The sequence below is a fragment of the Amblyomma americanum genome, chromosome 10 (genome assembly GCF_052857255.1).
Source record: "Amblyomma americanum isolate KBUSLIRL-KWMA chromosome 10, ASM5285725v1, whole genome shotgun sequence".
Lineage (NCBI taxonomy): Eukaryota > Metazoa > Arthropoda > Arachnida > Ixodida > Ixodidae > Amblyomma > Amblyomma americanum.
This window is the reverse complement of record NC_135506.1, coordinates 110,522,510-110,654,513: the sequence shown is the minus strand read 5'-3', so window position 1 is coordinate 110,654,513 and position 132,004 is coordinate 110,522,510. Positions and strand designations below refer to the sequence as shown.

General features: G+C 46.4%; 2 protein-coding genes across 3 annotated transcripts; both read right to left on the bottom strand.

Moving 5' to 3' along the window:
* Positions 1-12,033: 12,033 nt before the first annotated feature.
* On the bottom strand, positions 12,034-76,705 carry LOC144106300 (glucose dehydrogenase [FAD, quinone]-like). The gene is made up of 11 exons (XM_077639084.1): positions 76,516-76,705; positions 54,136-54,332; positions 45,769-45,961; positions 35,071-35,205; positions 32,744-32,865; positions 31,017-31,184; positions 29,142-29,298; positions 25,121-25,278; positions 17,454-17,631; positions 13,982-14,204; positions 12,034-13,364 (listed from the first exon to the last, which is right to left on the bottom strand). The coding sequence occupies exons 1-11, from the start codon at positions 76,640-76,642 to the stop codon at positions 13,223-13,225; spliced, it is 1,800 nt and encodes a 599-aa protein (XP_077495210.1). The 5' UTR covers positions 76,643-76,705; the 3' UTR covers positions 12,034-13,222.
* A 21,763-nt stretch (positions 76,706-98,468) lies between these two features.
* LOC144107776 (deoxyribonuclease TATDN1) lies at positions 98,469-127,050 on the bottom strand. Of its 2 annotated transcripts, none has more exons than XM_077640943.1 (10): positions 126,961-127,050; positions 122,962-123,028; positions 121,613-121,707; positions 120,644-120,707; positions 115,572-115,724; positions 111,301-111,473; positions 108,530-108,606; positions 105,903-105,973; positions 102,384-102,516; positions 98,469-100,106 (listed from the first exon to the last, which is right to left on the bottom strand). In XM_077640943.1, exons 2-10 carry the CDS (start codon positions 123,005-123,007, stop codon positions 99,986-99,988), a joined length of 933 nt encoding a protein of 310 aa, XP_077497069.1. In that variant the 5' UTR covers positions 123,008-123,028; positions 126,961-127,050; the 3' UTR covers positions 98,469-99,985. The 2 variants fall into 2 exon arrangements, with proteins under 2 accessions (XP_077497069.1, XP_077497070.1); XM_077640944.1 differs by having other exon boundaries at positions 126,443-127,008.
* Between the last annotated feature and the right edge of the window lie 4,954 nt (positions 127,051-132,004).

Here is a 132,004-nt window from a genome sequence, read left to right as displayed (position 1 = left end):
GTGAGCGCTCGATTTTTTTTTTCGCCTTTTCTTTACGGCGGAGGTAATTCATGCTATTTGTGCAAGTACTAACAAGTATGCGTGGATGCACATCCTCGAGAAACCGACCTACAGCGAGAAGGATGGTTTGTGGAAAGTATATATATATATATATATATATATATATATATATATATATATATATATATATATATATATATATATATATATATATATATATACCCCAGCAGAAATGATGATATATTTCATAATGAAGAGAGGAGATGCATGTATCAGTGATTCTTCGGTTGCACTGTTCAATAGTGAGGTAGCCTTCCTCGATAAGACGATGCAAGTTCTGGCCTTGGTGGGCTACTGATTATCGCGTTCTGTACCCTTTCGCTGCGCATGATCGACGTGCATTTTTTTCTTTCAAATATGTGCTGTGTTTGTTCAATGAAATTAGTTGTAAGTTTGCGCTCGTCCCGTACCCTGTCTTGTTTCGCGCAACTACCATGTGTGAAGGAGGTTCGAAAGCATTCTTCCGCAGTTTCATTTCGATTAAGATTTGGTTTAATTGCTTCATTGCACTGTCAGGTCTGTGTAAAGGAAAAGGTGTTTCTGTAGCTGTTAACCTCTCGTTTCTTTTTCGAGAAACTTCAGGACCCCTGTGCACGTATACTGTGCTCGTTTGTCGTGCTGTGCTGTAGTTCAACGGCCTACTATTTTACACGGGAATACTGGAACTGCCGCGGCTGCATTTGTATTGGAGAATTGTTTTCCGGGCTTCTTCCTCCAAACATTATGTCAAGGCGACATTTCACCGCGCTCCTGCAGCCATATATGCTGCACATTGCTGGCCCAGAAACTAACGGCGCTGCCGTACAGAAACTAGACAAGGTGTCCTGGCTTCTTCAGCACATCAACGACTGCTCCGCGTCATTGTTCCAGCCGTCGCGAAATTTCAGTGGACAAAAAAAAATGGTAAAACACAAAGCGCGCTCTGGAATTCGGGAATATGCATTAGAAATAAAGTTGTGAAATGGGGCTACAAATTATGGGTTCTTGCGGACCCGAAAACTGGCTACACCATCCAGTTCATAGTGTATACAGGGAAGCGTGAGAAACTATAGTGCCAATGGGCTGGCCTTTGATGTAGTAACGAAGCTTTGAGACAAGTACCTTGATCGTGGTATACGTATGCGTTATCTATATATTTTTACACTTCGACCTTTCCTCTTGTGCACCTCTTGGAACGCAAGACACTATATCATGCGGCGCAACACGAAAAGATCGCCGGGGATTCCCCACAGAACTGAAAGGCGCGTCACTTGGGAGAAGAGAGCTAAAAGAGCAGACATTCGCTGACTGCAATGAGAGACAAGGGAGTCTTGTATCTTGAATGTAAAGATCGACGTGTTGTGCATATGGTTAGCACTGCACACGCAGCTAACCCGCACGTGCTCACCAAACGACGAGAAAAGAAGGACAGGAAGTTTATGGCATCAAATCGCCATAAAAAAGCCACAGCTCGATATATCATTGACGAATACAAGGCCGGAATGCTTGGAGTTGATAAATCGGGCCAGCTGATTGCCATGGACATATATATGTTTTGAGGAAATGCATCCGCTGGTGGAAAACGTTATTCTTCAACTGCATCGACATCGCAGCTGTGTGAACAGCTATATTATTTTTCAAGCAAATATTGCACGCAGCATCCCCAAGCATCCGAGCTTTCTAGGCCTTCTCGATTTGACCACCTGGCCTTCAGGACAGAGCTGATTGCACAGCTCCTAGAGCTAGAAGACACAGTTCCTGTCCCTACATTGGCAGCTGCGCGCGCCACGCACAGCTGTACAGCACAAGCCTGAAGGAAAGGACGTCCGCCGAACTGTAGGAAGTGCTATGAGGAAAAGAAAGTTGAACACAAGACGAATGTGTTCTGTCGAACATGCAAAGTGCATTTGTGCTTCACAACGAGAAACTGTTTCGGCTATTGGCACACCAATCTGGCCGAATAAAACATTTATGGGTCCAAAAATTATTGAGCTATGACTTTAAATTTTGCTGTGATATATCTCATATGGAGTGTTAACTATTTAGTATCTGTCATAAGCTTTGTAGAATTTTTTGCTCTTACAGTGGCGTAGCCAGTTGGGCCCCCCCCCCCTCACCTGCGGGGGGGGGGGGGGGGGGCTTCTGGGGCTTAAGCCCCCCTCCCTGAAATTTTTTCGAACTGTCACGCACCGCTGACCAACACAACCACTGGCGCCGGAAGTCATTCTGGATTTTGTTACCTAAAATGCCTTTTTCAGACTAGAAAAGACATTCTGGCGAGAACGGGCAATTACGGGCATAAACGGGCAATTACGAAATTTTATGACTGTTCATACCGCAGGAATTTGTGCCAATCATTAATTGTAACAGTTAGCATCATGATCAAAATTACTATGCGATTGCGAAAATTTTCAGGATATCAAAAACCGATTTTATTGACCTTGCTCATTGAAAGCCCTGCCCACGCGGTGTTTCCCAACCTACACACTCGAATATTGGTTATTTCAACTTGCGGCATCATTCGTGGCTTTCTTTCGTCTTTTTCTTTCATTTTTATCTACCTGCTCTTAATTTTTCTTTGACTCAAAGGAATACCTTTCTGTAATTATGGGTGCAGAATAATTGTCTCCGTGCAGGCAGTTAAAAAATACATACTGTATGGGAAAACTTCAAGGGAGACGTTTATTCCAGCCTGCTGGCAAAGACGTGCTCCCAGTGAACAGCCCCAAGCGATGACGATGGTAATGTACAGTGCATGAAAAGAGGATGAAGTCGCAGCCAGAGAGGCAACGACGACGAAAGCGCATAAAGTGCTCACACTAACTATACCCGCGCGGTCAGAAGTGGCCAGCCTGGCCGCGATTCGTCCGATGCAAAGCGCCGAATAAAAGGCTTCAGGCGGGAAACGTGGACAATTTCAGTCCCGCGGTAACGGCCGTCCGGGGGAGGATCAACAGGGGTGACGCGGTAGTTCACTGGTGAAGTTTGGTTGAGCATCAAGTAGGGACGAATGAAACGAGGCTGAAACTTGTTACAAAGGCCAGGCGTCCGCAGAGGGGTGGAAAGCAAGTCTTCGTCTTCATGGTTGAACGGCACAACGCGGTGCGTCATGTCGTAGTGACTCTTGCGATTCTTCTGGCAGGCGTGAGTGTTCAGGCGAGCAAGGCGGCGGCATCGAGCCACGCGGGAGAGAAATTGTTCGGGGAGAGACGGTGAGGAGCCCGCAGGCGTCGAGAAGAAAGAGGCGTCGAGAAGGGTAGTGGGAGAACGGCCGTACACGAGGAAAAACGGGGAGTAACCAGTGGTTCGTTGCAACGCGGAATTGTAGGCAAAAGTGACGAAAGGAAGGACTGCGTCGCAATTCCGGTGGTCAGGTTCGACGTACATAGCAATCATATCTGAGAGGGTGCGATGGAACCGCTCTGTAAGTCCATTGGTCTGGGGATGGTAGCTGGACGTCATCTTGTGAAGTGTAGAAGAAGCTTGCAGAACTTCGGCAACAACGGTCGAAAGGAACGTCCGGCCGCGGTCACTGAGAAGCACCTGAGGGGCGCCATGGAGGAGCACGATGGATTGGAGAAAGAAGGAGGCAACTTCGGGCGCCGAGCCATCAGGCAAGGCTGCGGTCTCGGCAAACATCTGGGGGTCGCGTTGACGGCTGCTCACGGTCCAAGTTGTGGGGGCAGCAGAGAGCGAGCGGGAGGAACCCGGGCCGTCGGCGTTCTCCTCTTGAGGCATGACGGCGAGAGTACGCAAGCGACGACCGGAACGCAGCTCCAGCTCCAGTGAGGAAAGAGGATACGGGGGATCCAAGGAGCACCTCCACCACGTGTAAGGGAAGACTTCAAGGGAGACGTTTATTCCAGCCCACTGGAAAAGACGTGCTCCCAGCGAACAGCCCCAAGCGATGACGATGGGAATGTACAGTGCATGAAAAGAGGATGAAGTCGCAGCCAGAGAGGCGACGACGACGACGAAAGCGCATAAAGTGCTCACAATACTTTCGTATTGATTTCTGCATTGTTCCCCTATTATTCTAGCCATATATATGGTGCTGTCGCTACCGAAGAATAGCCCAAGTACACATCCCGACTTCTGCTATCATAGTTTTGTTCTTGCCTGGATCGTCTGTCTTTCTGTGTGTAAAGTTCACTATCTGCGATTGCGCAAGATGTTTATTTCCCCTGTTTGACGCATTGTATACAGTGACTTTTGCTTAGATACGTAGGTTTAATGGAGACATACGTGTATTTCAATACCTTGTTGCGAGGTTTTTGTGCATACATACAGTGACTTTGTTTCCAGTGACACTTTGTTGTCCTTTATCAAGTTGTATCTTTGCATTTCTAATACTCCATTTTATCTTCACACTTCTAGTGTATATTTTGCAGAACTCCTTGTTTATACATGTGCTCGCTGTTGCGAATAAAATTTCAGCGCAATTACTCGCAATACATGACCGGTGACAGCTGCTGCTGCGCAGTACACTGGAACGAAGGACAGCGTCATTGAGATTTTTCCCTGGCCGTTGGATATGTACAAAAATCTAAACGTTCTTGAACGACAGATTCATTAAAATTTTTGTCCTATGCTTGCTCATTTCATGATCATTAGGTTTTCCACATCAGCGCCATGCACTGCTTTGCTGGTTTTGGACTTATATAGTTTTAGACTTCGTGTGATATTTTCTTTACTAATTAAATACGCAAAAAGATGGAAGCATTGATATAAGCTATGTTTGCCACAATTTTTAAGACATACGAATACATTCTTTTACTTAAAGCATACATATTTCACTCGGCTAGACAGTGCATAGCGCTATCTAATACACAATGGCATTGTCAATGGCAATGCAGTTATTATTCTTGCGTTTGATTCCTGCACAAATTCTATGAGGAGGCCGCCCTGCAACATGAGCCCCCCGCCCCCCCGAACAATATTTCTGGCTGCGCCACTGCTCTGAAAATATAAGTTACTCATTAAGAAAGTTTGCGGTGAATTTCATTGATTATTTGTGATTGCTAATTTTTATTACACAATTTGTTATTAGTTTTTTTTTCGAAATGTGCTTTTGCAATGTGCATTAACACACGCATTTTGGTATATATATTTCACTATGCATCTTGTAATTTCTCCTAACTCAGAGTACTTAATGTATGGGTATAATTTTTTAAATAAATGTTGCCTAGTGATATACCCACAATTTGTATATTTTGGAATTTCGCTAAAAAATTTTTGAATTTTTGCTTTTTTTGTTTCAAGAATATATTGATGTAAATAAATTTTCTTTCATTTTTAAAAATAAATGCTGTTTGAAAGCACGTTCACTTACCTTCACTTTTATGTACTGCATGACACTGTGAACTTAGTAACTAATCCATACAAAAACAGCCAATTCCCCCATGGTAAGGAGAGAGTTTTAAGGACCAGCGGTAATCTTGCCTTTGCATTACATGCCCTGCCCAAGCCCATTTCTTCCTCTTGATTTCGACTAGGATGTCATTAACACGCATCTGTTCCCTCACCCACTTAGCCCGCTTCCGGTCTCTTAACGTTACTTATCATTTTCCTTTCCATAGCTTGCTGCGTTGTCCTTAACTTGAGCTGAACCCTTTTCGTTAGCCTCCACGTTTCTGCCCCGTAGGTGAGTACTGGTAAGATACCGCTGTTGTATACTTTTCTCTTGAGGGATATTGGTAAACTGCCATTCATGATCTGAGAGGACCTGCCATATGCACTCCACCCCATTCTTATTCTTCTAGCCCTCTCATGATCCGGATGAGCTGTCACTACTTGCCCTAACCCTTTACCACTTGCAGGACCTCGCTGCCAATTGTGAACTGCTGTTCCCTTACTAGACTGCTGAACATTACTTCGGTTTCCTGCATGTTAATTTTTAGACCCAGCATTCTGCTATGCTGTCTAACTCACTGATCATGATTTGCAGTTCACCTCCAGAGTGACTCAGCAAGGCAATGTCATCAGCGAATCACAGGTTATTTAGGTATTCTCCATTAACTTTTATCCCCAGCTGTTTCAAATTCAGGCCTTGGAATACCTCCTGTAAACAAGCGCTGAATAGCATTGGCGAGACCGTGTCTCCTTGTCTGACACCCTTCCTTATTGGAATTTTATTGCTGACTTTATGGAGGACTATGGTAGCTGTGTAGTTGCTATATATATATCTTCCAGTATTTTGACATAAGGCTCTTCTACACTCTGATTCCACAATGCCTGTATGACTGCTAAGGTTCCCACTGAGTCTAATGCTTTGTCGTAATCCATAAAGGCTGTATATGGGGGTTGGTTATATTGTGCGCATTTCTCTATCACCTTATTACTAGTGTGCCCTGATTACTAGTGTGCATATGATTTATTATGGAATCTTTACAAAAGCCTGCCTGATCGTTTGGTTGATCAGTCTTAAGGTTGTCCAGACTCTATTGGTGATTACCTTAGTAAATACTGTGTAGGCAACCGACAGTAAGCTGATCAGTCTGTAATTTTTCATGTCCTTGGCGTCTCCTTTCTTATGAATTAAGATAATGTTTGCGTTCTTCCACTTCCAAGCTTCTGGTACAGTCGAGGTCATAAGGCATTGCGTGTACAGGGTGGCTAGTTTCTCTAGCACAATCTCCCCTCCGTCCTTCAACAGATTTGCTGTTACCTGATCGTCACCAGCTGCTTTTCCCCTTTTTCATGCCTCCTAAGGCTTTCTTTACTTCCTCTTTCGTTACTGGCGGGATGACACATTGCTGTGCGCTGCTATCTCTCTCATTAACAATCTGATTACATCGGCTACTGTATAGATTTCTGTAGAACTCTTTGACTACTTTAACTATCTTACCCATATTGCTAATGACATTGCCCTCCTTGTCAACGCATACATCTGAAATTTGCCTATGCCTATAGTTTCCTCTTCACCGCGTTTGGGCTACCTTTGTTCTTTAGAGCATGCCCGATTCTCTCCATATTAAACTTCCTTATGTCTGCTACCTTGCGCTTATTAACTTTGATGACTGCTAGCTCTATTCAGTCTGTAGGGTTAGATGCACTGACGCTTTGGCGTTTCTTAATCAGATCTTCCAGCTCCTTAGATAGCTTGCCGGTATCCTGTTGAGCCGTCCTACCGTCTACTTGTACTGCGCACTCCATAATGATAGCTTTCAGATTACCATTCATTGTATGAACATTAAGGTCGTCTTCCTCAGTTAAAGGTGAATATCTGTTCTGCAGCGATATCTTGAATTCCTGTATTTTCCCTCTTACCGCTAACTCGTTATGGCTTCCTCTTCACTAGCTTCTTTCGCTCCCTCTTCAAGTCTAAGCTATTTCGAGATGTTACCATTCTGTGGTCTCTACAGCGCACCTTTCTGAGGACATCCACATCCTGAATGATGCCAGGTTGAGTGCATATATGAAGTCGATTTCATATTTTGTCTCACCATTAGGACTCTTCCAGGTCCACTTCCTGTTTTGCTGAAGGTATTCATGATCCGTAAATTATTTTTATCTGCAAACTCTACTAATAACTCTCCCCTGTCATTTCCAGAACATATCCCATAGTCACCTACCGCCTGGTCGCCAGTCTGCTTGCCTATTTTCGCATTGAAGTTGCCCATCAGTACAGTGTACTGTGGTTTTACTTTGTTCATTCCCTATTCCACGCCTTCATAGAAGCTATCAACGGTCTGGTCATCATGGCTGGATGTAGGCCTGCACCATTTTCAGCTTGTACCTCCTATGGAGCTTAATTACGTTAGTTACCACCTTCTCGTTACTGTAGAGCTCATCTACGTTGCCAGCTATATCCTGATTAACGAGGAATCCCACACCTAGTTCTTGTCTATTTGCTAATTCGCAATAGCACAGTATGTGCCAGTCTTTTAGTACTGTATAATATGCCTCACCTGTCCTCCTAACTTCACTAAGCCCTATGACATCCCATTTAATGCCCGCTAGTTCCTCGAAGAGCACTGCTAGGCTAGCCTCACTAGATAAGGTTCTAGCGTTAAATATTGCCAGGTTCAGTTCAGATTCCAATGGCGGCCTGTCCGGAGCCAGAGATTCTTAGCACCCACCGCTACGTCACAGGTACGTCTGACCACTGCCTTGGTCAGTTGCTCTGCAGCCGCTGGGGACTCGGGGCTGAGGGTTAAGTAGGTTTGTTCATAGAAGGTTGTGGCCAAGTACTACATCAGGGTAGCCAAATCCTGTTCTGGTGAGGGAGTGCGTTGTCGGTTCTGGTCACCGAGATCAGGCCGCACCCCAAGCATGGTTATGCAATTACATCGACACGCAGAGTTTATTTTTTTAAAACCCGGCGGAGAATTCCATGGCACCGGGATTCGAACCCCGGTCCTCTTGCATGTGAAGCGGACACTCTTCCTCTACACCATCGCGAAAGAGTACAGTACATTTGATTATATCTAACTGTGCACCGCGCCCCTGGAAGTGGAGCTTCTCCCAACAAATGTCTCATCATTGATATATCGAACTGTTTCCCAATCAACTTCGAATTCGACATATCAATGTTCGATTTACTTCAATAAAATCTTCAGAAAATGCCCATCACTAACGAAGGCACACGGAAGAGTTCATGCTGGGATGCAAGTGCAGCAAGGAAGGGGACTGTCATGATTCAAAGTGCACAGAGTCATGAGTGGCACTAGTGGTGCTAATGAAAGGGAGGATGGAGTTATATTGCCATGCATAACAATGCATTCCAATTTGAGAGAGGCTAGCTTGGATGGTTCTGGTAGCTGTCTATTTTCCTGACAAGCAAGTCACTACAGTATCCACCTTTTAAAGCCTACTTGCCATCCATGAACCCAGACAACCATTTTAGATCCAGAAGACATTGACAGAATGTACCACCCAAAATATTTAATGTACAGATGTTTCTTAATGACCACACTTTGTCCATTCTATGTCTAGAAGATGTCCCTATTGCCTTGGAATAGATATCTACAGAATATTACCAAAGTTTTTTCGGACAAATTGTGATGGCAGTTGAGCAAAACACGTATAAGCGTGAAAAATATTTGTGATCCTCTTTGTATATTCTGCAAAGGCAATGCGAAAAGAAAATTTTTGATTGCAATAAGTTAATCACAAGGGAAACGGTTCGGTCATCGGTCATACAGGTGTGTGAATTCCAAGGCAATCCAGTCAAGCAATCAGTCATACTTGAAGCACTATACCCACAACCACTATAAAACAAAAAGCTTCATGTAGTTTATCGACGTGCTGCACACATGCACACTTTGTAGTGGCATTCAACGGGCTTATATATATATTCCCCACACATGGCCTTCATTTTAGCGCCAGGGGCACTTGCCAGTCGAGCAAAGTTATTTCAGTCAATTATGAACTTGTGACGGCAGAAACGAGAAGTCCAAATAAGCACATCATGTTGCCAGTACCTTTTATTGAAAATACCATTTTAGTCCGCTCTGCTGCCTTTGCGCGAACATTATGCAGACGCATTAGGTGGAAACAAATGTGCTTCTAAAGAAAGCGCCTTCCTGAGCCCCATTCATGGAGCTTCTTAGTGCATATATAGCAGCATAAACCGTTTGAAAAGCTTTCCGGGACACATGCAGTCGAGTTCATTTGTGATGGTACGGCGCCCGAGCCTGCCTAATTTAATCGTGTCAAATTGTGACCATTCACAGAAAGTCCACTGTTACAGTCTCAGCGATGTCCACAAAGTAACATTCTGACCATATCACAAAATGCAAGTCAAATGGGTATCCACTAACAGATTATCTCTTGTAAATGCTCGCACGGATGTTTAAGGGGTCTCTCAAAATGATGTTCCATTTGTGGATATCCTCTAAATATTTCTGGTTCTCTGGGAAGAGACTTACACGGAACGGTGCATTTCACTTACACTGAGCATAGTTGCTGTGCACTCACATTAGTGTTCCAAGCAGTGACTACCACGAGATTTCCTGTTGCGAACAGTAATAACTCGTTGCACCCCATCTTGAAGGTCCCTGTAAAACAGATTGTGGCCCCTAATTGAGATGCTTTGCAACACATCCAACTATGTTGAGCACTATAGCCTCCTCTCATTGCAGATTGCTTGCTTTGTCCCAAAACTTAACTTGTCCAGAAGCATAGAACTAACTTTCAAACTTTGCTTAAAAATAAATATTCATTACAGTGGGACCTTCAAACAAATGTACTACAATGCAGTGCTAAATTCAAAGTATTTAAACATTTGTAAGTCTACCCGAATGTAAGCTGACCCTTCAAATCACATTTCCGAAAAATAAAAAAAAAAAACTTCCGGGGTTGTTTAAGCTTGGTCAGTGCTGTGGCATGTTGCAAGTTGCGCGTCCGCGCCATAAGTGTCGCCACGGTCGGAACGATTGCAGCGATCCTGGTATCTGGCAGCAAACGCGGCTGGAGTCAATGACACAACGCGTCTGCGCCGCCAGTGCCGCCGCGGGCAACGCTGCAGCGCAGTGGCAGCAGACGACAGCGACCGGCGCAAGCATAGCGAGCAAAGTTTTGAGCAATTTATGTTTTTACCGCCAACTCCCAGGCACCGCCACCGTCGCATTTCAAAATCGTCCCCATTGGCTCTACGGGAATGTCACACCCTTGGCTTGGTGTTGAACGTTCAAGTTGAACGCGATAGCATGCAGCGGCAGCCGCTATCGGCTGTCGCGCGCGGGTGTGCCGGAGGCACATTCCAAAACGAAGGTGTATTAGTCACTGGGCTACTGGCCCACACTTGCGCCATCGCCCTCACTAGCGCTGCAGTCGCGATCGCTGCTGCGGTCCCACAGCACGTCGTTCTAACGTCGTCGTCCAGCGAAATCCCGCACTTCGCAAACAGCCACATCACGACGTACATCACGTGGAACAGCTGAAAATTTTTCTCGCTGCAGCTGCCAAACCTGTATCACCCGTTGCGAACGTCGAAATTGCGGCCCGGTGCGCGGCTGTTCGAATTTCTTCGGCGTAAAAAATGGCAGCCATCTTGAATGTAGCCGTGAACGAACGCCGGTCGCGTGCCATACCTAGAGCACAAATGATGACTGACGAAACACTACATTAAGAACTTGAGAAACGCGCCCGGCAGTAGTCAAATGCGTCAGAGCCAAAGAGAAACTACTCGTGAATGGCGTCGGCTACCGGCACTTCCTGGCACCGCTGCCGTTCCGAGTGGGGGTGCCGCCTCGATTGGAACAGCGGGCCTTCCATCAACTATCAACGCTCCCTTGAGCGCGAAGCGCGCATTTGAAAGTAAAAACAAAACTTGGGCTTCCCGTAGATCGCGATTGCGTTATCGGGCCGCCGCCACTTATCAGCAGCCGCAGTATGCAGCCACGTGTGGGGTGCCAGTTAACTGCTTATCGATAGCCGCCATCAGCCGCCGCCAGCGCGCGCGGGGAAGATATGCCAGTTCTGCGCGTTGACAGCAGCTGCTCAAGGCCAGCACCAAGAGCGATATGCGACGGAACCACGCAGCAAAAATGCAACCACGATGTAGCATGCCCGATATCTCGTTTTTCTCGCCTTATAGTGCGGAACAGCGGCCTTTCCATCAACTATCAACGCTCCCTTGAGTGCCGAGCGCGCATTTGAAAGTAAAAAGGAAACTGACGCTTGAGATTCCGGGCCGCCGCCGCCGCTTATCAGCAACCGCAGTCAGCAGCCACACGCGGGGTGCCAGTTTGCTCTTTATCGATAGCCGCCATCGGCCGCCGCCCGCGCACACGGGAAGGTGATGCTAGTTCTGCGCGTTGACATAGCAGCCGCTGAAGGCCAGCACTAAAAGCGATGCGACGGAGCCACGTAGCAAAAATGCAGCTACGCGGTAGCATGCCTGATATTTCGTTTTTCTCGCCTTTACTTACAGTGCGATGTTTTCGTTTCGATTGTAAGTCGATCCCCCTCCCTCTTCGGATTTTCAAATAAAAAAAAGGTCGACTTAGAATCGTGTAAATACAGTACAAGCAAACAAGCACAAGATCTGCAAGCAAAAGTAAATGCATACTTTATTTGTGTAGTCGTACAATTCAACAAACACCATGATTTGACTAGTCAGGCACAGCATTCATTCTTACTGGCCCGAGAAACAAGCAATACGCCCGGTCAGTTAGTGTTGGGTGTCGTAGTGCAAGTGCACAGTTCTGTGCATTGCAACTCATTGCATGTCCAGTGCCATTCAGTGGCTTTTAAAAGCTTTTAGCACCCCACACCAACGGGCAGAACAAGGCAATCAAGGGCCCTCCCCTTGAAAAATGGGATTCTTGACACTACACTTCACCAGTGCAGTGCTTGCAGAAATGCTGAGTAAAGCCAACCTGAGAAAAAATAAAGCATATCTGTAACTCGTCAGTGACTTAAAATTGTAAGGCAAGCAGCACAACAGCTGCAGCCTTTAGTTCACAATGAAACAATTCCGAAACTTCAGCTGTTGAGAAGTGACGCTTGATTAGCTGCAAAATTCCATCTCAAGGGGGCGAGGTAAGATGAAAGCATCATCTGCCACTTGTTCATAGATGGTAACAAGAAAGGCTACACATGTTCCTGAATATGCACCGGTTCCTACATGTTCCTGAATATGAAAATATGCACCATTTCATTTTTCCAGTCAATGACTGAAAAAAATCGTCAATGCTAAAATATTCTCAAGGGAACAGTGCAGAGACAAAGGACGAAGGAGGCAGACAAGACAGCATTTGTCTTGTCTACCCCCTTAGTCCTTTGTCTGGGCACTGTTCCCTTAAGAAATGTCGCACCAACTAGCTGAGCTCTGTCTTGCTTAAACACTGAGGCTCGCCTCCATTCTGTCCTTTCTCATGCGCCGTGGGTCTGCCAATGAAGTAACTGGATCTTCTCCTGAGAAAAGTGTCCTCTTCTGACCCATGCCTGAACCTGTATTGTCACTCACTCTTTTGGTGCATACTGTGGATATAGCACTCAAAGCACAGTTTGGAAAATACAGCCACTGCTGAAGAAACTGACTAGCCCAGTGGCTGTACCCATCGGTCTTCCGGACATGGGGGAGCAGGATTTGGTACAGGAGGCAATATTCGCTTTTTCTCAGTGTTCAGGGGGATGCAGGCTCCAGCCAGCTGGAACGTGTTGGATGCTGTGTGCTCCAGCATGATGCAAAAAGATTCAGCGCTGCAACGTGCAGCTTGTGCAGGGCGGCCATTCATGCTGTGCCTTGCCAGTGTTGCCGGATCATGTCGGAGGCCTTCTCTGCGATCATGATGACAGGCGCGTTGGTGTTGCCCGATACCAGAATGGGCATAATGGAAGCGTCCACCACGCGCAGATGCTCGATCCCTTTCACCCTGCGAGTGGCAGTTAGCAAATGGATAATCAGAAATCTACCAAACTCACTAAAACTGCAGAACACTGGAGACTAACATATCCCATTGCAAGGCCTCAAAATAACAGATGCCAAATTTCCAGCACTGCCTTTTGAGTATGAATAACAGAAAAACTGTAGCTAACATAGGGTTATAGAAGCCAGAATATACTACAAGATATCCAAGCGCTCTGCACACAGAGCAAACCTTCATTACCTGAAAGCTGAAATTTCAACAAGACCAGTTTCATGCCAAACTATACCTCATCTCATGTTATTTGTAGTTCCTTGGAAGATAGAGCTCTCTAGGAATAGTCCGTAAAATATTTTACCACAACAGAAATATTTTTCAAACCATTAATAAAGCACTTAAAAGGGCATTTTTAAACTCCAGAGATTGTTTCGATCACCAGTTTAATTAGTAGAGAAATACCGCACGGATGCAGCTCGGGGGAAGCCAGCTACTGCAAAGTGACACTCAGTTATTGCTAACATGGCATCTACCATGTCTGTCTGCTATTGGCATATAAATATGGCGTCTGCTGGTTCAGCCTGCTATTAGTAATTTGCTCAGTGGCCAGAGTAGCGATGAACCCTGACCTGAGCTGTGGGTCGAGGACAGCGCGCGAATCGTTGGCGCGCCCCATGTGACAGGTGCCAACCGGGTGGTACAGGGTGCTGGTGTAGGAGCGGGCTGCGCACGCCAGATACTCGTCTCCTAGGAATGGGTACAGCTCGCAGCCGGGCAGGGGCCGCTCCCAGACGCGCGCCCCAAGCTCTTGCAGGGCCGGCATTCCCACCAGCCGCAGGCACAGCTTCATGGCTGTGGAACAACAACACACGGGTGTCATTCATCGCGCGAGAAGTACAAAACACAAGGGCACAAGAAAAAAACTCAACACAAGCACACTTTTGCACAACTAAACTCCCATTTGCAGAACACAGGTACATAAACCCACCCCATAAAGCACATACTGTAAAGAAAAAGGCCGCCACCGTCTGGAAGACGTTAAAGTAACGAGCGTTAGCTGTTTGGTTTACTGTTTGGTTTACTAGACAAAGAAAGCGAACAAGAAAGCGCCACTCGTCTCGAGAAACGGAATGTAATACCCTTTGAAACTGTGTGGATTGCCACCATTCTTGGCTATGCATGCATGCACGCCGCCTAGTGGAGCGATCGACGCCTAGTGCCATCTTTCAGAGAAATTACGATGCACGTCTACCCATTGTCGAGTTGCACCCCCTCAAGACATGTTCCAAACTGAATTTTCTTCATTTGGGGGGTCAAGGTGGGCCTAAAATTCGGCTTGCGGTGTGATATGGCAATGCTTCGATTAGTAATTTCACGTATACAATGTTTGCCTATTGCTTTATTGTGGTTTCATTTCTATACCACAATCCATAGGGTTTTATTTGCCTACCAAATTTGGTACAAAACTGTCCACGGATGGATGCATGCCCTTGTTGTCGGAGTATATTTAACGGAACGAATGTATACATATATAGTGGTCTCGTAATGGCACAGTTTTCCTACCAGTTATAGGATATTTTTTTGGTGAGGGGGGAAAAGGGATGGGAGGGCATGACGAATTTTTATGGCCGCCATCTTGGATTCGAGAAGCCGAAACTACATTGCCATTTCGTCCCCTGACGTCATACATTTAGGTGGCTACAGTGCGCAGGTGTGAAAACCGGCCGGGGAAGCATGGCCCCGCAGCGCGGCGATGCCGTGTGGCGGCGCTGACAGCAGAGACACTGTAGCGTTCCTGTATATGCTCCCTCCCTGTGGGAGCATATATAGGAACACTAAGGCGCGGTAAGGCATGCAGCCGAAATGAGCGCATCGCGTAGGCTGTCTGCGAGTGTCAAAGAATGAATCTTTACCATAAAATAATGTTTTGTCAACTTGCATCATTATTCCCGTAAAATATGCTGCTTCACAAGCCCAGTTTGCATTGTGTAGCTGGACTGAAGCGCATTTTGTGCGTGCACATTTCGGGACGTTGCCCAGAATGTGAGCGATGCCGTAGTGGAATTTTTCGGAGTGATTTAAACCACCTTGGTTTCTTTAACATGCACTGACTCTATGCATTGTGCCGCCATCGAAGCACGGCCACTACGGTGAGAATAGCACGTTGTAATGCGTGCCGTAGGACCTCGCAACTGCAGTCACATTGGCTGAAGGCGCTCCAATTAATGCACAAACCAGTTTTTGTCGCCGCTTGCGAACCCGTAGCATGCATGCCATCTTGACGCTCATGTAAGCAATCTCCGATGATTCTAGACAGTGAAGCAACACATCTGGCCATGAAATCATTTATTTACAACTGAAGGCCCCATTTCAACAAACAGCAAACCAGAATTGACTCCCTTCTGGGACCAGCAGACCCCAGCTCAAAACCAGAAGCCTTCCTTCTGGGACCAGCAGATCCAAGCAAAACATCATTAGGTGCCCTACAGGGACCATTTCAACCATCAGCAAACCAGGTCTACGGCTTTCTTCTGGAACCAGATGAAACCATTAGAAAGAAGAAACCTATTAACAAATTTTCACCTTGGAGAGTTTTTCAGAATTTGATCTACAACACACAAGGTTTCAGTGTTTTCTGTTTTTTTTAACTATCCTCATACCCTTAAGCAAAAAGTGAATCCTTGTGAGGCAATAAAAACGTACACCTAATGCTGTCAGCGCAACAGAATGCTCGAACAACCAATTTTTGGCACATCACCAATTTACTGTAGAATCTCTGCCGCAGCTTCGGCATGCAAGAGCGTTTGGCTGAACGCAAGTTTGTTTTCCAGGACGTTGACAAGATTGTAAAATGATGCTGACGGTTGTAAACAGCCCCCAAGGTCCAATTTATTAGTTGCCTCAGCTGGAAGTTCTTTGGGTATGTTGCCTTTATCACAGAGACATGCTGTTCTGCTGGGACTCCGGAAGTTTTTTCGAGTGGGGGGCAGGTCTTAGAGTTTTTTAGTTTGTCTGTTTATTCCCCCTTTTATTCAAATGTTTAATGAATTTTATTTGCTTTTTGTTAATATCATATTTCACCGTTCAAAAGTGTATTTGTAATGCATATAAAACCTGAATTGAAATGTGAAACATTATATATATATATATATATATATATATATATATATATATATATATATATATATATATATATATATATATATATATATATATATATATATATATAAAGATGTACAGGTGAAGGGAGATCGACTGCATTAAAAAAGTTTGTTCATACTGTTTCAATGCTAGTAATCATGCTCATGAACAGAGCTCAGTCAATTAGCAATATCTGCTGGGACATGATTGGTTTAAGTTACTGAAATTAAACGTTTTAAGGCTGGGCACGAAGCGAACGAGCTCAGCCTCACTGTGATTTCCATTTATAACGTCCTGAAATTGAAGCGTTTGTCAGAAACCTGATTTGAGTGCAAGAAGTTGGAGACTTGGGAGGGAGGGGGGGCGCTGCCTCCTCCAGAGAAATGCTGGCACGTGATTGTTTCTACAGGTCTCAATGCGAGATGTGCTATTTTCTAGATGCTGCCACGGATGACGCTGTGATCTCAGGATGGTAGGAGACCCCACGAAATCTCGAAACATGATGAGTAAGAGCTAATGCTGTTAAAATGCAAAAAAGCAAACACTAAAGGAGACAGGGCAAAAGGCATGACAGGAGGAACTTCATGATAAGCAAATATAGATTTCATCATCAAAAAAAAAAATTACATTAAAACTCAATTCCACAAGCTGCCTCGTCGAAAGCTTGTCGAAAAGCTGACTTCTCTCAGCTTGCAATGAGCTAGGTGGTTGAGCTTAACATTAGTTTGCTTGAAGAGCGGTGAAAAAAAAAAGATCACGCTATTAATCCTTTGGTTTAGATTAGGATTTGAGGAGTACTCTGCAGCGGATGTGAGCAAAAAAAAAAAGACCTTTCGTTTCGTTCCTGCAAATATGTGATTTGCGTTTTCTGGCATTCCCGCATGTAAACATAGAGAGTCTTTTCCCCCAATATATGGGGTGAAACATACCGCCGCGCTACCTCGCATGCTGTGCACATACCATCAACCAGGGTCTGGATGTCTTTTGGGTGCGTGAGGTACCGGGGGTCGATGTCCGGTGCCTCGTAAGGGTCACGTGACCGTAGACGCAGCTGGCCACGTGATCGGGGCCGCAGGAGTACTGGGTACAGCGACATGGACTCCCGGTCAATGTAGGGGGCAAATGTTGACTCCCACGTCTGCACCACAGACACAAAAACCGGTGTTTGGAGCATTGCTCTAGAGAGAAACTTAAATGAGCACAGTGAAAAACAGACCAGAGTTTCTGCACTTGGCATTATGTTGTGCAAGGACTCGCTGCCTTCAAGAGCGCAACCATAGGCACATTTTACGTTATCCATAAACACATAATATGCGACTGACAAATTGGCTTGCAGCCAAGATTTGAACAAATGAAAGCGATGCCACAATGTAAAATGCAACCTTTAAAGGCCTGCCTGACTGAAATTTCAAATTGAGTGAATAATCAGCTCAAATTATGAGCGAGCCTATGAGAAATTACCCGCAAGAAATGCTGTTCTGTAGCCATTAGCAGGCACTACAAGTGATGCAGGGCTCCGGAATGGTTTGGTCTGCAGGGTCATTCACACCTGCCCACAGCTGCTCAGTGCACTCTGCTGTGCTGGCATAATGAATAATGGCAATATATAAGGTTATCTGTAACCTAGAAGCAAACATTGCACCCAAGCCCCTGAGGCACCTCTTGCAGCGATGTGCCACACATTGCCGTACTAGCTGGCAGCACACCGCGTGCTAGTCAGTACTGCTAGGCCTAACCTATTTAGCACTAACCGTGCAGTGGAGGACAGTGCTTTGGAACTAGCCACTGCCAATTCTGTTACCAGCACACTATAAATAGAATAATCTCATTAAATTTCAGGTAGTGGGAACATTGGGGATGCACACCACGTCACACGGTGCAGCCCAGAATCCAACCCCTCTGGGCTATAAACTGCATAAACAAAGCATAAACCCCTCTAGGCTATAAACAAAGGCTGCAGAGTTAGCTTCCGCAATGCCTTTGGCAGTGAAGCACACCAGGCATGAGCTACTGTATGACAGTAATCTGCTGTATAAAATGGGAATAAGAGACCAATGGACACGCACAAGCACACCCGACACATTAACCTCATCACTTAGTTCCACAGCCATGTAGCTGACCCGTCTCCATGCGTGAAAAAGTGATCGGAGAGCGCTGTTAGGAGAAATACCACCTGAAGCTGTGTGCCCGACCATTTGGATATATGCATGGTCCACTGAACAAAAGCTCGATAAATGTGAATAGTGGTATACTTTTTCACGGGATTTTCAAGGGGATGTTTTGACTGTTCAATTATACAATAATTAAATATCTATAGTTAGTTATATTGATTTTATTGGCACAAAAGCAACTGAGGCTATGATGCGCCAAACGCAAGGTTAGAGCTTCTGTTAAACGTTACGCTTTTTATACCTAGAGTGTTTAAAACATTGGCTTCTCTAAGGAACTTAAAAATACTTGAAAAATCAACCAGTACTCGATCACTCAAAAGCAACATGGGGTGTAATGGGATGTATTCATCGTAGAATGTTGTAAAATATTTTTTCCTTCAAGTTTTGTACATGAGATTACAGTGTGGAATTTCGGTGAGTTCATCGCCACACACTTCGAAGAGAGGTTTGTCTTGTTTTGTCAGTGGGAAGTTATGTGTAAGGTGTGTGTGTCCAATGCGTAGCCAACATAAAATAACCGCGGTAAAACGTTTTTATAGAATGGGCTTTATAGAATGCAGTCAGTTGTTTGCATGTTCCTTCCATGCAACCTGCCACTTATTTGAGTTTACTGTGCAGTAGTTTAAAAAAATCCCTGTGTGGTATGTTAACTTGTTTTATTTGACCAATACGAGCTTGTGCTGTGCATGCATCTACTCTCTCATTACCCACAATTCCAACATGGCTAGGGACCCAGCAGAATATAATGTTATGTTTTTGTTTGGTGATTTTACCCATGTTATGTATGATTTTTCCTATTATGGGTTCTGCAGTATTTCTAAAGTGCCGCGCTTTGAGCATACTCAGGGAATCTGTAAATGATGCTATATTTTATGTTTTCTTTTACTATTTGTCCTACAGCTACAAAAATGTCATGACACTCAGCAGTAAACACCGATGCACACAGTGGTAGTCTAATAATTTTTTCCTTGAATTACTGCTTGAAAAACATGACTGTTTTTGAACCATCAGTGTAAAATTCAGTGTAGGTGTCATATTTTCCTTGTAGTGCTAAGAATTCTTGTAGTATAGCTCATGTGGTGTTTCCTTTTTGTGTAAGTGTGTCAGTGTGAAGTCACATACTGAAGGGAAGCTGTACCATGGTGGCAAATATTCGTATCTTTGTACAATATTCGGTAAGGAATCTAGTACTGCTAACTCTTCGCATTTATCTTCAAAGACAATTATAAGTGGCCTGATAAATTGTGGTTTATTGTTGAATAATCTTTTAGATGGGCACTTGGTAACAATGGGATGGCAGAGATGTTTGGAAAAAGAATGGGTTTTTAGGCCGCAGATGCATGTAACTGTCTTCTATTCTCTAGTGCGGGCTCATTAGCTTCAACGTAAAGACTTTACTGGGGATTTTCTATATGCTCCAGTTGATAGGCGCAGACCAAGATTAAGAACATAGTCCAGTCGTTTCAAGTAGGACGCTCTTGCTGAACCGTATACTATTCACCTGTAGTCCAGCTTTGTGCGCACTAGAGAGCGATACATTTGTAGTAGGCATGCTCTATCGGACCCCCACCATTTTTGCGAGAGCACCTTTAATACATCGAGGGCTTGGGATGCTTTCTTTTTAAGGTTGTTAATGTGTGGTAGAAATGAGAGTTTCTCGTCAAAAGTGATGCCTAAAAATTTATGTTCTTGCTTATTTGGTAGTGTGGCCTGATTCAAATATAAGTTGGGATCGACCTATAGGCCTCATCACAATGAGAACAGAACAGCTACTGTTTTTTGAGGAGAAAACTTGAACCCATTTTTCTCTTCCCAAGCAACAATTTAGTGTGATTTGTATTTGTCTCTCGCAGAACGATATGCTGCAGGAAGTGTAAGCTATCTGTAGGTCATCTACATAAACCGAATACATTATGGATTTGGGTATTACTTTAGCTAAGGAATTCATTTTTACTACGAAGAGTGTGGTGCTTGAATGCACCCCTGGGGCGCTGTTCTCTTGGGTGAAAGTCACGGACAGAGTTGCTCCCAGGCAGACTGGGAATGTGCGGTTTGCAAGGAAGTCGTTCAAAAAGTTCAGCATCCTGCCGCAGATACCTAGCTCACCTAGGTCACTGAGGATGCCGAACTTGCACGTGGTATCGTAGGCCTTCTCCATGTCGAAGAAGACCCCGATACAGTGCAGCTTGTGGATGAACGCCTCCCGGATGGTGTTTTAATTCTAGGCAGGCAAGGTGATCAGTGGTCGAGCATGCTTTTTTGAGTCCACATTGATGTACATCTAACAGTTGCCGAGATACGAGTATCAAGGTAAGTCTAATGTTTATTACGCTTTTGAAAGATTTGGCAGTGTAGCTGGTGAGAGCTATTGGTCTGTAACTGCTAGGACTTGGTAGTTTTCCAGGTTTCAGAAAAGGTACTATGACTGCTTTCTTCCACTCCCCAAGTATGCTGCCAGTTATCCCTTATTTACTGAAGAATTTGAACAGTGCCTCTACGGCAGCATCAGAGAGATGGGCAAGCACAGTGTAATGAACTTTGTCTGGGCCTGGTACTGTCTTTTTACCGGAAAATAATACTCTTTTTAATTCTTGCATTGTTATATACTGGTTGCAGTCCTCATGCATGCCTGCTCCAAATGGAAGTTTGTTTTTCAGCTATTGTTTTGCGTTTCTGGAATGTGTTGTGTAGTTGGATGACCTTAAGACTGCAGCAGAATGCTCGCCCAATATATTGGCCTGGTCTTCTAACGATGTTTGTGTACCGGGTGTTGTCAACAGTGGAAGTGTGAAGGGAGTATGGTCACCAGTGAATTCACGAACTTTTTCCCACATTTTCTTTGACGGTATTGAACTGTTAATTGAGGATGTATATATTTCTGCCAGGAAGTTTTCTCTGCTTTTCTGCGCAGATACCGTGCTCTCACCTAGGCCCTCTTGAAGGTAAGCAAGTTCTCTGCAGTGAGGTACCGACGGAGGGTGCCCCATGCTTTGTTTAGCTGTTTTTTTGCGAATGTACATTCTTGTGTCCACCATACTTTGTGTTTCTTGTGTACGAGTCCTGTTGTTTGTGGTATAGCGAGTGTTGCGGCCGTTATTATGCATGTAGTAAACCTTGCATTAATTTCATCGAAGCTGAAGTTTTCAGAAAATTCTTTTTCTAGAGTGGCACTTTCTGTAAAAAGTGACCAGTCGGCGAGGTGAATTTTCCAGCGCCGTGGACCTGTGGGGATGACTGGAGCAGGAGATGAGAGCCTGATGACAGTAGGAAGGTGGTCATTTCCCAGAGGGTCATTTAAAACATCCCATTTAAAATTGTTAAAAAGAGATGGTGATGTGAAAGCTTGAGCAACGATATGTGGCTTTTCCTGTATTTATGAGACAGACATTATTTGCGTTGATAAAATCTGATTATTTGGCCCCCAGAGTCAGTGTTCGCTTCCCCAAAACAGGGAGTGAGTGTTAAAACCGCCAACTACCAGATATGGTTCTTGTAGTTCATCAATCATGCGTTCTAAATCTTGGATTTTTAATATGAGGTGTGGGGGAAGATATACCGAGCATATTGTTACTGTTTTGTAGGTAACGACGGTAACCACAACTGCCTCAAGTTTTGTGTTAAGTTTGATTTCTTGAGCAGGGACGATGCTTTCAATGCAATTGCGATGCCTCCTGAGAGTATTTGCCTGCTCGCAATCACATCGAAATGTTTTGTAATGTTTTAAGATATTTACATGTTGCGGACCAAGATTGGTCTCCTGAAGACACAAAGCAATGGGCAATATTGATCCTAAAGTATGTGTTATGTCACTGTAATTTCTCGACAGTCCTATACAGTTCCACTGAACCACAAAAGCCAGGTTTGTGCTTTAGGGTGTGAATGGAACGGAAGGAATTTACTATTCTGGGCCCGTTATCAGGGCTCTGCCTTTTTTCGCTCGAGAGAGCTGTTCCATTGCTGTAAAGCAGGCGGAGTGGCAGTTACATCCATCACCTCACCAGAGGTGCTGGAGGACCAAAGAGCCACGGATATGTTAGTTTCAAGCCAGGGGGAAGTCCTGCGGGGTGCCGAACCATGGGCTGGTGCTCCTTGCTTTGGAGATGGCAGAGCAGCGTTCGCTGTCCCTGCCTGGGGCATGGATGGCCCTGCTATAGGCTCGGTGGGAGTGGCCTGGGTAGATACCGGAGTGTCATGTGGTGCACTGCCCCTGCGCACCACATCAGCGAAGTTTTGTTTTCGTGGAAAAGTTGAAGCTGTTCTTTGCATGGAAGAGTTGTCGTGCTTCCTTAAAGAAGTATAAACACCTAAATTTTGGGTGCGCGTTTTCTGGTTTGTAATGACGCGTAAGTCATTAATATACATGGATTACCACCTGGTATTCTCCTACGACCGCTAAATAATTTATAATCGCATTTCTTTTTCGTACTGTTTTGGTCTCAGTTTCAACACCCGACTGAGGACTGTGACATCAATGTGTACTTACAGGCCACATGAGACATGAAAAAACTGCAATATGATCGCTGCTTCCTTAGTTGTTGTCATTCCAGCTCTTGAAGGTTAGCTTCAGCACTGCAGTAAATTAAAACGATGAAGCAGCGATTCTATGGACGGCTTTCCATGCCTCACGTGACACAAAAGCACTGAAGCCACAGCCATCGTGTGGCTGTTGAAACCAAAACAGCATGATAAAAATAATTTGATTATAAATTATTTTGCGGCCGTAGGCGATTATCAGATGGTGATTCGTTCATAGTAGTGTCTTCCGCTTCTTTATAGAGAAGAAAACATGCCACCACACCAAAATTAGGTGTCTATACTCCTTTAAATGATATATTTTGTTTTGTCTTCATTGTGATGATCTCTTCTCCGTTCTTCCGTGATGGACATGACCTTGAATAGGCGGGATGATTACCTTTGCAGTTTGCACAGTGAAGTGCTGTTCCTTCACAGTTTTCGGAAGCATGTTCTCTTGAAGCACATTTAGCGCAAGTTTCATGGCCACGGCAGCTTTGCGACCAATGACCGTACCACTGGCATTTGAAGCATCTTCGCGGATTGGGTATGTAATGTCTCACGTTTATTTTGAGATAGCCTGCTTCTATGGACTCTGGGAGTGTGCTGGAGTTGAACATCAGGACCAGATGTTTTGTGGGTACCTCTGTCTTCTTTCCTTATTTTGCTTATTCCTTCCTTATTCCTTATATGACATTCTGTTCTCTTAGACCTTCAAGCATTTCTTCCTCAGTGAGGTTCATGAAATCCGATTCAGAAATCACACCCCCGGATGGTAGTTAGAAACCGGTGTGCTGCAATTGACAGCGATTTTCCCGATGGACACTAGGCCAGAAAGTTTCGTGTATTGGGCTATGTCTCCGAGTTCAAGCAGCAGGTCACCACTAGGCATTTTGGACAGTTTGTAGCCTGGACCCAAGGCTTTGGTTAGGCATTTTGACACTAGGAAAGGGGACATGGTTCTCGTGGTTTTCTGTTTCTTCACTACGAAGAACATGGCATTTTGGAAAGTTTTTTTGGTTTTTAAAAAACTGCGCTGTTCTGTCGGTCCACCCTCCTTTGTGATGGCGATCGTTTTCTGGGAGGGGGGGGAGCCATAAAATGTATGTGTTGTTTGGCTGTGGTGCCAGCCACCCACCAAGGAGCCCTACGAAGGGACGGGGCAGAAACTTGCTGTACACCTCATCTGTACACCTCAACTATAACCTAATATGACGTAACTCACGGTGGTTGGCCACACAAGGCTAACACTTGCCGCCAGGAAAAAAGGAAAAACCAAGAAGTGAGTAGGAGACAGGAGAGTTATTAGAAAGGTGTAGGAAAGTGAAAGATAGAAGGGAGGATAAGAAAAGGCGACCGCCGATTTCCCCCAGTCGGGTCAGGCCGGAGGTGCCACCTACAGGAAGCTGGGGCCTAAGTGGTGTGTTGCCTCCGCCGAGCCGCCTTAAAGGTCCGAACATCCGGCATCAGCTCAACCACCAGGATCCCCCTTTCCCCGGACACGGCAATGCCATGCACGGCTAGGCATGGGTGCTCAGGTCCGTGGTGATGCACTGTTCACTATCCCCCAGCGGGGAAGTCCATGCGGATACTCGCGAACCCATGGTGTTGCCACTCACAAATGTCTGCACACTGCAGACGGCCCCCCTGCGGGGAAATAATTTGATATATCCAGGATAAACTGTGTACATCAGGGTTGCAGCTTGGGCTGCCTGGTGAAACACAAGGGTTAATCTCAGCAACACAAATCTCATGGGGTCACAAAAAAATTTCATATCTGGAATTTTGTATCATCCAAAACGAACAAAATCTGTATGTGAAACTATGAGAACTGCATTCCGGCAGATCAGTTTATGCCTGACGGGATTTATTTAAGGCCGCGCAGCCATGGCCACACAGTTCTTGCAAAAATGTCAGCAGGGCTTGACTACCAAGGGTACCAACCTTGTTGCTGAGCCCATGAGCCGAGCGGAATGTGTCGCCACTGTCTGACACAGGGGAGCCAGAGGCCATGTGGATCTCGATGTCCGGCCAGTCCGCGCTGGCATAGCGTGTGTGCACAAAGCCCAGACCCTCTACGCCACCCAGCAGCGTCAGCGGGCCTGTAAGATGCACAGTGGGGAGAGACAGAATTTAAAGAATACACAAACAGAACATCAAGGCAGGCACAGTAAATACTGGTGAGAAATTCCCACAACACCAGACAATTTAATTCCTTTTTACATGCCAAATGGAGGCCAAGCAACTATGTCGCATGCTTTAGGGGAGGGATTTGGGTTCATTATGACATGGGGTCCTTTTCATGGAACCAAAGTTTCAGTAACTGAGTGCTTTTGAGTTTTGCTTCCATCAAAATATGACTTTCACAGCTCAGTTCAAAACAGTGATCTGAAGCTCAATGAATGACACCATGGCCATCAAGCCACTGGACAGTGAATCCAACACAATGCACGGCTGTGAGGGGAAGAAGTTTCAGCACTTGTGCTGCTGTGGCAGCAACAAGGCAGTCAATTTTAAGTTTTCTTTTATTTTCAGAAATGGCGTACATGTGAACCCTGCTAAACAAAGAAGCTACTGGAGTGGATCCAACTCGGCCCCCAATGCACAGTTTATTTTTCATTACCACAGGTACAAGTTCAACCTACGCCGTGTTGATGCTACAGTGTTGTGTCACCTGTGGCTGGGAGTGGCGTTCACAAATGCCTACTCCCACTTAATCGCAATGGCAGACTCTCTTGCGTGTGAGATCTGTGGGTGCGACAAAACTATAGAACACCTTCTTTGTAACTGCCCTCGGTTTCAGCGTGAGTGTGCACTCCTGGCTGCAACACTCCGCCGTTTAGATCCTTGGCCCCTTACTGAAGCCAAGGTTCTGGGTCCTTGGAGCAAGCCTTCATTGCAGAGGACAGCTTTGAAGGCACTTTGCAAGCTCTTGAAGGACTCAGGACTGAGTGCAAGGTTGTGAACTATCAGTGTGTGCCCTGTGTACCCTGCAAGTAATGGCCAACGGACACCTGGAAAAATGATCTCCTTTTCCCCTCTCCCAATTCTATCTCTCTCTCTCCGTTCCCCTTCCCACGTGTAGGGTAGCATACTGGGCGCTGCCTAGTTAACCTCCCTGCCTTCCCATCTCTCTCTCTCTCTCATTACCACAGAAAAGACCAAGAGCACAAAGGTTCCTGTCGTGACAATTATATGGTTGGTTCGTGTATGGGGCTTAACATCCCAAAGCGACTTGGGCTATGAGGGGCGCCGTAGTGGAGGGCTGTGGATAATTTAGACCACCTGGGGTTCTTTAAACATGCACAGACATCGCACAGTATATGGACCTCTAGCATTTCGCCTCCATCGAAATGAGAGTGTCGTGGCTGTGATTGCACCTGCATCTTTTGGGTTAATGGCTGAGCACTGTAACCACTGAGCCACCGCAATGAGTAAGTTCACGCATCGCATAGGTTTAATGAAACTCTTACAAAGCAGAACAGAGATTCATCTGATCAGTGAGCAGAATTATAAAAAATATGTACCCACGTTTGTAAATGTGCTGAGGTGGACACCGCTACCATTCTCACATCTTGTAACTCAAAATGGCCACTGGCTTCACCTGCAGCTGCCAGCAGTGTATGTGGTGCGATTGATTACTCGTGACTGTGGTAGTAACTGCTGCCACATCCTGGAAAATGGCTACGTCGTTCACAACATGCAAGCTGCAGCAACACTACGTTTCTCAACAACATCTAATGCTGGTACAAAACTGAATACATCAATAAATCTCTCACTGATAGCAACACATAAATGTGCAGGCCAAAAGCACTTATCAGCAACTCCATTGGCTGCTGCAAGCAATGATAAAAGCTTGTCCACATGAGACCTGAGCAAAGCATGGATTGTGGAATGGGCACTTCAAGTTCCAGACGACAGGCTAACAGCGAGATTTTGGAAGCTGGTGACCTTTCCGAAATGTCCACCGTTTCGCTATTATGAGAGCCACATTGCAATGAAGTGCTGCAGTGAAAACGAGAGGAAGTAACCTTCTTGGTACGGCAACAAGCTATAGCACATAAAATATTGGGTTGGGCCAGGTAACAAAACCTTTCCATTGTAGTTAAACAAGCGCAGAACCTGGACAACAAATATTACTATGGAAAAATTGACATTTTTTGCAGGTTCACTTTAATATTGTTAGAAAATAATTGACGATTAGTTTGCGCAGATAGGCCGTGTGCCGCTAGCACTCCAGTTTTCACTCTGGTTTCGATGTTTGGATCCACTGTTCAAGGATGGAAGTTGTTCAAATATGGATAACTGAAATTGAAAGTTTATTTCTCTAACACACATTACAGTGAGAAGAGGGAACACTAGGCAAAAAGCTGCCAAGACAGCTTGAATGCCCATATATGCGGAACTGGTCATTCTACTTTGCATTCATAGATCCCTGGAGGTCCTCATACCACCCTTGATGCAGTGGTTAAGCGATTTGCCACTGCCTTCCAGCAACAAAAATCCCCCCTTTTGTATGGTGCATTGTAGCCCATGCACATAACTGAAGGCGTGGCAACAATAAGAGGGTCCTCGTTGCTAGGCCAAAAATAGCCTGGTTGCATAGTTTTCGTTTCTGAGCTTGACCACCAGCTCTCGGCCGCACATTTGCCAGCTGTCCTAACACAACTGTGCACCACTGGTCATTTCATTTTCGTTTTATAGGCAGCCTGATCGTTCCAACGCCAATGTGCGTTCCTCTTGCTTATGTCCGTGCTGCTCTTCCAGCATGCCGAAACAGCGAGATTTTCACGGGCTGTTCGTGGTTTGTGCAGTGGAGCCTCTCATTCAGTGCCTTTTCACATTTCGGCAGTTTTTATTTTGCTAGGGTGGTGGTGGGAGGGAGGGACTTGAAAAACTCGACATTAGGATAATTCAGGCATTTCTTCTGGTCTCTCGAAGCCCAAATTTATGAGGTTTTGCCTGCTCAGGATGTTGATCTTAGCCGGCAGTCATGTTAATTCAAGGATTTCACCTGCTCACTCATTCTGCATGACTACATTAAAAATTGCATTCCGTTATGCAGTCTAATCAAGCAGTACGCATTTCTGTACATGTCATATTTGCTTCTGTATGGCCCTGAGTCAGTCTAGTTTTAATTAATTTCAGTAGCAAACATCAAACACTGTTTTGAAAAAGCAAGCACAAAAATATTTGCCTATTTACCTTTCCATGAAAGCTTTTTTTCACACTGAGCAGATATTCGATTGTCAATTCGATACCATGAGGAGTTCTTCCCCATATTCGTATTTGAAATTTTAAATATTCGCATACCCCTAGTAAAATGCTATAAACACTGGGCGGGTTTATTCACTGGACAAGGGGGCACTCACACCCCAACAGATGTGAAATTTTAAATACGAAAAACATGCTTATTTGGTTTGGTTTATGGGGGTTTAACGTCCCAAAGCAACTCAGGCTACGAGGGGCGCCGTAGTGAAGGGCTCCAGAAATTTCGACCACCTGGGGTTCTTTAACGTACACTGACATCACACAGTACACGGGCCTCTAGAATTTCGCCTTCATCGAAGTTCAGCCACTGCGTCTGGGATTGAATTCACGTCTTTCGGGTCAGCAGCTGAGCTGCCATAACCAGCGAGCCACCGCGGTGGCTTGAAAAACATGAATGTTTTTTTTTTTTTGAAGATATAAGTTCAGAAAATGCGTGGTGCAAACAGGACCACACCCTCAAAAAACGAGCCATAAATTTGCCCCCAACGTAGGATGACTGGCTACACTCTGAACATGAATATACGCCTATTTGTGCACATGTGCAAAAAGGGGATGTCCTCTGGTGTGCGCTAGAGGACAGCTCACTCTTTTCTGTTTAGACTAACTGCGCACCTCTACTGTTTCCCTTGGGCACTGAGTGCCGCATCCTCTCGTTAAGTCATATTTTCGCAAATCTTGAAAACGGAGCACTGACCGGACCGAGTGGCCAGGTAGTGGATCACCTCTCGGAAGGTGAATGTCCGTGACTGCAGCACTGACACGGGCTTCTCCAGCAGGAAGTTGAGGCCGCCGGGAAAGATGTGGTCCTGCAGGTTGGCCCCCACAGCAGGCACATCCAGCACCAGAGGAATCTGAGTGGGGGGAGGCAGAACCTGCTCAGCCTCTGAAGGCCACACTTGATGCAAACAACATGGCTGACCACCCGCTGCATACAATCCCAATTCAAAAACGCACGGTTTTTTGTCTGATCATTCCATAACGTGTTGGTACATGACTGCACCAAACGGCATTCATCCTGTCACGTTCACAACTCTTCTAGTGTGAGCGCAGCAATCTCCTTTTGGTTAGCTATGATATGTGGGAAAGCCCACCTGCTGAATTTAACATCAGCAACCCGAAGGGGGGGGGTCTAGTCATGCCACCAGCAGGGCAGTGATCGTGTAGGAATCCTGCCTATATACTGAATGATGCACAGCTAGTAGCTTGTGCACCATCTGATGAATGTGTAACAAGAGATGTGACAATGATTGGAGGGCCTCTGTTGCTACGCCAGAAAATAGCCTGGCTGCATAATTTTGGTTTGTGAGCTTCACTGCTAGCCCACAGCGACAGTAGCTGTCGGCCCGTCTTCTGAACCCAGCTGTGCATTGCTTCGGATGTTGACTGGCGCATTGCTGGTCATTTTTTTTTCACTTTAGAAGCAGTCTTGTTTCGACACCAAGCCCGTTGTGCCTCTGGCAGTGTGGGCTCAGCGTTTTTATTTTTATTTCATTTTCTTGCCCATTATACTTTTCGTTCCGACACCAATGAGCGTTCTCGCTTACCCCCGTGTTGTTCTTCCAGGATGCTGGAACTGCGAGCTCATCACAGGTTGCTCACCGTTTGTGCAATGGAGCCTCCTCTCAAGGCATCACTGCATTTCCACTTTTGACTGCTCTTTTTTGGCGGAGAGAGGGAATTTGATAACTTGAACTCTGGTCCCTTGAAGTCAAAGTTAACGAGTTTTTACAACACATCATGCTGTACGAGCAAGGCCTCCCTTCTTTGACTTCACACTACTAGCTATATACGCATCATGTTATTTCTAATTGGCAGTCGCATCAATTATAGATTGTGTTTTGTCACTCATTTTGCTAGCACGACGGAAGCCAACAGCCACTGAAACCAAGGAGCATTGGGGATGTCTTATTTCATAACTTGTAGTTTTTCATCAATGATTAATAAAAGCAGAAGAAAAAAACAATCAACCACATGCCGCCGGTGGGATCCGAACCCATGACATCCGAATTTCTCGTCTGGTGCTCTACCAACTGAGCTACAGTGACTGCTGTCCAATGTTCTGCTTTCAGAGGTATTTATGCATTGTGTAAGCAAACTTTAATCTTTTTTTTTTTGGTATATGGCATGTTTAGTTTTATAAAGACAACAACATACAATGACAAAAGTATGTAAAAAGAAAATATAAGAGCAGCATTAGACCGTTTATCACTTTCCGAAATTTTTTTCCTGACTGAACAGATATATTCGATTTTCAAAGACCTTTTCTCTTAATACATACGCGATTAGAGTCATATAGTTGAAAATTTCAATATTTGCACGCCTCTAGAGTGGTGTTGTGCAGCTGTAAAGCTACCAAATGTAAGCAGATCTTTATGAATGCATTTCCAGTGCTTTTGAATGCAGAGTTACTCTTGGATGATATAAATATTTTTTGCGACCCTATCTGATTCACATCAAGCCGATTCTACTGCAGAGTAGCGTTCAAGAACTACAGGCATCCTATTGGTAGAGGTGCAGCTGATGGCAGGGCAATATCTTTGCAAACACTGATAAAAAAATCCTGACTCACCCCGAGGTCGCGGAGGTGATCGGCCGGCCCGATGCCCGACAGCAGCAGCAGCTGTGGGGAGCCAATTGCCCCAGCAGAGAGGATCACCTCGCGCCTGGCCAGAGCCTGATGGGGCACCGTGAAACGATCAAAGGCGACACCACGGGCCACACGGCCCTGGAACAGCAGCTGCAGTACCAACAGAGGAAGACTTCGTTTCAACAAACCTAAATGTGCAGCACATGCACCTATTGGTGGGCTTGAGTGGCAGCTGCCGTACTGACACTGCCAGGTGGACAAATAGGACAGAGTATACGACTGCACTTCAACAAATGAAAGCCCTGTCCTGTCTCTCCTTGAAAGGCATACCCCATGTTGAGGGGTTTTTTTTTTCATTAAAGGCCAGAAGGCCCTATTCATGCAAAAGCGTTAGATGGCTTATAGACGCGTAAACCCGGCGTTGCCCAAAAAGGGGCAATGTTAGAAAACTTGTGATAGGTCGAAACGGTGTGACATCATGACATCATCAAACACATGAAAATACGAAATGTTAACCAGTAATAGCCAGTACTAGTACTTAGAACTGCACTGCCAACAATGGAATACAATTGTAGGGGAATTAAAGTAGAACTGAAATAGAATTGAAATGATTTTTCATTACTCACACGCAAGTGTTCAAGAGCTACAGGCGTCCTACTGGTAGAGGAGAGACTGAAGAGAAAGCACCTCTACAGTTTCAAGCAATATTCGAGAGATGAACCTGGCGGTGACATTCACTGAAAAACTAAGCTGCGAGATTCACGTGTGTAACAGATAACTGCACAAGCACATCAACAACTGAATTTTTTTGAACAAGATTATCAGCTGCACCCTTCCATTAAAGCAATGTGCATAAAGAAACTCTGGTATGGCCTATTATCCTGGAGACCACCATCTGTTTGATCTTAACAAGAAGCTAGAAATAATTGAATTTAAAACTGGCTCTCCCTTTTATTATTAAGTGTTCCCATGACCTGCATGAGAGCACAAGTATTCCATGCAAGCAGGCACGTACTTCCACACTCCCGCATTCAGCATCAAAAGCAAGCGAAATTCACCACCACCAAAGTGCCAGTGCAATTATAGGTTTTGCATGCGATGTTGACATGCAACGGAGCAAGTGAAATCTCCAGCAAACATTCCTAATGGCTGGCATGTACCTAGCAACTGAACAGAGTCGCACCTTGATGGGCACACTACACCATGATACATCCCACACAATGCGGTTTTCCGCTGTCTGCTGCAATCTGAACATGTGACAAGAACTGGAGCGACACAAATGTTCTTTCCTTTTAGTATGTCCCTAGGCTTAAACTGACATGACACACGTCATCTTGTCCTCTTATTTAAGGCAGGTTTTCTTCTTTCCACCGCATTGTAGCTGTCGCGTAACCGGTTTCACCTTGGGAGCAACAGTTAGTGTGACATGATTTCCTTCTCTCCACAGTGAAGCAGATGGTTGCAGCTGCCCTGAAACCAGCGTGCTTCCTTTCCAGTTTCCCACCTGCAACGGTGGCCACTTAGTAGCCAGGTGGCAACCTGACCACCAGGTTGTGGGCAGCCTGCCATGCTTAGGCTTCAACCAGAGAAAGGAAGGACAGCTCTTTCGCTAACGAGGTACTGAAGTGCTAGCATACTAAAAATGATAAAACAAGTGGCATGCACCACAGTGTTGTCAGACAGGGCAGAAAAGTGTGGCGTGGCGTTACCTTGGTGACGTGGCAGTAGGCCGCAATGTGCAGGCTTGTGCGGTGCAGGACGGGGTCCAGGAAGGCACGGCGTGTGCTGTGGCGCCGGCCCTGGTAGATGGTGCCCTGTGGGATGGTGAAGCCTGCGCAGCAGCCGGGGGAGGGGGCGTTCTGCTGGCAATGTTTTCTATGCTAAAACATGTACTGCAGGCCTTTTTGGCCCTGGTGTGGAGTGTGCACTTTGCATGCGTTCCCAGCAGTCCTGAACCAACTCCCTGTACCCAGTTTCATAGCAGTTAATGCAGTGAAAGCTAGTTCGCCTGTTTGCACAGGCAAAGTATGCACCCATGAAATAGTTCTCCATACAACCAAAGTGAACAGAGACATAGTAGTTTGTTGCGGCAAATCTCAGGTAACGTGGCTGGTAACCTCCTGCACTTCATCTTCCTTCTTGCCACATTTTCGTCCTGCGACTCATCGAGACTTTGAGAAGCAGGAATTGCATCTGGCGGTATGATACTTGGTTAGTAGGATGAATAGCTCTTACTCTAGTATTCAAGCCTAAAAGGTAGTTCACTCTGAAAATTATAGCCAGACGGCCTGAACACTGAGCGCCTGACAGCTATGACTGATTTTCAGTACTACCGCATAATTATATACCGCTCTGTTTTCCTCCAAACACTCATCAAGCCTTCAAGAACAAATGATACGTGGCAGAGTAATAGTAATATGACTTTGCAGACGCACTACTTCCGCAGCCTCCACAGTGTTGCCTGCTATGTATGAAATTGAGTATAGATCTGTGCCTTCACCCTCTCACAAGCGCAATGGTGCCAACTTTGACTGAAAATAACAAGATGAAAGACCGACAGTCCAAGGTGTAGAGGTCCCATTTAGGTGCCATCACTTCATGCGTTGTGTACCATCATTTGCTTCAAAACGCTTGCAACAAGATAGACCTACATGGCCAGCACAGCGGGCACAAAAAGTTAATAAATACCACTGCTGCTGCTATCAACAAAGCATCAGATATGAAGAAAAAAGCAAGAAAAAGCTTGGGACCTGTCTGGGCACAATAGGAGACTGTAGCACACTTTTTTTTGCTTCCCTGCTTCTCCTGCTCCAAAAAATTCAGCCTACAAATACATAGTCAAAATTTTGCAGTGGCAGGCTGTGTTGACAATAAACTCCCTTCACCGAAAGACCAATGCTCTCAAAACCTTGTTTACAGAACAGAGCGCAAGGGAAAAAAACGGAGGGGCACTTAAGCTCTGACTTAAAAGTATGACACAATGGCTTTAGTGGGTTAATGCCCATATATGAAGAATTGGTCATTCTGTACTTAACATTCATAGATCACTGGGAGTCCACATACGAGTTATGGTGCAGCGGTTAAGCGATGCACCACTGCCCTTTTATGGCAGGTGCTGCCACCGGTGGGACTTGTGCAACCCATGTTACTCTTCCCGAGCAACCACTTACGATGAATCATTAACTTTACTTCCACCTTCCACTGTTGTCAGTTTGCTCACAATCCGGTGGAGAGGCTTCGAACGTGCTGCAAGGTCACATGACCTAGGTGGCCCACCTTCCTCCTAGGTTCCTTCTTTGGATTTTTTGCTCACGGTTAATGATGGTGGCACTTATGGTGACGCCGCATTTTCTGCAACACTAGCTCCTTAATGCTATTGCGTTAAAAGCAAGATGTCTTTCGCAATGTCTGCAGTGACCTACGAATGGCTGGCACACACACTTCAAATGCAATTTTCCCCACTTCGTATTTTCTGGCAACATAACTTGCCTATGCAAGTTATTGTTATGGTTTTATGCAGAAATTTCAATTAATGTATAGTGTTGAATTGAGAAAGAACTAAATCATGGAGCTAAGGTACTCTTTTTTATGGATCGGCCGAACATTTCAAATCTTGTAAGCAATAATGTCAGCTAATTATTTTCATAATTCTGACACTTCAACATAACTGAACAATTTTATATGATTATGTACCTCATTAACAATATAAATAAAAAAGCTCCACAAGGCAGGCCATTGGCTACACCTCCATTTCAGACGGAACCAAAAAATAAAGAGGGAAATTAACGACCCAACCCGTAAGAAATAACCTCATCAGGCTTCAGTTATTCTCCCATAATATGGGAATTAATTGAAATACACAGAAAGTAATTGCATTTCTGAAAAAAGGAAGAAGAAACACCTAATTTCATTATGATATCGCTAATAATAATTCATTTTTAGACCCGTGTACTACCCGCTTAAGTGACAAGCCGTGAGGAAGAGAAGCTGCCATGCTGCGTCTGTCTAGCAGGTATGGAAATAAGCAAAGAATCACCGAACATCGTGTCTCCATTGATGTCAACGCCTGCGGGGTACCCCATTTGGCGGCCAGCCTCCACAAAGGCCTCCGCCACGGGGGTGTGGTAGGGCGCCCGCATCACTGACAGGAGGCCCTGGGTCCCGTGGTGGCCTGCAGGAAGAACACGTCAGCAGCTGTTCACAGTCAAGTGGGGAGACCATGTGGAAAATGTGCATGCAAAAGACAGCACTAGCAGAGGCCTGTGCCCTGCACTGGACATAATCCAGCCAGTGTTCATAGAAGTAGCACTCCCAGTGAAAAAAAATTGAAGCACTTCTTAGACAAGGCACACTAAAGACAACATTCAAGGAAGGTTGAAGGAAAACATATCTGGACTGGATTATGGGAGCTTAACGCCCCAAAGCGACTCAGGCTATAAGGAACGCCGTAGTGAAGGGCTCCGGGAATTTCAACCTCCTATACTCCATTTCATACATCAGGTGCAACGCTGTGAAAGGTACGGAAGTAGTCCGTACGGAAAAATAAAGGGAGGAGTGTTACTCTGCGCTTGTTCTGTCGCCGAGTGGTCTAAGGCACGAGAAAGCGACGGCTTGTCGTCAGCAGTAACAGTGCATTTATTCAAGCTCATGACAATGTGTCGTGTAGTAAGCCTGCAGGCAAAGCCTTTAATATGTTTCGCTCGCCACAAGGAGCGCACTACTTAATGATCGCGGATGTAGGCAGCGCAAACAAAAGTGCTAGCTTTGACAGCGTTGCGCATGATGTATGAAACGGAGTATAGGCTTCTTTAATGTGCACTGACATTGCACAGTATAGGAGCCTCTAGAATTTCGCCTCCATCGAAATGCGACCGCTGCAGCCGGGATCGAACCTGCGTCTTTCGCGTCAGCAGCCAAGCGCCATAACCACTGAGCCACCGTGGCGGCCGTGGAAAACTTGTTCAATGGCAGGACAGATGCAGTGAATTCAGCTTAGACAAAAACTTTTCTCCCCTTCTTCCATTTTGGTAGAAACTATACTGCCCGTGACCAAAGTGTCCAGCCATTCTTCCCATCTCCGTACAAGACAGGCTAAAACTGAACAGAAAAAAGTTCTTTTAGTTATACTATATAATATCTCAAATGTCTGCAATATTACAGTGAGGTGGATCATCGTTGCAAGTACTTTACTGAGAAAGACACAAAAGGGGTCACAGAGAAGGCCAGAGTAGCAGAATGACAAGCAATGAAGAAGCATATAAAGGTGACTCTGGTATTGAATACCAGTGCAAGCTTCCACCCCTAACTATCTGGCAAAATTTGCACTGAAAACTAGTCCAATGCCTTGGCCCTAAATCTACTTCTACCACTGATGCACAAAGGCTTCGTGCTCGACAAGCTCAGAAGTTTCAGTTCGCCAGCACTACTATCAGATGCCGGTCGCTCGGCACAGCCCAAGCCTGTCCTTGGCTTATGTAGCACATGTGCAGTAGGCCTCCATGGCAGCAGGAGCACGCTGGAAAGGGTGTGAAAAAGAGGCAGTACACTGGCCCTTTCCAGCCTCCATGGCAGTATGGCAGGGGTTCTTAAACTGGGTTCTGCAGAACCAGTGGGTTCCTCTGAGCACTCTTTAGGTACCCTGAGCATGAATCCCCACTTTTCCTTTACCCACGACTTTTTGTAACCAGATATAGTGCGACCTTCAGCAGGCTGTTTCACTACATAGGCAAACTGTAGCACCCATGCAGTGTTGAGATTGTTCTGCTGGGTGCCTAAGAACTGCCGCTGTCAACCACTTGGGCTGCTATAGACTCAAAATCAGATTCTGAACCACTAGAGGCGGGCGTTTGGCTGATAACATTCCTTGTCTTGGTGCAGCACAGTTAGCTGATGCCTGCCACGTGTGGTTTTGACACAGCACAAAAGCTGATAACTATAAGCGCATGCAGGCAGGTGGCGTGGAAAGGCACTACGGGTGTGTCAAAAACATCATGGTTCTCTCTCTCTCTATACTCCACCTTATACCGACTGTTCCACCAATCAGAAAAAGTTAGTAAAAAAAAATTCTCTTGGTCTAACTGCCTGCTTTTTCGGGCTCAAATTTCACACAGAGGCGACACTTGGCAGTCAGTTTTAATGCGAAAGCACTCATACTTTCACAAACATTGAGCATGAATCTTGTCAGTCTTGTGCCGCTGCTTACCAACAGCGATGCCATGTTAAGTTAAAAAGACATCATATAAATATCCGTGACTGAAAGGCGAACCCACGGCAGCACGAACAGACCAACTTCGCAGGCTGCTGAATGAGAGCATTAGGCTATTGCTGCAGCCAAACATACCTCATATTAAACTGCAACACACTCTCGCACTGTGCACTGCATGTTGTAGTCTTCATCAACTTACATCTGCAATGCGGACAGACCAGATGAGCTCAACCCCGATTAGACCTTAACCTGAGTCTAATATCGTCATCAGATGTGCAGACGACCCAGCAAAGCAAAACCAGGAGCCAACAAGGCGAACACATGCTTTTGTATGTCTACTTAGTGTAACTATGTTAAAACTCTGCCAATTTTTGTTTTATATTACATATATTTATTCATTTATTCAAAATACCTTACAGGGCCCAGAAGGGCATTGAGTAAGGGGGGCAAAATAATGGATTAAATACGATAGGAACAATGTGTTAAATACAACGTGCAGTGCAAGGCAAAAAAGTAAAAACAATTAAAATTATACAGGGAAAATCGTAACAAGACATACATCGCCGCGAGCAACAAAAAAGTACATAAAAGGTAGCAAGAATGCAACGCGTGTGCCCAATACACATTTAAAGAAAAAGCAGTAGCCATAATAAAAATGCGAATTATTGAAAGAGCACAAGAAACGTAAACATAATACATTAGCAACGAGGAGAAAAAGAACTTAGGGGACACAACAACCTATAACAAGACACCATATCGTTCAAGAAAATGTTTGTGCAGCTGGTCTTGGAATGGTTGGCGGTAGCAGATAGATGCGATACTGTCAGGAAGATCATTCCAAAGAACAATGGCATGTGGAAGTGCAGATGAATTGATGGCTTGGGTTCTTTCGTATATGCGTTTAATGCTACACTGATTATGTAGGCGGCGTGACATGCGTGAAGGCTCTTCAAGGGGCAGATGAGATGGCCTGGTGCTGTGTCTATATTCATGAACTAAGCATAAAAGAGCGTCAAGGTACTTGCCCGGGTACCCCGCCAAAACAAAGTTTAAAACCAGACTGACTGCCAGATGCCACCTTTTTTAAGAAAGTGGAGGCCTAACAACCAAGGGTTTAGGTCGAGAGAATTTTTTTCTATTTTCTCCGACTGATGAAACAAACTGAATGTCTAGAATGTCTTTATGTCTAGAAGCGGCACAATTGTCACTCTGAATAAAAAATAAAACAAATTTCTCTCATTAATTTTGTTATATGCAAGATGAGACGAAGCGAAAGCTTGGTGCCCCATTTATGGCCAGTGAAAACGGCAAAACAGAAGTGCCAAAAACAAATATCCAGTCTGAAGCAAGGGGTCCTGCTTGAAATTTGGGAGCCACCATTTTGGAAACTATATTTTAGCGTACACAAGAGCAAGGCACATTAAACTCTGCAAATACATAGCATACATAATAAGAACATGCATTAAGGCTGAATTTGAAATAGCGCTTCCTGCATGCACACTTTAAGGCATAGCACCCCATACAAACATTTTATAGTGGCACTACAATTTACAGCATCGAAACGCCATCTCTATACTCATCGTAGCTTTGATAGTGCTGCAAGGAACTACTAGGATGGAGTATAGGCTGTGCGTTAAGGTCAACACGGCACACTTCAGTGCAGTGCGTTCCCTATAACCAGTCATAGTTAACTAAAGTTAGTCATTTTTTTTATGCGCTGTGCATCTGCATGCATGTTATGCAAGGGAGGGATTGCATCTAAGGCATTCCATTTTCCTCAGAGCCTTTTGAAAGCCATTGGAGATTTCAGAGGCTAAAAAGGTCGAGACTGGAGGCCTATTGCATGTAGTGCGAGCCAGAGGCTGAGCAACTGTGTGATCCACACACTTGCTGCAACTGTAGACATTCTCCTCATGGCCGCTTGTATTTTATTGTTTTCTCTACAAGAAGCATTCCCATGGCTAGGCTGGACTTTTGAGAAACGCAGCACTGACTGTCAAATGGTCTGCATGACAAGTTTGTGTTGCCAAGGTCAAGAGTGCAACAGTCATTACACAGAGTTCACAAATATGCGTATATCAATGGAAATGGCATTGAGGAATTCAAATATGTCGTAACAGTTACTTTAGAGAAATTTGCTACATGAAAATTTGTTGCATCCAAATTTCACCGGTCTATAAGCTCTCATCAAATATGATTACTGTGGGCATCCCTTTCAGGCTAAACTCTGATTAAGAGCGGTCCTGCCAGGAATTAATGCTTGATTAGTCAACTCTGAGATGAACGTGCACAGTATGTCTGGCATCACAATGCTCATTTAACGTACCATATAAAAGGTATAAACAGCCTCAATATAATGTTGCATACTTTCACAATCTGTACCATGAAAACTCACCAGATGCCAAGAAGGGGCTAGCTTGATAAATATACTGTGCAAGATTACATGCATTTCTATGGGCCACACCTGCAGCTGCTTCTCCCAGCTGATGCACCACAGCAGTTTAACATGTCTGCTTGCGCCTGCCTGTTAGTATATTTGGTGTCAACTGCCACCTGCCCACAGACACCACAGATGACCAGTGCCTCAACTTGCTCCCGAGTGCCAAGCAAGGGTTGGCACTTGGGAGCCAACAAAGCAAGTTGGCATAGGCATCGGCGTATCTCTGTGTTGTGTTGTGTTGGGTTTTATGGCACATAGGCAGCTAAGGCCATCATGCGCCAAGCACAAGGTATAGAATTGCTTTTCTACAGAATGTTTTGGAGTATAAAAAAGAGGCGATGGTGCAGATGACTTAAAAAGATTGTACTGCCTAGTAATAAAAGGGAAGAAATTTGGAAATGGCTAATGGTAAAAGCCTTAAAGATGGTCAGGCAGCCTAAGTGACTTTCCTTGGCTAGCAAGGATCCTGAGGCTCCCAACCAAATAAACAGCCTCAGCCTACTTTTCAAGAATGAGAAAGTGGCTGAGGTATATCATGTATAAAGGCGATCCAGTGGTTAAAAAAAAAATTACAGCTTTTCAAGTACGCCTGCTGCTTTTAAAAAGCTAAAAATGAAAGGTATGTTAACAATGGCATTATCAGCTAAAAGCAATGTAGGGTGGAAAGGAATGCATTCATGATAAAATTGAGTGAAGTACTTTTTTCTTAGTTTTTCTAGTTTTATACATGAGAATAAAATGTGGTTAATTGTAAGTTCATCTCCGCAAACAGGTTTATCTTGTTTTGTTAGCAGGAAGTTGTGCGTAAGGTGCGTGTGGCCTATTCTGAGACGGCATAAAATCACTTCTTTAAAACGTTCTTGGTGCACACATGACTTAAATTCACCTAAAATCGGCTTTATTAAGTGTAGTTTATTATTCAATTCGCTGTTCCAAGCTGATTGCCATTTTTTCCTTAACTTCCTTTGTACTAATTTCATGCAGTCATTCAAGGGTATATATTTACTTTTTTTATTGCCTTGCCACGAGCTTGAGCAGCACAGAAATCTGCTCGCTCATTGCCTTTTATGCCGACATGACTCGGGACCCAGCAGAGTTTAATGTTTTGTCTTCTAGCTGTGGCTGTTACTATGTTGTGTATAATGTCACCAAGTATAGGAGTGATTGCGTATCTTGAGTGGAGGGCTGTAAGTATACTTAAAGAGTGTGTAAATAATAGCGTTTTCGAGGTTCTCGCTGAGTATTTTTTCTACGGTCACATATACTGCGTAACATTCTGCAGTGAAGATGGATGCGCACTGTGGAAGTCGTATTGTTGTCTCCGAATTCCCTCGCACCACTGCACTTCCTACATAAGTATCCGTTTTCGAACCGTCAGTATAAAAGGCTGTGAAACCATTGCATTTTTCCTCAAGTGCCAGAAATTCTTGTACTATTTGGAGTTGTGGAGTTTGCTTTTTGCGGAACTGTGTGAGAGTGAAATCGCACAATGTAGGAAAATCATACCATGGAGGCAGTAGACCTCGTCTTTGCGCAATGCTGGGTAATGTGTTCAGTATGCCGAGATTCTGGCAGATCTCTTCAAAGCGCAAGAGCAGTGGCCTGGTGGTTTGCGGTTTGTTGTTAAAGATTGTTCTGGATGGACACTTTGTAACTATTTCATAACAGATGTGTTTTGGAAGGGAACGGATTTTTAGGACGTATGAGCATGTAAGCATGCTTCTTCTATCTGTAAGTGATGGTTTGTTTGTTTCGACATAAAGACTGTTTATGGGCGATGTCCTGTAAGTGCCAGTGGAAAGACGCAACCCCAAATTATGCACTGGATCTAGTCGTTTCAAGTAGGATGGCCTTGCAGAACCATACACCAGGCAGCCATAGTCTAAGCAGGACCGTACCACAGAGCGATAGATGTGTAGAAGGCTTGCCCTGTCAGAACCCCAGTGTTTGTGTGAAAGCACTTTGAGTATATTCAGCGATCGAGAAGCTTTCTTTTTCAAGGCATTTAGGTGAGGTAGAAAAGTTAGTTTTCGGTCAAATGTTATGCCTAAGAATTTGTGTTCAGTTTTTAAAGGTAACTGGCTTTCGTTTAGGTATAATGTGGGGTCTGTCTGTAGACCCCGTTTCAGTGAAAAAAGTAAGGCCACTGTTTTCTGTGGAGAGAAACCATTCCTGTCTGCCCATGTTGCCAGTTTATTTATTGTTAGCTGTATTTGTCTTTCGCAAGTGGATATGTTTGAGGATGTACATGCTATCTGAAGATCGTCAACATAAACAGAATACATAATGGACCTTGGGATTATTTTCCTAATAGAATTCATTTTTACGACAAAGAGAGTTGTACTTAAAATACAGCATTGGGGTACCCAATTTTCCTGAATAAAATTCTTTGAAAAGGTCGAGCCTAGGCGCACATGGAATGAGCGATTGGATAAAAAGTCTTTTATGCAATTTAACATCCTGCCGCGGACGCCAAGCTCGGCAAGGTCTTGCAGAATCCCAAACCTCCAGGTTGTGTCGTATGCCTTTTATAAGTCAAAAAAGACTGCAAGACATTGTTATCTGTGTATAAACGCATCTCTGACAGTATTTTCAAGGCGGACTAGGTGATCTGTGGTGCAGCATCCTTTTTTAAAACCACATTGATGGCTGTCGAGAAGTTCACGGGATTGAAGGACAAAAGTTAATCTTATGTTTAGGACACTTTCAAAGGACTTGGCGAGGCAACTGGTAAGGGCTATGGGTCTATAACTGTTCGGAGCGGTTGGTGGCTTCCCGGGTTTAAGAAACGGCACAATAATAGCTTCCTTCCAAGCTTTGGGTATTTTTCCTGATACCCAAACTTTGTTAAAAAACTTTATAAGTGCCTCTACGGCAGGTTCAGAAAGATGGGCTAGCATTTGGTAATGTATTTGGTCTGGGCCGGGGGCGGTATGTTTACCGGCAGAAAGTACTGTTTGGATTTCTTGTATTGTAATTAAACTATTGTACGGTTTGTTTGTACCGCAGTCTGCCGGCAGCCTTTGTTTCTCTGCTGTCTTTTTGTATATTAAAAATGAATCGCTGTAGTGGGATGAGCTGGAAACTTCGGAAAAATATTCGCCTAAAATATCTGCCTGTTGTTCTAGACTAGTCTGTACACCGGGAGCGGTAAGAAGGGGGACTGTGAACGGAGAGTAGTTGCCTTTTAGCTTTCTGACCTTCTCCCACATTTGTTTTGATGTGGTTGAGTTGTTTATCGACGACACGTAATTTTTCCAAGAAGATTTTTCTGCACTACGACGGATATAACGAGCTTTTGCTCTCGCCTTTTTAAATTTTATAAAATTCTCCTGTGTGGGGTATCTGCGAAAAATGCCCCAGGCTTTGGTTTGTTTCTTTTTTGCTTCTTTACATTCTTTTGTGTACCAGTATTTGTGATTTTGTTTTACTATTCCAGAGGATTGAGGAATAGCTTGGCGTGCAGCGGCAATAATACAGTTTGTGAGACATTCGTTTAGTTCGTCTACACTCACGTCGTCAGAAACTATTCTATCTAGGCTGGCTTTTTCACGGAACAGTGCCCAGTCGGCTAAGTGCAGTTTCCATCGTTGTGGTTTAGTTGGGATTACTTCGGGTGAATGTGCTAAGCTAATTAGTATGGGTAGATGATCACTTCCATATGGGTTATCTAAGACATCCCAATTAAAATCTGTAAAAATCGAGGACGAACTAAAAGACAAATCTATGCAACTGAATTTTCCTGAGCTAGGGGAACAATAGGTTTGTTTGCCAGTGTTCAGGAGGCAAAGGTTATTGGAGAGTATAAAATCCTCGATCAGTTGGCCTCTAGTGTCGGTTTTGTTACTGCCCCAAAAACTGGAGTGGGCGTTAAAATCTCCGACCATCAAAAACGGTTCTGGTAGTTGCACTAAAAGGTCTTGTAAGTCTTGGAGTGTTATTTTAAGATGTGGATCAATATAAACGCAGTACACTGTGAGTGTTTTAAATGTGTGCAGGATGGCCGCCACAGCTTCTAATTTGGTTTTAAGCTTGTGTTCTCGGGCTGCGATTCCACTGTTAACAATGATGGCTACGCCACCAGAAAGCCGGCTCACCTGCTCTTGGTCACGGCGGAAGACCTTATAGTGTTTTAGAATGTTTTCGTGTTTAAAGCCTAAATTTGTCTCCTGTAAACACAAGGCGACAGGTGAGTATGTGGCTAATATGTCTTTTATGTCGCTTAGGTTATGTAAGAGTCCCCTACAGTTCCAGTGTATAAAAGCCATCTTGTATTATGTGGGTACTGAAAGGAACTAGGTTGGGTTTTCAGGCGCCCTTATTCGGGGCTTTTCTTTTTTTTTCGGTCTATGAAGCCCCGCTGCCCTTTCGACGTCGACGCCTTAGGACTACTTTGACTTGTGTCCATCGTGTCCATCGCATCCTCCGACACGCTGGACGAACGTTCGAGCCGCACGTTTGTTTTCATGTTCGGCCTCTCCGTGTGGGGAGGGACCTGGAGGTCCGCGCGTCCTGTTTTGTGGGTGTTGGCGCAGCGCTAGCTGCTGCCACCTTGGGCACGGGTGGCCCCACTACAGGCTCACTGCGTGTGGCCTGAGTGGGAGCCAAAAGCGGCTGTGGTGCTGTGCCCCTTTGCACCACATCGGAGAAAGTAGGTTTGTGTGTTGAAGCTACCCTCTTTCGTGCTTCCCTAAATGTTATGTTTTCTTTGACTTTGATTGTGACAACCTCCTTTTCTTGTTTCCAAACTGGACATGTGCGTGAGTATGCAGGATGGCTGCCCTCACAATTTACACATAGGTGTGGTTCAACTGCAGTTTTCGGAATCGTGTTCATGGGAAGAGCATTTAGCACATGTGAGTTGGCCCCGCAACTCTGAGAGCTGTGGCCGTAACATTGGCATTTGAAGCAGCGTCGTGGGTTTGGTATGTACTGTCTTAGTTGGAGCTTTATGTAGCCTATTTCTACGGAGTCTGGGAGGATACTAGATGCAAATGTCAGGACAATGTGCTTTGTGGGGATTTCTTTATTATCTCGTCTCATTTTTATCCTGTACACGTAGGTCACGTTTTGCTCCTTCAAACCTTCCAGAAGTTCTTCATCAGTTACATATTTGAGGTCATCATCTGAGATAACTCCCCTAACAGTATTCAAAGATCGGTGTGTGCTGATTGTGACTGGTATATCTCCGAATGACTTCACTTCTGACAATTTCTCTTGTTGGTGGTTGTATAAAACTTCTAAAAGAAGGTCTCCGTTTGCTAGTTTTTTGATCTTGTACCCTTCTCCTATGGCACTTGTTAAAGTCCTGGTAACAATGAATGGGGACACTTGTCTAGCAGTTTGTTCCTCGTGTTCGCTGTGAACAACGTGGAATCGAGGGAAGCTTGTAGCGTTTTTTTTGAAGAATTTATCTGTCTCGGTGCGCCCTCTTTTTCGAGGGAGATCGGGTTGAAAAAAATGAGAAGCCATGGAATGTGTTCTTTGTTCGGCAATGGTGGCAGCCACCCACCATGGAGCCCTACATGGGGACGGGACAGGTGCCTTTAAAAAGCCCTGTCTGCGCCAGCTGTACACCATCACTATAACCAAATATGGCGTAACAAAGGTTTGTCAGCCACACAAGGTTAACCCTCGCCGCCAGGAAAAAGGAAAAAACCAAGAAGTGAGTGGGAGACAGGAGAGTTGTGAGAAAGGGGTAGGAAAGTGAAAGATGAAGTGGAGAATAGGAAAAGGCGACTGCCAATTTCCCCCGGTCGGGTCAGGCCGAAGGTGCCGTCTACAGGAAGTTGGGGCCAAAGTGGTGTGTTGCCTCCGCCGAGGGGCCTTAAGGGTCCAAACGCTCGGCATCGGCTCAACCACCAGGATCCCCTTTTCCCCGGACACGGCGATGCCACGCACGGCGAAACGTGGGTGCTCGGGTCCGTGGTGATGCACTGTTCACCATCATCCCCTTGCGGGGATGTCCCTGCGGATGCTCGGGAACCCGCGGTGTCGCCACACACCGTCTCGACGCCTGCAGGCTGCAGGCGCCCCCCTGCGGGGTCGGCGTGTCTCTGCTAACACAGACACGATTCTTGAAGACCCACCGTTGGCAGCAATGTCCGGGTCCCGGTTGTGCTCAGAATGGAGGAAGTAAGGGCGCACTTGGTGCCAGCCCCAGCCCTCGCAGCCCAGCTCGTCCTGCCAGCGGTCGTAGTCGCGGTGGCTGCCTCTCACATACAGCATATAGTTGAGCACACTTGATCCACCCAGCACCTTGCCGCGGGGCCACTTGCTGCGCTGCACCATGGTGGGTTTAAGCCAGAGCGTTTTTTTGATGCATTTATTAATAGACAGTTCTTGTTTCCAAATGTATGCATTTCCTGCGATGACCAGTCTCACTCATTGTACATACTACATTTCTCAGGTTGCCACTAACTACAAGAAAGCATAGCACCCCAAGATGGGGACAAAGCCAGTCTTAAGTGTATGGTGTTCGGCGACTTTATTTTAGCAGCTCTGAAAAATTCTCCAGCCTCAATCTGAGGCCTGTTTTCAGTGACAGCACACAAAAAGTTTGCGTATTGGGATAAATTTCATCTCATACCAAGTTTGATGATGATATTAACGCAGTTTGGCCGCGCATGATGCAAAACCAGAATTATTTGGAAACGAGACTGAGGGAGTGAAAGCCGCCAACACCGAATTTTTGCTGAAGGGAACTGGTAGTGCTATCTTGTCTGCAGAGGAAAGTGCCGCGACACAAAAAGCACCGAGGCAAGCGTTACTAGGTGTGTGGATCCTCTGATGGCACCATCATCACTCTTTACAGAAACCCAGCGGCAGGCAGGTTTCAGTTCCTCGATCACGGTGCAGATGATTAAGGATTTGCATCATGCACGGCCGAATCAGGTAAGTATTGTTGTCAAACTTGGTACGAGAGAAAAGTTGCCTCAATACATAAGCTTTGTGCATTGTTACATCGCAAACAAGCCGCTGCTTGAGGCAGGAGAATTTTTCAAAGCTGTTATGATACACCTGCAGAACACTGGAGAGCTTGCAACAAGGTGCTGCCGCCAGGTCAGCTGCAGAGCAAGCATGAGCCGAACACTTGCAGTGGTGGCTGGAAAGCACGAGCCTTATTCAGAGATGCTGAAGACAGTTTTACACATCGCCTATTTGCTGCCCACATCATGCTCATTGTTTTTAAGCTTGTTTACATTCATTCACTTCGGTGGCACTGTTTCAGTGAAAGTCCGCCTTCCACTAGTGCTTCCCACACTGCCACACACACTGTGGCAAGTTGAAACGGAAATCCTAAAGGGCAAGTTTTTTCAAGTGACATTCGTTGTGATGGACACCACCTGCTTAGTTAGACATGGAATTGGCTTAGCCAATGACTCTCTCAACAGCATGTTCAAGCCGGCAAGTTGCCCGAAGGGTTTTATTTTCGAGTTTTACTCCCTGCAGAAAAATTGCAGAGCTTCTGACTTCGACATCTCTTTCAACCGCTATTGAGGCTGCACCCAAGCCAGAATCCAGCATCCAAAGTTAGCTTCACAATCCGCTGCTTTTTGTAGCAGCCATCACTCTACAAGTGAACCCTTGCACTGCATTTGCAAGCACAATGCAAATAAACACATGCAGAGAGCGAGCGGGAAGATTCAGAATTACTGTGCATGTTCTAATGCTCCTCTAATGCTGACATCATCTTAATCAATGAGGAAGGGGTGTTAAAAGACTTGAGAAATAGAGGCACAGGTTCAGTGTTGTTCTTGCACAGTATGCTCATAGAAGCGACTAGTGCTGGCTGTGTTGCGTACACCGAGTGGGCGCATACATTGGTGAAGCAAAGCAATAACTCGAGGGCAGAGGTGTAAAATTTCCAGGAATTCTGAATGACAGGAAGAAAATGAGTTAGTTAGTTATATTGATTTTAATGGCGCAAAAGCAACTTAGGCTATGATGCGCCAAACACACGGTTAGAGCTTTTGTTAAAGGTTACGCTTTTTATATCTAAAGTTTGTATAAAACATTGGCTTCTCTGAGAAATTTAAAAATGCTTGAAAAATCAACCAGTGCTTGATCTCCTAAAAGTAACATGGGGTGTAGTGGGATGTATTCATTGTAGAATGTTGTGAAATATTTTTTCCTCAGTTGTTCCAGTTTTTTGCATACAATTAAAATGTGGTTTACCGTGAGTTCATCGCCACACATTTCGCAGAGAGGTTTGCCTTTTTTTGTCAGTAAGAAGTTGTGAGTAAGGTGTGTGTGTCCAATGCGTAGTCGACACAAAATAACTTCTATGAAACGCTCCTGATGTGTACATGATCTCCATTCTCCCAAAACAGGTTTTATAGAATGTAGTTTGTTGTTTGTTTGTTCGTCCCATGCAATCTGCCACTTATTCCTGAGTTTACTGTGCAGTAATTTAGAAAAATCCCTCTGTGGTATGTTAACTTGTTTTATATGGCCAATTCTAGCTTGTGCTGCGCAAGCATCTGCTCTCTCATTACCTAAAATTCCAAAATGGCTAGGGACCCAGCAGAATATAATGTTATGTTTTTGCTTTGTAATTTTAACTATGTTATGTATGATTTTTCCTATTATGGGTTCAGCAGCGTTTGTAGAATGCAGCGCTTTTAGCATACTGAGTGAGTCGGTGTAAATGATGCTATTTTTTATGTTTTGTTTTACTATTTGTTCTACAGCTACAAAGATGGCATAACACTCCGCAGTAAATACCGATGCATACTGTGGCAATCGTATCATTTTTTCATTTGTTCCTTGAATGACTGCACTTCCGACATGACTTTCTGTTTTTGAGCCATCAGTGTAAAATTCGGTGTAAGTGTCATATTTTTCTTGTAGTGCAAAGAACTCTTGCAGTATGTGCTCGTGTGGTATTTTCTCTTTGTTTAAGTGTGTCAATGTGAAGTCACACACTGAAGGAAGGCTGTACCATAGTGGTAGATATTCATGTCTTTGTGCAATATTAGGTAGGGCGTCCAGCACTGCTAAGTCTTCACATTTATCTTCAAAGCGCATTATTAGTGGCCTGATAAAATGTGGTTTATTATTAAATAATCTCCTAGATGGGCACTTGGTAACAATAGAATAGCAGAGATGTTTAGGGAGAGAACGGGTTTTTAGGATGTACGTGCATGTTAGTGTGACTCTTCTATCCTCTAGTGTGGGCTCATTAGCTTCAACGTAAAGACTCTTTACCGGGGATGTTCTATAAGCTCCAGTTGATAGGCGCAAACCAAGATTATGAACAGGGTCCAGTCGTTTCAAGTAGGATGTTCTTGCCGAACCATATACCACACACCCGTAGTCCAGCTTGGAGCGCACCAAAGAGCGATATATTTGCAATAGGCATGCTCTATCGGACCCCCACCGTTTTCGCGAGAGTACCTTTAATACATTGAGGGTTTGGGATGCTTTCTTTTTCAGGTTGTTAATGTGTGACAGAAATGTAAGTTTCTTGTCAAAAGTGACGCCTAAAAATTTATGTTCCTGTTTGACTGGCAGTGTGGTTTGATTCAAGCACAGATTGGGATCGACCTGTAGGCCTCGTCGTAATGAGAATAAAACAGCTACTGTTTTTTGAGGGGAGAACTTGAATCCATTTTTCTCTGCCCAAGCAGCCAGTTTATTTAGTGTGATTTGTATTTGTCTCTCGCAGGACAGTATGTTGGATGAAGTGTATGCTATCTGTATGTCATCTACATAAACTGAATACATTACGGACTTAGGTATTACTTTGGCCAAAGAATTCATTTTTACTATAAAGAGTGTCGTACTTAAAATGCATCCCTGGGGTACGCCATTTTCTTGGGTGAATGTCGTTGATAGAGTTGCTCCCAGACGGACTCTGAATGTGCGGTTAGTCAGGAAGTCGTTCAAGCAGTTCAGCATCCTGCCGCGGATCCCTAGATCTGCTAGGTCATGGAGGATGCCGAACTTCCACGCGGTATCATATGCCTTCTCCAAATCGAAGAAGACACCGATACAGTGCTGTTTGTGGATGAACGCCTCTCGGATGGTGTTTTCTAGGCGGACAAGGTGATCAGTGGTCGAGCATGCTTTCTTAAATCCACATTGATGTAAATCTAAGAGTCGACGAGATTCAAGTGTGAAGGTCAGTCTAATGTTTACTATGCTTTCGAAAGATTTAGCGATGCAGCTGGTGAGGGCTATCGGTCTGTAATTGTTAGGACTTGTTGGTTGTTTTCCGGGTTTCAGAAAAGGTACTATTATTGCTTTCTTCCACTCCTCAGGTATTCTGCCAGTCATCCATATTTTGTTAAAGAAGTTCAACAATGCCTGCACGGCAGCCTCAGAGAGATGGGCGAGCATAGCGTAATGCACATTATCTGGGCCTGGTGCTGTCTTTTTACCACAAGATAATGCCTTAATCAATTCCTGGAGTGTGATGGGTTGATTGTAGTCCTCGTTCATACCTGCTGCAAATGGAAGTTTTTGTTTTTCTGCTATTGCTTTGTGCTTCTGGAACGTGTTTGTGTAATTGGACGAACTGGAAACTTCAGCAAAATGCTCACCTAGTATGTTGGCCTGTTCTTCTAAAGATGTTTGTGTCCCGGGTGTAGTCAACAGAGGAAGTGTGAAAGGGGTATGGTCACTACTGAATCTTCGAACTTTTTCCCACATTTTTTTTGAGGTTATTGAGCTGTTTATAGAGGACACATATTTCTGCCACGAGGATTTCTCGGCGTTTCTCCGAACGAATCGCGCTCTGGCCTTGGCCCTTTTAAAGGCAATCAAGTTCTCCGCTGTGGGATACCGACGCAGAGAGCCCCAAGCTTTATTTTGTTGTTTTTTTGCCAATGTGCATTCTTGTGTCCACCATACTTTATGTTTTTTGTGTACGAGGCCTGTTGTTTGTGGTATGGCTAGTGTAGCGGCGGATATTATGCATGTAGTAAATTTTCCATTAATTTCGTCTATGCTGAGATCTTCACAAAATTCTTTTTCTAGTGTGGCACTTGCTGTAAAAAGTGACCAGTCGGCGAGGTGAAGTTTCCAGCGCCGTGGTCTTGTGGGGATGACTGCAGTAGACGATGAGAGGCTGATGATAATAGGTAGGTGATCACTTCCAAGGGGGTCATTTAAAACATCCCATTTAAAATCGTTAAAAAGCGATGGTGATGCGAAAGCTAAATCGAGAAAGCTCATTTTTGCCGAGCTTGGGCAACAATAAGTTGCTTTTCCTGTATTTAAAAGACAGATGTTATTTGAGAGGATAAAATCTTCAATTGTTTGCCCCCTAGAGTCGCAGCGCTCGCTTCCCCAAAAAGGGGAGTGAGCGTTAAAATCTCCAACTACCAGATATGGCTCTGGGAGTTCATCTATCAATTCTTCTAGATCATGGACTGTTAGTGTAAAATGTGGAGGAATGTATACGGAACAGATTGTTAGTGTTTTATAGCTGACGATGCTGACTGCAACCGCCTCAAGTTTTGTATTGAGCTTGATTTCTCGAGCAGGGACTCCGCTTTGGACGACAATTGCGACGCCTCCTGAAAGTCGATTTGCCTGCTCGCGATCGCGTCTAAAAGTTTGATAATGTTTCAGGATATGTACATGTTGTGGACCAAGATTGGTCTCCTGAAGACATAAAACTATGGGTAACATTGACCCTAAAATATGTGTTATGTCACTATAATTCCGCATAAGTCCTCTACAATTCCATTGAATTAAAAAAGCCATGCTTGTGTTTTTAAAAGAAAATGAAAGGCGATTTACTTATGAGGTGGGCCCGTTATGAGGGGCCTGTCTTTTTTTCGCTCAAGAGAGCTGTTCCGCCGCTGTAATGGAGGCGGAGTGGGTGTTGTATCCATCACCTCAACAGAGGTGCTGGAGGACCGCGCAGCCGCGGTTGTGTTAGTTTCAGGCCTCTCCCGACGGGGGGAGGTCCTGCGGGATGCCGACCCATGGACCGGCGGTCCCTGCTTTGGCAGTGACAGGGCAGCTTTCGCTGACCCTGCCTGGGGCGTGGATGGCCCTGCCATAGGCTCGGTGGGAGCGGCCTTGGCAGGTGCCGGAGTGCTGTGCGGTGCTACGCCCCTGCGCACCACATCAGCGAAGTTTTGTTTTGCTGTGAAGGAGAATGTGTTTGTAAGCGCAAAACGCCTTCTCGCTTCTTTAAAAGAAATGTTTTCTTTGGTCTTTATGGTGATAATTTCTTTTTCTTTCTTCCAGGACGGACACGCCCTGGAGTATGCAGCATGTTCTCCTTCACAGTTTGGACAGCACAGGGCTGCGTCACATACATCAGACTGGTGATCCTTAGAGGCACATTTTGCGCAAGTTTTACGACCGCGGCAGCTCTGTGAGCCGTGGCCGAACCTTTGGCATTTGAAACACCTGCGAGGGTTTGGTATGTATGGTCGTACATTGATTTTCAAATATCCCACGTCGATTGTGTCGGGCAGGGTGCTGGTGCTGAACGTCAGGATCATGTGTTTTGTGTCTATTTCCTTGTTGTCCTTCCGGATTTTGATTCGGTGGACATCTATGACGTCTTGGTCGATGAGCCCTTCGAGCATTTCTTTTTCAGTTATGTGAAGAAAATCATTTTCCGATATTACGCCTCGGACAGTGTTTAGTGAGCGATGAGGAGTCACGGAGACCGGGATTTCCCCTATGGACGTTAGGTTGGAGAGCTTAGAATGTTGGACATTGTCACACAGTTCGAGCAATAAGTCGCCGCTGGCCATTTTTGACAGCTTATAGCCAATGCCTAAGGTTTCAGTCAAGCACTTTGACACAAGGAAGGGGGATATTATTCTTGCCTGTTTATCTTGTTGTTCACTGTGAATCACATGATATTTGGGGAAGGTTACTTTTCTTTTTTGAAAGAAGTTGTCTGCCTCGTTCCGCCCTCTTTTGAGAGAGCTATCAGGTTTTGAAAGTTGGGGAGCCATAAAAAAACTTTGTTTTTCGGTCATGGTGCCAGCCACCCACCACGGAGTCCAACAAGGGGACGGGACAGGAACTTGATAGCAAGTCCTGCCCACGCCAGCTGTACACCTCAACTATAACCAAATATGACGCAACTCAGGGTAGTTGGTCACACAAGGTTATCCCTCGCCGCCAGGAAAAAAGGAAAAACTAAGAAGTGAGTAGGATATAGGAGAGTTGTGAGACAGAGATACGAAAGTTAAAGATGAAGAGGAGGATAGGAAAAGGCGACTGCCGATTCCCCCCGGTCGGGTCAGGCCGGAGGTGCCGTCTGCAGGAAGCTGGGGCCAAAGTGGTGTGTTGCTTCCGCCAAGGGGCCTTAAGGGTCCAAACGCTCGGCATCGGCTCAACCACCAGGATCCCCTTTTCCCCGGACACGGCGATGCCACGCACGGCGAGGCGCGGGTGCTCGGGTCCGTGGTGATGCACAGTTCACCATCATCCCCTTGCGGGGATGTCCCTGCGGATGCTCGGGAACCCGCGGTGTCGCCACTCACCGTCGCGACGCCTGCAAGCTGCAGGCGCCCCCCTGCGGGGTGGAAGAAAATGAGTGTTTTTCCGGAAATATTAGAGAGATTGAGAAGATGCTCAGACCAAGAGCATACTATAGGTAATTTATATCCAGATACGCCTGAAGTTTACAGCAAAAATAATTTTTCATGGATCGGTGTTCATAATATATGCCGTAATACAGGCTGCTTTGGCTTCCCAAAGACTGCCACTCACTGGTCTGTAGAATCAAGGGTGGATACTTTTGTTTGCACCCACAGTCATGATGAGCCATTGGCAACAGGGTGATCAGGAAATTAGTGGAGCGAATATCTCAAGTGGCATCACCACATGTTGCAATACAGGAGAGTATTCTGATGTAATCACACTGTTTCGCTATCATCACCATACTTGGCACTCAGAGGCTATGACATTTTTTTTGATGAGCAATAAAAAGTGTGGTAATGTACCAAAAAGGACTACAAGTCCCTTTTTTTTTACTGAGGAAGCAAAATTTCAGGCATAGCTATGTGGTAGTAAGGAGGCAGCTGTTGATTAAAAAAATTCAGTTTAAAAATTTTTTACCGCATCTAGTACAGAACCATGCAACATTTGTCATTTAGTTATTCTTTGCCAATGTAAGGTAAGCATGGTGCTATGACTAACCAATCAATTATTTTAGAACTGAAACATTGAATCAAGCGCACTTTTGCACTTTTTTTTTTGACACAGCTGCCAATCGCAGTTTAAATGTTCACTGAAAAATTGTTCAATGCTTTATTCACGGGCCCTCTGGACCTTGCCCTTCTTTTTTTCCTGTTTTCTATCCCTCATCACTACTTAAGGGGCAAGCAGGATGAAAGCTAGAGCAGGACATGCCCTACCCCCATAACTTATTCAGGAATATCGCATTATCTATGCTGTAATCAAGGGAGTCGATTACTCCTCAGCATCCACTCGAGGACCGCTACATGGCTGTACAGAGGAAACGCACCCACCCGTTCATGTAGTCCAAAGCAGGCAGCCTCCTGTGGTCGGGTGGTGTAGCGCCAGTCGAGGGCCGTCTCTTGTACCGTGGCGGCCACCAGGGGGATGTCGGCCAGCTCCCCTTCCCAGCCGCCAGCCTCCAGCAGCAGCACCGTCGCGTCCACACTCAGCCGGTTCGCCAGCACACAGCCTGCTGATCCAGCACCCACTGCAAAGCACCACCACCCAGAGGTGGAGACACACCTGAACAACGTGTACAGCACTGTCGTAATACCTCAATCAAAAGTTTATGGGAAGCAGTGCAGCCTGAGAAAAATGCATTCAGTCTCTCAGCATGCAATTCACACAGCAAGTACAGTACAGTGCTCAAGGAGGGTGCCTTGGATGCAAGCGAATTAGATTTTCTTGCCAAACTCTCATTCCATACACTGATGACTGTGGGTCTACATAACTAATGAATAGTAATCCAGCAACAAAACACGACAACCAAAGAGAAAAAAAGAAAAGGCCAGCACAACCTGCAGCTTATTTCTTCCAGGTTGTTTCATATTAGCCTCGAGCCAAGTATGCAACAGGACCAGACAGCGTGCTGAGGTGGCAAAAAAATTGGACTCGACAGCATTAATGAGTTAATGCCCATATATGCGGAATTAGTCATCCTCAGCTTTACATTCATATGTCCCCAGAAGTACTCATACCACTCCTTGGGCAATGGAGCAGCAGTTAAAGGATGTGCCATTGCTACCTGCGATGGCATGTGCTGCCATCACGGTGGCTCTTGTGCAACCAAAGTTGCTCTTCCTGAGCAACCTCTCGCAATCAACCATTAATTTAACTGCCACCTACCAGGGTGGTTAGTTTGCAGACAGTCCAGTGGATAGGTTGTGATGACCTCACATGGTCACGCGACCTATGTTGCCCACCTAGGCAGATTCTTAATAAGGGGTAATTACTCACTGGCATCCAGCCAAGCACACCCATACGACTACATGACTACAGGGGGTGATTGCCTGGGCCACCCTATTTATTGCTCACATTGCCGACGCCAGATTTTCTGCGTACAAGGGCCTTTAATGCTATCGCGCTATAATGCCGCTGGCCCCACAAGTGACGTGTATTAAACAAAAACTTGGAAGGCACCTAATTACTATAGCTGTGACAATGTGACAACATAAGAACCTTGTTCAGAGCTACCATGCATGACCACAGATATCATGCAAGTGGAGAGGGGGTTTCACTGTATACGCGCACGTTGCCACTTGCCAACAGAGGTGGCTCCTGCCATCTGAAAAGGTGCCACTTGCTACCTTTCAGTTGGCAAACGCTGGCGGTGGGTGTGGGGATATGGGGCTCTTAAGATATTGCATAAGATGGGTTGCAGCCATTTCAGTATCTGCTGCCAACCCAACGATGGAGGTCACTGAACAGAAGCCTTTGCAGTCCATTCAGAAAAAAATCCAAACGTGTTTATGTGCTAAGTCAACAACTGCTTCTACATTCTGAAGAAATCAGATGTAGATAGCATCCTTGTGCAACTCAACTGTGTTCAATCAGCAATCCAGTTCACAGAAGAACAAGAAAGGGGCAGCACCTTGCTGTTCCTTGACAGATTGGTAAAAAAGACAATCTGAATACCTGGAGTTTTGTGTGCACAGGGAACTTACGCATACAGGTTACTACCTGGACCGCCACTCTTATCCAGCAAACCATAAAGCTTCCATCGTCTCAACTCTTGTCAAAGGTGAAGCCTAGCTGCTCCATGGAAAGCAGGAGACAGATCAAAGAAAGCTGCTGTCTTTGTCGATCTTAAGAAGAATGGCTACACCCGGAGCTTTATTCAATACATGTCCTGTTGTCAGGTCTGGAGGACAGAAACCAATCAACAATGAAGCCAAGAAAATCTCTCTCATAGTGGTACCATACGTGATTGACGTTAGTGAAGCACTGCCATGCATTCTGTGAAAGCAAAACATCTGCGTTCCCCAAAAGCCCATATCAATGCTCCGCCGCTTCCGTCTGCGGCAATATTAATTTATTTTGCATCCCCAAACAGAAGCAGCAAAGTGTGGGCTACAAAATCACCTGTGCCGTATGTCCTGCCTTGTACATCAGAGACACCCCAAAAACACAGAAGCGACGTCCGGAAGATGAACACCAAAACAGAGTGCCCTCGCCGAACACTGCGAACATTCTGACTAAAGTACTGCCTTTGAACAAGTCAGCGTGCTGGGAGTGGACCTCAAATTTAAGAGGCTTTATCTCAAATCGTGGCACTATATCCTGCAGCTGTGCAAGTTTGCTCATTACCTGGCAGTTATAGGTGTCACGAGGTGGTGAGAAGCGATGATCTGAATAAAGACCACTGCACGATTCCCTCAGATCCCTACCCACACACTAGAACTTCCATTAATGTCCTGTGGACATCCTAAATACGTATATGCAGGATGTACATGGTGTTTTAATGTCCACTGAGTAATTAACCGCGTCCTGTGCTAGCTTCCTAAACTAGTTCGTCTGCCTGACTCTCTGCTGCCCCCTGCAGTCTGCCTGGTCTGGGGTACCATTCTGTTACCCTAACGGACTACTGGTTATCTTCCCCTCGCATCCCCTTCTTCTTGACTTCATCTAAAATATTCAACTCACCTTTGTTCTATAACCCACTAATCTTTCTCCATATCTTAACAGCACCCCTACCATTTTCCTTTCATAGCTCTCTGCAGGGTCAGCAATTTCATTTGAAGGTTTTTCTTTAGGCACCACATTTCTGCCCCATAAATAGTATTGGCAAAGATACAGCTGTTATATAATTCCCTCCTGAAAGATACAAGTAAGCCACTAATCATGGCCGGAGAGCACCTGCAAAATGCTCTCCACCCCATCCTTGTTCTCCCAGTTGTTGCACTCTCATGTTCCAGCTAGACCAGTGCTTACTGCTTCCCTAGAGAGATTGCTATCACAAACTGCTGTTCTCTGTAACTGCTCAATAGCAGAGTTGAAGGAGACTGAAATTTTGCTGTGTTTTTCTTTGTAATGATATGTCAGACATATATATATCGAGAATTACTATGGTACTAACCTATAACCAATAATATATAGATGAGCTTCATCTCTGATGCTGTTAATAATCAAATGACTGATGTGATGCGAGAGGTTTGTTAGAACATGCAAGGCATGAGATGACTGATACAACCACTGATACGTCTTTAATTCACTGCAACGGTTTTGCCAGCTTGTTTCAATCGATGGACAGACAACGTTATCATCAGCCTGACTGTGCCCACTGCGGGGCAAAGGCCTCTCCCACATCTCTCCAATTAACCCTGTCCTTTCCCAGCTGCGCCTACCGTATCCCCACAAACTTCTTAATCCCATCTGGCCACCTTAATTTCTCCTGCTCCTGCTATGCTCGCCTTCTCTTGGAATCCACTCCGTTACCCCTAAGGACCAGCAGTTATCTTGCCTTCGCATTATGTGCCCTGCCCAAGCCCATTTCTTCCTCTTGATTTCGACTTGGATGTCATTAACAAGAGTTTGATCCCTAACCCACCCTGCCCACTTCCAGTCTCTTAACGTTACACCTATCATTTTTCTTTCCGTAGCTCGTTGTCCTTAACTTAAGCAGAACCCTTTTCATTAGCCTCCATGTTTCTACCCTGTAGGTGACTACCAGCAAGACACAGCTGCTGTACACTTTTCTCTTGAGGGATATTGGTAAACTACCATTCATGATCTGAAGGAACCTGCCGTATGCGCTCCACCCCATTCTTATTCTAGTTATTTCCCTCTCATGATCCAGATCAGCGGTCACAACCTGCCCTAAGTATGCTAGACGTACTCCCTTACCATTGCCAGCACCTCGCTGCCAAGTGTGAGCTGCTGTTCCCTTGCGAGACTGTTGAACATGACTGGTTTTCTGCATGTTTATTTTAAGACCCTCCGTTTTGCTCTGCCTGTCTAATAACTCGTTTATCATGCTTCGCAGCTCACCTCCAGAGTGACTTATCAAGGCAATGTCATCAGCGAATCACAAATTACTTAGGTATTCTCCATTAACTCTTATCACCAACTGTGCATAATCCAGGCCTCGGAACACTTCCTGTAAACAAGTGGTAATTAGCATTGGTGGGATAGAGTTTCCCTGCCTGACACCCTTCCTAATTGGAATTTTATTGCTGACTTTAAGAAGGACTATGGTAGCTGTGCAGTCATTATGTATCTTCCAGTATTTTCAAATAAGACTCTTTTACACCCTGATTCGGCAATGCCTGCATGACTGCTGAGGTTTCCACAGAGTCAAATGCTCTTGCGTAATCAATGAGCACTATATATAGGGGTTGGTTATATTCTGCACATGTCTCTACCACCTGACTGATAGCGTGATAATAGTCTCTTGTCAAGTATCCTTTGCAAAAGCCCGCCTGTTCATTTGGTTGGTTGAAGTCTAAGGTTGTCCTGATTCTATTTGCGATTTCCGGGAAAGCGGAGCACACCCCTCTGTGCTGTGCAGCAGCTGGCCAGAGCCAACATACACGAGGAGCTCTAGGACCATCTCCTCGTGTACACCGACGGCTCAGTGGCCCGCGGCAGCTGCTCCCTTGCAGCGGCGGTTACCATCCCCGCCCTGCGACTGCGCAGCCAGCAACACGCAACCTTCCTGGGCTGCTCCACCACGGCGGAGTTGATGGGGATCTGGCTCGGGCTGAACCTGCTGCTCATCCTCGGCCCTCCGCCGCCCAGAGTGCTCTGCTGTGCGACTCCTTCAGCCGCCTACAATGCAACGGCCGCGATACCCCGCTAGTGCGGGACATATTCGCTCGCGCATCGAGCGCCTCGCGCCGAGAGGTTGTGCCGTGCGTGCACATTGGGTGCCCGGTCACTGCGGGCATCGCCGGCAACGAAGCTGACGACCTCGCGACCGCTGGACATCAACTACCTCCCAGCGATCTGCCCCTTGCGCTGGAGGACGTGCGTGCGGTCGTCCAGGACCACCTCCGAAAGCAGCACCCCGACCCACGCATCGCAGGAGGTGAGCGCATCGACAGCATCATCGGCGGTCGCAACGTGCAATGATCCCCCGCGCGCGCATTGGCTGCGTGTGGCCCGGAGAACGACGGGCGCGTCACGGAATCGCGACGAGTGATGTGTGTGACGGATGCGGTGCAGTGGAAACACTAGAGCGCCTGTTCCCTAACTTTTTTTCAGCAGCGCAGGGGACAAAAGACAAGACAAGTACACAGACACGGCGCGCTGATCAGCGCCGTGTCTGTGCATTTGGCTTGTTTTTTGTCCCCTGCGCTGCTGAAAAAACAATGTCACACCAACTTGCCCATGCTTCTACAGTATCAGCATCCTTCACTGTGCCGCGTTCGCCGATGCTCGTCGCGATATGCTTGCGGCCTGGGCGTACCAGACTCCCTCAAGGCGCTATTGTGGCCGCAGGGCAGTGCGCGCGCCCGTGAGCGATCCTTTGCGAGCCTCTGCGGGTTCCTCGAACAGACTGACGTCCCGTCTGTTCTCCACTAGGTAGTTGCACGCAGTGACTGAACGCTCCGCGAGTGCTACCTTGGACGAATACTTGGACGCCCCACTTCAGTTGTAGTCAACATAATGTTGTGCTAGTGTGTTTTTATTGCTCCATCATGAACTAATCACGCGCACAACCTGCACACATTTCTTATTGTGTAAATAGCTTGTGTATATTACACCTCCCCCTGTCCTCTCTTCCTGTCCCTTCGCCTCTTTCATTTCATTTCTTCATACTGCCTGCTAACCTTTAATTATTTTCGCTGCCCCAGCTCAGGTGGTGCTTCATTATCGATGGCAGATGCCGGGGTTAGCAAAAATCTTCCTTTGTTTTTATTATTATTTTAATAAAACCACTTACTACTACTACTTAATTAGTAAATACCTTGTAGACAATTAACGGACAGTAAGCTGAACGGTTTACAATTTTTCATGTCTTTGACGTCTCCTTTGTTATGAGTTAAGATAATGTTAGCTTAATTCCAAGCTTCTGGTACGCTCGAGGAAGTTTAACATTGAGAAAAAAGATCATGCTCTGAAGAGTGAAGATAGCCTAAAAGCAGTAAAGAGAGTTAGTTATATTGATTTTAATGGCGCAAAGCAACTATGGCTATGATGCGCGCTAAATACAAGGTTGGGTTTTTGTTAAATGTTACACTTGTTATAACTAGAGTTTGTTTAAAACATTGGCTTCATTAAGAAACTTAAAAATACTTGAAAGATCAACCAGTGCTTGATCACCTAAAAGCAACTTGGGGTGCAATGGGATGTATTCATTGTAGAGTGTTGTAAAATATTTTTTCCTCAGTTGTTCCAGTTTTGTACATGAAATTAAAATGTGGTTTACAGTGAGTACATCGCCTCACATTTCGCAGAGAGGTCTGTCTTGTTTTGTCAGTAAGAAGTTGTGTGTAAGGTGTGTGTGCCCAATGCGTAGCCGACATAAAATAACTTCAGTGAAACGTTCTTGATGTCTACATGATTTCCATTCTCCTAAAACGGGTTTTATAGAATGCAGTTTGTTGTTTGCCTGTTCTTCCCATGCAGCCTGCCACTTAATTCTGAGTTTACTGTGCACTAATTTCAAAAAATCCCTGTGTGGTATGTTATCTTGTTTTATTTGATCAATTCGAGCTTGTGCTGCGCATGCATCTGCTCTCTCATTACCGACAATTCCAACATGGCTGGGCACCCAGCAGAATATAATGTTATGTTTTTGTTTTTTTATTTTAATTATGTTATGTATGATGTTTCCTATAATGGGTTCAGCAGCGTTTCTACAGTGCAGCGCTTTGAGCATACTCGGTGAATCGGTGTAAATGACGCTATTTTTAATGTTTTCTTTTACTATTTGGTCTACGGCTACAAAGGCTGCATAACTCTCGGCAGTAAAAACCGATGCATACTGTGGCAGTCGTATCATTTTTTCATTTTTTCCTTGAATTACTGCACTTCCAACATGACTTTCTGTTTTTGACCCATCAGTGTAAAATTCAGTGAAGGTGTCATATTTTTTTTTGCAGTTCAAAGAATTCTTGTAGTATGCGCTGATGTGGCATTTCCTTTTTGTGTAAGTGTGTCAGTGTGAAGTCGCACACTGAAGGCAGGCTGTACCATGGTGGTAAATTTTCATATTTTTGTGCAATATTCGGCAGGGCATCCAGTACTCCTAACTCTTCACATTTATCTTCAAAGCGCATTATTAGTGGCCGGATGGATTGTGGTTTATTGTTGAATAATCTTTTGGATGGGCACTTGGTAACAATGGGATGGCAGAGATGTTTAGGAAGAGAACGGGTTTTTAGGACGTATGCGCATGTCAGTGTGACTCTTCTATCCTCTAGTGCAGGCTCATTAGCTTCAATGTAAAGACTGTTTACCGGGGATGTTCTATATGCTCCAGTTGATAGTCGCAGACCAAGATTATGAACAGGGTCCAGTCGTTTCAAGTAGGATGCTCTTGCTGAACCGTATAATATGCACCCATAGTCCAGCTTGGAGCGTACCAGAGAGCGATAGATGTGTAATAGGCATGTTCTATCGGACCCCCACCGTTTTCGTGAGAGCACCTTTAATACATTGAGGGCTTGGGATGCCTTCTTTTTAAGGTTGTTAATGTGTGGTAGAAATGCGAGTTTCTTGTCAAAAGTGAGTCCTAAAAATTTATGTTCTGGTTTAATTGGTAGTGTGGCTTGACTCAAGTATAGGTTGGGATTCAATTGTAGGCCTCGTCGCAATGAGAACAGAACAGCTACTGTTTTTTGAGGAGAGAACTTGAACCCATTTATCTCTGCCCAAGCAGCCAGTTTATTTAGTGTGATTTGTATTTGTCTCTCGCAGGACGATATGCTGGAGGAAGTGCATGCTATCTGTAGGTCTACATAAACCGAATACATTATGGACTTGGGTATTACTTTGGCTAACGAATTCATTTTTACTACGAAGAGTGTCGTGCTTAGAATGCAACCTTGGGGTACGCCATTCTCTTGGGTGAAAGTCATGGAGAGAGTTGTTCCTAGGCAGACCCTAAATGTGCGGTTAGCCAGGAAGTCGTTCAAGCAGTTCAGCATCCTGCCTCGGATACCTAGCTCTGCTAGGTCGCGGAGGATGCCGAACTTCCACGTAATATCGTATGCCTTCTCCATGTCGAAGAAGACCCCGATACACTGCTGCTTGTGGATGAACGCCTCCCGTATGGCGTTCTCTAGGCGGACAAGGTGATCGGTGGTTGAGCATGCTGTACTGAATCGACATTGATGTACATCTAATAGTTGCCGAGATTCGAGTACAAAGGTGAGTCTAATATTTATTACACTTTCAAAAGATTTAGCAATGCAGCTGGTGAGGGCTATTGGTCTGTAATTGTCAGGACTTGCTGGTGGTTTTCTGGGTTTCAGAAAAGGTACTATTACTGCTTTCTTCCACTCCTCAGGTATTCTGCCAGTCATCCATATTTTATTGAAGACTTTTAACAGTGCCTGTACGGCAGTATCAGAGAGATGGGCAAGCATATTGTAATGCACATTGTCTGGGCCTGGTGCTGTCTTTTTACCGGAAGATAATACCCTATTTAATTCCTGGAGTGTAATGGGCTGGTTGTAGTCTTCCTGCATGCCTGCTCCAAATGGAAGTTTTTGTTTTTCAGCTATAGCTTTGTGTTTCTGGAATGTGTTTGTGTAGTGGGATGACCTTGAGACTTCAGCAAAGTGCTCGCCCAATAAATTGGCCTGTTCTTCCAACGATGTTTGTGTAACGGGTGTTGTCAAAAGCAAAAGTGTGAAGGAAGTATGGTCACCAGTGAATTTACGAACTTTGTCCCTCATTTTCTTTGATGGTATTGAACTATTTATAGAGGACACATATTTCTGCCAGGAGGTTTTCTCAGCATTCCTGCGCACGTACCGCGCTCTCGCCTTGGCCCTCTTAAAAGTGAGTAAGTTCTCTGCAGTGGGGTACCGACGCAGGGTGCACCATGCTTTATTTTGCTGTTTTTTGCAAATGTACATTCTTGTGTCCACCATACTTTGTGTTTCTTGTGTACGAGTCCTGTTGTTTGTGGTATAGCGAGTGTTGCGGCCGATATTATGCATGTAGTAAACCTTGCATTAATTTTATCGGTGCTGAAGTTTTCAGAAAATTCTTTTTCTAGAGTGGCACTTTCTGTAAAAAGTGACTAGTCGGCGAGGTGAAATTTCCAGCGCCGTGGTCTTGTGGGGATGACTGGAGTGGAAGACGAGAGCCTGATGACAGTGGGTAGGTGATCACTTCCCAGAAGATCATTTAAAACATCCCATTTAAAATCATTAAAAAGAGACGGTGATGTGAAAGCTAAATCAAGGAAGCTCATATTTGCTGAGCTTGGGCAACAATATGTGGCCTTTCCTGTGTTTAAAAGACAGACATTATTCGAGAGGAGAAAGTCTTCGATTATTTTGCCCCAAGAGTCACAGCGTTCCCATCCCCAAAACGGGGAGTGAGCGTTAAAATCGCCAACTACCAGCTAAGGCTCCGGCAATTCATTGATCAGGCCTTCTAAATCTTGTATTGTTAATGTGATGTGTGGGGGGAGTGTGTGTGTGTGTGTTGGGTTTTATGGCACATAGGCAGCTAAGGCCATCATGCGCCAAACTCAAGGTGTAGAATTGGCTTTCTGTAGAATGTTTACGAATATCAAAAAATGTCGATGGCGTAGATGACCTAAAAACATTGTGCTGCCTAGTAAAAGAAGAGAAGAAATTTGGAAATCGCTAATGGTAAAAGCCTTAAAGAAGGTCAGGCAGCCTTAGCGGCTATCCTTGGCTAGGCAAGGATCCTGAGGCTCCCAACCAATCAAATAAAAAGCCTCAGCCTACTTCTCAGGAATCAGAAAGTGGCTGAGGTGTATCATGTAATAAAGGGAACCAGTGGTTCAAAAATTACAGTTTTTCGAGGACGCCCGCTGCTTTTAAAAAGCTAAAAACGGAGGGTATGTTAACAATGGCATTATCAGCTAAGAGCAATGTTGGGTGAAAAGGAATGTATTCATGATAAAATTGAGTGAAGTACTTTTTTCTTAGTTTTTCTAGTTTCACACATGAGAATAGAATGTGGTTAACAGTAAGTTCTTCTCCGCATTCCTCGCAACCAGGTTTATCTTGTTTTGTTAGCAGGAAGTTGTGCGTGAGGTGCGTGTGGCCTATTCGCAGACGGCATAAAACCACTTCTTTAAAACGTTCCTGGTGCACACATGACTTAAATTCACCCAAAACTGGTTTTACAAAGTGCAGTTTATTATTCACTTCGCTGTTCCAACGCGACTGCCATTTTTGTCTTAATTTCTGTTGAACTAATTCCATGCAGTCATTAAAGGGTATATCTACTTTTTTTATTTCCTTGCCCCGAGCTTGAGCGGCACACAAATCTGCTCTCTCATTTCCTTTTATTCCGACGTGGCTCGGGACCCAGCAGAGTTTAATGTTTTGTCCTCGAGCTGTTGCTGTTACAATGTCGTGTATGATGTCCCCAAGTATGGGAGTGGTTGCGTTTCTAGAGTGGAGGGCTGTAAGTACACTTAAAGAGTCTGTGTAAATAATAGTGTTTTTGAGGTTCTCATTTAATATTTTTTTTGTTGCCACACATACTGCGTAACATTCTGCGCTGAAGATGGATGCGCACTGTGGAAGTCGCATTGCTGTCTCCGAATTTCCTCGCACCACTGCGCTTCCTACGTACACATTCGTTTTTGAACCGTCAGTGTAAAAGTCCGTAAAACTACTGTATTTTTCTTCGAGTGCAAGGAATTCCTGTACTATATGTTGTTTTGGAGTTTGTTTTTTTTGGAACTGCGTAAGGGTAAAATCACAGATTGCCGGAATATTGTGCCATGGAGGCAGTGGAGCTCGTCTTCGAGCAATGGCAGGTAATGTGTCCAGTACTCCGAGGTTTTGACACATCTCTTCAAAACGCAGGAGGAGTGGCCTGATAGCTTGTGGTTTGTTGTTAAAAAGTGTTCTTGATGGGCACTTTGTGACTATGGGGTAACATAGGTGTTTGGGAAGCGAACGGATTTTTAAAACGTACGAGCACGTGAGCATGGTTCTTCGGTCCTCGAGTGACGGTTCGTTGGTTTCTACATAAAGACTGTTAATGGGTGATGTCCTGTAAGCACCAGTGGAGAGACGCAAACCCAAGTTATGCACTGTATCTAGTCGTTTAAGGTATGATGGTCTCGCTGACCCATACACTATACATCCATAATCAAGGGTAGAGCGTACTACAGAGCGGTAAATTTTTAGAAGGCATATCCTGTCGGCACCCCAATGTTTTCGAGACAGTACTTTGAGTATGTTGAGGGATCGGGAGGCTTTCTTTTTCAGTGCATTTATATGAGGCAGGAAAGTGAGCTTTTTGTCAAAGGTTACGCCTAGGAATTTGTGCTCATTTTTCACCGGTAGCTGTGTTTTGTTCAGGTGTATAAATGGGTCAGCCTGTAAGCCTCGCTTAATAGAGAAAAGAATGGCCACGGTTTTCTGTGTGGAAAACCGGAAACCGTTCTCGTCTGCCCAGGACACCAGTTTATCCATTGTCAGCTGTATTTGTCTCTCGCATGTTACCAGGTTTGAGGATGTGCAGGCTATTTGCAGATCGTCAACATAGACGGAATACATAATGGCCTTCGGTATTACTTTGGCTATGGAATTTACTTTAATAACAAACAATGTCGTGCTCAAAATACACCCCTGAGGAACCCCGTTCTCTTGAACGAAGCCCCTGGACACGGTTGATCCTAGGCGCACTTGAAATGAGCGGTCGGAAAGGAAGTCCTTCAGGCAGTTCAACATCCTGCCACGGATGCCAAGATCTGCTAAGTCACGAAGGATGCCGAACCTCCAGGTGGTGTCGTATGCTTTCTCGAGGTCAAAAAAGACGGCAAGACAGTGCTGTCTGTGTATAAAAGCCTCTCGGACAGTGTTTTCCAGGCGAGTTAAGTGGTCTGTTGTTGAGCATGCTTTCTTAAAACCGCACTGATGGATGTCAATAAGCTCAAGAGATTCGATCAGAAAAGTTAGTCTTTTATTCAGCACACTTTCGAATGATTTGGCAAGGCAGCTGGTAAGGGCTATCGGCCTGTAACTAGTAGGGGATGTTGGTTGTTTTCCAGATTTCAGGAATGGTACAATAACTGCTTTCTTCCAGGCTTTCGGCAATCTTCCGAGCACCCACACTTGGTTAAAAAACTTCAAGAGCGCCTCCACAGATGGCTGGGAAAGATGTGCTAGCATTTCGTAATGTATATTGTCAGGGCCAGGTGCTGTCTTTTTTCCGGCCGAGAGAACTTCGTTTATTTCTTGGAGTGTTATTAAACCATTGTACGGTTCTTTTGTGCAGCCCGTTGTTGGAAGTCTATGTTTCTCCACTGCATGTTTATGCTTTAAAAATGTTTCTGTGTAGTGTGAAGAACTAGAAATGTTTGAGAAATGTTCTCCCAAGATGTTTGCCTGTTCCTCTATATTTGTCTGTGTACCTGGAGCTGTTAAGAAAGGAATTGTGTAAGGAGAAAAGCTTCTGTTAAACTTGTGGACTTGTTACCACATTTTTTTGGACATAACTGAACTATTTATGCATGATACGTAGCTTCTCCATGATGTTCTTTCGGCATTTCGGCGGATGTACCGAGCTTTTGCTCTCGTCTTTTTAAAGTTGATGAGGTTATCTTGAGTTGGGTATCTTCGAAAAACTCCCCAAGCTTTATTTTGCTTCTTTTTTGCTTCCCGGCATTCCTGCGTGTACCATACCTTGTTGTTTTGTCGTACTATTCCTGACGATTGCGGAATAGCTTGGCACGCAGCATCAATAATGCAGCTTGTAAAAATTTCATTCAGTTCGTCAACGTTAAGACTGTTTGAAAATGATTTCTCCAGGCTAGCCTTTTCTCTAAATAGTTGCCAGTCGGCTAGGTGTAGTTTCCAATGGCGTGGTTTACTAGGGATGACTGATGGTGGCGATGAAAAGTTAATCACTGCCGGAAGATGATCGCTTCCGTACGGGTTATCGAGAACATCCCACTTAAAATCGGTAAAAACGGAAGAAGAGCTAAAAGATAAATCTATGCAACTCATTTTTCCTGAGGCTGGAGAGCAATATGTGGGTTTGCCTGTATTGAGTAGGCAAACATTATTGCACAGAATAAAATCTAATATACGGCCCCTAGTGTCTGTCTGTTCACTCCCCCAGAAAGGGGAGTGTGCATTAAAATCCCCAACTACCAGATATGGCTCTGGTAGCTGATTAAAAAGTGATTCTAGGTCATGAAGTGTTACTGTGAGGTGTGGCTGAAGGTATACTGAACATATGGTAATTGTTTTAAAGCTAATGACGGTGACTGCAATGGCTTCATAATTCGTCTGCAGCTGGATTTCACGTGTTGCAACACCGCTCTTAACAACGACAGCAACACCTCCAGAGAGCCTATCTGCCTGCTCACGGTCACGGCGAAAGACTTTATAATTCTTAAAAATTTTTTTGTAAAGGTCCCAAATTGGTCTCCTGAAGGCACAGTGCTACAGGAGACATAGAGCGTAGGAGATCTGTTGCATCGCTGTAGTTATTTAAAATTCCACGGCAGTTCCAGTGGATAAGGAACGCCATGATTATTTTAAGGAGGAGTGTTTTGAGACCTCAGGTCCCCTTGTTGAGGGCCTGTTATCGTGGTTTTTTCTTTTTTCCGGTCAAGAGAGCCCCGTCGCCGTTGCGACCGAGGCGAGCTTTGACTTGTATCCATCGCCTCCATGGAGGCGCTGGAGTTCCGCGGGGAACCCGCGGGCAGGGGGGTGGTAGACTTCTCGCGAACGGGGGAAGCCTTGCGGGCTGCCGACTTGGAGGACGGCCGGCCCGTTGTTGGGGGTGGCATAGCAGCTCTCGCTGCATCTGCCAGGGGCGCGGATGGCCCTGCCTCAGCCTCACTAGGTGTGAACTGGGCAGGTGCCTGAGACCGGTGTGATGCGCCGCGCCCGCGCACCACATCGGCGAAGTTTGTGTGGGGTGTTAAGGAGAAAGTGCCTTGCGACATTGCATAACGCTTCCTTGCCTCTTTAAAAGTGATATTATCTTTTGTCTTTATTGTAATGATTTCTTTTTCTTTTTTCCAGGCAGGACAAGACCTTGAGTAAGCGGCGTGCTCGCCTTCGCAGTTTGCACAGCGTGGCGCGGCGTCGCAGCCGTCTGATTGGTGGTCATTGGAGGCACATTTAGCACAGGTTTTGCGGCCGCGGCAACTCTGAGAGCCGTGCCCGAATCTCTGACAGTTGAAGCATCTGCGTGGGTTAGGAATGTAGTGCCTGACATTAACTTTAAGGTATCCGACTTCGATGGTTTCAGGTAATGTGCTTGTGCTGAATGTGAGTACCAGGTGTTTAGTACCTATTTCTTTGTTGTCTTTGCGGATTTTAATTCGATAGACATCTGTGACATTTTGGTCGCTGAGACCTTCTAGCATTTCTTTTTCTGTTAGATGAATGAAGTCGTTTTCTGAGATGACACCACGGACGGTATTGAGGGATCTGTGGGCTGTTATGGAGACTGGGATGTCTCCAATAGAGAGAATGTCTGAGATCTTGGAGTTTTGGGTATGGTCACGGATTTCTAGTAATAAGTCGCCACTGGCCATTTTCGATAGCTTATATCCGGGGCCCAGTGCATCTGTGAGGCACTTTGACACAAGAAAGGGGGATAGTATTCTTGCCTGCTTTCCTTCTACTCTACTATGTATGACATGGAACTTTGGGAAGGTTGTTTTCTTTTTCGGGAAAAAGTCTGTTGCTTCGTTCCGCCCTCTTTTCAGAGAGCGATCAGGTTTTGAAAGGGGAGAGCCATAAAGAAAATTTAGTTATTCGGTCATGGTGCCACCCACCCACCACGGAGTCCAACAAGGGGACGGGACAGGAACTTGAAAGCAAGTCCTGCCCACGCCAGCTGTACACCTCAACTATAACCAAATATGACTCAACTCAGGGTAGTTGGTCACACAAGGTTAACCCTCGCCGCCAGGAAAACAGGAAAAACCAAGGAGTGAGTAGGATATAGGAGAGTTGTGAGACAGAGATAGGAAAGTGAAAGATGGAGAGGAGGATAGGAAAAGGCGACTGCCGATTCCCCCCGGTCGGGTCAGGCCGGAGGTGCCGTCTGCAGGAAGCTGGGGCCAAAGTGGTGTGTTGCCTCCGCCAAGGGGCCTTAAGGGTCCAAACGCTCGGCATCGGCTCAACCACCAGGATCCCCTTTTCCCCGGACACGGCGATGCCACGCACGGCGAGGGGCGGGTGCTCGGGTCCGTGGTGATGCACAGTTCACCATCATCCCCTTGCGGAGATGTCCCTGCGGACGCTCGGGAACCCGCGGTGTCGCCACTCACCGTCGCGACGCCTGCAAGCTGCAGGCGCCCCCCTGCGGGGTGCTCTGAGGGAACAAAGGAACGACACATTGGCTGACACAAACAGGCATTTATTGCTACAGAAACAATAACGCCAGCTAGCAACAAGGTACGCTAATGAATCAAGGTCGTCCGACTCACCAGCAAGGTTCCGAGCGAATGTTCGCCCGCGCTAGGGCAAAGGATATAAACTCCGCAGGCCGGACGGGACGAGTACGGGAGCCTGTCTCCCCGTCGCTCCTTCGCCCCGCCGACGAAGAGCGGAGCCGCGAGCGACGCGTCCGCTCGCGGCGATTATCCCAGCCCAAGACCCCCCTCCCGCGCGCGGGCTTTGGCAGTCTCCCCCGCAGCGATGCTGGCGCCCTCTTGCCAGTTAATGTAACTGACAAGGGAATGCGTTCAGCCTCGAGGTGAGAAAGCCGCTGCACGGTGCCTCGCGGGAAAGCAAACTCAGGGGGCTGCAGGGCAGGCCCCCACAACGTAGAGTACGTTTCTTACCAGCTAGGGTGCTTCGATGCCAGCGCCGGATGGAGACAACTTTCAGAGCTAATCTGCCGAGAAAGTCGGCGCCTAATGAACAGTCCGTGCACTCATGCGTGTTGGTTCTCTTCTGTAGCGCTCATTTTGCGCTGTGTTCCTTCATAATAGCATTCTTACAACTTGCGTTGCATATTCCACTACAATCTCTTGATCCGGATACTCTGCATTGCAATTACTTTTGCAACAGCCACGTTTACTTATTTACAGCCATGAAATCAATGCGAAAATGTGTGTTTTATGGCTGCTAATTTAAATAATTATGAGGATGCAAAGATAATTTGTGCATTATACCTCCGTCCCCAGCCGAAATAGTTTTGGAAAACAAGCGTTTTCGCATGCCTTACCTCTCATAATTTGCGGTTAACTGTTGGTCAGGCACTCTGGTTTGACCTGCGGTTGGCAATTTTTTTCGGCGCGCGCTGTCACGAGCAAAGCCAAATAGGCAGTGCACTTTAATAGTGTAGGCAGAACACCCGGGAACACAAGTCTCATAACTTTGTCTCTGACTGCTGCATCACACACTACGAGCTCACTTCACGCAAAGGGGCGTGGCCCGTTTTAGCCTCGGTTTTGCAAGTTTTGTGCGTTCTCTGTCGCCTTTTTTCTTCCGATTAGAGGCGCCCCGTTGCCGTTACGCGTCGCGGCCTTTCTTCCCCAATTACAGCCGCCTTGTACGTTCTGCACCACGCCGTCAGAAATCGCATGTTTTGTCCACCAGACCACAAGCGCTTGGACTAGGCCAAAGCGAAGAACGTAGGCCAAGAAAGCTTAAGTTAAAATCTGCCAAGCCACATCAAAATTTGCCGACCGGCTTCTCCACAACCTGATCACAAAGGCGTTTCCCATAAGGCAGCCGTATTATTTAGGCGCTCTTGCGGGTAAGCGATTGAGTATGTGAAGCTCTCGTCGCAGCGTTTTGTTCAGTTTATTATTTGTTTTATCTTAATGCCGTGAAGGCATTACCCCACCCCTTTCTCTACTTCTTTGCGCCAGCTCACTACGAATATCCTGGCGCCAAACCTCTCGTCACTGTTTGCACGCTGGAAAGCAGGCGCTCCTTCGCAGACCCCCTTATGGGAGCGGAGCTTCCCGACCCGCCGGAGCTAAGCGGCTTATTGCCCAAGGCCACGGTAGCTGCCTGACGTCTGAACGAATCTAACCAATGGCCACCTCTTACCATGTCTACGTAGATGCGGGGGACGGAGGAGGGTGCGAGCATGAAAAAGTCGCCGGGAAGGGCTCGCCAACTTTTACGCGTGATTGTGGGTCGTCTGCTGCGTGTAGGAGAGTATTATTTGGCTCTGGTTTTCATGGCAACACAGTGCAGTGATTAAGTGAGTTAATGTGCTCTCTTCGGAAGGCGTTTCAGAGCCCCTTTAAAGATCCCCAGGTAGTCGAAATTATTCCAGAATTATTCGAAATTATACTACGGCACCTCTTTCTATCTTTCCTCTTTTACTCCCACCTTCCTCCCTTCACTTACCGCGTGGTTCGGGTGCTCATCGAGACACGCGAGACAATTGCTGCGCCATTTCCTTTCCTCAGAAATCAATTCTCAATTTTTTCCTGACCCGCCGCGGTGGCTCAGTGGTTAAGGCGCTCGGCTACTGATCCGGAGTTCCCGGGTTCGAACCCGACCGCGGCGGCTGCGTTTTTATGGAGGCAAAACGCTATGGCGCCCGTGTGCTGTGCGATGTCAGTGCACATTAAAGATTCCCAGGTGGTCGAAATTATTCCGGGGCCCTCCACCACGGCACCTTTTTCTTCCTTTCTTCTTTCACTCCCTCCTTTATCCCTTCCCTTACGGCGCGGTTCAGGTGCCCAACGATATATGAGACAGATAATGCGCCATTTCCTTTCCCCTAAAACCAATTATTAATTCTTTCCAGTGTTGCTCCGGCTCCTCTTTCTTAGTTTACCCTGGCAGAGACAATGGGATTGAAAATAAGTAGTTGTCAAAGGGCTGACTTTGTGAGGTCTCTTCGTGGATCAGTCGCTTTTGATGATTTTTCTTCATGTTTTGAAAAGAAAAATAAATTTTTAAGTTAAATTTGTCCTCGAATAAAGTGACAGTCACTACAAATTAGGAAGACGTCGTCGCATCGCATCGTCAGTCTGCGTGTAGTCAACACTATTCAAAAGTAAACGCAAACAACTGAATTATTTTGGTGCGGCAAAAGTCGCTATGGGAAGCAGTTCAGAAAATATGACCATTTGGTTTCAGACGTGTCCTCAGCTTTTCAGAAAACTCCAGAGCAGAAGAGAAATTTGACTTATTACGTGGAACTTGTCACGTACGGTGCAGCAACAAGACAAAGGCACTTCAGAAAATGTTCGAAAAGTGGATGTTGACTACGCAAAATTATTATATTTGGCAGCTCATACATGCTCCGCGCTGCTTGTATACAAGAGAAATTAGGGCCTTGTGAACGTGTCTTTACGTTCAAAGCAACAAAAACAGCATAATTCTATAGAATTCGGTGACCCTGGTATAGCCCATATCACTATCAAGGAACACAAATAACCGTTATTCTTTTAAAGTGCAGCCGTTGACTGGGAAACACACCAGTCCGTCATAAGTTTTCGATTATCGTGTAGTTGGAGCGAGTGGATCATGCATAAAATACGCTCAAAACTGCAAAAACACTACTTCCACGAGTGAAACAAGTATGTACTATTTCCAGACCAGTAGCATTATTACAGTCGCCACGCGACCGCACAGAAACCGTGCCAGACGCATAGCGCACTGCACGCAACTGACGCGTGGGACCCAACATGCCGCTGTGAGGGGGAAACGGCGGCGCGTGGTAGCACAAAGGGTGTCCCCACCCTGAAAGCGGAGGCGAGCGGACATCCAGGCACCCGAAACTGAATGCCTGCAGTTCTTGGCCGCGCTCAATTTAAATCTAGCAAGGAACCTTCGATGAAGAACCAATAGCAACTGCAACAATCTTGAAAAATGTGGAAGCATTTGCGCGGGGTCACGATCAATGGAAATAAGTCTGGTCGCATCTCGCATTACAAAACAAAATGATAAAGCCGCGTGCCGGCGGTTTTGATTGCGAACGAACAAACGGTGCAAATATTCACGGCAATATAGAACTAAGTGAGATGGGAAGCTTTACACATGAGGAGTGGTCAACTGCATTTAAAAAGTTTGTGCACAGTTTGTTTGAATTCTGCTATCATGACCATGTACACGGTTCAGACAGTTGACTACTGTTGGGACATGACTAGTTTAGGGTGCTCGTATACAAAATGGTTTACAACTGGCAACGAAGCCCGGGTTCGAACCCGACCGCGGCGGCTGCGTTTTTATGGAGGAAAAACGCTAAGGCGCCCGTGTGCTGTGCGATGTCAGTGCACGTTAAAGATCCCCAGGTGGTCGAGATTATTCCGGAGCCCTCCACTACGGCACCTCTTCTTCCTTTCTTCTTTCACTCCCTCCTTTATCCCTTCCCTTACGGCGCGGTTCAGGTGTCCAACGATATATGAGCGATACTGCGCCATTTCCTTTCCCCCAAAAAACCAATTATTATTATTATTATTACGAAGCAAAGTAGCTCAGCCCCACTGTGATTTGCATTAAAAGAGTCCTAGAACTGAAGTGTGTCAATTGTCAGAAATCTGACCCAAGTGAAAGCAATCGGAGACTGGGGGGGGGGGGGGGGGGGGGGGGCGGCCGCCCCCTTGCCCCTCCTGTTCCAGGGTCCCTGACTAAGAGAAAAAGAGGGAAATGTCATTAGAAATATGGATAAGATATATGTTAAAGTAGCCGAGGAGTTGTACACAAATCTATACAGTAGCCAAAGTAATGGGAATGTTATTGAGAGAGGCAGTTGAGCTCATCAATGGGACATCACGCCAGTTAAGAGGAAGTAAAGAAAGCCTTAGGAGTAATCTGTTGTAGGACAGGGGGGAGGGGGGAGATATTGCTAGAAAAACTAGTCCACTCAGTATACGCGATGCCTTATGGCCTCGAGCGCACAAACATCTTATCAACAATTATATTGCAGTTGTTTTCATGCCTCATGTGACCTATACTGACCTTTGATGTTATAGACATTCAGTTCTTGAAGAAACGAGAAAAAATTAAATGATAAATTAGCGGTCGTAGGCAAGTAGTACTATATATGTTATGATCCATGTATTTTAACGTCTTAAGCATCGTTACAGAAAAAAAGTGGTTAGGCTTATAGGGTTTAACGTCCCCAAGCGACTGAGGCTATGAGAGATGCCGTAGTGGAGGGGTCCGGATAATTTGGACCACCTGGGATTCTTTAATGTGCACTGACATCGCACAGTACACTAGACTGTAGCATTTCGTCTCACATCGAAATGCATCCGCCGTGGCCAGGATCGAGCTGGCACCTTTCGGGTCAGCAACCAAGCACCATAACCACTGAGCCACCCCGGTGACATTGCAGAAAAGGAAACATGCAGCTAAAATTATGCGGCTATACTCCATTAAGACAAGGATGATGCATGATTACTCTCTAAAAAAGAAAAAAAATCCACTCTGTGTGCTCTCCCTGACCACATTGATGGATTTGACATGCTACATAGCGGGCAACCACGGTGCAGGCAATGCTGCTGAGGCTGCGGAAGTAGTGTGTCCGCGAAACCATCCGCCACATATCATTCGTTCTTCTGGAAACTCCAGCGAATTGCCGATGAAAACATAGATCAGTATAAGACGATGTGGTAGCACTCAGTGTCGGGCCCTGTGGCTGTGATTTGCATCCAGTGTGAACTACTATTTGGGCACGGACTGAGTATGAGGAGTGATTCGCCTTACCACCGCGTATCGTACCGCCACATGTAATTCTTGCTTCCAAAAGTTCCAATGAATCACAGGGCGAAAATGTGGCAAGAGGTAAAACGAAGTCCAGATATGTCTGTCACAACGAAATATATGCTAGTGTTCACTTTTGTTGAATTGAGAACTGCTTTCCGGCGCGTGGGCTGAGCCCTCGAGAACAGGCGCGCTAGCTTTGGCAGCATTGCCTGCTATGTATGAAACTGTGCAGGACAAAAAACAAAGACCAGCTTCTTTTGTGCAAAACAAGAGAAAAATGAGCCGACAATGGGGCAGCGATCGATTATCGAACATTGACATACCTAACACAGGTCGCCTGTTTGAATCTCTGCCGCGAGCTAGACTAACCTAATTTATGCTGCACGAAACTAGAAATCATTCAACCTTCCCGAACACACTGCGGCAAACTGTTGAGCCACAATGTTCACATGAAGATTCGTAAAGAGGTGGAATTGGGGGTACATAGGCCGCCGGTTCGAATCCCTGACACTAGGTTCTTACTTAACTATTAAGTTAATGCTGCACGAAACACTGAATCACATGACACCATCTGGAACATTCTGCAGCAAACTGTTGGCCCACAAATTTGACACGAATGTCGGGATTAAGTGGCCCGACTTTGACGCCTGCCAGACAGGGATATATATATATATATATATATATATATATATATATATATATATATATATATATATATATATGCCGGATCGACATTAGATTCGAGTTCTGGTGCTCGAACATCACGCTGACACCTGTTACTTTATTTCATTATGCAACTAACTCGGTTACCATGGAAACCATTGGGTTACGATTTGAATTGCCGAGACCCGAAACGCGAGATACTAGTAGGTGCTGTCGTTGCTATGGTGGCTGCCATGTTGGATTCTATCCGTGGAATCAGCATAACTCCGGGCTCGAGGCCAGTACTACCGCTCTAAATAAAAAAAAATGTTCCAATGATGCTTCACTAACTGGCTTAACAGCCCGCACAGCTTAGCACTAGTTGTATGCCTCTTCGTTCCTATTAATGCAGCGATGTTCTCGGCTTTAGAAAAAAGCAAAACAAAGGGCTGGTCAGAAGTCTTTACACTCAATGCGCAGTGTGACACGGCTGGCGCACTGCGACTGCAGCGTTTTTTGCACGCATGCCTACCGCACAGGGCAAAGAAAGGTTCGGTATTTCCAGTCAGCAGCCGAGCACCATTCCACTCAGCCCCGCGGCGGCTCCCTTTCACTAGAGCCGTTCAGTACGTGCTTCACCGCAGGCGAAAAGCATTGAAGGATGCTTTTACTTTATAATAAACTTAAGGTTCCTTAAGCACATGGCCGTCCCGTTCCAAACATGACCCGACCGGCCAATGAAACCGTCCTTTCTAGAAGTTCTGTCGCGACGCACACGGAGCAAAACCACGCGACCACAGCCATATCGTTGTCGCGTCATACGGGGGTCGCACCCGAACAAACTGGCTTCTATAAGTGGAGCTCTGCGACCTCGCCGGCCAGCTAGAACCATGACCTGCGCTTCGAGGGCGGGACACCGACAGCCGTGGCAGGCACGCGAAACCGTGACTTTCGAAAAGGGCACGTCAGCAAACGACCACTTACCGACGATGTAGTCGTACTCCTGGAGCAGGTCGACAGTTTGCACAGTTGTCTGGTCGCGTCCAAGGCGGTAAAACATCAGCGCCGCTAAGGGCAGTATGGTGCCAACGCTGGGAAACCACGACGCCATAGCGAAAACTACTCTTTAGCCGCAGCCGGCTCAGCCGCCACGGCGGGCAGTCAGCGGGGAAATGATTCAAACAAGAGCAGTGGCGCGCAGCGCGTACGATCACGAGGAGGACCACGTGACCTGCGGGGGGGGGGGGGGGGGAGTAGACCGAATCTTCCCATTGGTTGATACACAGACGTGCCTAGGCGTTATTACTGTCATGACAACGGGAACAGCCCGAGTGATCAGGGTTATTAGTATAAATAATACAAGTGTATATATATTTCGACCTTGCAGGTTAAGGTGCAATATCGCCGGATATAAGTCAAGAACAAAGTGGCAAAAGTCCCTCAGCGACCCTCCAGAGTCTAGCCAATGGCGTCAACCGATCGGCGGTTATGACGTCGCGGCCCGCCAGCCAGCAGCCAGCCCCATGCGATGCGCGCTGGCATAGAGGACGGAAAGTCATCTGCGTCGGCCACGTTAGCTAGCAGGCGCAGGCACAAGGATTAACCGCGACGTCAAGAAAATTTTGGTGGACGCCATCCGCTGAAATGCCTCCTTCGAGGGGGAGGGGGCGGCGTTTGCCGCTTCGTTCTTGAGTGGTGTGCCAAAGGATGACGGCTCGTGGCAGAAGCCTTAGTCACGGCTGGTTGATAAGCAACGTGCCTTAGCGCACCAAACTAAAAAAGAAAGAAAGGCACATGGAATGCAACCACGTGCGGCAAGTCAGCAGCAGCACTCTGCGTTGCCAGTCTTTCGTGCGCGTACGTGCGCAATTCTACTTGCGCCGTCCTTGGCGGCTTGTCGTTAGGTCAAACCACAGCTTCGGCTGCATTGTTCCATGTTCTGTGGGCCAAGCAGGATCGTCTGCGCGAAAACATCTAAGGCTAAAAGAACGAACGCGCTAGCATTTGCATGGCGTTTAATTGCAGATATCGAAGGAACGTCAGCCTTTGTGCCTTACGAATTGGAAAAACAGCGCAATCAAAGACGAGACACAAGAGAAGCACAAAACACCAGCGCATATTTTTGGTTCTTTCTAGCACTGCTTTGTGCGCGTTTTTTTTTGCAGCGAAAACTATGCAATAGGCTAGAAAATATGCCGCCACCGTCTGGGAGACGTTGAAATAAGGAGCGTTATCTCTTTGGTAGCGCAATCTATCGTCCATGCGATGTATTGCAACGTAATTAGGCTACTTTACCATACCTCACGGCGAGTGGGCGCCTACTGTTTTGAGGTCGCATATTTTTGACCAATTTGACCAAAAAGTTTTTCGACTCTTTGGAGGGCCATTTTTCTTCACCTCAAGGCGATAGGTGCCCGGTCGCCATGAGGTACGAAAAATTGAGCTGCCGAGTGCTGACGTCACGACCGCCATGTTAAGCCTAACCGTAACTAAATATTAACCTAATTAGCCGACATTGGTGTCTAACATGTTCTACTCATCGAGCCCGTTACGAATATGCCATTAATTACATCATGACGTGATCTGCTAATTAATTAAAAGCAATTAAATTAAGCCTAACCATAACTAAATATTAACTTCATTATTAATAATGGCGTCTAACGTGCTAGATATAATCATCTAGAGAATTCCAAATATCTAATTTGTTTTATGGTGACTCAATTAATTACTGAGGTATAAGCGATTAAACATAGTCACGTGACTAGTTAATTATTACGTTACAAAATCAGTGACCTCACCAATGAATCACCAATTCGATATACTAATGACGTCACCAGTCAATCACCAATTGGGATGATATATCAATTTATTATGGGGGCCACCATCATGACTTCGTCGAACTTCGAAAACTTTCATGCCAAAGGGAGGTGGTAGCAGACCCCAAGAAATCGAGAAACGTGAGGAATAAGAGCTATAGCGCTCTTAAAAATTGAAAATTGGTTTTTGGGGAACGGAAATGACACATCTCGTCGGACACCTGAACCGCGCCGTAAGGGAACCCACGAAACACAAGGGCCACACTACGTGTAACAACCGTCTACAAAAAGTATACAGTGTTGTCTATAAGAAATCTATTTTCAGATGTTCTGCAGACAATGAGGCGAAAAGAGGTGTTATATGCCTGCTAATGCTACGCCAAAAAAGATCTAGAAAACTTCTTCGCAAGAACTCATTAAGAACATCTTGCCGCCAGGTGTGCCCCGGGCGGCGCCTTGAGGACAAAGAAGTGAGACGCGCGTGCTCTTGCAGCTGGGACACTGATGATTTATAAAGTGTACGTCCGCCCAATTTTGGAGTTCGGGTGTGTTTTATTCTCAGGAGCTCCTGCCTATAAACTTCGCCCTCTTGTGCTTTTGGAGCGTGAGGCGTTGCGCCTTTGTCTGGGGCTTCCAAAATATGTCGCCAATGCTGTTCTGCACCTTGAGGCGCGAATGCCTTCGTTATCAGCTAGGTTTCGCCTTTTAACAGTTCAAACATTTTTAAAATTGTGCGACTCCCCTCTTCACGCTTCCAGTATAATATTTCTTAGTCAACCTTCCGCCTTTTTTAGTGCTGCCTGGTCTCGATTTCATACCCCGCAGATATGTTACGTGCAGTCCCTCCTTGATCGCATAAATATTCGATTCACTGATGTCCGCCAAATATATAACAACTCCTCATCTGTCCAGATTGAATTCGATGACATTTTCCCATCGAATGCAAAGCTGCAGCCCTTCCCGCTTCTTCAGGGTCTATTGCAGGACCACCTAAGGTCCTTTCCCTCTCATGTTCTTATTGCTACCGATGCCTCGCAGGATCGCTAAAAGGCAGGTGTGGGAATTTTTTCACCTTCACTGGATTGGTCTTTTTCTCTCCGTCTTCCTGACTTCACTCCAATTTTTCTAGCTGAATTATTAGCAGTAATCTTAGCCTTACGAAGATTAGAATCTACCGTTTCCCAGGTCGTGGTTATGACAGACTCTCTGTCCATTTGCTCTTCCTTATCCTCACCCACTGACTCTCGGCCATTACGCCTCTTTAAGTTCCTGATTCCGCTGCATCTAAATTCGGTAAGGTTGCTTTGGGTACCAGGTCACATGGGCTTTCACTTAAATGAGGTTGCAGATTCCTTAGCAAGAGCCTCTCTCAGCGGCCCAATTGTTGCTGTCCTACCATCGTGTGCATATACAGCTGCGGTGAGGTTTCGCAGCTACACAATATTTCAGGAATTTGCTGCCTCGGCTCTTACATCGTCTCCCGAATATCAGCATCTTCTGCATCCTTGGAGTAGCAAAGACTGGCGCTCACGCAGACTAGAGGTCTCTTTCACGCGCTTGCGTTGCCGGGTTCCCCTTCTAAATTTCTACCTTCACAGATCTGGCCTGGCAGCTTCCCCACTGTGCCCTTTTTGTGCCGAACCTGAGACAATAGATCACTTCCTGCTGTTCTGCCGCCGCTTTTCTCATTTGAGGAAGCGTCTTTTGCAAATTCCATTTCATCAACTGGGCTTGCCTGTGTCTTCCGCGGTTGTTCTTTCCATTGGCGCTTCTTTGCTTGGACGAAGCGACAGGAGTGTGCGCTCTGCTGTGCAAAATTTTCTTCAAGAAACGCAGCGACTCCCATTCTAATTTCTTTTTCCTGATCTCTGTCAGTAAGACATTGCAACATTACAGGCATTGTGTACTATTATGCACATTAAGCAATTGTCCCGTCTTCGATCTCCAAGTTAACTGGACCCCTTTCCTTCCCTCTTCCAATCTATCAGACTACATACTATTTCCACTGCTTTTCCCGTCAAAAATTTTCTGTATCCAGTAATTAACCGCCTGTGTGTTGGCCACTCCCCCGTAGTGGGTATGTGCCAGCAACGTCTGAGGCCTTCCTTCCTTCCTGTTTGACTGCTTGCGGCCTGTGCCTCGCCCTTTTAGTTCTGCAACCTATTTGTGACATTTTGTGGTGGAGTGCGCTGAGTAAATCGCCCTGGAATATGTCGCACACTCCTGCTAACACCGAGGACGCCAGACCTCTCCCTGTAGAAACGCCAGTGCACCGGGTCAGCAGCCGAAATCTTGGACTGCCCCCTGAGCATGGGCTATTGGAGACAACCTCGCCGCCTGGCCGACTGCCTCCTGTGCTCAGGCCATTCGACTCTACCTCGGCGTCTGCCCCTCAACTAGTCATGCAAGGCGCCGCGTACTACACCCTCCAGAACCCACCGCTACCAAAGTCCTTTCACGGGACTCAACTGGAGGACGTTGAAGATTGGCTCCTCCAGTTTGAACGTGTCGCCGCATTTAACCAATGGGATGACGCTGCCAAGCTGAGGAACGTTTTCTTCAGCTTGGAGGACGGTGCTCGTACGTGGTAAGAAAACCGTGAGGACACTCTTTCATCATGGCCTGAGTTCCGACGTCAACTGCTCGGGAGCGAGCTGAACGAGCCCTGCAGTCCCGTATGCAAATGCCCAACGAAACGGTTACCATGTACGTCGAAGACATGACGCGGCTCTTCCGACGGGCTGACCCAGTCTTGTAGGAAGCCAAAGAGCTGAGCCACCTAATGTGCGGTGTTAAAGTACAGCTTTTCGCCGGCCTCGTGCGCAGCCCCCCAAGCACTGTTGCCGAGTTTCTAGCGGAGGCAGTCACGATGGAGCAGGTCCTCCGGCAGCGTTCCACCGCGTACGACCGGCCAGTTATTGCTGCTTCTGTTACGGAGTCCCTCCCGGCTTTCAACAGCAATACCGACTTTCTTCGCGACATTATCCGCGCTGTTGTCCGTGAGGAGCTATAGAAGATTTGTGGTACGTCGAAGCCAGCGGCCAGCACCCTTATGATCGCTATCCGCGAAGAGGTGCAGCAAACTATCAGGCCTCCGTTACTACGCGCCGAACCACAGCCAATCCAGACAGACTACTGCCGCCCGACATACGCTGAAGCTCTGCGACGCCCTGCCCCAAATCCATCGGAATTTCCACCGCCCAACCAGAGACTACTGCCGCCCGACCTACACTGACGCTCTGCGATGCCCTGCCCCAAATCCAGCGGCAGTTTTTCCCAACCATCACGACGTCCTGCTACCCTCCGTGCAGACAGTGCAGCACCGCATCCAGAGTGATCGCCAATCCCTGCGCAGAGCGGACGTCTGGCGTGGCCCTGACCGCCGGCGTTTCTGCTTCCACTGTGGGGAGCCCGGTAACCTGTTCCGCCGGTGCCCATATCGAGAGCTTGACCTGCATGGTTTTTCCTCCGATGCGCCAAGGCCCCGGTTTGGCCAGCGGCCCCGTGAGATTGAAGAGTACGTAACCCAGCAACCTATGTGGTCCATGGCGCGCCGTCCGTCCCGATCCCCGTCACCTCGCCGATCATCGTTTTCACCGAATGCGCAGAACTCCTCGCAAGTGACGGCGGACCGCTCGCCCAGCCCTCGTCGGGAAAACTGAGAACAGCGACCTCCGGGGACGTGGTTGCTCGATATCGAAGCTGTAAAGAGCCCCTGACGACGCAGACGACGCAGATATCCGATGATAGAGCTTTGACGACGTCGGCGACAGCAGCTGAACTAAAGGACCATTTGTCCCTCGACATACTCGTGCTCCTCGATGGTCACCACATTAGCGCGTTGGTGGACACAGGACGGAGTTTTCAATTATCGGTGGCAAATTGGCAGCGCTTCTGAAGAGATCCGGACGGCGGGGGGCCATATCATTACTCCGCTTGCACAGTGCACGGCTAGGGTCCAGATCAGCGACTCGACGTTCATAGTTGGCTGCCTGGTGCTCCGCGACTGTTCTCGTGGCCTGATTTTGGGCATAGATTTTCTCCATGAGAATGGTGCTGTTATCGACCTGCGGCACACAACCGTTACGTTTTCTACAGCGAAAGCCGACGACACCTCTGACGTTCGTCAACGCAGCTCCGCCCTTCGTATTTCCACTGAAAGTGTCTTGATCCCGCCGCGCTCCAGTGTTTTTGCAAGCGTCGAATGCGATGATGGGCTACGTGATGGACCTGCAGTCGCCGAGGGCAACCTTTCCTTGCTGCTGACACATGGCATTTGCTCGGCCCGAAACCTTGTCCACCTCAGTAACGGTTTATTTATTTATTTGAAAATACTGCAGCCCCATTCTAGGGGCTATAGCAGGAGTGGTTACATATGATGTGGTGCAGTTCCACGCATAAAAGGGTACGTGACAAGAATTTACAGATATAAACGCTGCACACAACACCATACAATGCTACGACTCAATTGGTCGGTCGGAACTCCCGATTACTAGTTTTACGAACGAACCTCGTCACCTTTTCCGAGCTACTGCCGTCGCGTGGGCCGACCAGTTGGCCGATGTTACTCAGTGCTTTGCGTCCAAGGCCATGGAACGCCCGGACACGTCCCTGGATCGCATCGATATTAGCTCCGGGCTCTCTGCGAGTCAACAGCGCCACCTCCGCGCCCTATTGCTCCAGTACAAAACCTGCTTCGCATAATCCTCGAAAGTGCGGCAAACGATGATCACGAAGCATCGGGGCATCACTTCCGATGACGCTCGCCCCATACGACAGCAGCCGTACCGCGTTTTTTAGAAGGAACGCTACGCCATCAAAACGCAGGTGAAGGAGATGACATTATTCAGCCCTCTAAGCGCCCGTCGTGCTTGTTAAGAAGAAGGATGGGACACTGCGTTTTTGAGTTGATTACCGTAAGCTGAGCGCCATAACGAAAAAAACGGCCGGGGCTTAGCTTGGTTAAGCCTGGTGATTGCGAATCAGCTGGTAGTATGGCTGGTGGTAGTCTTGGGTTATGCTAGTGTTACGGCTTACAGTGAATCATCTAAGAGGAAGTCATCCGTCGAATCCGTGTATGCCGACAAATATTTCCCTCACCAGCGTGCCCATTACAAAATCTTCCAATATCGATTGGCCGACGTTGCGGTAACACTCCATTTTCTCCGCGTCGTAAGATATGCCCACTCGGTGCTTGCAGTAGCGTTCGTTAAAGTACGGTAGCGTTACGCCGTAATAAATGCTGGGGTTATTGTCCCCGTCCAAAATTCGATACAGTTTGTTGTACGTCTCCTCGTCTTCACGATGCATTAGCGGTAGCTTGTATGTTTCGGCCACGTTGTAGATGGCCAAGTTGTCTGCATAACACCCTCATCGTTCGTCGGTCATCTTAAGTTTGCCCCACTTGTGCATCTGCGTGTCCGGCGTGTCGCTGGTTGCCCCGGGGTAGAGAGGCTAGAAGCCTCTATATCCGGGGTCCGGCGGTAGACCGATCTTGCGTCTTACAATGTCGTTCTTGTAGCGCGGTAGCGCCCCTGGTGATCGTAGCGTAGGTGACTCTGACCGTAGCGCCCCTGGTGAGAGGAGCGGGAGTTAGGCCGCCGTTGGTGGCTACCGCCTCGCCTCGCGACGGCGTAAGATGGGGCCCCGTTTTTACACAGCTGGTGTGACGTCACTCTAGGTCACGTGGTGTGACGTCACTCTAGGTCACGTGGTGTGACGTCACGCAGCGAGGTCACGCTAAAGGTCAATGGTGCCTACCACCGCCTCGCCACGGAACGGGCTGAAGTGCGACCTGAAGTAGTATTGCTTCGCAATAAAAGGACTTCTACCCGCTGCCCCGCTTGGACGACTCACTCGACAGACTTCGCCGCACCAAGTATTTTTCGTCGATCGACCTAAAGAGCGGGTATTGACAGATTGAGGTTGATGACGTGATCGCGAAAAAACTGCCTTCATCACACCCGACGGCCTACATGAATTTAAAGTGTTGCCCTTCGGCCTTTGCCCACCGCCGGCGACGTTTCAGCGCATGATGGATACTGTCCTGGCTGGCCTCAAATGGCAAACCTGTCTAGTTTACCTAGATGACGTGGTGGTGTTTTTAGAAACCTTCGACAAACACCTTGAACGCCTGCGGACCGTGTTGGATGCCCTGCGGTTGGCCGACTTAAACCCGAGAAATGCCACTTTCGCTACAAAGAGCTCAATTTTCTCGGCCACGTTGTGAGCGCCGACGGCGTACGACCCGATCCCGAGAAAACTGCTGCCGTAGCCAAGTTTCCCCGTCCTACTACGAAGAAAACGCTCAAGAGCTTCTTGGGTTTGTGCGCCTACTACCGCCGTTTCATCGCTGGCTCGTCCAAGATCGCTCAACCGCTCACCCGTTCAACACGTGACGATACACCGTTCGTCTGGACTGCCGAGCAACAGGCTGCTTTCACGGAGCTGCGCCAACGGCTGCACATTACCCCTGTGCTGGCTCACTTCGGTGAGGAGGCCGCTACCGAGATACACACCGACGCTAGCAACATCGGGCTTGGTGCCGCCCTCGTTCAACATCAAGAAGGCGTGGAACGTGTGATCGCGTATGCGAGTCGCACACTCTCGCGCACCGAAATCAACTACTCCACCTCGGAAAAGGAGTGCCTCGCTGTCGTCTGGACCACAGTGAAATTTCGGCCTGGCACCACCATAGTGAATTCCATCCTGTGCAAAAGGATGGGGCCGGACCTCGTACACTTCCCTGTTAACTTCCATTACCCCGTATCCTAGTCGTCGACTCATTAACCTAATTACACGATTAGCCTTAATGACCATCCTTTCCGTTTCGCTAGCCTGCCTCTGGACTTCTGGTATTGTGCATATGGTCACATGCACACTCTCAGAGGCCTCTCTAAGCCTACGCATCCCCATTTCTAACTGCTTCTCGGGATTCTGGCTCCTCCCATTCAGCACATCGTTGAGACGCATGGATAACGACAAGGCGTTCGTCATCCATGTTGCCCCCCACAACCTCCTGGGCTTTGGCCATTGCATCTACCATGCACTTCCCTGACTGGGCCTCCACCTGCACCCGCCTTCACTGTCGTCAAAACGTCTCCCTCAACCCTCGCTACGTTCGAGTCACCGACTACCAGAACCCTCCTCCGCTTTAACCGTTCGCTTCCTAACTGCGACTGTTGCCCTCCGGATCGCACTACCTGTCTCTCCCGCCGCCTTGCGCTACTGTCGCGAGTTTTTACATTTACTCTTGCCCACTCAAAGCCTGCTGCGCTACAGCATTGTAGGATCGACGAGCCTCGTCCCCCACCTGACACTGCTCCGAACCGGGGTTCCCTGCCGGCCGCGACCCGAGCGCTTCTACCTGCTCTTCTAGCTGGGCCCGCTTTTCCCACTCCTCCTTCAGCTCGCCCACAATTCGCTCCAACAGGTCGGCATTAGCCTCCTTCCTCTTAAGCGACTCGGCGGCCTGAGTTTCTTGCTTAATCCGTTCCTCTTGTTCCACCTTGAGGTCCCATTTGAGTTTCTTAATCCTAGCTGCCCAATCCCCTTTCAACGTCTGAACGGCCTCCTCAAAACGCTTACATATCTTGCATGTGAAGCTAGCCCCATCTGCCTCGGCTAAGCTCCTGAACTCGGTCTCATCTAAATAGCATCAACATTCGCAATCCTGGCACTGCGCTAACTCCCCGTCTTGATTTTCCTAGCTTGCCAACCCATCGTCCGGCCAACTACGCAACGTAAAAGCCCGCCAAAATTTCTACACAAAAACCTTCGGCACCACGCAACGTCAAAGCCCGCCAAAATTCCTGCACAAAAACCTTCGGCACTACGCAACGTAAAAGCCCGCCAAATTTCCTACACAAAAACCTTCGGTACTAGGCAGCGTAAATGCCCACCAAAATTCCTACACAAAAAACCTTCGGCACTACACAACGTAAAAGCCCGCCAAAATTCCTACACAAAAACCTTCGGCACTACGCAACGTAAAGGATGAGGATAAACTTTATTTCCATCGATCAAGGTAGCAGTTGGTGTGGGGTTATAGCCCCATCAAGTGGTGTTCGGCGACTTCTAGGGCTCTTGTCACAACCCGGATCTGTGTGTCCGAGTCGGAACTGAGCAATGCGGCCTCCCACTGGTCTGGATTCGAGAGCTGCAAACCTCGCGGAGGGGAGTCCTGAGGGCAAGCCCAGAGTATGTGGGATAGAGTGACAAGTTGGCCACATAGTTGACAGGAGGGAGAGTAGACACCAGGGTATATGCGGGCATGAGGGAGAGTAGACCCCAGGGTATATGCAGGCATATATCGCGGGGTTGGGGAAGGTGTTCGTTTGGAGTTGCCTCCATGCAACCTCTTGGGGTTTGGTTAGAGAAATATGTGTGGGGGATATAGAAGTCTACTTAAGCGGTAGTGCACGGTTGTCATGAAATGTAACCATACGATCTCTCGCCGTCCACAGGACGGGCGACACCACATCCCGGCTGACGAATCCTCGGGCATGATTGTGGGCCGCCTCGTTCCCTGGATGGGACGAGTGCGCAGGAACCCAGATGAATTGGATCAGGCGGAGTTGGTCCTTGGTGGAGCGGAGGAGAGATAGAGTGACGGGGGAGACCCGGCCTCTGGCGAAATTACGAATCGCAGATTTAGAGTCGCTGAAGATGGTTTCTGCAGAGGAGGAGACCATCGCCAATGCTATGGCCGCCTCCTCTGCCTCTTCAGACGATCTGACAGGAATGGAGCACGCAACCAACGGCCGTCCACAGAAGTTTACAACCACGAGCGAAAAAGCATTGCGATCAGAGGATTCGGCCACATCGACATTTGTTTGTCTGTCCGCATACGGCATGCGTAGTCGCTGTACTGAATTTGTGTGGACAACTTCATTGAAAAATTGGCACACTCCAGATCCGACAGAATGCGATCTGGTCGATGTGTCTAATCATTTAGTATGTACAGAAAAAAATTGTTTTGTAAGCAATGAACGGTGTTGTATGGAATAAAAATCGGAAGCCAATTATTTTGTTGCGATTGTGTGAATGCATGGAAACTGCCTCATCTCAAAATGATTTGCTACCAACCCATGAAACCAAAGGGCGGGCTCAACATGAAAGTACACACGTTTCTTGCATGTTCCCTGAGCAATAAATACGACAATACACTCTGCTTACATTCAAATAATGAACAGTAGCCCACCCAATATATCGGTTTGAGAACTACCAAGGCATGCACTCTGCATGCTTTTAGCGCCTGCATTATCACGGGAAGCTGAGGCAAGACAGGGGAGCAGCTGCCAACGTTCTTCCATAGCGTGCCACTCTTGATATCCATTTCAGTGTCGAATAAAATACCGCAGGGGAAAAAAAATCTTGGAAAATGATTACAAGCATGTTATAGTTGCCTGACAACAGACTGTGAAAATAGTTGTTCCTTCAATTTCCAGGTACATGCAAGCGAACACACACAAACACACGCGCGCGCACTTTTTCCATCTTTGATCCAACCCAAATCGGGGCAAATCGACGTAAGGCGAGTAAGATGTACATTTCAGCACGCGATGGAAAATTCTAGAGGCGATAAACAACCTAATGATGTAAACTGGATGCAAGAAAGATGTACGTCTAACATAAATAAGAGCACGCAGTTGAGGGTCCAAGCAGGAGAGGGGAGGAAGACGCCCTAAGTGCCTACAGAACTATCCCTTTCTAGCCGACCCCTTTTTTGGCAACGTTTCTGCACACCGCCCCCCCCCCCCCCCCCAACTTTCTTCATACAATGTTTAGTCTGAGTCAGCCTCGTGAATGATATGCATATATACTGCATTTTTGTGAACTTCGGCAAAATTCTGTCTAGGTTGATCGGAATTGGTTGCAAATGCCGCCGCATGCATGAAGAATATTTTTTTCTGGTGTGAACACATTTCGACACCCTGCGGTGCTAACCCTCGCGGCAGCAATTTCACGTCTCTTGCACAATGTCGATTCATCTCAAGGGTAAACAGAAATTGACAATTTCCCACTTCTCTATACCTTGTTCTTTACCAACCCTAGTTTCTAAGGTTGGACAGGCATCCGTCGAGCATTGACTGAAGTTGTCAAGCGGTGTTTGTTATAGTTGTATTATCATAGATAGAATATCATTTAATAAAAAAATAATTAATTTAGTGCTAGAGTTGGTAGGTTACACTCTAGACCAGGAGTGTTCGGAATACTAATAATATTACTGTGCATCAACAGTGACGAAGTTATTGCACGCGCAAAAGACGAGGGCAGAAGGAAGGACACAAGAAAGGCACCGACTTAAACTATAAGGTTCATTGAGAAAAAAACTGCCAGAAATATATACATGAGACATAAACAAAACAAATAATTTGCATGATATCACACCTTTCCTATTTTTTTGGCTCCGCTTTCCCTTTTCGCTTGCTTAGTGATTTGCGCTGTGCAATTATGTCGACAATGTATCGCTAACTCTCCCAAGTTAACACTGTATTGACGTTGTGCCTTAGGCAGTGCAGGCTGGGTAGCATTATTTTTCTTTCTTTTTCTTTGCCCACACTAATATATGTACAACTCAAGAATGAAGTCGCACATACCCTCAAAGGAGGCCCTCCAGGCAGCAACGTTGGCCGTACAGCTTTCTGTGGCTATGCAACCAAGGCTAAAAAAGAGAGGGAAGGAAACGGTGCCGTGCATCCTTATCCCAAACAAAGATCTCCCCACCTCTGATGCCATTTGGACAAAGACGGTACACTCTTTGTCCTGACTCCCTAACCTTTTCCCTTCACCCTTCCACAACCATAGCCCGAATAAAGGAAGCCTCACTCGTGACAAGGACAAAAGGGCCTTCTGCACTGTACAGCTTAGCCTTGGCTGCACAGCCGCAGAAAGCTGTTCGGTCGACGCGCTTGGCTGGAGGGCTGCTTTTGAGGGGAATACGCTGCTTCGTTCTTGAGTTGTACCCGACTACAGTTGGTGTTGTGTTGGGTTTTATGGCACATAGGCAGATAAGGCCATCATGCGCCAAACGCAAGGTATAGAAAATTGCCTTGTGCTGGATTTTATACAAAAAAGAAAACAAAACGGTGGTGTAAAGGACCTAAAATGTTACTTCATATCACCTAGTGAAGGTAAAGGGCAGAAAAAGTTTTAAAATGGCTAATGGTAAAAGCTTTAAATAAGGTCAGGTAACCTCAGCGGCCATCCTTTGCAGGGCAAGGATGTCGAGGCCCCAACCAATGAAATACACACCTTAGCCTTCTTCTCAGGAGTGAGAAAGTGGCTGAGGTTTATCTAAGAAAAGTGAAGCATTCACAGCTTTTTAAGACAACCAGCCTCTCGTTAAAAACATAAAAAATGTCAACAGTTGCATTATCACTCATGAGTAGTGCACTTGGGTGAAATGGAATGCATTGATTATAAAATTGACTAAAATACTTCTTTCTTAGCTTTTATAACTTTGAACATGTAAAAAAGATATGGTTTAGTGTGAGCTCGTCGCCGCATCTTTAACAAACGGGTTTGGCTTCTTTTGTAAGTAAGTAGTTGTGTGTCAAGTGTGTGTGTCCTATGCGAAGGCGACATAAGATTACTTCAGTGAAACGTTCTTGGTTTCTGCATGACTTCCATTCCCCCAAGGGGGGGTTTATGAAGTGTAGTTTGTTGTTGAGTTCATTATCTCACTCTTTCTGCCATTTGTTCTTTAATTTGTTATGTATTAACTTCATACAGTCTTTAAAAGGTTAGTCCACATTTTTGATTTCACCATTTTGAGCTCACACTGCTGCTGAGTCTGCTCTCTCATTACCCTCTATGCCGATGTGGCTCGGGACCCAGCAGAACCTTATCATATGTCCTTGTGTTGTGAAATTTTCTATGTTGTGCATGATGCTGCCTACTAAGGGTTCTACTGCATTGCTTGTCTGCAGTGCTGTGAGTAGGCTCAGGGAATCGGTGTATATTATACTGTTTTCGATGTTCTCATGTACTCATTTGTCCACAGCCATACACACTGCACAACATTCGGCAGTAAAAATTGATACATAAATTGGCAATCTTACTATTTTTTCCCATTTCCCCTGTACTACGGCACTTCCAGCGTACATCGCTGTTTTCGAGCCATCTGTGTAAAACTGCATGTAGCTTGAATATTTCTCTTTCAAAGCCAAGTATTCTTGTAGTAGGTGTTCATGTGATGTTTGTTTTTTTACGAAACTGTGTTAGAGTTAAGTCACACGCAGCGGGAAGGCAGTACCATGGTGGCAATGGATCGTGTCTCGGGGCAATTTTAGGTAGAGCATCTAGTATTCCCGGTTCATGATATGAATCTTCAAAGTGTACTAATAACAAAGGTCTGATTGATTGCGGCTTATTATTGAATAGCCTTCTAGATGTGCACTTGGTAACTATGGGATAACAAATGTGTTTTGGTAAGGATCTTATTTTCAGTACATATGCACAGGTAAGCATTGCTCTTCCGTTTGCAAGAGACAGTTCATTTATTTCTACATACAGACTGTTTATGCGGGATGTTCTGTATGCACCAGTTGATAGACGAAGACCCAGGTTTTGTACGGGATCCAGTCTTTTAAGGTATGATGGTCTTGCAGACCCATGCACAATGCATCCATAGTCCAAAGTGGACCGTACTACGGAGCGGTAGATCTGTAAAAGACATACCCTATCGGATCCCCAGTGTTTACGTGAGAGCACCTTCAGTATATTTAGAGATCAGGAAGCCTTCTTCTTGAGGCTGTTTATGTGGGGTAAGAATGTGAGCTTTCTGTCAAAAGTTATGCCTAGGAATTTATACTCTTGTTTTACTTGTGGAACAATTGCATTCAAGTGCAGGGTGGGATCAGTCTGCATGCCCCTTTTCAGTGAGAAAAGCATGGCAACTGTTTTTTGTGGAGAGAACTTAAATCCATTTTGGTCTGCCCAAGTCGCTAGTTTGTTTATTGTAAGTTGTATCTGTCTTTCGCATGTTGATAAGCTAGAAGATGTGCATGAAATTTGAAGGTCATCAACATATACGGAATACATGATGGACTTTGGAATTATTTGCGATATTGAGTTCATTTTTACAATAAAGAGTGTGGCACTTAGAATGCACCCCTGCAGTACGCCATTTTCCTGGATGAATTTTTTCGAAAGCGTGCAACCTAGACGTACACGAAATGAGCGGTCAGAAAGGAAGTCCTTTAAACAGTTCAGCATCCTGCCATGAATACCTAGATCCGTGAGGCCATACAGAATCCCAAACCTCCAGGTGGTATCATAAGCTTTTTCCAAGTCAAAAAATACTGCCAGACAATGCTGTTTGTGTATCAAAGCTTCACGGACTGTGTTTTCAAGATCGACGAGATGGTCATTGGTACAGCGTGCTTTTTTAAAACCACACTGGTGGATATCAAGAAGTTTGCGCGATTCAAGAATGCACATTACCCTAATATTTAGCACACTTTCAAAAAACTTTTAGCAAGACAACTCGTAAGTGCTATTGGCCTGTAACTGCCAGCTGAAGTTGGTGGTTTTCCAGATTTCAGGAATGGCACAACCACGGCGTTTTTCCACGCCTCTGGCATTTTTCTAGACTGCCATATTTTATTGAAGAATTTCAGAAGAGCTTCTACAGCGTCTTCGGAGAGGTGAGCAAGCATTTCATAATGGATTTCATCTGGGCCTGGTGCTGTCTGTTTGCCCGCCGACAGTACTGTACGGATTTCTTGTAGTGTGGTTAATTTATTGTAATGTTCATTTGCACTGCCACTTGTTGGCAGTCGTTTTTATGTTGTGTTCTGGTGGTGTAGTGTGAGGAACTAGAAACTGTGGCGAAGTGTTCCTCAAGTTTGTCGGCCTGTTCGCTAATGCTTGTCTGTGTATCCGGAGCTGTTAGGAAAGGAATTGTAAAAGGAGTAAAGCTGCCATTAAGTTTGCGGACTTGTTCCCACATTTGTTTCGATGTAACTGAACTATTTATGGACAACACATAATTTTTCCATGAAGTTTTCTCAGCATTGCGACATATGTACCGTGCTTCTGCTCTCGACTTTTTAAAATTTATGAGGTTGTCGTGTGTGGGATATCTTCGGAAAGTTCCCCAGGCTTTGTTTTGTTTCTTTTTTGCTTCTCTGCACTCTTGTGTACAGCAGAGCTTATTATTTTGTCGTACAACTCCTGGCGATTGAGGAATGGCTAGACATGCAGCCGCAATGATACATGTAAAAATTTCATTTAGTTTGTCAACGGTAAGATTATCAGAAAATATTTTCTCCAGACAGGCCTTTTCTTGAAATGGTGGCCAGTCCTCTAAGTGCAGCTTCCAACGGGGTGGTTTTGTTGGGATTATTGGTGGTGGTGAAGCAAAGTTAATTACCACTGGAAAGTGATTACTTCCGTACGGGTTATCAAGAATATCCCACTTAAAATCGGTAAAAACGGATGGAGAGCTAGAAGGCAAGTCTATGCAACTCATCTTACCCGAGGATGAAGAGCGATATGTGGGTTTGCCTGTATTGAGCAAGCAGACGTTGTTGCACAGAATAAAATCTTCTAAAACCCGACCTCTAGTATCTGTCTGTTCACTCCTCCAAAACGAGGAGTGCACGTTAAAATCCCCGACTACAAGATATGGCTCTGGTAGCTGCCTAAAAAGCTCCTCTAGATCTTTTAGTGTTACAGTGAGGTGTGATGGAAGATATATAGAGCATACGGTAATTGTTTTAAAGCTTAGGACGGTGACTGCAATGGCTTCATAATTCGTCTGGAGCTTTATTTCATGGGTTGCAACGCCGCTCTGAACTACAACAGCAATGCCTCCAGAGAGCCTATTTGCTTGCTCACGGTCACAGCAAAAGAATTTATACTTTTTAAAGATATTTTTAAGAGAAGGTCCCAAGTTGGTCTCCTGCAGACACAGTGCTACAGGAGATAGAGAATTTAAGATATGACTATAGTTGGTGGTCCACGTCCTTTATTTGTGTCGCGCGCATTAGGCAAGCTAGCAAGTCGCAGTTCAGCTACAGTGTGTGGTTGTGGAGAACCATCAAGGTGCAGGAAGAGAAAGAAATGTGCCGAACCACCCCAGCCAACACCTCCCCCCATGCACGACGGGTACAAGCAGCCGGGTTTGCCATGGTACGTTTGTAACCCTCCGAAGGCAGGCACAGCAACAAAAGAAAAGCCTTCACGTAGCGCGGGTCAAGAAAGGACCGGACATATCTCAACATCTAAACCAAAACCAGACTCTGGTCGCTCGGGGGCAAGACAGGAAGACACTTTCTCAGTCATCATTCAGTGTCGTAGCCTGGTGGCAGAATCTGAACTACTCGCAAGATGGCAGCAGTGGAACCTCCACCTTAAAGATCCGCAGGTGATTGAAGTTATCCAGAGCCCTCCACTACGGCCACCCCTTTCTTCCTTCAGTCCTGCCTTTATTCCTTCCCTTACAGTGTAGTTATGAGACAGATACTGCGCCATTTCCTTTCCCCAAAACCAGTTTTCAATTTTTTTCCTTCACTGGCTATGGTGGCTCAGTAGTTAGGCACTGGGCTACTGATCATGAGTTCCGGGATTCGAACACAGAGGTGAAAGGCTAAGGCATCTGTGCTGTGCGATGTCAGTGCATGTTAAACATCCCCAGGTGGTGGAAAGTATTCTGGAGCCCTCCACTACAGCACCTTTAACTCCCTCCTTTATCCCTTCCCTTGCCACAGTGTCTGATATGTGAGACATACTGCCTCATTTCCTCTCCTCAAAAACCAATTTTCCAATTTTTTTCCTCCAGTCTAAATATAATAATAATAATTAGCTTTTGGGGAAAGGAAATAGCACAGTGTCTGTCTCATATTTTGGAAGAGAAGGGATAAAGGAGGGAGTGAAAGAAGAACGAGGTGCCCTAGTGGAGGGCTCCAGAATAATTTCCACCACCTGGGTCAGTGCAGGTTAAAGATCTCCAGGTGGTTGAAATTATTCCAGAGCCCTCCACTACAACCTAAAGCCCCTAAATTAGTTTTTGCGGAAGGAAATGGTGCAGTATCTGTCTCACATATGGGTGGACACCTGAACTGCCCCATAAGGGAAGGGATAAAGGAGGGAGTGAAAGAAAAAAGGAAGACAGAGGCACTGTAGTGGAGGGCTCCGCCCATCCACCAGGGGCAGCAACAATGAGGGCTTTATTACAGCCCAACCACTTCAATGTCGGGCGGCTGCACCAGGAGATGCGCAGAATGTTCTTCGTATATTTGCGAAGCATTTTTTCTGCCCGACGAGAGGCGGAACCCGTCTGCCCAGGCCGGCGGAGGCTGATGCGCTCGGCGCTAACTGGAGAAATGCTCCAAGTTGCTGCCAGTGTGGTCGGGGTGTGCCGAAGCTGCAAACGTCGGCGGTCAAACACCATTGGTGTGTATAGAGGGTCTCGCTGTCAAGCGCTGTTGGTGTGTACAGAGGGTCTCGTTTTGGCCAACACACTGCCACTCTGCGTGCCCCCGGATACATCAGATTATAAACTTAGCCTTACTGCGCCATTTCCTTTCCTCAAAAACCAAACAAAACAAGTGAGCCACCAGCGTTCATTGGCTTTGATAACCTTGTAGAGGCCGTTCATTTTCACCCAGGTTAGAGCAGCAGCGGCCTGTTTCGATGGAGACAAAACACAAAGGCGCCCGGGATGTCAGTGCATGTTAAAAATCCCCACTTGGTGGAAATTATTTACGGCACCTCTTTCTTCTTTCACTCCCTCCATTATCCCTTCCCTTACCGCCCATGTCCACCAATATGTGAGACAGATACTGCGCTATTTCCTTTCCCCCAAAACCAATTTTCCAATTGGTCACCCAATATAATGAATGGTCACCCAATATAATGAACGCTGCTGCGGCCTATTGCTGCAGTGCCACATGTCTGCCACAACGTTCTCAGCGCTAATGCCTGAAGGGCCTGCATGTCCTAAACTCCCCTGTGTCAAAGTTTTCACCACCATCCCTCACATCTCTCTCTCACCACTGCCACATACCTGAAAGCGCGATAGAGGCGTCCACTGACCCAGGAAGCCAGTTATCCTTCCCGTTTTCAAAATCATCAGCGTCTAGAACGTGATCAACGCCAATCCCAATGAACAGAATGAACGCCGACAGCTTTCACTTTGTACATCCCGGATTAGCTGAGCTAATACAGATTCATATTTTTTTGCCTGCTATTACTGTTTTGTCAACACATTTTTGTTTTATTGGCACCTTGGCAGATGGGCACGTGCGATTTAAGATGTAGAAACCGAAACCATTAGAAAATTCTAACAATGCCAACACTGATGATAACCATAAATTCACAAAACAAACAGGGTATTACAAGGGTTATGGCAAGTTGAAGAACCATCCAAATACTGAATGGAAAATCACAGACTTCAAATCAGCGATGTGCGTAGAAACATATGAGGGCTCAGAATTTCTATGCCATGTACCCTTCGAACCCTTCATGTCACGTCTACGTACGGTATAACTGCCATGAATGTAACCGCTGAAGTCACTACACACAATGCATCATGGCTGCACTAGGTGCACAGAAGGGACATAGATAAAACATGCCGATTTCTCTGGCTGTACAAAGCCATCACTTGAGCATGGTGTCTGGTAGGTGTGTATTCAAGATCTGCTCGCGTTACCAAATTAAAGAGTCCTGCTTTTACCACTCTTTCAAATGCAGTTTAGAAGCGACACTCTGCTGGTGCCCTCAAGTCCTCTCAAAGCGCATTCTCCACAACCATCCTTTTGCCCCATGCACCTCAAAAGCCAAGCATCTGTTCGCTTCATTGGTCATGCATGCTGCCGCGCTGGTGTCATGTCTCTAGCATGCAACAGCATCTACACGCAACAGTCTGCTAATCGCATCAAAACCTAACAAAACAAAAATTAGCTGTGGTTTAAACATTGGTAACCCTGGTGAGAAGCGAAAGCTTCTTTTGCATGGCTATGTTCACAAACGCCACACACACTGCCGAACGGATTGTCTGTAAAGCATTGACAAAATGCCCGATGGTGGAGTTGCCACCTGCCACGGTGGGCAGATTGTGATGACATCTGTAGGTCACATGACCTGCCAAAAGAGTGCACTGACGCTGCCCTCTTGAAAACCTAGTGTAGTGAAGCTTTCGCTTTAAAACTTTGCCTCACGCATCTGTTAGACCATGAAGGTAGTCCTAGTTGTCTTGAGGCAATGTCTCAAAGTAGTTTCACAATTTCAAAATATATTCATGCTTTAGTTCTCAATATTGTCCTTTGGCAGAGCTCAAAGGTGCACCATGCAGCAACGCTGTCATGTACTTTGCACCCGTCACTCCTCCAGATTTTCCAGATGCCTCTGCTTTTCAGAAACTGTGTGCCAGTCCATGTGCCTGTGTGTCCAGTTTCAAGGTCAGTGCACTTTAACGCAACTGCGTTAAAGGCCCCATTGTCCACAAAATCCGGTGTTGGTATTGTGATCGGAAAACCATGGGCGTGGCTCTGGCAGGTGGTCCCCAGAGAGCAACCAGGAGGCAGGTGGGCCACCTAGGCCACAAGACCTAGCAGTGTTATCACAACCTGACCACTTGATAGTGAGCAAACTGCTCACCTCTGCACGTGGCAGTTAAATTTATGATTGGCTCGGGAGGATCAACCTGGACCGCACAAGACCCATTGCTGAGTGCACCTGCCATCGCAGGGCAGTGCTGCATCACTTAAACACTGCACCGCTGTGCCAGGAGGGGTATGATGACCCTCAGAGATCTATGAATGTAGAGTACAGAATGACATTCTGCAGATATGAGAATTAACCAACTACACTGTCACGCCATACCCTTAAGGCGAAGCTTAATGTCCCCTCCAAATTTTTAAATTTCCTCTCCCTGGTGTGCTCAAGCGGACCTCCAAACTGACTGGCTCAGTCAGACCATTCACTGTCACCACTGGGTACTGTTGGGGTTTTGGCACAGGACACTAGCTGCATTGCTGTTTTCCTGCATCAAAAGGCAGCTGAAAAGGAAGCGACTACACGTGTTTATCTCGTCCCTATGCAGTGCCCAGTGCACTGAGAAGACCTGGTCCTCCCAGCGAGATGGAATAGACGTCATAAAGGTGCTGATGCACCTAACTTTGTTCGCACCAAGAAAGCAGCTGCCGACTTCCTCCAAATTTTTAATAAAAGCACAGCCCATTCAGAATGAAAAGCCTGTGCAAAGCACTACATGGAATGAATAGCAGCAAGTTATTAGCAGGCTAATGAGCCCTGAAGTGGACATGTAGCCCAAATTACCAGAAGCAGTAATCAAAGCAAAAAGGTGGCCAGTTCAATACAATTTTTTGAATTATGCATGTATCTTAAGTACAAGCAACTTCTGTGGCTTGCTGTTTCGTGTTGTGTTCACTCTAAAAAAAATATGCAGAAGAAACTGCATCACAGATTTTGAGTCTCCTATGGCACGTCATAAAGTGGCTTGGTGGTTCAGATCTATGCTTGCTCCACTGTCCATTTCTTCCCAAGGGGCTCTTACACACTATCCTCCCAACAGAAGTGGGTTTGCATGTAAACCTGCCTAGTTTTGTCGTGAAGGCGTTTGATAAAAAAGTGAATGTTAGCATAACAGCAGAAAAGAACTCTACTAGTATACTAGTACCAGAAACTGTCTGAGGTAATGTGCTACAAGTATATTGACCTCTGGATATCCAGTAATCTGTCCTGAGCACAACATGTTGATACTGCTTTGGTTAGCTCTCTGCATAACATTCTTTACGGTCTACTACACCTGCTACACCTTTTTTTGCGCCTATAACGTTGCTGTTTGGCCAATCTTGGAATACAATAATGTAATAATCTGGGACAGCTACACTGAGATCAATATTCGCAAATTAGAGCTCAAAAAGAGGTTCATCTCCAATTACTACAGCTGCATCTTTTCCAGTGACCATGATAGAAAAAGTGGCTTACTGTCTATTATAAATGGGAACAGTATTTGTCACTGGAATTCTTTCTCCATTTGATCCGCGGAAATTACAGTACTGCTGTGTTGCACATCCTCAGCTACTCTGATGGCTATGCCACATGCAGGCAACATACTGTTCTGGTGAAACCATTGTTAACAAGGAATAACTGAAATTTATTTATTTTCTAAAAACCATAAATGTACAGAACTGCCTTGCATTTATAAACACAGAATTCTTTATCACTACATGAGCTCCATCTGATCTGCATCCAGTAGTGACTTGCTGACTGCTGTCAATGTAAATTGCTCTGTAATTTACATTGACATGTGACAGTCATTTGAATGTTACTAATACGACAGCATTAGAGTTGTCGTCACATCAAAACCCAGCTGATGTCCGAGACAAAATTCGCTTATTGGTCTAGAGAGGTCACATGATCTTGTGACGTTATCACAATCTGCCCTGACGGGCCATGCTGACTGGTCGAAAAAGGTCATGTGACTGTGTGACATCACAGGCTGCCCATTGGGTTGCACGCAACCTAGCTTCTAGACAGCAACCTAAAGAGAGAATTAAAATAAAAAATCAGAATAAAACATGATACAAACATGCACTATATGCCGTAACAGTCACTGCATAGTGGATACCTGCTATCGCAGCTATCAGTCCGAATATGGTGGTTGATGGACCAACAATTGAAAAGAAACTGATGCAAATGCACAGCTGCGACAAATGTGAAAACTAATGCTATCCCATTCCACTCTTGCGGTGAAATGAGCGTCTCCCAGTATTTGCATGCTACGTTCTCGTACGTTATGATATCACACACCTTTGTTGTTAGGGATGTCTTGCCTACTACGTTCTACTTCCTCTTTTTTTTTTCGGGGGGGGGGGGGGGGGGTTATAGTACAGATGTGTGTAACCATCTGGCCTGGTACTGTCCTTCAAGATAACTGCATTCATATGCAATGCATAAATAAATAAAAACAGAATTCTTTTAGTAGATGGATGGACTTGCCTGTCACCCTCTCATAGCAGACCATGTTACTTTACACCACCGACTTCCACTTCACAATGTGCAGGAATGAAAGCAGGCAGTTTATGAGTCCTTACAGTAATACATACATACACAGGAGAAAGTGGCAACCTGTGGTGTGGTAGGATATCATCAACTGTGGTTAGCAAAAAGAACCGACCTAAAATATGCGAACACAACTGCGCCGTGCATGTATTGAGGTACTTGCAGAAATTTAAGCACTCTATGAATTGCCATGAGTGCACCATGAGGATGCTATTTGCTAAACGAGATGTACTGACACTTTTTGGGGCTGTTCTGCGCATTATGCTGGAGACATCCTTGCAGCATTTTTGACGTGCTGAGGATCACTCGACTCTGTGGTGTCATATCTGGTGCCTGATGGATAATGATCACCCATGCTACTTTTTACGGCTCACAACCACAGCATCAAAGCCTCGCACCAAGAAGTGAAAACAAAGGAGAGTACCAAGGACACGAATGCACCAGCTGTCACTAATCAAGCTGAACGGCTATCCACGTAGAGTCTCGGCAGCAAGCCACTGCTCGAAAGCTGAAGCAGTTGCGTCGGCCTTCCTTCAACTGCATACGGTGCCTTGGCAAAGCATGGCGCATTTGGCGAGAGTCCCATAGTCAGCGGTGGTTTATTGTGTAAGTTGCTCCTCCTCGCCAGGAAAGAAGAGGTGGCATGTGTTGGCGTACACCTGCGCGGCCAGTGTGTCAGGGTCTTCGCCACGGATGCCTGCCAGGACCTCCAGCACCTGCCTGCACGTGGGACATGCATTGCTGACTCGTGCTTGTGTCAGATAGGCCAGCATGAACTTCAGCAGACTACAGAGCAGCTGCAGAGGGCGTGGCAGTATGAATTTTCGAGCAACACTGTGTATTTGCAGCGCTACAAAAACCACTGAAAGCGCACTCTTGGACTTTTCACCTTTATGCTGACTAGAGTGGCACTGACCAGAGACCACCCTTTCTCGGGCCACTTATGCAATGTTGCTATTCGCCAGCAGGTGAACGAAAGTGATTTCAAAGACAACACAGTACACAGTATGCCGATAATTAACAAAGCCACGAATCCTGAAAAAAAAAAAGGAACTGGAGGGGACAGTTAAGGTCCACTTTAGGGGTATGGCGCGAGAGTCTTAGTGGGTTGATGCCCATATATGCGAAATCAGTAATTCTACACTTTACGCTCACAGATCGCTGGGAGTCCTCCATACCACTCCTGCCGCAGTGGTGTAGAGGTTAAGCGATCTTTGACAACAAAGTGCGCAGACAACAACGAGGACGAAGATGAGGCAAGGTGCTTGTCTGTGTCTTTTCTCATGTGCATTCTCGTCATTTTCTGCGAGCTTTGTTGTCAAGAATGAATTACCAACTAGCCCAAACCCACACTTTGTTAAGCAATGAGCCCCTGCCCTGCGATGGCAGGTGCTGCCACTGGTGGGGCTTGTGAGACCCAGGTTGTTCTCCCCGAGCAACCTGGCACAGTGGGCAGGTGCCAGGTTGCTCTCTCTTTGAAAAAGCTCGGGAACTGGCAGAAGCCTTTTTTCTCAAAGAGAGAGGCGGCATGTGCGTCAGCACCACTTCTATCTCCCTACGTGAAAGCGAGTATAGATTGCTAAAGAATAAGCGATAATGAGTAGGTTTGGTTTGAGTGTGTGTTTTTTGGTGTTGATTTTCTTTTTTCTCTCTCCTTTTTTTCTTTTTTACCATGAAAGAAATGCGCATGCGTTCACCTTCTTCGGGGTATATATATGCAACATGTGGCTTTCAATAAACATAGTTGGAGTCAGTGCCCGTCCTGCCTGGTCTTTCTGTGTGGTTTGTGTCAAAATTAGCGCTGTTTTTACTTTTGTTACACAGCTATAGTTCGGTTTTTACAGTAGGTCTTCAGACTTGCTAACATGACTTCTCATCATTTTTGTGTGAGGCTGCCTCGTCTTGTGCCAATCCTTAATAAAGAAACCAAAAACAAAGGCCTGACACTTCAGGCGTCTGTGTAACACCAAGTTGAATGAAACACATTCTGTACCGTCATTTATGACCTTTCTCTGTCTGTGTATGTTTTACCATTATTTTTCGAAAATAATGTGCACCTATTTTTCGGGAAAACCCAACTAAAAACGTCACGCGTGTTACAACCGAGCATGAAACTGAAACTGCGCCAACAATATGCTATTCTTATCGGCATCACAAAATGGAGGCTTGGTACTTCCTTGTGTGTCGATACAGTTAAAACTCATTATTTCGACTGCTGTTAATTTGGCAATCCAAATAATTTCGAACAGCCGGCACTGTCCTGACCAGCACCAATGTAAGTCTATGGTGTTGAATGCTCGCTAATTTGGAAGTGGTGCGTCTCACATCACTTAATTTTGAACAGCTTCATAAAGCGAGGCAGCGTCCAAATACAACATAAATGGCAAGCGATTGTCAAAACAGCCCTACTGAAACCTGAACTGCATGCTGCAGAGTTGCCCGCGCACCGACGTGCACACAAAGGTAGGTGTGAAGCAAAATGGACGGCCCCTACCTCCAAAAACAGTTCGACCGCTTAGTTTCAGCTTTACTTTCCTGAGCTTCGTGTCAGCCCTTGGTGACGGCAGCCATCGGCCGTGCATCAGCCAACCAAACACAGCTGCGTGACGTTTAGGACGCTGGTGCCTCTGCACTTTTCTCTTGCTACCATCCATGTGGTCCTTCCAGTGCGCTAAACCTGCATGCTTGTCACACGTCGTTCACCATTTGTGCGGGAAGCTTGAAAATCTGGTGCGCATTACAATCAAAGATATAGCACTTTTTTTCTTCCCACTGTGAAAAACAGGGGTGCATTACAATCGAGTAAATATGGTACGTGCACACTTATTTCAAGGACCCTCACTCAGTTGTGCAGCAGTAGGTGAGTGGGCACAACATGACTGCCCAAAGTAACAGCGTCCCCCCATCTCATGACAGCACCAAATGCTTCATGTCGGCCATGAGGAACCCCTGCGAAAGTGACAGGGTAGCAAGAGTTGAGCAGCGGTGCCCACTTACACCAGGTTGGCAGGCTCGTTGCGGCCCTTGACCATGAATCCGGGCTCGAAGCGCTCTTTCTTCTTGGCTGGGAATGATGTCCGGATGAGCTTGGCCCCAGCATGCGTGGGTCGGATCTCGCACCACGGGCAGTCTGCATGCGTACACAACATCCTCGTCTTCAAAGATAAACAACAGCAAGAGGAAGGTATGCGCTCGCCAGTGCAGATCTGAGGCGTTGCAGGAGTGAAGAAAAGAAAAGCGTGATACATGGACTGCCCACCTGCTTTACAAACCGTGAAGGTGGCAGCTAGAACTGTATGTCTCAAATACGTGCAAGAAGAAACAGAATTCGTGGACAATGCAGGTCACACGGACAGAGGAGATAACAAAGGAAATGGAGGCAGCAATCGAAACAAACCTGTGAACGATTATGTGCACAATGATAAGCTGCAAGTGCATTTGTCAAAGTTCTCTCAAGTTCAGTGACCACCACCACCATGACCATGACTGCGCCCATTGCAGGACAAAGGCTTCTCGTATCTTTCCCACTGACCCTGTCCTATTCCAGTCACATCCACCTTGTACCAAAAAACTTCCTATTCAGTGACAAGATGTGTAAACATGCTGAAGGCAAAACGTTGCGATCTTAGCAGTGAAATATGAATGTGGTGGCTTTTTTCTGTACAAACCAAGTTTATCCTTCTCATGCACAAAATGAGGGGGGGGGGGGGGTCGACTTAGTGGTTAGGGCGCTCGGCTACTGACCAGGATACCCGGGTTAGAACCTTGCCACGGCGGCAGCATCCCGATGGAGCTGAAACGCAAAGGCGCCCGTGTGCTGTGCGATGTCAGTACAGCACGTTATAAAGATCCTCAGGTGGTTGAAATTATTCCCGAGAGCCCTCCACTACGGCACCTCGTTCTTCCTTTCTTCTTTCACTCCCTCCTTTATCCCTTCCCTTACAGCTGGGTTTCTGCCCAGATTTGAGACAGATACTGCACCATTTCCTTTCCCCAAAAACCAATTTCATTTCATTTCACTCACGGGAGTATTGATAGCTAAGGAAGGGCCGCTGTACCAATCACGGAGTCTTCGCCAGCGCCTGGGAGTGTCACTAGCTGATGGAAGAGCCGCTATTTCAGTTGGTTGCATAATACAGCGGCTAGACGATTATATGCGTAACAGCGGCGCTTCTGGGGAATGCCGATGTTTGCTGGAAGGATGTTTGCTGGAAGAGCCGACGCCCCGACACCGATCACTTTTTGTTTGGTGGTGCCTGCAGTTGGTGCATTTGACTCGACTGCCGGCCGCGTGCTTCGCCATGAGCTCTCCAGGTTCGAAAAGCATTCCGCGCTCAATCACTGCAGCGTTCAAGAGGGAGGCCACCATTTACGGCAAAGAAACCAACAACTGCGCAGCGGGCCGCAAGTTCGACGTTTCTGATTGGTTGGTGCGGGAGTGGCGGAAGCAGCGAGACAGAATTTTCAACTGCGCGACTCCAAGCGAAGAGGTTTCCGCGGGCCGAAGTCGGGACGCTTTCTGGAGCTGGAGGTCAAGCTTGCACCGTATGTCACCGAAATACGTGGTCGCTCCCTTCCAGTGACATGCGAAATGATCACGCAACAAGCCCGGATCTTCGCTGCGGAAGCTGGGATACCGCGAACAGACTTCAAAGCCAGCAGGGCTTGGGCTTCGAAATTTATGAAGAGGGCTGGCTTCTCTCTTCGTTGGCATACTAGTGTACGCCAGAAGCTGCCTGCTGCTTACAAGGAGAAAGTTCCGCGACTCGCGGCGATACCTGCTCGGCCAAATCGGCAATGCGGACCAGACTGCCGTCTACTTCGACATGACGAGCAACACAACAGTGAGCGTGAGGGGAGCTTGCGAGGTTAAGCTTCTCACGACAGGAAATGAGAAACTTCGGTTCACTGTTATGCTATCATGCTTGGCCGATGGCACAAAGCTCCGACCGTACATCGTCTTCAAAAGAAAAACTATGCCAAAGAAAATGTTCCCGAAAGGTGTGATTGTGCGAGTGAACGAAAAAGGCTTTATGATGAACGACTTAGTTATTTGTTGGTACTGTCGGGTGTGGCTTTTGAGGCCAGGGGCATCCCTCAAACATCGCAAGCCGAACCTTCTTGTGCTGGACTCATTTCGCGGCCACCTTATTGCGAAAGTGAAGACAGAGCTACGAAAAGAACATACAGATATACTGGGGATTCCCGGCGGTCTGACGGGGCAGCTGCAGCCGCTAGACGTTCGCATTAACAAGCTATTCAAGGACTTGCTCTAGCGCGAGTATAACGAGTAGCTGGCGGCGGAAGGGCGTAAACTTACGCCAACGGGGCGCGTGAAGAGAACCTCCCTGGCGGCTGTGTGCGGGTGGGTGAATTGCGCTCGAGCGGCCGTACCACGCGATGTCGTGGTGTGGCCATTTAGGAAGTGCGGGAAGACGATGCGCGGGAGGACGATGGAGGACAATGTGCAGTGGGACCGCAGCGGCGACTATGACGACAGCAGTGCCACTGAAGATGACTCAAGTGAGAATGAATAGCCCATCTATGCAATAAATTTTTGTTTTTGAGCACTCCCGCCGGTGTTTTTTTTTCGGACATGCGATTTGGCGGGTCGACTTACAATTGTGTAAATACGGTACTCACATTAAGCCACATCATGAACAAGAAGCGACGAAAGAGGTGTAAAATCATCAGTTAACAGAGACCACTACTCCAGAACAGGCACAAGATATATCTGCTAATTTTCTGAGTGCTGGAAAACTACATTCTCTAGATTTTTGGGCAGAAACTTGGTTCAATCCGATGTTTAGGGAATTTATTCGAGATGCAAAATTGGATACAACTAGGTTTGACCAACAAATTGCAGGACTCTCAAGGCTGTCGAAAGAACCTTTTTTACATTCAAAGGTTTTTGAGGAACTGTACAGGAACTGTACAGACCCCTCCCTGAATTGTGAGCATTAACTTAACTCTTACTCAGAGCACTTCGATGAGATAAAGGTTAGCACACTAAGTACCCCAGCCTCAAAGAATTGACTCAAAATGTGTAATGAAGTGGTGTCAGCTAAGAGGTGGACTGCCGATTGTGGGGTTTAACATCCCAAAGTGACTCAGGCTAGGTGGGGCGACATAGTGGAGTGCTCTGGATTTATTTAGACCACCTGGGGTTCTTTAATGTACACTGACAGTGCCCAGCACATCGGAGTTCTTGTATTTCACCTCCATCGAAATGCGGCTGCCGTAGTCAGGATCGGTCCCGCGACCTTGGGATCTCTAGCTGAACACCCAAGCCACTGAGCCAGCATAGTGAGCTTATGTTCATTTATTGATTTTTGGCATATACCGTATAAGGGTGTTCACATGAAATGTGCATGCACCACACAAGTTTTTCGCAAGACACTGGGTACTGAAGGTATGTTCCATTTCTGGGGTACTGGACCTTCACAGGTCAATGAAGCCAAAGCAGTCCAATGTGCCGAAAATACAGCCCATCGATGCCAGTGTGTGGAAACCAACCTGTCTCAATGAGAAGCCGGTCGCTGGGGATGGTAGCCGCCACAGATAGGTTCTCCGCTGTCTTCAGGGAACTGGCAGGGAGAAGACATGGTCAGTCATGGATGGGGGTGTGTTTCAAAGCTACATTTCATTTCACTCTCATTGTGCAATGATAAGGAAACTGCGTAATTAGTGCGCATGTTTAGTTGTATCACTCTGCCACCTATCAGACCTGTGTTCCCAAGCCTTGATGAAGGGTAAGACAAAACCATGCTAAGGTACAAAGCGTGATGCTGCATATTGCACATGCCAGCATCATGTTAAGTGAGTTCCCCTTCTTCTTTCATTTCTCTACTTTGCCCTGATGGTAAATTGCATTTAAATGCGAATGTAGCTGGTGTAAATAGCAAAACTCCCGGTGGCCACATCTGGACTGAGAATGCAGGAAGCTATATGAAACCACAAAGGAAACAGGGAACCGAAAAGTATTCTTTGCAAAGGCTGACACCAATGGCAAAGATCTTGGAGCTCACTGTCCCATAATTACAGATTCCTGCATTCCGTGGACCTACACTTAAGTCAAGAGTTCTGCATCAACTACCTAGTATTCTCAAAATTCTGTAGCATAGGCTTTCTCCGAAAGCTGCCTTTACAAAGAGCCATTGACTCTGCTAGGGACAAATCGCATCAGTCCGCACTGTGGCAACTGTGACACAGGGGGAAATGTGGAGCCCATTCTTTTGGGATGCTAAGAACGTGCAGATGAGAGAACACGTTACCAGCTGAAAGTAAAAGCACTAAACTACAATTCCAATCACAATAAACTGTATATCAGGACCTTTCCTCTGACCTACTCAGCAACATTGTGCTTTATAAACTTTTTGTTAGAGAACCTCAAGACTTTTTTTTTAACGCTTGATATGTCCATACCAAAACTCTAGGGCCACAATTTATTTTCCCTTCCTTATTCTCCTTTCCTGTTATTATTTTCTGCACCTTTCTTCTGCTTCTTTTGCCCGAGCGTTACACATAGCAGCCTGTCACTAAGTTGAGTGTGATGGCTGAAACCTCTGCTTTCTCTTCTCACAGCCTTCCCTGTCTGTGCCCAGTTTTTCAAGCAGACTGAATTATAGTGCTGTTGAATTTAATACGCATTGAACTGACTCTGATGAAGAGCCCTGGCCTACATAAGCAGCACAGCGGCTGGTGTGTGGACAAATTCCTGGGTGGCAGGATTAAAGGGCATGTCACCCCTCAGCGCAGCTTATGACAAGCTCGCGATTCTTGCGCGACAGCTGTTGCGCCCTTACCGTTGAGCATACGCACACAAGTTCGGCTCTTTGAACAATCTTTCGAGAATCAGCACTAGCAAATGTTTATTTCTAACAAAGTCAATAAACAACTACTATCTTCAAGAATACACGATTCACATAGACAGATCTTGTTTCTATTTTTTTCCGCATGCAATCCATGAGAGCCTCATGACTTTGCCTACTCCACATCTATCATCATACAGTAGAATCTCATTGATACGAATTTCACGAGAGGGCAAAAATATTTGTATCATCCGAAAGCAATCAAAACCTGTATGCATAAGCACAGAAAATGCATTTCCAGTCCGTTTTCAGCTGATGGGATTTATTTACAGCCGCATGTCACTGATCACTCGCGAGGTCGGTGCAGTGTGGACTGAGTGCTGCTGCTCACTGCTCTCGGTGCGATCACGTGACTAGCTGTCTCGGCATTGCCGATGTGTGGGCAGTGCACAGTGCTCTAAGGTGCGATTGCAGGTTGTGCATTCATGTCACCCGCAGTGGCACGGAAGTCTGCTTTCAACAGCGGAATTTTCACACATTACACACAATGGACTCTGGTCAGAAATTTTAACGAATATATATCATGGAGAAAGACATAACCGAGATCATATCGTCAAGATTCTATTGTAACCTCAACCAATCCTCCTAAGTTTGCTAACTGAAGCAAACACTTGAAATGTACACAGTAAACTGAACTGGCAAGGTGGTTTACACAGCCCAATGCATTTCATTTCACTGTATTAGAGAAGAGCACTGCTGTACTGTTCATCTGATTTCAAGGTTTAGGGTTATGAGATTTAATGTCACAAAGCAACTAAGGCTATGAGGGACGCTGTAGTGAAGGGCTCAGGGAATTTTGACCAACTGGGGTTCTTTAGAAGAACTGAGGATTGGCCGAGTTGGTGGTGATCCATCGCATTAAATACCAGCGCTAAAAAACACACACAGAGGACAAGACGAGACACATGGAAAGCGCCTTCCGAAAGTCTCGTCTTGTCCTCTGTGTGTGTTTTTTGGCGCTGGTTTTTAATGCTATGGGGTTCTTTAACGTGCGCTCACATCGTACACTACATGAGCCTATAGAATTTCGCCTCCTTCGAAGTTCGGCCACAGCAGCCGGGATCGAACCCGCGTCTTAGCCACCGCGGCTGAGCCACCGTGCCACCATGGCGGCAGTTGGGGTGTTCACCTGATTTCTGTGAGCATGTGTTTTCAAGTACAGTTTTTCATGCCTCTACGACTCAACCCTGCCACAGTCGCCATTTCAGGCTAGCAGTATCTCTGAGTAAGTAAAGATGAGCAACAAGTTGGGCAGCAGCCCAGAGCACGCACCAGCCATTGATGCCAATGTAGAGGCCCAGGTCGAGGAAAGCTGCCGCCTCTTCCTTGCTGCCATCAAACGAGTGAACCTGCACCAGCAAAGGGGTTCAAAGAGATGATCAGAGGAAAGCAGCCACCATCTGCACACGTGGGACCGAGATCTAGAGGAGACCTTTGGAGCATAATGTGTGCAAAGAAGCATAGCAGTACATCACGGACGTACGTGAATTGCACTGCCTCTTCTTTGTCACATTACATCTGTGCTTGTTTGCAGGCAGGTCATTGACTACACACTCTTTGGCCGTGTCCCTTGTGAACTTGAGATCCCAGAGCAGTGCCCACCTATCTTTCCAGGCTCTTCTCTTCACCTGTTTCATCTACCATTACAATGCAGAGTTGCCCTCAATGTGACCTGCAACCCAACAGTGCCAGCATGTAGACATGTACATGCACGCAGTGCTGCCAAACACCATGACACGCAGCGTAAAACAAGTGGAAGAGTGGTAAGCAGGCCCATGCTGTCCAGTTTCTGAGAGATGCACTGCTTTTTGATGTCTGCACCCACACAATGCATTGCAAATTAAGCTCGCAGCACACTGTACATGCTGCGCAGCGTGGGCTGGGCATTTTTTTTTCTCTTTCTTGCCCATTGTAACAAATGTACCTGCTGCTGGTTACACATGAGCAGCCCGAACATACCACCTTGGACGAAAGCAGCCTGTAATGGGAATGAAAGCAGGGGACAGATCAAGGTATTTCGTGATACAGTCAACGACCGAAAATTCGGCCGCCCGATTTTTCGGAGATGCTTGATTATTCGGACTTTTTCGCGGCGGCAGCACAATATGGCCCATGGAGCCAATCTATAAGAGCGCCTAGAATTTCGAACACACTGCGATGGGGTTGCTTGATTTTTCAGACCTCATTAGCATTCACCACTAATACCCAAGCTGCCACATAACGTGTACGGTGGAACTTTATTAATTCAAACTGCAGGAGAGATTGAAAACTTGATCAAACAAATCGAAATTCAAGCTTAAAGGGAGCCTCTTAAATTGCGGCGCTGGAATTATGCGTGAGTCGGCACATTGCGCCCGTGTGGATTCAAATTCGTACTGTTCTTGAACTTCTTTCGCTGCACGAACTTGAACAGTAGTCAGAGTGCTGAAATCATCTGTGCCGAATCTTTTGCCCCGAACACGGGAAGAGCAGCTAATCACGTGGGAGGCGTACGGCTTCATGCACAGACGGTGAGTGTGGAAGGTAATACTGGTGCATTTCAAAGTGAGGTCAGCATACCCGAGGCAAAACGCACCGCAACCCCAACTTTTCTATCGTAAAACCATAAACAACTGGCGTTTTGCTGGCAGGCAAGACATCTCTCATTATATGCAAGCCACAGGAGAGTGCATATCGCCGGATATGATGCCGATCTTGGCTATAGTCGCTAGGCCTAATGACGAAGGCCAATGTTGACGGAGTGCTTGCTTCGGCTGTTTCTCGGTTCTTAATGTTTCGACACCTTCGCGTTCTCGTTCCGGGCCTATTGTACTGCGGGCACAGCACAGTTCCTGCAGTGGCGTGTTCGCTTTCCCGTTTAGACTTTTTCCCAAGCCGTGCATTCATCAGCAACATGCCGAGGGCAGCACAGCCAGGCAGAGCTTGTGAAAGTGGTCGCTGCCCGTCATCTGTGCACATGACACGGTGTGAAATTTTGTCATGAGGAGCTTCAGAATGTGTGCAATACAACTGACCCCTTTCTTCAGCATACTGGAAATAAATTTGTGATTTTTTGGGTAAAATTTGATTTTCCGGACTGCCCGATTTTTGGGTTGGTTTCGCAGTCCCTAAGGAGTCCGAAAAATCGGTCGTCGGCTGTAAACCCGAATAATTTCACAGAGTCAGCAGCAAGTCTTGAAACATGTTCTGATGACCTGAGGAGGCTTGTGATTAGGGCTCAATGGATAGCCCCCTGATGCAGCTTGGTAAAGGACGGTTCATAATTCAAGGAAACTGAGTGAGTGACGTTAATGTGTTTCCAAAAATCCTGCATGGATTGCCATGCTCAGCTTTATTAGCCATGTGGCACACCAGTTTCGAATTGCATTTGCATAATTTCAGATCAGTAATTACTGTTAGATGTAATGTAGCAGTAAAGTACACCGGCATCTATGATAAGATGACCAATGATATGTTGGCAGGAAGGTTGTTTATGAATATCAGGATTAGAAGTGTGCTGACGACCAACCCACGAAGGACACCAGACGCAACTTTAGAAGCAGCTGAATGACTTCGGTCAACAACGATGAACTAGGAGCAAAGCAGAGGTGCCAAAGTTGGGCTAGAAGAATGTGCTGGGTGAACTTGACAGAAAACCTTTCAGAAATAGATAACATGAGTCTGAAATGAACATGGACGAGCGTACCTAGCTGGTTTTCACATGTTTAACCAGAACGGAAGGCATGCTGACTGGAAGCCATGCAGAAAAATAATGGGAGTTAAAACTGAGGAAAGAGGCAATATGTGAATAGATGAGGTGCTTCAGCAGCTTATAGGAAACTGGCTGGGGTTTCCAAATTTTACAGCAGCTTTGTAGTTGTAGGAAACTTCAAGGCAGACAAAGTGAAAACTCCTATAATCACCATAACCAGACAATGAGGCCAGGAGAGAATCTGCTTTCGGGAAAGGGGTTAGTTTGTTTGTGATAAATGAAATGCCTTGCTGGCTGCTCTGCCTGTCTGCCACTCTTTCTCACAGGACAGGCACTTTGAACGTTGACTGACCACGGCGCCGCCAAAGAGTCCCCGGTTTCGCCGCAGCACGTCCAGCAGGTCGGCTGCAGCACGGCGGCAGTGCAGGAACAGGGGCAGCCCCCCGCTGGGACGCACCAGTTGCAGCTGCAGCTCCAGGTAGCGCAGCTGTGTCTCCCGGCCACAGAACTGCAGCCGCTCGTAGTCTGCACACATGCCGGGGGACACCTCGTAACTACCGTGGATGACAACATTTAACACTTCTGTCATTCCCAATCATGACAATGCATCGTAAGATATCAGCGCCATGATCATGGCTGATAGCGATTTTTACGACACTAAATTTGTAAAATTCCAGCTCAAAGTTCATTGTTTACATTGTGCACTTACGGGTACTTCAAGCACCACTACGTAAGACACGAACTTGAGAGCCACAACTGCTGGGAATAAAGTGGTAAGGAGGTCCCAACAGGGTTTTAATTTTGGAGGCAGCAGTGCAGTGACCTCCAATATTGTAATGGCAGAGGCCTTCAATACCTTCACCGATGAAGAAGCTTCTGTGCAATGCAATGAAAGAGCTTCCTGTGCTGCTAGGGACAGCTGCACTGTGGCGCTACCGTTTGCACAGTCCAGGGTGCCTCAATACAGCTTCCTTTGGTAGGGTGGTGACAACTTTGCCATTTTGAAGCCCAGGCTAATTTAGTAGCCACATAAAAATATTTCTTCAAAACTCACCATTTCCGCATCTTTGACAAATGAGAACATTCAACACTGCTTCCATACATGAAAATCTTACTTCAGAATAAATTTTACCACCATTCTCTCTGTTTAGGGGTAAGTGAAACCCTTGTGATTCAAACGACACCTCTCAATCATTCATTTATTGTACCCTTAAAGGCCCTTTTCGGGCATTACATAGGGGGGGGGGGGGGAAACAGTTGAAATACAAAGTAAAGAGAATAACAATGTTAATAGTACAGTAAAATACAACACAATGCAAAAAGGATCTGGAATACACTGTGAAATGTTAAAATGCAGTTCTAATCAACACATGGTGGCGGATAGGCTAAATAGGGAATAGTAATAAGAAAAAATAAATGGTAAAAATCAAAGCATGAGGTTGTTTTTTTCATTTGATGTAATGTTCGATTAGTGCGTCTCTAAATTTACTAGCGTCACGCTTGTTTACGATGTGATCTGGTAACTGGTTCCAATTTTCTATTGCTGTAGGTAGAAATGATTTATTGAAGGCTATTGTAGAACCATGTAAACGCTGAACACTCAGGGAATTGAAGAGGCGACGCGATGTTCGGATGGGAGGTAGGAGTAATGAGTCACGGAGGTAAGGAAAGTTGTAATACAATTTATGAAGAAGGCAAAGTCGTGAGATTTTTCGACGGTTCTCAAGTGGTAGCAGATTGAGTGTTGATTTAATCCTGGTGATGCTGTAGTATCTGTCATAATTTGAGGTTATGTAACGTGCTGCGCGGTTCTGAATAGCTTCTAGGGTGTTAATTAAGTACGCCTGATGAGGGTTCCATATAGAAGATGCATATTCAAGTTTACTACGGATGAAGGTTTCATATGCCAATTTACGGACAGAAGGAGGAGAGCCAAGTATAACAATCGTCTGATGAAGCCGAGTGATTTGGATGAATTGGCCGCTAATTTCAAGATGTGTTCGGACCAGGTTAAATTGCTGGAAATGATGACTCCGAGGTATCGGTAGGATTGCACGTTTGTTAATGTGTTTGAAAGCAATCAATAAGCGTAAGTGAGGCTGGAATGTTTGCGAGATACTTGCATGTATTGGCATTTTGAAATGTTTAGCGACATAAGCCACTCGGAGCACCATCGTTCAATTACGTTCAAGTCGTTCTGGAGTAATAATTGGTCCCTGTTAGTAGCAATGCGGCGATAAAGAATGCAATCATCTGCAAAGAGGCGAATTGTGGAAGAAATACCAGAGGGAAGATCATTAATGAAGGTGAGGAAAAGAAGAGGGCCAAGGACCGAACCTTGTGGTATACCAGACAGCACTTTAGTAGGACGTGAACAATGGTTGTCTATTACCGTGTACTGAGAACGATCTATTAGAAAACAGTGTATCCAGTGGTTTTCTCTGCCCTACCAAAGGAAGCTGTATCGAGGCACCCTACACAAGTGGGGGGGGTGGGGGGTGGGGGGAAGGCATTGATGTGATACGCTTACATCGTGATAGACTGACTCGTAATTTCTGCAGTTAGCTCCATGTGGTGCATGTGGAATGCATTTTTTTTCTGAATATTTTATCTCACACAACAAATGCACCCACAAATTTTCTGATTTTTTCTTAGAAAAATAAGTGCGTTCATTATGCAAGTAAAAATGACATAACACGCTGGACAAAAAGTAGGTGCAAATGTCATGTTCTCAGTGTCCTATTGGCTAGCTCGTTCGTGTCGACCCATGAACAAATAAAATACTACATTGGAACTCCGATTATAGTACTTTAAGAGGACCGTGCAAAACTATTGTACATCCATATGTTGTATAACGAAAAATTTTCCGCAAAGAGGCATTTTCATAATAAACACACCCAATACTCTGGCTCTCAAAATGTATTTCTACCCCCTCCCCTCCCAAGCGTTAGAAAAGCACACGTTTCCATTTTGCGAGAATCTATACCAAAATCATGCTGCCAGGTGGCACTTTGGCGTCGTCAAGGTCGTTTAGGATTGCCGCCACTTGGCCATTTACACAGCAGTGCCTGTAATAGGCATTTGCACCGTAAATGATTAAAAAAAAACGTACTCATGATGTTTACCTGAAGCACAAAAGCCAGGCTAAAGTGCATCCATGCCGGTAGCGCACTACCCGCAGCGATCTGCCACAAATTTGCTGGCACGAGGGTCAACACTGGATTAGTTCATTCCTTGTCACTCTCTAATACGCACTGTAGGCTGCAGTGAAAAGTGCTTTGGAACTAACCATCGCTTATCACAAAAAGGTCCAATGTCATTACGAGTTATCATAAACCTAAAAAACATCCCGTTGGGATGAACGTACAATTGATTTCTGTATCTCCTACATAAGCAAAATCGGAGAGAACGTGGGCCAAGCCCTCCACCAACAGCTTTAGGTCAAACGAATGGAGTCTGAGCCACTGACAAAGCCGTCATATTATTATGCTCAATTCTCTTCCGGTTTGAAATACCCTGGGGTGACGTGACATCTGCCAATAAGATGCTCCATCTGTCTCTCTCACCCGAGACTGTCCATATCGGTCATTGTACATGGCAGGGATTATAAAATTTTCCGCCGTATAATTTAGACTTTAAATGCATTGTCTCTATGGGAAGTTTAACAGGCCCATAACACTTAGTCAAAAAAAGCAGGTCGTTGCATGAATGGGAGAAGCATAATTGCACAAGCATGTGCAGTGCACCAAGAACCACCACCAGTGCTTCGTCATCTGTGTGCCCGGTCAACTGTCTATTATTCCCTTCCGCCACTCTGCAGTAGAAAGGCGTAGGGCAGATCAGTCGCTGCCTTGGTGGAAAGGTAAAAGAACAAGAGAACACAGTTCTATAGTTTTGACAGTGATGTTACCGGCCACCTCAGCATCTACTGCAACAACTGCGACTTCATCTGTGTACCACACTAACACTGAGAAACTGGTGGTTGCCGAGAATCATGATAGACACACACAAAGGGTAACTAAAACGTGCTGAGAAATTTGTGCGAAAGCCATCCCTTCTGTTCCACTGGCAGAAAACGTGCTGTCACGTCTGGGATAACCATAACGTTTGTCTGAACCTCCTCAAGCATTTTTTTGTTTGTTTTGGTCGTCTCTTTTCTTCCGTTAGATCTTAGCATCGGCTCTCGCTGAAGTAAAATCGTTTTTAGTCAGTGCTGTGTACCGTCTCATGTTCTTCTCTGTGTTTTGTTTCCCACTCCTATAAGTTTCAGGGAAGCATCTGCAGAGCGGCTCAAAAATACACTCACTAACCCTGCAGACTACACGCACTCAACCATTAATTTGTGCAGTGTTTTAGCCTGTTTCCCAACTATGAATATGCCAGTGCAAGATGCTAGCAAATCATATTTCCACAAAAAATTGATGCGCTTAAATTGTGGGTCCCACACCAACAGCCACTGACCACTGTTCTGGCCCTGTGATACTGTGAAATAAAAGTCATTGTTGGTTTGTGTCAACCAGATGCTTTCAACATGGCGTCCATGAGAAACCAGACAAACGCGTTGAGGTGTTCACCGATCAGCCCGTGGGAGGAGGACTGCATGCAAAGGAGTGAGCAGCTCACCGAGCCCCATCTCGCCCAGGGCAGCCACCCTGCCGGTGCCCTGCCGCACCAGGGTGGACAGTTGCTCCAGGTACTGCTCGGGGGATCCGTGCGGGCCCTCAAACTCCCCGCATCGGGTCGGGTGGCACCCCACCGTGCTCCACAGCAGGCCCCCTGCACCCGTCACACATCAAGAGAGCACACAACATGGCCATAGTACAGTGGTGTAGTGGAATCCCCTAATGTGGAGCAGATTTAGGAGGTAATTAGGTACTAAACTACTCAACAAAAGCCTTATTATTCCTAGCCAAGAACAAAAACGTCACATTGCTCGCACACATCACACTTAATATGGCTAACACTGAACTAGTGAATTCAGTCAGAAGCTTAGGAATCATTTTTGAGCATGATATGTCATGGAACAGCGACACACTATCACTTGTCAGTAAACTATCCCAGGCAGTTGGACAAGTCTTTTCACTAGGTATCTTTGGCGAAACGTACAATTATTCATTTATAACTATCTCTTTACGAGTCATCTGAACTACTGCTGCTTTGTCTGAGGTACCACATCTGCCACAAATGTAGGTCGGGTACTTGTCCTTCAGAAAAAGTTTCTCCGTGCGATATGTGATGTGCCATCGGATTCCCCAAGTGAACCTTTGCTCCAAGAGCTGAACATACAGAAATTGCCTAATTTATACAATTACAGATTAGTACATGCATACATTAGGGAGTGCAAATCAAATAATTTTGATATCTGTTCAGCAGCTAATCTTAAACAAAATATACTTCATTACCAAATGCGATGTCCGGAGTACTGATATGTTGTGCACACACGGACTAATTATGGTAAGCAAATGATTCCTTATACTCTACCTGCGTTGCTTAAGACAATGATCTCGAAGAATATCCATGTTTTACATGTTTCGTTATCCAGTCTGTACAATTATTTTTGCCACTAATGTTGATTATGTGCCTATTATGCTGGTTAGCCATAAGTGTTATTGTATAATCGCTACCTCTAATCCTTGTGATATGTACATCTTTTGTGATTGATTTTAGTGTATTATTTTGTCAATGCTGCCAATTTTTTGATATCATGCAACTAGGGGTGTGCGAATATTCGAAATTTCGAATACGAATCAAATATGTTTGCATATTCGTATTCGAAAATTGATATTCGTGAATTTCCGAATATTCGAAAATTCCCGAATACTCCCCAGCGATCGTATACTGTGCATACTTTCATAAATTCGACCACAGCACAACCACAATATCTGGGCAAATTAGCCGATAATCAAGTTAAGAATTCCAGGAAAACCATACAGAGGTCCTATCCCCTTCCTTCTCCGCCGTTTATCACGCGGACCGACCGCATCCCGACGCCGCAAGGCTTCACCTCGTGGAAATTTCCCCACGTAGGCTTTCCCACATATCACCCGTGCTGCGAACAAGATGGCCGACGGCCCGCTTCGAGCAATTGCAACGCGAAATCGCGTTTTTTTAATCCTTCGGTAATACGTTACATATTTAATGCCCACATCCGAAGAATGCGTCCTGTCGCCTTCATAACTCTCCGAGCGTGACTTCCGCCGTCCCGTTTTGTAAACTACGCTATGCGGGAAAGCCTACTTTCGGAATGCCGCGGGAGCCTCCTGAAGGGGCGCGTCGAGAAGTCACAATAGGGCAAGCGATCCTGTTAAAATCTCGCCTATTGCATGGTGCATTGTTACCTGCATACCTCTTTAGCGGGCATAACGGCAGGCGTGGCAACAGTCGGAAGGCCTCTGTAGTTTCGGTTTCTGAGCTTCACCGCTGCAACTTCAAACGTCGGCCCGCGCATTCGCCAATAGTGCAATCCCAGCTCCGCGCGGCTTATTTCTTTTTCCTTTTTAGAAACCGCCTCGCCGCTCCGACGCCAGTGTGTGTTCCCCGGCCCCTTGCTTGCATTTGTGTTGTTCTTCCAGCACTCCAAAAACGGGTGGCTCGTCACGGGCTTACAGGTGTTAGTGTGATGTAGCTGCCTCATGAGGCCTTACTGCATCTTCAGCATTTTCGGCAGCATTTTTTTTTTTCGCGGGGGGGGGCCTTCGGATGAACAGAGGCCTTCGGATGAAGCCGGACATTTCTTCCAGTCTCTTGAACTCCGAATGAAGGAGGTTTAATAGTCATGTTATTTTTTTGTTGCCATGCTTGTCATTTTATGGATATTGTTTTGCATGACCTCATAGTTTCGATACTGTTATGCTGTCTCATCAAGTAGTATACATTTCTGTGCACATCATAATTTTTTATATGGTACTGAGGCAGTCTAGTTTTGTTTATTTTAGGTGCGAAGACCGTACACTATTATGAAAAAAATAAGGGCAACAATGTTTGCTTGCTCATCATTTTCTGAAATTCTTTTTGTACTGAAGAGATATTCGATATTCGATTCGATATTCGAAGCCATTTTTTCTTCATATTCGTATTTGATTCGTATTCAGAAATTTCAATATTCGCACACCCCTACATGCAACCTATGCAGCTTGTAAAATTAACTACTTTTTTGTTTCTTTGCTGTCTTGGTCTTTTTTTCCGTTCTTACTTTCTCTTTCTCTTGCGTGTGCTTAATTATCATTGTTTTCAAAGCATTGTCATCCCACATTGCTGCTGCTGATAAGTGGGTTTCAGGACATGTCAAGCTGCTTCTGCAGCTTTTTTTCCTCAAACCTGTTTGTTTTCAAAATGTACATATTGCTAACAGAAAACAAAGCACTTACTTACTACCGTACACCCAACAGCAGCCGTACTGCTACAAAGTACAGCTAAACAATTTCCACAGAAACTTCGTAGTTCAAGAAAAATTCGTCCTGGTCAGGGACACTAAATTATCATCTATAGATGCAACAAAAACAACCCCAATTGTTTTTTTTTTTTCACAGCACATAAGGGGCCGGTACACAATGTCAGATCCCCAGGTGGTCGAAATTATTCCAGAGCCCTCCACTACGGCACCTCTTATTCCTTTCTTCTTTCACTCCCTCCTTTACCCCTTCCCTTACTGCCCAGTTCAGGTGGGCAGTTCAGGTGTCCTCCATATATGAGACAGATACTGCACCACTTCCTTTCCCCTCAAAAAACCAATTATTATTATTATTCATTTAAAAGGAAAAAAATTTAATCATGGGACTTATAAGGAACTGTTTTTTTATTTTATCTGTTGTTAATTCTCTGACTGCATTTATCTTTTTTTTTGGAACCCGTAGTCGTTACTTGGTTATTACTGCCAAACCCATGTACCGGTCACTCTAGTATGGATCTGCCAGTCCTAGCTTGAACAGTGCATTGCCTATGTGTACCAGACGCCGTTTACACCACATGGAACGAGGGTATCAAAGCAACCTCACCACAACGGCTGCCCCGAGAAACCTTTATCTCCTGCGAGCCAAAAAGGGTCAGTGCACTAGTCATGCTGTCTACAACCACACCAATTCTCTTGCGATCTTGGACACAGTCAAAGTCACGTGCTGACTCACAGCTGGAGATTGTGCAAAGGCAGACCACCACCCCTCAACTTTCACAGAGAGTAGGTCTAGCTGCCAACTTACAAGACAAGGGGGGGCAACAGCCGGCACTGCTGCAAACAACGATAAAGAAAAGCCATGTGAATGGAAAAGAAACCAAGATGCTACAGGTATAACACTTTTGGATAAAGGTTGACGTCGTTAGACCCTGCACAGCAATGCACAACAACCACAGAAGGGTAAAATGCTTGAGGTTGGTGAAACCAACAGTATAAAGCAGCAACATTGACTTCGGATGGCAAGCAGATGGCTGGCCAATGGTAGCGAGTGCACTGGTGCACAAAAGGGAAGTCTACAAGGAACTGGCGAGGTGGATACTTTTAACGTGATAGCATCAAGGCTCCCGTTCTGCAGAAAACCTGTCGTCACCGTCGGCAGTGGCACTATAAGTGAAAAATCCCCGGAGACGTAACCTAGGTGGGCCAGCTAGGTCACGTGACCTTGCGGCATCATTGGAACCTGCCCACCAGATTATGAGAAAACTGACCACCGTCGCAGGTGGCAGCTAAATTAATGAATGGTCGCGAGACGTTGTTCAGGAAGAGCAATCTGGGTTACACAAGGCCCGCCGGTGGCAGCAGCTCCCATCGCAGGGCAGTGGCGCATCGCTTAAGCGCTGCACCATTGCCAGGAATGGTATGAGAACTCCCATGGATCTATAAATGTAAACTCGAGGATGACCCACTGCGCACACATGGGCATTAATCCATTAACGCTATCGTGTCATACTCTTGAAGCGGAGCTTAAGCATCCCCTCCAATTTTGTAGCGATAGCTACATTATGGTAGCATTTCGAGCCTGCAGCGTGGCTGCGCTGCCACACTGTCACGTAGTTGGTCACGTGGTGTGGAGCAGCTGCCGGCGGCTTGGCGCCGTGGCTGATCACGTGGTTCGTCACCTGGTTGGTCACGTGACCAGCAACGTGGTGCAGAGCAGCTGCCACTGCTGTGCGCATGTGGCGTGTCAAGTGGGACGAAGATGAAGAAGGAACGCCCAGCGAAACGCAGTGGCGAAAGACTGACTTTGCAAATCGACTGAGCTAGTTCCACTCAGCCAGCTGCAGCTATCGCGTCACTCAAGGTGTAACCAGAGCTAAACCACCACCAATTTTTTTATATGGCACTGTGCCACAGATAGATTAAGTTGGAGGTAACCACACTGCAAAACTTTTTCTTCTGCTCCCTGCTACCCCTTCGTTAATCACTGTCACCTGTCAGTCGCCCACCATGTTATACTATGTTCAGGATGCCTTTGTCATGTTGCCAATAAACTCAGCTCGTTAACCCCTCCTTTCTGTGCCATGCGTTTTGTTCTCAACTGCAATGAGTTTCACCCTCAGCAGTGCTTGAGCCTGCACCCCCACAACAAAAATGGCCGCTCAGCAAACAAACAGTGTGCTCCTGGAGTCACCAACGAAGCGTGCTGCTACACATTTGCTTGGCAGTGGCGCAAGCCACATGCAGCTGCATACGTGCATTGACAATGGTGTGCACCAAATGCTGCCTGCAAGAGGGCGACACTTGCCGTGGGCAGTGGCCAGTTCCAAGGCATGGCGGCTGTCCTCCAGGCTGCCCCCCGTCACAAGGATCTGCACAGGCAGAGCACCACCCTCACTCAGGGGAACGTCAGAGCACCACCACCACTACTGACACCCCCCCCGCCCAACCTCAAATTAACCCTGTCCTGCATCAGATGTGGCCACTCTGTCCCAGACATTACCAGCCCACTAGTCTCTCTCCACCTTTGGATGCATTTCCCTTCCCGTGGCATTCGCTCTGCGAGACCACTGATCCTGCGCACCTGTCGTGCATGTCATCAATGCTGCTCTCTGTCTCTTGATGTTACACATGAGGCATTCTGTGCACAGTACACAGAACTGCATGCACAAACCTAAACCATGCCCTCTTGTTACTGCTACGTTCACAGATTGCAGCACTAAACACATTGGCTACAGTGTCACTGTGGAAGAGATTTGGCAAGAAGCCAGTACAGTATTGTGCATCATTATATCAAGACTTTTAAATTATTCCTGCCTTAACTTCTGGCTCATCTGCAGTGAAACTGTGCATAGAGCTTGGGTATTGCATTAACTTTTGTCTTTTGTGCCCCAAAAACTTTTGTGGGCTCCTACACTTCATGTCAACGATCGGCTAGCAAATCGAGTAAAACTGTGTGACTTGTGCAGGACTACAAGTTGTAAAGCGTACTGAGGCGAAAGGTGCACTGCACTGGCTGAAGGCAGTACAGAAAGATTTACCGATGCCACGCGCAAGCACTGTCACAAGTAGGCCAACCACTGGAAACGAATGACATCAGTGACAGGAAAGACTGCCCCTCGGATTTTCAACAAAGCCTAGGATGTGAGCATGTGCAAGCTTGCAAAGCAAGACAAACGAGAGAAGCTTCAAGAGGTTGTGTTACCCTGATTGATCTCTCTCACTCACAAGAGCATTGTTCACTCTTGGTAGTTTACAAGCAAGAAGAGAGACTGACCCTGTGGACTCCATTGGCTTGTGCCCTCTGCAACACCTGGTCAAGGTCATCGGGGTGCTTGCGCGATCCATTGTACAGGCCACGGAACATGGGGTCTGCACACATAAACACACAAGGGCAGTCACAAGACATCAGGGAGTTAGTTTGGCTCCAAGCAGGTCCATTATGCTGTCACCCCATGTGGCAGATTTGCATGTGGACAGAGGATCAATTGTGGGACTTGCCCTGTTCAAGGGACATAACCCCATCCAATCGTTGTTCATTGCCAAAATCCACTTCGCCGCTCTCTCTGGCTATACTGATCTTTGTTTGGCAGCAAGAGACACATTTATTGGAGTTTAAAATTTTCCTGCCACTTGACTGAAGCTCATGACGCCAACACCAAAAAAGGACTCAGTTATCACCGTCTTGAACTTCATGTTAGCGCAGCCTGGCCTCAGGAACCTGCGCATGCAAAACTGTATTGACGTCACCACAATGTGCTTAAAAAAAAAAAAAAAAGCCATTGGTAGCAATACCTGCATTTCATACCTTGGACCTTGGTAGCTTATAAAAGCTCTGCTTTCAGAAAGAGTTGTTTCTTCATGCTTATAATGCCATAATGTATTGACACAGGCCAGCTTTCACTCCATACCTTTTCTCTCTAGCCCAACACCTTTTCTGTCTGCTTGCATTGCCCCTGCAGCTTTCCTTTGCACAGCATCGTCCCTGTCTTTTAACTACACTTGTAGTTTTGTTGATTGTCGTCATCATCAACATTGTGAGCCATGCCGAACTCAGAACAAACGCCCCTTCCAATGACCTCCAACTGTTCCTGTTCCTTTCTAAAACCTTTCATAACCACATTACTCTTGCCAATTTCCTAAGCTTATCACCTTATCTAAAGCTCGACATATTTTTATGTCTTTAATATTGATGTCATAAAGGTATGAGAAAAATGATACAAAACACATTCGCTACGATTGTTACAAGTGTGCACCACAGCTCAAACACAAGCCTTTGCTGCGAGGCATGCATTCTATGTCGTTCCACACTGGCGCCCCGTGTGGTAACATAGGGATCAAAAACCCGTACCATCACAAACAAGGCGACTGGCATGCATGACAGGCAATGCAGCTGGTTCCAAAATACAAGCAAAACACGTGCAGAAACTCAGCAATGCTTGTTAAGCTTTGCAAGATGACAAAGCAGATGAAACATAGATAAAAATCAGCAGCTACAACAAATGCAAGCCCCACACAGAAAAGGAGAGAAAGAGACAGTTTGCATCATATCACATCGTGAAGAGCAGAAGATGGCAGAGCAATGCAGTTAGGCTTCATCTGTGGCCAGGTGAGGACCTCACCCACCAGTCAAGTTGGCCCCGATGTCCATCAGCCGGCGCCTGGCTGCCATGGTACTCTTCTCCTCGTGACCCTGCACACACAGCAAGAGGCCAACCTCAGCGTGACCAAGCGTGGAACTGTCATGCACCACCAGTGCATAGTCGCAGTCATCAGCTGGTCCCAGCATCCATGATCGTAGAGCATCAGAGCCCTAGAAGCTGCATTACCCTTACTCTGGAAGCCACCCTCCTAAACCTAAAGTGCACTGGCTATTTGTGGCTCACATTACATCTCATACCCAAATCCATTTTCTTTTCTTTATCACTTTTTCCTTACTGTGCCTATTCAAATCGGTAAATCTGAGCAATGGCACAAAATGGCCCATTATTTGTGACCTAGGTTGCTTCTGCACAAGTAACCCTATCCAGTATGTTGCAAAAGAACTGTTTTTTATGGTTTGTTTAACATATGGTTTCAGAATATGGTTTTTTTCACTAGCCGTACGAGAGAGTATTTTTAAACCTCGAGCTAAACCAGCGATCGCAGCGAGCGTGGCGTCCAAGGCGGTATCCTCACTCCTCACCGATGCTGCTCAACAATGGCACTGTTCTCGCGACTTCTTAGCATCAGCACTTGATTATTGACGGTCATCATTGCTTTCATACATCAAAATGTGTGCCTCAGAAAATATGTTCGCTGTGAGTGCTGCTGCTTGAGTGCAAAAGAAAAGCGGGAAGTGACAACACATGAGGACAATTCTCTTGCACCTTTTGGGACACCACCTGTACACCATTTCACTGGGTCTGTGCAGTGCTATGAATGTTATGATCTCTGTCCAGGGGCTACACGATGCAGGGCAAGATATGTGCTTCACGACTGTTTATGCTACAGAAACATTACTCTGGCATAGTTAGGTTCCAGAGGCAGGTTTTAACATCTTCATTCATTATGACACATTCAAGTTCACACTAACAGCACAACATATTTTCATAAATAACTAATAATGATTGTATTTCCAAGACCACTGATACAACCTTTAACTTTCACTGCATGAAATCTACGGGCACAGAATAACTTTTAATGTCAATTAGATAGGAAAAATATCATTAACAGGTAGACACCAGTTTGCACAGATGTCTCTTTTGTTGTAAATGCAAAGCAACCTGTTGTCCAACTGTCTTCCCACCGTAGTATTCATCTTCTTATTGTGCACTGTGGTGCAGCGTTGAAACGCTTATGTGTCGATATGAATCAGCTGTCCATCTTATCAAACCCTTCCACAATTCCAGGCACTGCTAATGTTTCTCCAGCACCCTTGAAGCTGACCTGCCTGCACGTCTCCCATTACCTCCTTCAGAGCTCCCAGCTATTCGTAGACGATTCTTTTGTGCCTGACACCGGGCATCACCCGCAAGGGTAATGGAAAGCCTGCAAGTGACACCTCCTCAAGTTACTGCCCAGTGGCTGTTGCACCAATTTAGTACAGGCCAATTGAGACTTTTGAACCGTGTCATCACAACCTTTCCAGAGGAGAATCATGCGCTCGTCCCATCCCGGCACGGTTCCTGCCCTGGTTGCAGCCGTTTACTGTTCTGGCCATGCTTCACTCCTGCAGATTTAGTTCAACTGAATTTCGCAACTACGCTTGAAATCATCAACCATGCCTTACATATCAAGATAGCTGCATAGGCTGGGCTCTGTGCTCTTTTAGCTGGCTTTGTTTGTGATGCGTTGCAGCCAGTGCATGCTCTACTGTGACCTCTCTGGGGGTTCCACGAGGTTCTGTTTTGGGACCAACCCTGTTCTCTATGTCAACGATATTCCTTAGTCCTCTGAATGTGTTATAGCATATTTCACTCGTCCAGGATGCAGATGATACTCCATCGTCACATGAATTTTTTTCTCCTCAGTGCCAACGCCCGGCTGCAAGATCATCTTCAGAATGTTTTTCATGTGGACACGTCTTGACCACTTAACAGTGAGCACATCAAGTGCCATGTTTCTGCATCACAAAGAATGTCTCTACACCTGAGTACACCCTTTCAGGTCCTGTGTTACATGCTGTTCAGCCTATCTTGAACTTCAGTCCCCTTCACCCAAGGTTTAAATTTCTCACGCCATATGTTGAATACAGCGGCAAAAGTCCATCATATTCATGGTTTTGTGACATGGGTCTCCAGGTAACTTGGTCCACCTGCCTTCAAATCCCTGCACTAGTGCTGCTCTGGTAAGTTTCCCTTTTCCATGTGGCATCCGCATCAGGCCCACGTCTCCAACGGGCTCAAAAATGTGCAGAGACGGGCCACTGTGTGCTTGGCCATTGACGTGATGCCCAGCCACACAACTAGGGAAGGCTCTAGCAGCAGGGGTGGTGCACTCTCGTACTGCCGCCTTAGCCTTCTCTGCTCTACACAAGACTGCTTACAAGAGGGCTCTTACTGAGGCAATAAGTGCTCTGGCCAGCCTGAGCCCATGCATGCTCGAGCTTTCTGCCACAATCATTCTGTCATCCTGGCAATTTTTTGGTACTCCCACAGCCTGTGCTGACATCCTCCCAGCAGATCATGCAAAGCTGCACCACTGCGCCCTTGCCTAGCACATGAAATGAGCAGCACATCTCTGTCTTTATCAATTTTGTAAGCATGCCTGTTTGTGTTTTTGTCCCTGTTAAAGTTGTTGGCTGGAAGGCACACTGCAAGTGGGTTATCACCAGGCCTTGCAGGTCAATTTGAATACTTCCTTCTCTATTTAAATTAATAAAGATTACTAGTAACAAAAACATAAAAAGAGTAAATTAAGGCACAATGTCACAAGTTACAAGATCAGGCTCAAGTCGCAACTTGCGTCTCAAACCTTCACAGCTATTTAGTACTCTTCTAGGGTTCCCCTTTGGGCACCTGACAAGACAATTCACCCACATTACTGACTACTACGAAACGCCACGTTGTAGCTCCCGAGTTAAAACGCGGGAACGAGTGACCCTTGTGACATAGTCTACTTGAGCTCGACGGCAACGCGGCGAATTCTGATAAAAAGGTAGCAATTTACGACCCGCAGTTGACGACACGATGAGTCGCTTCCCAGCCATTTTACCTCAGAATTTTAGTTCCTATCCATGAATGCAACAAGTGCGTCTCTGGTTACAGTAATATACGAGGTAACAAAATAACCATGGGTAGTCACGGGCGCAAACATGCTAACGAGCCGCTTCTTAGCAGGTTTACTTTTCTCTAAAAAATGTAACCACCACCTCGACTCGCTGTTTTTCTCAAAAACTTCACCCGCGATGCGCTTGAAGCGCTGGACAACTACCGCTCATCTGGCTCCACGATTTTTTCACTCATCTCATACTCTACGTAACCAGCGGTTACACACACACAGAACTGAATCGCATAGAGGGTAGAGGGCGAAACATGTGTATATAGGTAAAAAAGAAATAATGCCGCGGATGCAACACGCTGGCCGCATGCGCGCCACACGCGTGCAGTACGGTGCGGATGCTCACCTGTGATCGCGTCAGCGTTCTTGGAAGCGACTGAGCTCACAACGAGCGCACACTCCCCAGCGCACACACTGCTCGAAGGAACCGTTACTTGCACCCGGGGTTGGTTTAATCAAAGGAGCGGAAGTCGGAACGGGTTTTTCGCACGGGAGGAACGGTTTAAACACCGCGCCGCCAGCCGGACTCGCCGGTACCGGTTTGGACGGAAGACGGCGGCGACTAAAATGCACACACGTCGTCAGTGCTTTCTTCTCCTCTTCCTGTGTCCCGAAAGAGCGATCAGGGCCGAACAAAAGGGCACGCAACCGATGCAAACGAACTCACAACCCTCATCCCGCATGGCTTGCAACTGTCAAGGCTGTGGCTGCGATCGGAGTGGGCTTAAACCCTTACTTTTCACCAAGTGATCGTGTAGCACACACACACACGAATGGGTTAATAATTAGGCACGCAGGCAGCTAGCACGAGCGTCCCAGTCCGCTTCTTCCCAGAGCACACCACACACCACAATGTGTACTTACGCGATCACACACCTCCGCTACCTCCGTCGCCTCCGCATGTGGTAGGACAAGTCAAGCATATCTATATACATTGCAATGGACGGATTTTAGCATACACGTGTGGAGGGATGCAAGCGCTCAGAGCTTCAGACCGTTTGTAGCGACTCTTTTGCGGCGGGACGCGGCTTTTAACACGAACTTGCTTACGTTTTGATAGAATTTGATGATATTTTTTGGCGTATTAGTAATGCTTCAAAACTAGAAGGCAGAACCTTTAAGGATTATATCTAAACTTATTCCACACTCTTCTCCGCTTCTGCACTTCGTTGAAAGCTGCACTCTTACCCCGGGCACCCCAACACACGGATGAGCCCGGTTACTACAACATGATAATAATAATAATTGGTTTTTGGGGAAAGGAAATGGCGCAGCATCTGTCTCATACATCGTTGGACACCTGAACCGCGCCGTAAGGGAATGGATAAAGGAGGGAGTGAAAGAAGAAAGGAAGAAGGAGGTGCCGTAGTGGAGGGCTGCGGAATAATTTCGACCACCTGGGGATCTTTAACGTGCACTGACATCGCACAGCACACGGGCGCCTTAGCGTTTTTCCTCCATAAAAACGCAGCTGTTGCGGTCGGGTTCGAACCCGGGAACTCCGGATCAGTAGTCGAGCGCCCTAACCACTGAGCCATCGCGGCGGGTTACTCCAACATGCTGACCACACAAATGTGGCTCTTCTGGATAGACTGAGTGAAGTATTTTGGGACTTCAGTATGTGTTGGTTTGTATTCTTCTCAATGTTATTCCCCGTTTCTAGTCCAATTATTTCGGTGGCGCATATTCCCAATTCTGCCTACTCCAACATGCTGACCACACAATTAAGGCAGAATTGGGAATATGCGCCACTGAAATAATTGGACTAGAAACGGGGAATAACATTGAGAAGAATACAAACCAACACATACTGAAGTCCCAAAATACTTGACTCAGTCTATCCAGAAGAGCCACAATGAGCACACTGCGCCATACAGAGGTGCACCTATACGACATGGTATGGGATTTTCAAGACAACAGAGAAATAGAAAGGATAAAAGAACCGACAATTGGGGCTATGGGAGGAAATGTTGTCCAGCTCAGACACGGAAGTCCAGAAGGCCGAAAGGGGTAGCGGCATCACGATCCTACGTATGTCGCCTCGCGCTGCGGCATGAGTGATGTAACAGACCCACCGTGGTGCCTCAGTGGTTAGGGCGCTCGTCTACTGAGCCGGAGTACCCGGGATCGAACCCGACTGCGGCGGCTGCGTTTCGATGGAGCAAAAGGCGCCCGTGTGCTGAGTGATGTCAGCGCATGTTAAAGATCCCCAGGCGGTCGAAATTATTGCGGAGACTGGCCTCCTATACGGCCGCCTCTTCTTTCACTCCATCCTTTATCCCTTCCTTACGGCGTGGTTCGATCGGTGTCCACCGAGGTATGTGAGGCAGTTACTGCGCCATTTCCTTTCCTGAAAAACCAATTTTCATGCAACCCGTTGAAGGCGTTGCCCGATGCCACGAAGCTGGCAGTTCTACCTTTGCATGGCTTCACGTTGCCACCGCCGGGATGCCTCCGACCCTTCAGGTCTGTGCGCTCACTTCGTGAAGGCAGTCGCCGCCGTACCACGACCCGCGATAGCTAATGGGTTAATGCCCATATATGCAGAATCGGTCTTACTGTACTTAACAGTCATAGATCCCTGGGAGTCCTCAAACCGCTCCTGGGGCAGTGGTGCAGCGGTTAAGCGGTGCGCCACTGCCCTGCAGCTGGATGACAGCTAAGTGCTGCCATCGGTGGGACTTCCAGGTTGTTCTTCCCGAGCAATGTCGCGCGGCCAATCCTGCTATCTTTTATGCGTACCATCGAGTGCACCCCCCACACACGCGCGCACACACAGACAGACGTGCTTTCTTTCGATGGGGTGTGAGGCTGATGCCTCAATAATTTACAGTGATATGAGTTGGAACAGCTAGGAAGAGTTCAAGCGGCGACCTGCCAATTACTAAATTTGAAGGTATATAAAAAATTGAATCAATATCGGGGATAACTAGAAAGAGACTAAATTGACCCCTCCTCCCCCCAGGATGCTACTAGGCTTTGTTCCGATGCAAAGCCAGCGGTGGGGAAGGGAATGGCCGGGACCCATTTTCGGGGGTGCGAACCCCATGGGAGTGGCAGCGACTCCCACGCGACTGTGAGGGCCAGTTGCGCTCGTGAGGTCCGATGCCTGAGCGGAGGCAGGCCTTGGTTTACACTCAGGTTGGACCCAGGAAATTCGGCTCGGAAGGCATGTAGAAGTTTAATTGCAAAATGTTTTCAAATACGTGCTACCTCCCTCCGCACGCGGGGGCGTGCAAGTATGGCTACCGACGCGTCGGTTTCTGGTTCCGGAGAAACCAGGTCCGCGCCGGAGTTCATAGTAGCCAGGCTCTAAAACGACGCCTAGGGGAAGCGGTCTCACGGCTGGCCGCAGGGCCATGGGGGCCATTGCGGAACGCCGAGGAGGGTGTTGTAGTACGACAATAGCGAAAACCGTCAATCCTGTGGAGTACCGGCAGAGTAAGCCCGGGTCATCTAAGCTCGGTTCTTGGTATGTGGCCCGGTCAGCCCTGCCTTGAACACCCCTTCCCTTGTAGGTGCGAAGCAAGCTAGAGGAGAAAATAAGACGTCCGCGGTTGGTTGGTTGGAAGCACAGGTGGGTCCCCCCGGAGGTTCTGGTCATGGTGCCAAGGGCCGGTGGGTGCGATAGGCTGTCGATCAGGGTTACTGGCTGGACCACATCATACATACTTCCGGTGTTTGAAAAACTGCGAAAACTACTCGACGCCTAGTATCCTGTATGTCCGAAACACCCGTGCGAGTCGGAATAATCGACGACCTGGACTGCAGTTGGAATGGACTGCGGAACCAGGCGTCGTGGAGGGGCCCCAGGCAGCTGACCCCGTGTTAGGTTCTAGCTGTCTCCAGCGGTCGCAGCCCGTTGCGTTGGGTGGGTGGTCGGGCATCCCATGTGGGGGGGGGGGGGCGCACCATTGGGCAATCTTGACGCTTTCCCTGTCCTGTGGCCCAAGCAGGCCAGTAAAGGAGTCGAGATAAGTGAAGGATCAGAGCCAAAAGCTCCCTGTCCTGAAAACCATTCATCCCATCCCTTAGGCCCATCCTCTCCGCTATACACACACACACACACACACACACACACACACACACACACACACACACACACACACACACACACACACACACACACACACACACACACACACACACACACACACACACACACAAACACACACACACACACACACACACACACACACACACACACACACACACACACACACACACACACACACACACACACACACACACACACACACACACACACACACACACACACACACACACACACACACACACACACACACACACACACACACACACACACACACACACACACACACACACACACACACACACACACACACACACACACACACACACACACACACACACACACACACACACACACACACACACACACACACACACACACACACACACACACACACACACACACACACACACATATATATATATATATATATATACATATTTTATTTTTCCAGACATTGGAAATGTCTCGCAGGGCCCGCTCCCCAGCTGTGGGTCGCTGTAGTAGCATTCCCATATTAATTTATTTCCACATTTCGGTGGAAAAATCCCACTTTTCCAAGGGCCATATTATTTATTTTGTAATTGGGATTACATCCGCGATACATTAGTGGTGTGGGAGAGGTTTGTTTTTTCTTATTAATTTTTTTGCCTCAATCTACATCTGTGTCCCTATGTTCCAGCAGGTGAAAACACGTGTACACATTGCACAGGAATATACAAGGACGACTAAACTGGCGAATGGCGCAAGGCTGACTCGAACAAAGGGAAAACAACTGAATTTTATATGCATTGACCTAAGCAAGAACAAACAAACAATCATACAAGGGCGTTTTTACAGAAAACAGCTAAATTACATTTGCAGGATTGACATAGTAGCAATATTTAATGCTGGAATACAAACACCCTCAGAACGACGGGTGCCAAGTAAGTCGTTTGTCCCAGTATATGCCGCCACTGTCAAAGAGCCGAGCTCGTCGGTGCAAATCGAAACGCTTCAGGACATTATACACTAGCAGTTCAGTCCGAAATAAATGGCAGTGACGGGATGGCAAGGGCCGTAAAGTGTGGGTTAAAGGGAAAGCAAGGAATTTCGAATTTTATTTCATGACTAAGGTCTTCACAAAAGAAAAAAATATTAAAGAAATACATGAAGCGATGATTACTATATAGGGTAGTCATTCACTTTCCTATGACCGAGTAAAATTCTGGTTCAAGCAATTAAAACCCGCTAGGCAATCAACTGAAGATGACCACAGTCCAGGACGACTTGTCGAAGCACCTTCAGAGAACATGTGCCGTAAAGTGGAGGCCTTGAGTTCTAAATAATGATCGGCGTTAATGCACGCGCCAATTAGGAATTCAGTAGGCATGGTTTCCAGTATTACACATGTCATTTTAATGGTCTCAATGGTCAGTTTCCGGCAAAAGCCATTAATTTCGACACCTGAGCAGAAAGCATGTCGCCAGCAATACAGGCAAGTTAATTTTTAGACATGCTTAGGAAAAATCCAGAAGACTTTTATTCTTGATTTGTTACAGGTGATGAAACATATGTCTATAAGCACGATACGGAGTCCAAACAAATTTGCACGCAGGGAAGCACTGGGATCTTCAATTATAACGAAATTTCCTTCACAGATTTCAGCAGGGAAGATTACTGCAAAGACCTTTTAGGATATAGGAGGGGTTTTGTTACTGAAATTAATGCCACAAAAGACGATGGCTGGAGTCACTTGTGGATTCCATAACGAAGGCATTGCTTGAGCAGACAAAACGAGACACTTTGAGAAGCTGCTGGCAAGTGCTCACGGCATAGCGCCAACTGATATGTGTCACAGACCCCAAGCTGCTA

Coding starts and splice junctions, on each gene's coding strand:
- LOC144106300 (XM_077639084.1), bottom strand. CDS start 76,642: ATGGCGTCGTGGTTTCCCAGCGTTGGCACCATACTGCCCTTAGCGGCG. Junction 31,185..32,743: donor CCTACTGCCACGTCACCAAG/GTAACGCCACGC, acceptor TTGGTACTGCAG/CTGCTGTTCCAGGGCCGTGT. Junction 17,632..25,120: donor CTCATGGGCTCAGCAACAAG/GTTGGTACCCTT, acceptor TCTGTGGTGCAG/ACGTGGGAGTCAACATTTGC.
- LOC144107776 (XM_077640943.1), bottom strand. CDS start 123,007: ATGGCAGCCAGGCGCCGGCTGATGGACATCGGGGCCAACTTGACTG. Junction 108,607..111,300: donor GACTCTTTGGCGGCGCCGTG/GTCAGTCAACGT, acceptor TTGCTGGTGCAG/GTTCACTCGTTTGATGGCAG. Junction 102,517..105,902: donor CCGGCTTCTCATTGAGACAG/GTTGGTTTCCAC, acceptor GTACGCATGCAG/ACTGCCCGTGGTGCGAGATC.